Here is a 112675-nt window from a genome sequence, read left to right as displayed (position 1 = left end):
CTGCGGCGGTCCTGGACTTTTTGGGAAAACCACATAAATTGTTATAGATCTCTAACTTTGGGGATAAAAGTTGGGTATTGTTTTAAAACACTGAAATTGAGTACTGACGTTGTGCTGTGTAAATGAAATGGGTATTAACTACTTTGCTCTTTATTTGGTAACTCTTACCTAGTATTCTCAAAATACCGGAGAGTAGTTTTTTTTCTACGCTGTGTGTATTATGTCTCTACTTAATCCGTACCTTTCCCATTCTGAGGAATTATTTAAGCGGCAGGTGGGTAGAGTGTCAGTGGTTCAACCTGTAACAAAACATTTCACTCATACGTTAGGTTATCACAGTTGTCATGATTGGAGGGAGAAATAATCTGAATACCGTGAAGGAGCCTTCCATTTAGGTCTCTAACCCCCTTCACCTGCGGGAGGTGCCGGCTCCTCCCTCCTGCAGCTTTGGGGAAGTGTATTAAGAGTTGATCAGGATGGGCTAAATGGGTGCGAGGCACTAAGGAGGACACTTGTTGGGATGCGCACTGGGTGTTCTGTGTAAGTGATGAAGCACTAAATTCTTTTCCTGAAATCATTATTACACTATATGTTAACTAACTTGGATTCATATTTAAAACAATGTATATTGGCTCCAAAAAAGAAAAAAAAAAAAAAAAAAGAGTTGACCTGGCAATTACCCTTAGGACAGAGAGGAAAAAATATTTAAGGCCTCAAAGAAGCATAGTTTCTGACAAAAGAAACCGTGTTTTATACAACAGGAAGTGGATTTCCAGAAATTTGTAATAGAAACCTTCATTTAAAGCAACACTCTTTAGGAAAACTGGAATCTGAATGAGAGTGGTATTAAAGCGAAAATAAACTTATGTGTTAGGGCTTTAAAAAATAACCAAGTGTGGGGACAAGGGTGTGTGTAGTAAATAAATCTCTGTACCTTCCTCTGAACTTTACTGTGAACTTAAAACTCATCTAATAAAAATGAAGTCCAAAAAACAACAAAATTCTAATTCATCAGGAGAGATATAATAGGATATGGCAAAATTTAAGACAGTTAAGAACATAAACCATTTAAAAGTCAGCTGTCACTGCTGCCGACCTTGAGAAAGAGGAATTATATGGGAATCATATTTTTAAAATGCTGATTTTATACAGACTTGGTTAGAATTATCTTTGATCACAAAGAACCACAAATCCAGTTACCAGCTGTACTAGTTTTCTACTGCTGCTGTGACGAATTATCACCAACTTAGTGGCTTAAAACAACACAAATGTATTGCCTTACAGTTCTGTGCTTCTGAGGACCCGCGGGGGTTTAACTGAGCTAAAATCAAGATGTGGCTCGGCTGCATTCCTTTCTGGAGGGTCTTGGGAAGAATCCATTTTCCTACCTTTCTAGCTACCAGAAGTTGATCACATCCCTTAGCTCGTGTCCCACTTCTTCCATCCTCACAGGCAGCATGGCAGCATCTCTCTGACCCTGTTTCCCTTGCCACATCTCTTTCTCTGACTCCTTTCTGCCTCCTTTGTTCACCTTTAAGGACGCTGTGATTATACTGGCCCACCTGAGTAGTCCAGGATAAGCACCCCCCCATCTAATTTAAAGTCAGATGGTTAGCAACCTTAATTTGATCTGCAACCCCGATTCCTCTTTGCCATGTAAGCTAACCTAGTCACAGGTTCTGAGGACTACAACATGGATATTTTTGGGGCTATTATTCTGCCTACCACATTACTCATATTTGGGTTATCTGGACCTTTTCTTTTCTTTTGGTAGGATTTAAAGCTGAGATGAAGGGGATTAGGAAGTTGGAAGACATCAGGAATGCCCTAAAAACACCTACACTGCCCCCTAGTACTCCTCTGCTACACTTTACTATACTACTAGACTAGCCTTACTACAGTAGAGCATGGTTTCTGAAATCTTTGTTATTGCACACCTGAAGCCAGAAATCATACAGTCTTGACTACCTACCCTACCTGGGGGGACACGAACCTTGCAGGAAGTATGTCAGCAAATGTATGCTGGAGAATTGTCTCTTGAGGGTCTAGAATTTCAAATGAATGGCATTTGAAAGCAAATAATTTCCAGGTTAAAAAGAAAATAGAATGCTATATAAATGTACTCCTCTAGAAATATAGTACTTATTGTTGGTAATTATATTTATTGAAATATATGAATAGCAAAATTAATGTAAGAATCACTTCCTAAAATGCACTGGAAGTATGCTGAACTATAAGAAACTGTATGGGCACGTCAAAAGAAAAAAAAAAACCGAGAGAATTTCTGAAAGGTAATATCTGATCAGAATAAATGTATCAGTGCGCCTGGGTAACTCAGTCGGGTAAGTGTCCAACTTCAGCTCAGGTCATCATCTCAAGCAAGGTTCATGAGTTCGAGCCCCCCATTGGGCTCTCTGCTGTCAGCACGGACAGATCTTCTGTCCCCCTCTCTCTCTGCCCCTCCCCTGCTCTCTCTCTCCCTCTCAAAAATAATATTTTTTTTAAAAAAAGAGTAAGTGTATTATTTTACTTTCACAGTCATCATTTCATTCCAGAAGCATCTAAATATAGTCAGTAAATTAGAAGGCTGGGCCCTACCTAGATATGGGGTGCTATTTATTCTGTATAATTCAAAGTATATCCCAAAGGCCAGTCAATCTGAAAAATATGATCCCTGCCAGCCTACAAACGTGCAGAAATTCCAACTAATTAATTCTTTGGGTTAAGGTATTGGATCTTCAGAAAACATTTTGAAACGTGTTTGTGTTACCTACAAAAGGTAACCCACTAGCCCATAGGTATCAATTAGCAGAGACTAAGCCCCGTAGAAATTAGCTTTGTGATGTTTAGGCATTAGGCAATCAGGTGATGGATGAAGCAATCTTCTCCAAAACCCTGAAGTCAGACCCTTATTCACAATGCAGCCACCATGGAAAGATAGCATAGAGGTTCTTGTCCTCCACCCTCAGCCAAAACTCAGCTTCTGGTGCCTAGAATTCCCCCCTCCGTGATTAATTCCTTGTATTAAGCATTGTGCCTATTCTGTGACCTTCTTTATTTTTATTTTAAAAAATATTTAAGTAAACTCTACCCCTAACATGGGGCTCAAACTCACGACCCCAAGATCAAGAGCCAGCCAGGCACCACTTAAACATTGTTTTGTTTTTGCCTGTTCCTTTTATTTATTTTTATTTACTTATTTTTTTAAAAGTAACCTCTATGCCCAACATGGGGCTTGAGCTCAAGCCCCTGAAATCAAGAGTCACGTGCTCTATCTACTGAGCGAGCCAGGTACCCCTTCTGTGACTCTCCTATTTTAAGGTAAATATTCCTGGAAGAATGCCACATTCATCTACAATCTGAGGGCAGTGGTTCTCGACAGGAGTGGAGTGGAAGAATCCCAAAATCACCTGGGAAATTTCTGCAAACTGCATGTGTCTCTGAGCCCAACCTTCTACTGGCCTTACATTAACAGAAGATTATTTCTCTTTCTATGGAAAGAGACAAATAAGAGAGACAGAGCTGAGAAAGGCACTAGGATTTCCAAACAGGGGGAAGAGCTAGAAGGGGAAGTATGGCACAAAGGAAAATTAGGGAAAGGTGACTTCCGCCTACTTCATAGTACATCTTAATACCAGAGCTAGCAAACATAAGCCAAAGCAGTTTTCTAACTTTCTTCTTCAAGAACAGAAAATGCTTTCTTTTGAACATTGTCTTAAAGGTCTCATCTTATTAAGTACACTTTGTTCCTTAAGGAATTCTAGAACATCTTCTTACCTACCTAATAACCAATGGTACTCCTGATCTATGCAAACATTATACTAAAATTCTTTTTTTCTTCCTAAAAAATGTTCTTGGATCTTTAGAGAAATGTGTGTGTGTGTGTTATCAAATATTGTTTGAATACATATACACACTTGCTAGAGTCTTCTTGGTTGCCTTGCAGTTGAATAGCATAGGCCACCATTGTGAGTGAGGTCTGAGCTGCTGACTGAGTATTCCTGAATATATGAGTCAGAACAGCCAAAGCAAAGACCATTCACTCTTATCCGTAGTCAGCACTCAGCAGTGTGTGTAATCCATGGGCTTGCACTTGATTAATGGGAGGAAATTGCATTTATTTACACTGTAAATCCATGCTATCCAACTGAAATATGAGGTGAACCATGTATGCAATTTAACATCTTCCAATTTTAAAAAGTAAAAAGAAACTAGTGAAATTAATTTTAATAATATTTTACATAACATAATATATCCAGAATATTGTCATTTCCACATGCCATCAATATAAAAAATATATTAATGAGATATTTTACATTCTTTCATTCATATTGTGAATTTTACATTTAAAGCACATCTCAATTCCCACTAGAGATATTTTAAGTGCTCTGTAAGCACATGTGGCAGATGGCTTCCTGCTGTGAACAGCACAGCCAATAGACCCTGGAATCAAAAATGCTACTTTTGAACAACTTGTAATAAATAGCAAACACTGTTTTATTATGTATTCTTTGCAACTGTTGAAGTTGTTAAGAATTATGCTCATACCAGTTTAAGTGCATGCATTTAAATATATATACATGGCATACACACATATATACTTACATGGTATTATACATATACAGTATGTACATGGTTATTTTATGTTCATGTTTTTAACATAGAATAATGACTTACTCTAAATTTCATATTTTATGTCAAGTATATTGTTGGTTCAGCTATGTAAGAAAGCAAATGAGAATTAATTTAAGGAATATTGTGATTACACTAGAACTAGCCCTAATCTCAGCAAGCAACTAAACTTAGTACCAGAAGCATACCTATAGTAATACATGAGCTTCTTTAAGCATATGTTTTTAGAATAAATTTTGTTACATGTTGTTAGATATAGTGAGCACTAGAGCAATCTGGCCAGATGACGGAATGGAAGAAAAATGAGGACTCTCCCCCAAGCCTCGTATTTATATTTTGCTTTTAATTGTCTTGCATCCAGGGCAGCTCCCACTAGTGTGGATGAGGTAAGTCTGAGGTTGTATAGGGGCCTACTCCTACCTCAACCAGACTCCACTACTTAGCCACTTTTATTTCTCTTCACTTCTTCCCCACTTCCCACACCCATGCTGCTTTGCCCCATGACTTTTTTGTCCTGTAAGTTTACCCTTCATCTCCATAGTGGTACTGCCTATGCTATTTAAAACTGTAGAAAATTTTCACCTCACTTTGTTTATTTAATAAGGGTAAAAATAAAACAATCCCTATTCTTTTCTAGGGTCTGAATCATCTCTCCAAATAAGGTGTGGATATTATATTAATCCTACATATGTATCTACATTTAACAAGGGTGTTTTTTATAAGCTCGTGTTACTTCTACCTATTGTAAAGGAGAGACTTCTTTTTTATAGACTCAAACTAAGTGTAATTTGTTATATAAAATGCACCTAATAGACCTTTAATGACTTGATGGTGCCTTTTTAAAATTTATTACCAGTTTGTTTAGAGATATATGGCTTTAGAGTTGATTAGGGAAGGACATCAAAAAGATGCCATGAAAACATTTTGAGAATTTTAGGGTTCATAAGGCATAGAAATGATCACTTCTTTCAACTCACTTTCCATAAAGAAGCTGAGACCCAAAAAGCTAAGTGACTTGTACAGGGATACATAAATAGGGGGACATTTTTAGTGACTTGCATCATCTTCCAATTAATTTAGAGAGTAATTTCAATGTGATTCATTCCATCTCAAAAACACGTTTGAATATCTTTTTAAAATGTAAGTCACAAACAAATGCTATGAATGTATGGAAATACTGATTTACTTGCAAGAAGATAAGAAAAATGGAATCTGAAGTGTAGTGCAGGGTTGCTTCAATGTGTTCTTTTGAATTTGTTATATATGTATATGTTACAAATTCTATAATATATAACATCAATATTATATATATAATAAACCTTTTTATTGTGGTAAGAAACATAAAATTCACCTCTTACCCATTTTTAAGTGCACAGTTCAGTAGTGTTAAGTATTATTTCCATTGTTGTGAAACAGATCTCCAGAACTTTTTCATTTTTCTTTTTTTTTTTTTAATTTTTTTTTCAACGTTTTTATTTATTTTTGGGACAGAGAGAGACAGAGCATGAACGGGGGAGGGGCAGAGAGAGAGGGAGACACAGAATCGGAAACAGGCTCCAGGCTCTGATCCATCAGCCCAGAGCCTGACGCGGGGCTCGAACTCACGGACCGCGAGATCGTGACCTGGCTGAAGTCGGACGCTTAACCGACTGCGCCACCCAGGCGCCCCTCATTTTTCAAAACTAAGACTCTGTACCCATAATATAACAAGTCCCCTCTTCTTTGCCCTTGTCCCTCATAACCATCATTCTATTTTCCGTTTCTATGAATTTGAAATATTGTAGGTACTTCATACAAGGGGAATCATGTAATATTCATGCTTTCATGACTAGCTTATTTTACTGAGCATAATGATAAACCTTACTTTTTAACAGTTCCAGAGTTTGATAACTAAGAGGTTTTTTTAAAATTTTTTTTTAACATTTGTTTATTTTTGAGAGACAGAGAGAGACAGAGAACGAGCAGGGGAGGAGTGAGAGAGAGAGGGAGACACCGAATCCAAAGCAGGCTCCAGGCTCTGAGCTGTCAGTACAGAGCCCAATGCGGGGCTCGAACCCACAAACGGTGAGATCATGACCTGAGCTGAAGTAAGTTGCTCAACCGACTGAGACACCCAGGCGCCCCTAACTAAGAGATTTTTATACAATCATACCTCCCATTACAATCTAAAGAGAGATTTGTATTTAGGAAAATATTTATCATCAATTCAATTTCGGTAAATAATAAAGAGATACAGAACCAAGAGCAATTTCACTTGAAGAGTAATGAGAATGACGTTGGAGAGTTTAGACTGCCCCTCTGAATATTTGGGCAATATCATATATTTCATACATATACATTTTCAATCTCTAATCGATGTTTTTAGTTTGTACAACCATCAAAATCAGCATTCCAGTGGAAGATAGCCAAAAACACCAAACCAGTTTTTCAGTGTCCTGTCTCTGTTCTAGGCAAACAGGTCTGTGTTGTGTTTGGGGTAATAGCCTGCTCTCTAGCTACCCAAGTTCGTATCACGCTTCATTGCAGGTAAATTAACTTGATTCCTAATACTCACTCTTCAAAGATATGTAGGAAGCATCCTTTGTTTTAACACAGGAATTCTATTTCTTCTCCTGGCTGTAGTAAAAATAAATGCAGTTAATATTTGAAAATTAACTTTATTTAGTGGCCAGCAGATGGAGCTGTTGAAAAATGTTGATGTTACTTCTAAAAAAAAATTTTTTTTAGTTTGCTGAGATAAAACCAGCTAAAGCATATTCTATTTTTTGACATGTTAATAAATAATGAGTTTATTGTAGAGAAATCTGTAAATGCAGTTAAGACTAAAAAGGAAAAAATCAATTACAATCATGTCACTATAAAAAATTACTTTTTTTTAAAATAGTGTTTGTTTATTTTTGATAGAGACAGAGCATGATCGGGGAGGACAGAGAGAGAAGGAGACACAGCATCCGAAGCAGGCACCAGGCTCTGAGCTGTCTGCACAGAGTTTGACGTGGGGCTTGAACTCATAAACTATGAGATCATGACCTGAGCTTAAGTCAGACACTTAACTGACTAAGCCACCCAGGAGCCCCCATAGAAAATTACTTTTAATGCTTTGTTGTATGTCAGCCCAGAATATATTTTATTCATATATTTACATTTACATTTTATAAAAATGTCATGTTTATATGTTTTGTAATATAAGTGTAATAATATACATTAAATATACATTTATAATGTTTTATAATCTGCTTTATCTTCCTAAAAATGTAAGATGTATTTGCTTGCATAGAAATATCCAGGGATAATATTTAAAACATTTGCAACTTTACAGGCTAAGCAAGGACAAATGAGAATGGATATTGGCTGTAGCTTGAGCAGGATGCTGAATGCTCCCTAGTGTGCCAGGAATTCACTCACCCTTTGGACAATGGATATGGGGAAGGTCTGGGGCGTGCTGGAAAGGGGCTGGAATACCCAAGGAGGAAGGAGAGTAAGCAGGAAGTCAGAGAAGCAACTATGTAACAAACTTATAGAAGACTTTCATTATTTTAACAAGGAATTCTGTCATATCAATGCATAACAGATGAACTATCAGCTCTAAACCTTCTGAAAATATATATAAGGATACACAAACTCAGTGTTCTCCTAGGAAGAGAACTGGGTAGCTTAAGAACAATGGTAGAAGAGAAATTTTTTACCTTTGGCACCATGAGTATGTATTTAACTTTAAAAACAATCAAGCCACTACATGGGGCGCCTGGGTGGCTCAGTTGGTTAAACATCAACTTTGGCTCAGTTCATGATCTTGTGGTTTGTGAGTTCAAGCCCCACGTCAGGCTCTGTGCTGACAGCTCAGAGCCTAGAGCCTGCTTTGGATTCTGTGTCTCATTTGCTCTCTGCCCCTCCCTCACTTGTGTTCTGTTTCTCTGTCTCTCAAAAGTAAATAAATGTAAAAAAAAAAAAAAAGATTGAAAAAATAGTTTTAAAATAAAATATCATGAATTAGTTAATTATTAGTGAATAAATATATACTTATGTCATTATTTTTAGTGACTACTAATCTATTATGTCGATACATCATAATTTATTTAACTGTTATTGTTTAACAGTTCAGTAATTAATTGTAACACAAGATGTGTTTAAATCCATGAACTCATGATATATTTTTAAAGTAAAAACACTTAGTCACCCTTTGAGGTTGCTAACGAACCAACTCATTATTTTGAAACCTGGCAAATAAAGGGAAAGAATCCATCATTTATCCTGCCTGTCTATACACACTGTGCCAGTGGATAATCACATAGTTTCTTTGAACAGAAGTAGTCTAGCTAATAAATAAAGAAGAAATGATAGAATTAGAATATCATCATTTTGTAAATGTGAATGAAAATAACAGATGCAGACACTGACCACAAATACCTGCTAACATCACACAGGAACAATAGAACGTTAGAGGAACAATAGAGCGTTAGAGGAAAAACAGAATGTTAGAGAACCATAGAACGTTAGAGGAACAACAGAATGTTAGAAGAACAATAGAACGTTAGAGGAACAATAGAACTTTAGAGGAGCAATAGATGTTAGGTGCTCTGGTGGAAGAACATAGCAGCACCTATGCAGTAACTTTGCCATAAAAATCTTACCTGAATCTGATCAAGCCTTTAGATGCAAGTACCAATTTACAAGAAATACAGAGAAACATGTCCTGGGTTCCTAAATAAATTCCAAAGGTTGACACCAAAAGCAAAGGCAACAAAAGCAAAAATAAGTGTGACTTGATAAAACGAGAAAACTTCTTCACAGCAAGGGAAACCATCAACAAAATGGAAAGGCAACCTGCTAAATGGGAAAAAATACTTGCAAATCATGTCTCTGGTAAGGAGTATCTAAAAGAACTCATACAACCCAGTAGCAAACAAACAAATAAACAATCTGATTTTAAAAATGGGCAGACTAGGGGCTCTTGGGTGGCTCAGTTGGTTAAGCTTCAGACTCCTGGTTTCGACTCAGGTCATGATCTCAGGATTTGTGGGTTCAAGCCCTGCAGTTTGTGAGTTCAAGCCCCGCATTAGACTCCGTGCTGACAGTAGGGAGCCTGCTTGGGATTCTCTCTCTCCCCCTCTCTCTCTGCCCCTCCCGTGCACTCTCTCTGTATCTGTCTCTGTCTCAGAATAAATAAATAAACTTAAAATAATTGTTAAAAAATGGGTAAAGGAACTGAATAGATATTTTTCCAAAGAAGACATGCAGATGACCAACAAGTACATGAAAAATGTTCAACATCCCTAATCATCAGGGAAATTCTAATCAAAACCACAAATGCAATCCAGGCCTATCTCAAGAAACAAGAAAAACCCCAAATACAAAATCTAACAGCACACCTAAAGGAAATAGAAGCAGAACAGCAAAGGCAGCCTAAACCCAGCATAAGAAGAGAAATAATAAAGATCAGAGCAGAAATAAACAATATAGAATCTAAAAAAACTGTAGAGCAGATCAACGAAACTAAGAGTTGGTTTTTTGAAAAAATAAAATTGACAAACCTCTAGCCAGGCTTCTCAAAAAGAAAAGGGAGATGACCCAAATAGATAAAATCATGAATGAAAATGGAATTATTACAACCAATCCCTCAGAGATACAAACAATTATCAGGGAATACTATGAAAAATTATATGCCAACAAATTGGACAACCTGGAAGAAATGGACAAATTCCTAAACACCCACACACTTCCAAAACTCAATCAGGAGGAAATAGAAAGCTTGAACAGACCCATAACCAGCGAAGAAATTGAATCAGTTATCAAAAATCTCCCAACAAATAAGAGTCCAGGACCAGATGGCTTCCCAGGGGAGTTCTACCAGACGTTTAAAGCAGAGATAATACCTATCCTTCTCAAGCTATTCCAAGAAATAGAAAGGGAAGGAAAACTTCCAGACTCATTCTATGAAGCCAGTATTACTTTGATTCCTAAACCAGACAGAGACCCAGTAAAGAAAGAACTACAGGCCAATATCCCTGATGAATATGGATGCAAAAATTCTCAATAAGATACTAGCAAATCGAATTCAACAGCATATAAAAAGAATTATTCACCATGATCAAGTGGGATTCATTCCTGGGATGCAGGGCTGGTTCAATATTCACAAATCAATCAACGTGATACATCACATTAATAAAAGAAAAGATAAGAACCATATGATCCTGTCAATCGATGCAGAAAAGGCCTTTGACAAAATTCAGCACCCTTTCTTAAGAAAAACCCTTGAGAAAGTTGGGATAGAAGGAACATACTTAAACATCATAAAAGCCATTTATGAAAAGCCCACAGCTAACATCATCCTCAATGGGGAAAAACTGAGAGCTTTTTCCCTGAGATCAGGAACACGACAGGGATGCCCACTCTCACCGCTGTTGTTTAACATAGTGTTGGAAGTTCTAGCATCAGCAATCAGACAACAAAAGGAAATCAAAGGCATCAAAATTGGCAAAGATGAAGTCAAGCTTTCACTTTTTGCAGATGACATGATACTATGCATGGAAAATCCGATAGACTCCACCAAAAGTCTATTAGAACTGATACATGAATTCAGCAAAGTTACAGGATACAAAATCAATGTACAGAAATCAGATGCATTCTTATACACTAACAATGAAGCAACAGAAAGACAAAGAAACTGATCCCATTCACAATTGCACCAAGAAGCATAACATACCTAGGAATAAATCTAACCAAAGATGTACAAGATCTGTATGCTGAAAACTATAGAAAGCTTATGAAGGAAATTGAAGAAGATATAAGGAAATGGAAAAACATTCCGTGCTCATGGATTGGAAGAATAAATATTGTCAAAATGTCAATACTACCCAAAGCTATCTACACATTCAATGCAATCCCAATCAAAATTGCACCAGCATTCTTCTTGAAGCTAGAACAAGCAATCCTGAAATTCATATGGAACCACAAAAGGCCCCGAATAGACAAAGTAATTTTGAAGAAGAAGACCAAAGCAGGAGGCATCACAATCCCAGACTTTAGCCTCTACTATAAAGCTGTAATCATCAAGACAGCATGGTATTGGCACAAAAACAGACACATAGACCAATGGAATAGAATAGAAACCCCAGAACTAGACCCACAAACGTATGGCCCACTAATCTTTGACAAAGCAGGAAAGAACATCCAATGGAAAAAAGACAGTCTCTTTAACAAATGGTGCTGGGAGAATTGGACAGCAACATGCAGAAGGTTGAAACTAGACCACTTTCTCACACCATTCACAAAAATAAACTCAAAATGGATAAAGGACCTGAATGTGAGACAGGAAACCATCAAAACCCTAGAGGAGAAAGCAGGAAAAGACTTCTCCGACCTCAGCCGTAGCAATCTCTTACTCGACACATCCCCAAAGGCAAGGGAATTAAAAGCAAAAGTGAATTACTGGGACCTTATGAAGATAAAAAGCTTCTGCACAGCAAAGGAAACAACCAACAAAACTAAAAGGCAACCAACGGAATGGGAAAAGTTATTTGCAAATGACATATCGGACAAAGGGCTAGTATCCAAAATCCATAAAGAGCTCACCAAACTCCACACCGAAAAACAAATAACCTAGTGAAGAAATGGGCAGAAAACATGAAGAGACACTTCTCTAAAGAAGACATCCGGATGGCCAACAGGCACATGAAAAGATGCTCAACATCGCTCCTCATCAGGGAAACACAAATCGAAACCACACTCAGATATCACCTCATGCCAGTCAGAGTGGCCAAAATGAACAAATCAGGAGACTATAGATGCTGGAGAGGATGTGGAGAAATGGGAACCCTCTTGTACTGTTGGTGGGAATGCAAATTGGTGCAGCCACTCTGGAAAACAGTGTGGAGGTTCCTCAGAAAATTAAAAATAGACCTACCCTATGACCCAGCAATAGCACTGCTAGGAATTTACCCAAGGGATACAGGAGTACTGATGCATAGGGGCACTTGTACCCCAATGTTTATAGCAGCACTCTCAACAATAGCCAAATTATGGAAAGAGCCTAAATGTCCATCAACTGATGAATGGATAAAGAAATTGTGGTTTATATACACAATGGAGTACTATATGGCAATGAGAAAGAACGAAATGTGGCCCTTTGTAGCAACGTGGATGGAACTGGAAAGTGTGATGCTAAGTGAAATAAGCCATACAGAGAAAGACAGATACCATATGGTTTCACTCTTATGTGGATCCTGAGAAACTTAACAGAAACCCATGGGGGAGGGGAAGGAAACAAACAAAAAAAAGAGGTTAGAGTGGGAGAGAGCCAAAGCATAAGAGACTCTTAAAAACTGAGAACAAACTGAGGGTTGATGGGTGGTGGGAGGGAGGGGAGGGTGGGTGATGGGTATTGAGGAGGGCACCTTTTGGGATGAGCACTGGGTGTTGTATGGAAACCAATTTGACAATAAATTTCATATATTGATTAAAAAAATTTAAAAATTAAAAAATTTAAAAATGGGTGAGGGCCACCTGAGTGGCTCAGTCAGTTAAGTGATCAGCTTCAACTCAGTCATGATCTCGCAGTTCATGGGTTTGAGCCCCCCATCAGGATCTGTGCTGACAGCTCATAGCCTGGAGCCTGCTTTGAATTCTGTGTCTCCCTCTTTCTCTGCCCCTCCCCTGCTCATGCTCTGTCTCTCTCTGTCTCTCAAAAATAAATAAACGTTAAAAAAAATTATGTTTTTGAAAATGGGCCAAAGACTTTTACAGACACCCCACCACAGAAGATATACAGATGGCAAATAAGCATATGAATAAACATTCCACGTCATATGTCATCAGGGTATTTGAGAAGATCATTAAGAGGATGTGACTGCCTATTGACCCTTCGGCTGGACCTGTACAATCAGAGGCTCCTCACCCCCTTCCTTGTCCTTGGAATGTGCATTTTCCTTAACTTTCCCATGCTAGAAGCTGCCCCAAGGACACAGCTTTGAGATAGTAATGTGGTGTGTGGGGTTGAAACTATCTAAACAGTATGTATGACTGAAACCCGTTGAGGCCTCTATATAAACATTTAAGATTGGCAGTGGGTGTGGAGATCTCCTGTTCCTTCAGACACCCAAGACAAGCCTTGTAAATAAGTTTCCCTTGTTTATTAAAACTGCCATCTACCAATGTGAAGTGATCTGCCTCTTTCTTCTGTCTCTCTTTGCCCTGCATGTATGAGGGCTGTTTGTGAACCAACACAAAGAAATGCAAATTAAAGCAACAATGAGATTATCACTACACACCTATTAGAGTGGCCAAAATCCAGAACCCTGACAAGAGCAAATGCTGACAAGGATGAGAGGAAACATTCATTGTTGGGGAGAATGCAAAATGGAACAGGTATAGCCACTTTGGAAGATATTTTGGCAATTTCTTACAAAACTGACCATATTCTTATGATATGATCTAGTGAACACACTCCTTGGTATTTTCCCCAAAAAGTTGAAAACTTATGTCCACCTGAAAACCTGATGTTTACAGCAGCTTTATTCATAATTGCCCAAACCAGAAAGCAACCAAAATGTTCTTCAGTAGGTGAAAGGATATAGAAACTGTGGCACATCCAGCAAAGGAATATTATTCAGCACTAAAAAAAGTCATCTATCAAGTCATGAAAAGACATGAAGGAGACTTGAATGAATATTAGCAGGTGAAAGAAGCTAATCTGAAAAGACCACATACTGTATGATTCCAACTATATGATGTGTTGGAAAGGGTAGAACTGTGGAGACAGTGAAAAGATCAGTGGTTGTCAGTGTTTGAGACTGGGTAGTGAGGAAGAATAGGCAGGGTGCAGAGGATTTTTAGGGCAGCAAAAATACTCTGTATGATACTATAAGGATGGATGTATGTGTGGGTAAATAGGTTCTGCTTACATAAATGAGTTAGAAAAAAGCTTAGGGCAGAAAGCCACCACCATGGGGTGAAAGCACCCGAGGTTGCCTAATGAGATACAGTAATGGGATTATGAGTAATTTATTATGTCACCTGCAGGAAATTACTTTCCACCTGATGTCAATATGCTATCACAAACTCCACTTGCCTCTGCCCCAGACCCTTTGCTTCTTGCACACACAAGTTAATGATTACTGTCTCATTGTATTCTCCACGCTTACCACTTGGATAAGATCTTATTTTCTTCATGTTCACCATGTGGGTAATATCTTGTGGGCTGAATAAATACAGAGATGAAACCCCTATTCGGGACTCTTGTTTCCTCTTGGATATTAGCCTCTCTTGTATTCTATTCTGTGTCTCCTCTCTTGCTGGACAAGAGAGAACTCCAGACTCATAGTCTGCAACATATGTTGTTATGCATTTTTCCAAATCTATAGTATGTACAACATCAACTGAGAACCCTGATGTAAACCCTAGACTTTGGGTAATTATAATATGTCAATTGTAACAAATGTATCACTCTGGTGGGCAACGGTAATAATGAGAGAAGCTCTGCATGTGTAGGAACAGGGAGTATGTGGGAAATCTCCATAACATCTCAATTTTGGTGTGAACCTAAAACTTCCCTAAAAAATACATTATTTTTGAAAAATTTGGTGAAAGAATTCTTTCTTTTTTCTTTTCTTTCTTTTTTTTTTTTTACTTCGAGTATAGTTAGCACACATTTTATACTGGTTTTAGGTATATGATACAGCGATTCATTAATTGTATACATTAGCCAGTGCTCATCAAGATAAGTGCACTCTTAATCTCCTTCACCTATTTTATCCATCCTCCCACTCACCTCCTTTCTGTTAACCACCTGTTTGTTCTCTTTAGTTAAGAGTCTGTTTCTTGGTTTGTCTCTTAATTTTTCCTTTGTTCCTTTGTTTTGTTTCTTAAATTCCACATATGAAATTATATGGTATTTGTCTTTTCTGACTATTTCGCTTAGCATTATACTCTCTAGATCCATCCATGTGTTGCAAATGGCAGAATTTCATTCTTTTTTATGGCTGAATAATATTCCATTGTATGTGTGCACAGATATATATTTGTGTGTGTGATGTGTGTGTGAGTGTGCGTGTATCTCACATCTTTATTCATTCTCTATTGATATACACTTGGGCTGCTTCCATAATTTGGCTATTATAAATAATGGAGCAACACATTTCTGTATATATATTATGCTCCCATGTAAAGTTAAAATGTAAATGTAAATGAAAAACAGTGACACACATTTTTTTTTTTAGAAAAAAGAATTGATATAATATCTAGAATTCAACATAATACAGATAGGAGGAAAATGGAATTTATATGAAACAAGGCTGACTCTGAGTTGACAGTTACTGAAGTTGAGTGATGGACATATGACAGTTTATTATATTCTTCTGTCTACTTTGGACAGAATATTCTAGAATGATGAGGGTTGTTTTTTAAGTGAACATTTTATTTTAATTTTTTTAATGTTTTTTTATTTATTTTTGAGAGAGACAGAGACAGAATGTGAGTGGGTTAGGGGCAGAGAGAGAGGGAGACACAAAATCTGAAGCAGGCTCTAGGCTCTGAGCTGTCAGCACAGAGCCCAACACGGGGCTCGAACTCATGAGCTGTGAGATCATGACCTGAGCCGAAGTTGGATGCTCAACCGACTGAGCCACCCAGGTGCCCCTTAAGTGAAGATATTTTAAAGTTTTGGTACATATTGCCAAACTGTTTCCCAGAAAAATTGTTCTAATTTTTACTCTACCAGCAGTGTAAGTCAATACCCTCACATGCTAGTATTTTATAGAAACAAAATTGGAGATTACCACATCACTGGGTATTTTATGTACCAATTAGTTTCAGATTTTGCTTGGTACAATATTATAAAGTACAATAAATATCTTAAATGAACATATTATTTTTTTCATTAAAGAATGGTTAGTGAAATGAGTCTAGCGTCTAGAGACAACCTGAAATAATTATAAAGAAGGCTAATTAAAAATATGAGTTAGCTCCTCAAAGTGAATAAACCTACCTAAAGTATGTAAGTACGTACACATCTACACAGAAAGGCATTGTAAGGTTGTGTACAGAGAGTGGATTTTGATATCCAATGAAACTAAGTTAGATCCCAACCCCCCACTGTGAATCTTGGGCAAGTTACCTAACCTTTCAAATACTCAATATAATGATTTGTAAAATCTAATAATAATATCAGCCACCTTTCAGAGATGTTGCAATAATTCAAAACATTGTATATGAAGCCCCAAATACAATTCTTGAGACATTGTAGTCACTTAATAAGTGGAAATTATTATGAAATTATTATGAAATTCTATAGGTAGGGGTGCCTGGATGGCTCAGTTGGTTAAGCATCCAACTTTGACTCAGGTCATGATCTCACAGTTAATGGTTTGAGCCCCATGTTGGACTCTGTGCTGACAGCTTATAGCCTGGAACTTGCTTGGGATTCTATGTCTCCCTCTCTCTCTGCACCTCCCCTCCTTGCACTCTCTCTCTCTCAAAAATAAATAAACATTAAAAAATGTTTTAAAAATTCTATAGGTAACCAATTTTATGTTCTATAAGGAAGCTCTTATTGCTATCATTTTTTTTTTTTTTACATATTTTATAAACATGGCAAAGAACAAGAGTTTGTAACCTTTCAAAGTTGGTGTGGCATGTCTTCACCATTCAGTTCCTTGGCAGGGACATTACAGTTCTTTTTTATGACTTGGGAGCACCACCAGGCTGCTGAAGGCATTGCTAGCATTTAAGAGGCATTTCCTTTAAAAACACAATGGTTGCAGTAGAGGGGATGCGTGGGATGAGGAGGCCAAGTTTTGGTCAACAAACAGCTTAACCACCCGCTGCTGAAAAAAGAGGGATGAATTGACTGCCAGTTCAAAGGAGAGATGAGTGAGTCAGCGGCTAGGCACCAGGGGGAAAGTCAAGTACACAATCTACTTTACCCAAGACCCCTACTTGGGTTTGGTTTTACCTCCTACTGTCATCAATGCAGCAGCCTCTTCTTTCCAGTCCTAACCCCATTACAACCAAACCATCACAAAGCTCTACAAAGCAATTCTAATTTTGCCATTTCCCCACTTCCCTTCCCTACAAGTCATAGCCTGAAATCCTTTTACGTTTTACAGAGCTCTTTGTGACCCTTGCCCCAGCTTATCTTTCTAATACAATATACAGTGTATGCTCTGGCCATATGGAATTATTTGGAAAGTTCTCTGTCTTGCCTCCTTGACTTTGAGTGTCTTGTGCCTTTCTCCTCCAGAAAAATCTCTAGACACTCTTCAAGACTCAACTCAACTGCCCCTTCCTAAGAAGCCCATCAAGACACCCAGGTAGATTTGGATAGTCCTCTAGCCATATTCTAGAACTTTATTCTGACTCTAATTACCCTGTATTTTTGTTTTTTTTAAATTATTTGTTTATATGTCTATATCTTCTAGTAGACCATGAGTTCCTTGAAAATAACTATCATTTATGTTTGTATTTTCAACTGTTAGGCCAGAAGGGGTTTCCTATATATTGCATGAGTGAATGTAAATGGCTATAGAATATTAAGGATGACCGTGGTGATATTTGTGTGCTGGAGATCAATCATAGGCAGAACAACATAGGCTAGACAAGGCTTGGTTAGCAATTGGACTCAGACTTAGCAGCTACATGATCTTGGGAAATGGAAATCTGATCAAGTGACTTCCTGGATGTAGTGGCATCTCACTGCCCTCAGGATAAAGTCCCATTTAGAATCACTACAAGATCCTTAACCATCTAGCTTCTGCTAAGTAGCACAGCCTCATATTTTTGCCTAAGGCTTTGAGTCCTCTAAAAGGTCAGGGAAGTCAACAGCCACTATCATCTAATTCCAGCGGTCTCCTTGAGATAAAATCTTCTCAGCGACCTGGATGGAGATGCTGCTCCTCTGACCCATCAAGTCTGAGTTAGGTGTCCCTTGTACAGGCTTCCATACATTTTCGGTCAGATTTGCTTTTTAGAAAATAACTTTTTACCTTGTGGAGAATGGGCTATAGAGGAAAAAAATAGCAGCAGATGGTCTAGTTAGGAAGCTATTCCAATAATTCAGGAAAGAAATGATGAAGGTGTGTGGCCATAGTAGCAAAGAAGAGGGAACAAAATTAAGAGCTATTTAGAAGGTGACAGATTAGGTGTAGAGAGTGAGCAAAAGGAAAAAAGTCAAGACATTTATGTTTGGGGCTTGGGGAATTTGTTGGACAGTGGTATCATTACATTGAAATAGAAAAACTTGCAAGAAGAATGGACCTTGTAGCGGGGAATAAGTAATGATGAATTCAAACATGGAGCTTTTGATTTGCCTGGAAAACCTCCAAATGGTGGTATTGAATAGATATTTTTGGCTGCATTCAGCAGCAAGGTTAGCAATGAAGATACAGGGAGTTTTCAGTAAGGAAGAACTAGTTGAAGCATGTCCTTTAAAAGAACCCACTTTTCAAACTAAGCATATCCAAAAATAGGGAATAATCTCCCCCTTCCACCATCCTGCTGTGTTTATTTTATCTGGGAGGCACGGCATTTGTTCACAATTGCACTCACTTATCCACACACGCCCATGTTGTGGTTGCCATGTTTGTAGTGTTCTATTATTCAGTCCACAACCAACTACCATCACAGAGACAGAAAAACTAGAATTGTATGGTTGCACAGCTGGATAGAGATATCCAAGAGACCGACAGATTGAATGTGTGAGTAGCCAATCTTGAAATGACATTTGAGCTATATCCCCTATCTCATCACTGAGAACCTTTAGACAGTGTTCTTGTAAGTTCCATTTTAATCAATTTATCGTTCATCTCCTTCAGTTTTAGAGACCTAGCCAATCTGAGGAGGAATCAAAACCAATTGGTAACCAGGGCGAGGTTTCTGAAACTGAAAGAGCTTGCTAACGTAGGATAGGCCACCTCACGAGGACAACAGGAGGAGACCTCCTTGTCTTTAGGTCTAAGGCATGACACCTTGCCTGATGACACATAAGGCAGGACACATCACCTTGCGTGATGTGTAGTGGCCTAGCCCTCTATCCCTTCCCTCTAACCACAGGAAATGAAGAAAATGCTTGTTCAGGAGGATATGGTGGTCGCTGCATTGGCATGTTTCGAGAAAGTAAATGAGGGCAAGAACCCTAGAGTGAAACAAAGCAGAGGCACTGGTAACATCTTATTGAGGGGACACATCAAGGCAGCACAGAAACACTTCCCGAAGGGACCAGGGAAGGTAAATATAGATGCAGGAGGCACAAGAGAGCAGCAAAATTTGAGATAGGAGAGAGGGCTGGGAGCCCAACACTTTTAAAGTTTAAATTATATACAAGCTTATGTTTATAAATGGGTTTCTAATTGTTTAACCTTTATCTTTTTATCATATGGTAAAGATTTTAGTTTCTGTAGAGTATCCTGCGTTGGAATATCTATGGCTTAGTTGAATATAAAAACCAGAGTGTAGCTGGTCTAAAGTGTTTCTAGTTTAATTTTTTTAATGTTTATTAATTTATTTTGGGAGAGAGTGAGAGAGAGAGAGTTAGGGAGAGGCAGAGAGATTGGGAGAGAGAGAATCTCAAGCGGGCTCTGCATGGTCAGCACTGAGCCTGATGTGGAGTTCAAACTCACAAACTGTGAGATCATGACCTGAGCCAAAATCAAGAATCGGATGCTTAGCCAACTGAGTCATCTAGGCACCCCTAAAATGTTTCTAGTTTAAAATGGAAGCCAAGAGGATGCCACAACTAACCAGACATTTTGAGAAATTTTTTGGAACACATAATGTGAACAAGATTGATTACAGTTAAAAAACTATACAATAAAATGCTCATATATGAAGTGTGCAATTTGTGTTTTGACATCCTCATCCATGAAACTAACAACACAAGCAGGATAAAGAATGTATCCACTACTCCCAAAGGTATTTGGGCCCCTTTTCAGTCCTTCCCTACTACCCTCCAATTCCTAACCCATCTCACCCTCCCATCATTCCTAGGCAAGTGTTGATTTGCTTTTTGCCACTATATATCAGTTTATATTTTCTAGAACTCTAGATGAAGGGAATCATACTGTACTGTATGTACTCTTTTTTGCCTGGCTTCTTTCACTTAATATTATTTTGAGAGTCATCTATGTTTTATATGTATCAATAGTCTTTTTTGTGTGTGTGTGCTGAATATTCTTCCATCGTATGGCATGTTAATTTACTTATCTATCAACTTGTTGATGGGTATTTTCCAATATACATTGTTTCCATTTCGGGGCTATTACAGATAGAGTTGTTACAAACATTTTTTTCATTTCTCCTGGATAAATACCTAAGATTGGGACGGTTGGATCATGTGATGGTGGATATTTAACTTTGAAGGAACTACCAAACTGTTTTCCAAGTGGTTGTGCCATTTTGTATCCACCAGCAATGTATGAGAATTCCATATGCTGTATGCCTTGCCAATATTGTTATGGTCGATCTTAAATTTTGGACATTTTTAACAAATGTGTGTGTGTGTGTGTGTGTGTGTGTGTGTGTATAATTGCTTTATTTTTCACTTTTCTTATGACTGATGATGTTGAGCATTTTTTTGTGTGCTTAATTGCCATCCCTTTATACTTTTTGGTGAAATGTTTACTCAAATTTTTCCCATTTAAAAAAATTAGGTTTTATTATTTTGGGTTTTAGAGAGTTCTTTTTTAAATATTTATTTATTTATTTTGAGAGAGAGAGAGAGAGAGAGAGAGCGAGCATGCAAGCATGCAAGGGGCAGAGAGAGGGAGAGAGAGAATCCCAAGCAGGTGCCTGCCACACTGTCAGTGAGGAGCCTGATGCGGGGATCAATCCCATGAACTGTGAGATTAAGACCTGAGCTGAAATCAAAAGTTGGTCACCCAACTGAGTGAGCCACCCAGGCGCACCTAGAGAGTCCTTTATATTCTGGATACACATCCCCTAGCAGATATGTGGTTTGTGAACATTTTGTGCCAGTCTATGACTTACCTTTTTATTCTGTTAATAGTACCTTTCAAAGACTACAAGTTCTTAATTTCGATGACAATTACTGTTCGTCAATAATTTCTGTTGTTTTCTCTTATGGACCATGGTTTTGATGTTGAATCTAAGAAATCTGGCTAAACTAAAGTAAAAAATAACCTTTTTTTTTTTGAGAAGTTTTATATTTTGGAGATTTTTTTAAAGGCTTATAATACATTTTGTGCTATTTTTGTATATGGTGGAAATCATAGATCTTAGTTCTTTTACCCTTTTTAAAATCTTAATTATTTTACCCTTTTTAAAGAAATATGGATATTTTTTTAAAAATATGGATATCCAATTGTTTCAGCACCACCAGTGATAAATTTGTTCAGTATCTATATAACTGGAAAAGTATTTTACCTTTGTTTTTTAAATATAGTTTCACTAGGTATAGAATTCTAATTGACCACTTTTTCTTTCATTAATTTAAAGATGTTGTTCCATGGGGTGCCTGGCTCAGTCAGTAGGGCATGCAACTCAAGGTCATGAGTTCAACCTCCACATTGAGTATAGAGTTTACTTTTTAAAAAATGTTGCTCTACTACACTGTATTTCTATTTCCTATTTTTATGTTAATTTTCCTTCTTCCTGACTAGATTATAAGACTCCAGAGTGAAATACCACGTGACCTCATGATTTGAACAGAGCAGACCTTTTATAAATATTTCCTGATTTGACATGCTCACTGTTTCACATAATCAAGTCTATCTTCTTTCAATTCTCTGGTCATTTGGCCTTTTTTAAAAGGTGTAGTATTTCTTGTGACATCTGAAATCATTTTTTAGTCTTCCCGTCAACTTCCTTGGTAACTGATGAGATAATGTCCCATGTTTCACTCACTCAACAAATATTTATTGGGCATCTGTTATGTTCCAGGCAATGTGCCAGTTGCTAGAGATGAAGCAGTGAACAAGACAGACCAAGCCATTTTCCTCATGGGGATTACATTTCATTAGGGGAGACAGACAATGAACAAGTAAACAAATAAATAATTACATATTGTAATTTGTGCAATAAAAACACTAAAGGACATGCTGTGATAGAGAATAACAAAGAAACATAGTATAACAGTCTTTATGAGGAGGTAACAATTTTAGCATAGACAGGAGGAAGAATGCTGATGAATAAATTGCATGTTTGGGGATGTGGAAGGAGTGAGAGAAATCTGGAAGGTTTGGCTCCAATTTGGGTCAAAGTATTTGGAATTCAATCAGGACTGGCTAATAATTTGTAGGTCCCAGTGTAAAATGAAAATGCAGATCTCTTGTTCAAAATACAGCAAAAAGGTACCATTAAAGGTCCAAAGATACAAAACTTTTTTCCTATCTTGGTGGCTTTTATTTGCCATTTAACATCATGCTCCTTGGATATGGGAATACTCGTGGGGCAAGTTTAGACCCTTACAGGAGCCAAGTGTGCTGTCCCTGTCTTGTATTATAGAATATTTTACCCTTAGAAACAATCTCAATTTCCAACAGTAGGAAAATACTTAAGTACACTATTGTATGTGTTATGGATAATTACTTGACCATTATCAATGACTGTAAACATTTCAGTAATAGGAAAATGTGCTCATGCTATGTTGGTAATTAAAAGAAGTAGGATTTTTAAAAATTGTATTCTGATTCTGTGATCCAAGTTATGTAAACGGAAGAAAAATGCATTTAAAAAGCCTAAAGGGAAAGATACCAAAATGTGTTCTCTAGGTGGTTTTTGTCATTTTTTGGCTGTGTAGTATCCAATCCCAGACTTCCTAGTAGGATAGCCAGCAACCTAGCAGGTAATACCACATTGTACCTGGTCTTGGAGGCAGGAAGAGCTGCAAGGAGAGTTGAAGGGGCCAAACTTCCATTTTCCCTTTTCTGGTACAGTCAGTGTATGGGCACATGACCTAGGATTTGGATAATCATATGTTGCTCCTGAGATTCTGAATTTTGAACTAATGTCAAGAGAGTGTGACGGTCAAAAATTCATGGCAAGCAATGTTCACCGCAGCGCTGGCAAGACTTTTCTGCAGATATACTTCCTGCTGCCATGGTTCTCCTAGTGAGCTATTCCTAAAAACCCTTGCATCCATTCATCCGTTTCCATGCTGGGTCCCCAGCTGATCCTGGGTTCTCTGACATCTTTGATATCTTTCCCCTAAATTTCCTTCTGCTTAATCTGGTCAGAATTGGTACTTATGGCTAACACCAAATAATATAACTTCTTTATCCTTTTTGTATTTCTGCATTTTCTGTGATAACAATGCATCACTTTAATAAAATAGAGGGGAAAATCTTTAATAGGAAAAACTTTAATAAACCATCCCCCAATCACTCTCCTCTCAGCAGTCTTAAACAATGATTGAGTTAAAAATAAATTCAGCTTCTGCATCTCTAGGTTCTAAAAATAATAAATATCATCTGTACGTAGTGAAATGTCATTATTTTTTAAAAATAAATTTTACTGCACGGTAACTACAAATATTTATAATGGAAAAATCAATATATCACATCACTGATGGAAAACTAGTGAAACCATGAAAGTCATGGTTTTACTGAAGCTGTATATTAAAAAAAAAAAAAGCAAATATATTGACTAGTTGTCTGGAAAACTGCCTACAAGGTATACTTTCCAATGACCTTGGTACTACACAGCCAAGAAAGAAGTTATTTCTGCAACTCCTGATTAGAAACATAAAGGCTCCATGTCCAGATCCATAAACATTTGTGGGAATTAATTACATTCCATGACATAAAAGTATGATATATTTTATTACCTAAGTTTTTTTTACCCAATCCCATGAAATTTCCTGTTCTAGATACAGAAATTATCTTTTTTTTCCAGTTTATTTCTGTATTTGAGAGAGAGAGGAATTGAGAGCATGGAGGGGGGCAGGCAGAGAGGGAGAGAGGGAGAATCCCAAGCAGGCTCCACACTGTCAGTGTGGAGACCCATGTGGGGCTTGAACTCACGAACTGTTAGATCATGATCTGAGCCGTAGTGGGACGCTTAACCAATTAAGCCATCCGGGCGCCCCTAGATACAAAAATTATCAAATGCAGATTTTCTTTATGAATAGGATAAAAATTTATGTGGCTTTGTAGAACGATGGTTTTAAGAAGAGCTTTCTCAGGGTTCATTGAAAAGAACTGCTTATTCTTCCATTTCTTTGCATCATTTTATTTGTGTGAAGTCTCGTATGCTATATCAATTGTAAAGTTTGGCTTTCTGTGAATACAGACTGAAAGATGAGTGGGGGTAATAATGCCCATCACCAGAGAACATACTTGTTAGAAGATCTAGTGGTGGGTATTCCAAGGCCTGGACCAACTTGGGAAGCCAGCTGGCCCCCTGCGGCGGCCTCATTATACCTGTATTGTTACCACCTTCCTTGCTGTAACCACTGCTAAGGAAAAATGCTCTCCCTTGCTTCTCTGTTTAGGATTACTCACACTGTCACTTTCAGGGACAAGTGCATTGAACACAATAAGTTAAATAAAAGCATTGTTTTGTTTCTTTTTTTCAATGTTTATTTTTGAGAGAGAGACAGAGAGACGGAGTACAAGTAGGGGAGGGTCAGAGAGAAAGGGGGACACAGAATCTGAAACAGGCTCCAGGCTCTGAGCTGTCAGCACAGAGCCTGACCCAGGCTCAAACTCATGAACCATGAGATCATGACCTGAGCTGAAGTCAGACGCTCAACCAACTGAGTCACCCAGGCGCCCCCTTTTTCTTATTTACAAAATGTCTTCTAGTGTCATTTTGGGAGCAGGGCAATACAAGTCAGACAGGCAGGCCAAACGAACTGAGGCTTGGCTTATATTTTGTTATAAGTTGCCTGTAGTTTATTTTTAAGTACTTTAGTATAAACAATATGATATCAAAGTGTGTGTGTTAGCTGAAATCTATACCCTAAGGGTGGTCTGTACCCTAATCAGAAATATATATTTCAGGGATGGTTAGCTCCCATTTAAGACCATGCTCCAGAGATGACTACTGCATCCACTTTAGCTCTAGTCACCTCTGACCAATGCCTATCTGATGTTAGAAACAGATTTTTGTTGATAAAATTAGTGATGTTCAAGATATATGTGTAGATACATAGAAAGATAGGCATGTTGGAATATAGAAACAATCACCACCCTTGCACTAACAGGGTATGTTTTGGAGTGGAATGAAGTTTTATTTTGAAAAAGTTTGTGTTCAGCCACCAATTTGGAGGATTCCTATTGCCTGCCATGTATAAAGTAACTGAATTTTTCTCTGTTGCTGTTGGTTTCAATGAAACCTCCATGCAATTTGTGGTTAACACATTTAGGACAAAGTTAGGACTTCACCGAGCTTGCAAACCAGATTTATAATTGCTGTTACTTTGTTTTGTAGCTGTTTGCTAATAAATGCGTGTATATGTAGCAGAATTTAGTCTGGGATTTGCTTTCTTTACAACCTGAAAAGTTGTGGCAAGGAGTCATACAACCTCCTCTATCTCTAGATATTGGTGGCTACTTATGGCAGAAAAAGAGCTTAGTAATGGTGAATGGCCAAACTGGCACGGTCCATTCTTAAGATCTATCAGGATAGAACAGCGACTGGAAGAAATGATATGGGCTTAAGTCATGGGCCTAAAATTATAAAGGTACAACCAAGGGAACCACTGCAGATATCACCAGGACGTGATGAGAAACCAGGAAAAAATGATGTTATCAATTCTGAGTTTGTAACAGCCAGGGATGGAAAGGCTAAACACAATAAGCACTATATATGTGACAAAAAAAAAAAAAAAAAAAAAGGCTCCAAAGTAAACTCTCATTTTGCAAACAAGAATTACTTAAAGGAGGAAGAAAACAAGAGTGCCCTAAACCAATGTATACCATAGGAAGCATTCTAGTGGGTAAGATGTTTTTTATTGCTATGTACAAAAGTTCAAAGATGGTGCATACCACGGGTAGTCCTTATTCACAAGAATATTAAAAAGTTGAAGGCCCACAAGAACAAAGAATGTGAAGACAAGAAAAAATAAAGCTTATTAAAGGATGTTCAGAGAAAGAAGATCAAAGGGGACTTTCCCAGTGGAACTCTTAACTATTTTTTTTTTAATAGATTCCACACCCAATGTGGAACTCAAACTCATGACCCTGAGATCAAGAGTTGAATGCTCTAGGGGTGCCTGGGTGCCTCAGTCGGTTGAGCGTCCGGCTTTGGCTCAGGTCATGATCTCACAGTCTGTGAGTTCAAGCCCCGCGTCGGGCTCTAGGCTGACAGCTCAGAGCCTGGAGCCTGCTTCTGATTCTGTGTCTCTCTCTCTCTCTGCCCCTCCCCTGCTCATGCTCTGCCTCTCTCTGTCTCAAAAATAAATAAAAACATTAACAAAAAAAAATTAAAAAAAAAAAAAGAGTTGAATGCTCTACTGACTGAGCCAGCCAGGCATCCCAACTATTTTGTTTTTAATTTTTCCATCAGTGACTAGTCTCTGATACCTAAACCTGATTATGAAAAGACCCCAAAAATTGCAAACCCACATCCCTTAGAAATACCAGTGCAAAAATCCTAGAGAAAATATAGTGAATAATTTCTAGTACTACATTAAGAAAACAGTGTATTGTGACCAAGTAGGACTTATATCAAGTATGAAAGTATAGTTTAGTATTAGGAAATATTAATTTAATTCACCATATGAGTATGTCTAGTTGTTGAAAAACACTATCTAAATTCAACACTCATTCCTAAAACTCCTGAAAAAATAGAAATGGATGGATACTTTCTAAATACTTTCTATAATTTAATGAAGAAACACTAAAGATGTTTACACTTAAGTCAGGAACAAAGCAAAGATGATCACTATCTCCATTACTATATTGTGCTAGAAGTATGAGCCAATATAATTAGACAAGAGAAATCAATTAGAGATATCATAATTAAATTTTTTTAATACTTATTTCTGAGAGAAAGAGAGAGAGACAGCAGGAGCAGGTGAGATGCAGAGAGAGAGGGAGACACAGAATCCAAAGTAGACTCCAGGCTCTGAGCTGTCAGCACAGAGCTCGACGCGGGGCTCGAACTCACTAACCGTGAGATCATGACCTGAGCGGAAGTCAGACGCTTAACTGACTGAGCCACTCAGATGCCCCAGAGATATAATTGAACAACAAGAAGAAAAGAACTATCTCTGTTTACAGATGACATCTTATCATACCTGTTAAGCCCTAGGAATCAATACTAAACTACCTCAAACAAACAAACAAACAAAATAATTCAGTAAGGTAGGAAGATATGAAGTTAATATGAAAAATAACAGCCTTAACTTACACAACCAGTTAGGCAATCTCATGAAAGAAAAAAAGAATGTATCATTTACAACAGTAACTGAAAAGATAAAATACTTGGGAATAAACCTAATAAAATGTTCAAAACCTATGTGAAGGAAACTATAAATATTCTGACACAAAAACTGACTTGAACAAATATCTTTCTATTTGTTCAAATATCAAATATCTTTCTGTTCTCAGGATGTGTCAATATTACTCATACATCAGTTCTTCTTTAAGATGATTTATGAATAAAGTACAATCCCAACTTAAAAAGTGCCAAAGACCTTTTTCTCAGAACTATTTCAGAATAGCTAGGAAATTTCTAAAAAGTAAGAGCTATTGGGGAGTGGGGTGGATAAGCCCTACACGATACAATTAAAAGTGTAGTACTAGTACATGAGTAGACAGAAAGACTAATTGAATAAAATAGAAAATTCAGGCTTATGTGGACATTTAATATATGATAAAAGTGGTATCTCAAACTGCTGAGGCAAAGATGGACTGTTTAACAAATCATGTTTGGGAAAATTAGAAACTCATTTCCTATACCATATGTAAGTATAAACTCCAAGTGGATTGGAGATCTAGCAGAAGGCATAAAACAATTCCTATTACCCTGCATGTTTGTAAAGGCTCTCTCGTGATGACTCAAAGTCCAGATGCAATAAAGGAATGAGTTTTGCCAAAAAAATAAAAATTTTTACATGAGGGGGAAAGAAAACCCAAAGCACATACGAATAGACACATAAATTCGAAGAAGCTGTTGCAAGAAATATGCCATATAAAGGGCCAATATCCCTAACTATTTTAAATTGAGTTTAAAAAGACTAAAAAAATCAAATAAAACATGTGCCAAAGGTAAAAAATCCACAGAAAAGACATAAAAATCTCCCTAACTTACAATAAGTAATGTAAATGTAAATTAAAAGTATACTGACATACAATTTCTCACTCATTATGTCGGCAAAAGTTCAGGTAAATTGGCATTTTCATAAATTGCTGGTGGGCATGCAAAATGATATAATCTCTATGGAAGAAAATTTGCCAATATGCAGTACATATGGAATTACCTTCTGATCCAGCAATCCCACTTTTGGGAACTTACTCTAAAGATAGTCCTCTTAGGGGCTCCTGGGTAGCTCAGTTAGTTAAGCGTCTGACTTCAACTCAGGTCACGATCTCACGGTTTATGAGTTTGAGCCCCACATCGGGCTCTGTGATGACAGCTCAGAGCCTGGAGCCTGCTTTGGATTCTGTGTCTCCCTCTCTCTCTGCCCCTCCCCCACTCATGTCTGTCTGTCTCTCTCTCAAAAACAAATAAACGTTAAAAAAAAAAAAACAAATAAAGATAGTCCTCTTAAAATATAAAAACACAGGGTTAGTATTGCAGCATTATTTGTAGTTACAAAATGTTGGATACTACCTAAATATCCAAGCATCAGATTTTAAGTGAATAACTGTAGTATAATTACACAATGGAGTATTGCAGCTGTAAAAAAAAAAAAAAAAAAAAAAAAGGAATGAAGATGATCTCTATAAATTGATGCAAAGTGATCTCCAGAAGATATTATTAACTGAAAAAAAGCAAAATGCAGAACAGCATATATGGTACGTTCACTTTGGAGTAAGAAAGAAAATACACATTTATCCACTTATTTTTACAAAAAGAAACACAGGAAGGATGTATCAAAAAACAATAAAATTGTATACATATAAAGGGTAGTAGGAAGAAGAGTTCAAGATAAGAGAGTGAGATTTCTCTGATTACACTGTTTTGTATGTTAGATTTTTGGAAGCATATTATGCTACGTATTCTAAAAGTAAAATGAAATGATCAATAATGGAAGAAAAAACAAACTAAAACTAGAAATAGAAGCAAGTGAATTCAAGTGTATTTCAAATGACTATCCACTGAAGTAGGATTGTATAAGGTCAGAGAACTAATCCAAATTATTTTTGCATGTAGTATTTTTACTTTCAACTCTCAATCTAGGGTAGAACTACAAACAAGTCTTGAACCCCATTTAGTAGGTTTGCTTTTGTAATCATATGAATGTAACAATTCTTTAAAAAATTTTTTTTAATGTTTATTTATTTTTGAGAGAGAGCACGAGCAGGGGAAGGGCAGAGAGAGAGGGAGACACAGAATTGGAAACAGACTCCAGTCTCTGAGCTGTCTGCACAGAGCCTGATGTGGGGCTCGCACCCATGAGCTGTGAGATCATGACCTGAGCCGAAGTCGGACACTCCACTGACTGAGCCACCCAGGTGCCCCTGAATGTAACCATTCTTAAACTATTTTATGTGCAATATAGGATGAGGGTAATAAGTAAATGTGTTGTTGTTGTTAGAAAACAAGTATCTCACTGTTAACAAAGGCAGACACAAATATGAAATGGGGAAGGCAACAAGGAATACTGAGGAATTGGATTGGATTGTAAGTATCAATATTCATGATTTCTTAAGTGAAAAAAAAATATATATATCTATTCCCTTCTTCCTCACTTCTGCCTACTGAGAGGGCCTAAAAGCAGTAATACCCCAGTATCAATAAGCACACTTAGTTCTAAGGTCTTAGCTTCTAAATGCCATTTTCCAGTAAAAAAAACACAAAAGAAAAGAAAACAGGGCTTTGGAGAATTTGTTGACTCCAGGGTAGGAGTAACAAATGTACAAAACAAGCCTGGAAAATTATTGTGCCACAAAAGTAAGGAAGTGCTCAACATGCAGGTCAAAGGGAGCCAGGTGAAGCTAGCCAAATCTGATGCTTTGAGCATCAAAATAAATAAGGATGGGGAAGAAGAGAACAATATCCCATGCAGAAGTTCAAATAAAATATGTAAATACACTAATGGAAAGGGAGGTTAACAACCAGAAATGTGCATTGTGCACAGTGACTTCCAAGGAGTACAGTATGGAAAGGGGGAAAAAGAGTAATTTTACTGTAGAGAGATGTGTAAATGCTGCTTTAGGCAGTGATCAAGTTTAACATACATGATCATAAATTATGTTTGTAGTATTACCCCTGTTATGATGTGATGAAAGTAACACTTTACCTCAAAACCCCATGCCCTAGTCTAATCATGAGAAAACATCAGATAAATTCCAGCAGAAGGGCATCCTACAAGATACCTGACCAGTTTTCCTCAAAATTGTCAAGGTCACCAAAAACAAATAGAGTCTGAGAAACTGACACACAGCCAAGAGGAGCCTAAGGAGAAATGCCAACTGCGCGTAATGTGGTGTCTTGGAAGGGATTGTGGAAAGGAAAGGGAATTAGGTAAAAAATAAAGAAATCTAAATAAGTATGGACTGTAATTAATGTTAATGCATCAATATTGATTCACTAATTATAACAATGTATAATAGTAATATAAGAGGTTAATAATAGTGGAAACTGTGTGTGTGTGTGTGTGTGTGTGTGTGTGTGGTTGGGAGGGTACAGTACATGGGAACTTTGTACTATATATACTCAGTTTTTCTAAGAATCCAGAACTGTCCTAAAAATTATCTAATATAACTAACCGGCTAATTAAATAAGTAAAAGACAGCAATGCATTATTACTTCTTGAACAAAAAGGAATGCATAAATTCATGCTGATAGTAAACAAGGAGAGCTCTTCTTTATAAAAAGCAGAATCACCTGTAGTAAAGGTGGAGCGCTTGAAAGAGTTAGGGTTAAAAAAATCTACAGTTTGTAACCGTCATTGTAAAGATCAGTTGCAGCAAGGATCTTCAGTGGAGGCTGAACCATAGGTAGAGTTTGATTCGGAGAAAGATATTTGCTTGATGTCAAAGTATCTCTTCATAGACTGCCTATTAGTTGCAAGTGGTAAGATACACAGTGGAGAACCTGGAAAACACCTTGATAGGGTGATAAAGACTAATGTCAACTTATGGTGGACAGACATCCTGAATCTCCATACACAATATCCTGAGACAGACACAACTTCACTTAAGTGGTTGTTTTCGCAGAGAATGCATAACTTGAATCTAATTACGAGGAAACATCGAAGGTCGACGTAGGAATTTGTATTTGAGGAAGATTGTTTATAAGGGGATGGATTGCTTTGGTCATAAGCATAAGCCCTCTTGATCATAAAGCTGTTAAATAATTAAATGCAAATATTTCAGACTATGATCTTAACTATTATATTTATAAATTAAAACATTATCACAACAGAAAGATTTATTTAAACACGAAGACATTAGCAGTTTCACTTGTAGTGGCAGGAAAGAATACAGGGAAGGGAGCGGGCCCAGAGAGTGTGGGGTGGTAGCGGAAAGAGAGAAAGGGCTCTTGGCTGAGGATTCCCAAATTGTTCATTTAAAAAATAATTATTTCTAATTTAACAGACACACAGCACTTACTTTTCAACAGGTGCTGTTCTAAGCGCTTGTTACAAATTGATTTTTAACGGGCAATTCAGTAATTGGCCTTTGTTTCTCAAAACACAACATAGTTACGATACTAAATAATATTCTCTTACGCACTTAAGGCTCTGCTGCAGTGATTGTCTCCATGGATAGAAGAACGTGAACTTAAAATTACTGAGTGGTTTTTCGTAGAAATGCCGGCAACCCTACTTGGCGGTAACAAAGGTTGAGGCCCCTTTGAAAAGCCTGATTGATGGTCTCCTAGAAAGTCTCAAAAGCATCACGCTGAGAGCGGCTTATGTATCTGGGATGCCAGGCACTCACGTTCTCTTTTCCTTTACGGATGAATCCCAGAGTAGGGTCACTGCCGTTTTCAGCCCAAGTTGACAGTTCTAAACCACTTCCCCGCTCCAGATCTGGGAACTAGTTAGGGTTTACGTTTGTCACAGCTAGTGAGTCTCTCACGCAATGAATTCTGGGAGACCAAGTCTCCGAACGCTGAGTTTACCAGGCCCGGTGCGAACGCTGGACTTCAGTTCCCACAATGCCGAGCGCAAATCCGTAATTCCTGCCGGGGTAACAGCGCGGTGGCCGCCATCTTGCGTACGGCGGTGCAGCTTGCCCAGATGCTGAGGGCTTGGGGTTTAGTTCCTCTCTGCTTTGGGGCAGTGTTTGCGCGTTGCTTTTACCTTTTCAGATGTTCGTGTCTTTCTAGACGAGGATTTTATTGGGAGGTAAAAGTCAATGCAGAGCTGTAGTGTAAGGTGAGTAAACACCCCATTTTAAGTAAGGGTGGGGTAGTGACGGTGACGTTTGTCTTTTTTTTTTTTTTGGGGGGGCTCTCGTCTGCTCTTGGCTGGACCCTTTTGATTAGCCCGGAGTGGACCTTTGAGTCTCGGAGATCTCTTGAATTTCTGACAACCCGAACAGCCTCCATTGGGACAAAGACCCCGGCTGACGCACTTTTGCCCGGGCTGCCCTCTTTAGAGGTCAGGAGGCCATGGGACTCAGGTTGTGTATAGGCCACGCCGTGTTAATGCAACCGCTTATTGTTCTTTGAGACTTTTATGATATTTCGAAGGAGGAAATGAGAAGCGGAGAGATGGCCGGAGGCGCTTGGAAGGGGGGCCGTTTCCAAAAGGACGGCGTTCTTTGCAGTTGTATCATCTTCAGTCTCTGTAGGCCTACCTGTATCGTTTAGTTCGTCTTTTTTGCCCCTTTTCCTCTGTTAGAGGAACACCAGAGAGAGGGCAGAATGAAGAAGTATGTAAAACGGGCTTTGGGATCGCACTTTTGAGGGTCCCTAAGTAATTTCAGGGGAAGCAGAATTTATCTTTGAGATTGACCAAGCATGTGGAAAAGATCAGCGCTTTGATTTGGGGAGTTGCCAGATTTCTAAACGTAATGTGACATGTTTGAGTCACTCTTAGGGTCTGTAAAGTCTGGCATTTCAGGTAACCTAACATTTGATTGCTAAGGAGACGCTGAGGTTTGAGAGCTGGATCCATTTACTCCCAAAGATGTAGTGATTTTAAACAGTAAGGGTTTAAAATGCCATTTATCACACCATTTTGGAAATGTGTCAGTTTGGCTGGCAGATTTACTCTCCATCTTAGTACACAATTGTGTATATCATCAAATGTATATTACTGATTTAATTTTCCAAACTTAAGTTCTTTAAGTTCAGAAATGCATCATTTCCATTAAAGGTGAGATATACCTTTTTTAAAAAAAAAGATAACTTACCTTCAGTGAGACTCACCCCCGCCCCCAAATCATTATAACAATACTTAAATAGTAAGTGGTTTTAAAATTACAACTTTGTAAGTTTTGTATTTTGGGAAAATGTTACCATTAATTGTGTATATCACACATTCAAATGTCTTTTCTGTTTTCATGTTTCTGAAAAACTTTTGTTTAGATTTTTAAAACATTAGCTAATAATTATGTGATTTATTTGTTCCCCAGATGCCTTATGGTGAAATTGAAGCAAAATCCTTGGATCATGGTGAAGAACTAACAAGTGAACCATGCTTTAAAAAATTGAAGTCAACTGAAGAGGCTTATGTTTTTTCCCACCATGGTAGTGCTGATTTTCACAGAATCCAAGAGAAAACTGGGAATGATTGGGTTCCTGTGACCGTTGTTGATGTCAGAGGACATAGTTACCCCCAGGAGGACAAAATCAAAGCTACAGACTCGCCGAAACCTGTGCGTGATGAGGTGCCTGGTAATAATAGACCAGATGTTATCGAATCCATTGATGCACAGATTTTACAGGATACAGGTCCTCCATTGGTATCCACAGATGATGAGATATATAGCACAAGTAAAGCATTTATAGGACCCATTTACAAACCGCCTGAGAAGAGGAAATGTAATGAAGGGAGGAATCAGTCAGGCACTATCAATGGTATAGCTGACAAAGGACGAGACACGAAACAGAAATTTAACTCCAAAGAATCAGAGCTTGACAATGAATTATTCCAGTTTTACAAAGAAATTGAAGAGCTTGAAAATGAAAAAGATGATTTGGAAGGAAGTTGTAAAGAACCTGAACCCTCTGAGGAACAAGTTACTGCCTGTCATCAGGGCCATAATAATGATCTGTTAAAATCTGAAGAAGGAAAGAAAAGAGATATTAGTAATGTTCTTCAGTCACATTGTGGTTATCCACAGCACGTGGGAAATGAGCCAGGCAAATATCCTTGTAATGGACAAGTAATACCTGCATTTTGTGATGATTCGTTTACTTCCTTCAGGCCTGAATGGCAGTCAGTACATTCTTTTATAGTACCCCCCAGTCCTCCTCTTCCCAGTTTTAACTATCATTTAAATATTCAAAGATTCGATACTCCACCAAATCCACCATCAAATATTTTCCATGCCCAAGATGGTTCTCAGTTTCAAAATGGGTATTATGTAAATGGTTGTCACGTTAACTGGAACTGTTTGACTTTTGATCAGAACAATGACTATATTGATTGTAGTGAGAACACCAGTAGAGATCATTCCTCTACAAATGGCTACAGTGTGCAAGATGGATATGTGAGTAATGGTTTCTATGAAACCAGTGAAGGATGTTGGAAAGATACTTCTGTGGACAACCATAATGGAACACACAGGCTTATGAACCAGCAGTTTCAAGAGGAAAAGTTAAATAAATTGCAGAAACTACTTATTCTTTTAAGAGGGTTGCCTGGTTCTGGGAAAACAACGTTGTCTCGGTGAGTAAAGGATACCAAGTAAATACTTGGTAATTCATTACTTAAAAATCATAGATGATAGTTGTAATCAACGACAAATGCTTTCATGTTTCTAGCAGAAAAATTTTAATTTGTTACACTTGAGAATGGTATCTGATGGTGTAAATATTTAAAAGGATGTTTCCTGATGGAGTAAAGGAGAATTGGCATGTAAAGATTCTGCTGAGGGTTTTAAAAATAGATACACCATTGTATAATTATGACAGTGATGTAAGTAAATGCTATTTGAGAACTGTATTAGCCTTCCCTTTTTAAGTCAGATTCAAGAAGAGCTGGACTCAGGCTTTTGATTTCGTTTTTTCAAACTTTATGGCCTTGGACAAGTTTTGCTATTTGTTAATAGAATGAGTAATATTTATTTTCCTGAAATAATTGTGAGAAGTAAATGAGATAACCCAAGGAAAGAAGGTGTGGGTGTGTTTTAAGCCCTGTGCTGCGTTCATATCGTTGATTGACAGAGGGAACCTTTTGATTTCTTTACGTTTAAGGAGTCTGAGGTGAGCAGTACCTGAGTAAAATGGAGTTACAGCTGGTGATATATTATTGAATGACAAAATGTTTCAAATTCTTGTTTTTGTTTACATTTTTAAAAAAAGAATATTGATGCATTTGATTTCATTTGTGAAATGAAAGCAGTTGTGAAAAATAACACAAAGAAAAACAATACAAATTCTTTGCAGTTTTTGTAGGATGATTCAAGATGTATGCTAGGTAAGGAGAAAAAGAAAACTTGATGTCTTGGTGGTGAGGATAAAGAAGTCCAAAGAACCATTATATAAATGTTTTGTATTTTCTTGCAAAACAGTCTGAATAGAAGTTTCTTCAGAAGCAAGAAATTAAAGATTAAACTTATGGTACAGACATTTATTTTAAGCTAGATCGTAAGCTGTGATCTTTGTAAATGAATTTAAATTTAGGTCTTTGCATTTTGATTCCTTTTATTTTATTTATTTTTTTTTTTTTAATTTTCTTTTCAACGTTTATTTATTTTTGGGACAGAGAGAGACAGAGCATGAACGGGGGGAGGGGCAGAGAGAGAGGGAGACACAGAATCGGAAACAGGCTCCAGGCTCTGAGCCATCAGCCCAGAGCCTGACGCGGGGCTCGAACTCACGGGCCGCGAGATCGTGACCTGGCTGAAGTCGGATGCTTAACCGACTGCGCCACCCAGGCGCCCCGATTCCTTTTATTTTAATGAAGATTTTGTAGAGAAGATGAGATTTCAACTCTTTAGAAAGTACAGAAATTAAGGGTGAAGTCTCACTAACATGGGCAGTCTCCTAGATTTAGAATATAAGACCAGAAGAAAGAAACAGTTGCAATTTGGAAATCGTATGAAGGGATCTCCTAGCTAGGGTCACCTGACTATGCATGGGTATAGAATAAATTTAAGAAGGAAAGATGAGATTTGAGATAACATTGGAGTATGTTGAAACCGAAGGTGAATAAGGTATGTGATAGAATTTCAAGGAGGAATAATTATAGTTGGAAATGATAGAGGTGATTATACATAATATGCATATTTGAGGAATTAGGTGTATAGGAGTGGATGTTATAGTAGTAACTACCATTTGTGTCATGATTTACAATTTACAGAGTACTTTCACATATAAAAATCTTGTAAGATTGGTTGTGTTATTTTCATTTCATAGAAGGAGCAGAGGCTTAAGAGAATAGGTTCAGGTTAAAGGGCTTGGGAGAAGTTACAAAACCTGGGACAAGATCAAACTATGGATATAAATGATAGCGTGTTTCTTCTCTGCTCCTTCACTTTAATATCTATTGCATGCAGGGCCCGATACCTGACTCCTGACTTTAAAAAGAAGCAAACGTATCTGTTTAGGTCACCACCTTTTTTTTTTTTTTTTTTTTTAATAAATGTGTGTTTATTTACTTATTTTCTTTTAATTTTTTAAATTTAATGTTTTTATTTATTTTGAGAGAGAGAGAGCACAAGCAGGGGAGGGGCAAAGAGAGAGAGGGAGACACAGAATCTGAAGCAGGCTCGGGGCTCTGAGCTGTCAGCACCGAGCCCGATGCGGGGGTTTGAACTCACAAACTGCGAGATCATGACCTGAGCTGAATGGGACACTTAACCGACTGAGACACCCAGGAGCCCCTAGGTCACCACTTTTTTTTTTTTTAATGTTTTTATTTATTTTTGAGAGAGAGACAGAGTGAGTGGGAGAGGGGCAGAGAGAAAAGGGGACAGAGTATCCAAAGCGGGCTCTGTGCTGACAGCAGAGAGCCCAGTGCGGGACTTGAACTCATGCACTGAACCACAAGATAATGACCAGAGCTGAAGTCAGATGCTTAATCGACTGAGCCACCTAGGTGCCCCCAAAATGGGCTTTGAAGAAGGAAAGGTATTCAAGTCCCCTTCTTCCTTCATTTAGTCCTTGCCCACCTCTCCCATCTTCATGTCCTTCTGTAGTTGGATTAGCACCTGCCCTCTATAGCAGGAGACAGAATACCTGTCCGTTCATTGTTGTATTTATTCAAAGGTTCTTTTGAATGCCTCTGCCTTTTGAGGTTTTGGTTTGTCATCTCAGCCCTCAGTTATCCTTCTGAACTCATGTAGTATTTCTTTACCAAATTTTTTACCTAATTGTTTACCCCACAACTTTGCTAACAGATTTTAATGAAATAAGTTTTAGATTAAGTTCTAACACAATTACAGAGTTTAAATATTTATGAATAAGCTAGTGCAAAACAGTTCATACCCCTTTGTAGGTATGTGGAAGTGCTAGCTCTTTGTTCTTTTAGGAAAACTTCGGTGCTTTGATTAAAGGTTTATTTCAGGCAGAATTCAACAATTTCTAGATGTGGAATTTGTTACCATTGTAATTGCCATCAGCCAAACAGAATCCTCTGGAGTCAGGGATTGGACACAGGACCATTTAGGGATCAAGCTTTGGGTGTCATTCCTAGGGGTGTGGACTACAGACCCTGTTCATACAAGGGAGGAAAGTTGAACCTAAGATATTTTAGGTAATATGCATTTCTTCTACTCTACTCGTTTCACTAATGACAGCGAATGTATTTTAAGAAATGGGCAACTAATTTCATTATTATATTAGCAAAATGTTGGGAGTTGATAAGAGATAAATACTGAAGCACTTTCAGAGAGGAGGAAAGATGTTACACTGCTGGTTTTGAAGATGGAAGAAGGGACCATATGGAGGTGGCCTTTAGAAGCTGGAAAATTTGGCGAGGATACAGATTCTCCTAAGGAGTCTCCAGGAGGAATGCCAGCCTACCCACATTTTGATTTTAGCACAGTGGAGCTGAATTCAGGCTTTTGACCTTCAGAACTATAATATAATACATGCTGTTTTAAGCCACCACGTTTGTGGTAATTTGTTATAGCAGCCATAAGGAATTGTAGGGTTTTTTTTTTAAGTTTTTTTATTTATTTTGAGAGAGAGAGAGTGTGGGTGAGTGGGGGAATGGCAGAGAGAGAGAGAGAGAGAGAGAGAGAGAGAGAGAGAGAGAGAGAAAATGAATCCCTAGTAGGCTCCCTGCTGTCAGCATGGAGCCCAATGCAGGACTCAATCCTATGGGAACTGTGAGATGATTACCTGAGATGAAATCAAGAGTCTGACGCTTAAGCTTAACCAGGTGAGCCACCCAGGTGCCCCAAGAAATTGCAGTTTAAAGAGAAATGGGAAGAGATTTTTTTTTTTTCTTCCTCCCTGCTTTTGGAGGAGATCTCAGTTTAAATTCCAGAGGAAAAGATTGACCTTTCCTTATGTAGGTATCTGTTTTTTTAAAAGAAAAAAAATTTTTTTGATGTTTATTTTTGGGAGAGAGAGAGAGAGAGAGAGAGAGAGAGAGCGTGAGCAGGGCAGAGAGAGGAGACACAGAATCCGAAGCAGGCTCCAGGCTCTGAGCTGTCAGCACAGAGCCCCATGCGGGGCTTGAACTCACAAACCGTGAGATCATGACCTGAGCGGAAGTCGGACGCCTAACCAACTGAGCTACCCAGGTGCCCCTAGTAGATACCTATTCTTAATTGAAAGAGTATTTAGAGAGTGAAGTGCCCCAGTGAAGTGGTTTGGGGATAAGGGTATGCGGGGCCACTCAGTAAATAAGGAGATAAAGCATTCATGAAATGTCAGTTCTACTCAGATTTTTTTTGGAAAAATCACTTCTGGTCGTAAATGCACATGGATTATTAGAGAAAATAATGTATAGTTACTAGAAAATTTAAAAATAAATTATGAAAATTAACTCATAATAGGCCCTTAGGATTCCCAAAACAGTTAAGGAACGGGATTCACTTGTTCCTTACTTAAGTGAAGAATTATAAGCACAGACTGCTAGTTATCTGTGGCTGTATAACAAATTACCTTATTAAAAACAGTTAAAGCAACAAACATTTATCATCTCACAGTTTCTGAAGGACAGGAGTCTGGGTGCAGTTATCTGGGTCCAAGGTCTTTAACAATGCTATTGATTAAAGTGTTGGCTAGGGTTCTGTTCTGATCTGAAGGTTGGGGTGGATCTGCTTGGAAGATCTCTACTGAGGTTGTTGACAAGGCTTAGTTCCTTGTGAGCTGTTGGGTTGAAGGCTTCATTTAGTTGCTGGCTATAGGCTGGAGACCTCCCTTGGTTCTTTTCTCCTTGGGATGCTCTCCATTCACAGCTCTGATAAGAGAAGGGGAGCCAGCTTTGAGCCTAAAACATAAGTCACTTTTTTCTATAACCTAATCTCAGAAGGGACATTACATCAACCTTGCCATATTGTGTTAGAAGCTGTAGTCACTGACTCCCACCCACACTAGAGGGGAAGGGATTATAGGAGGGGGTGAATACCAGGAAGCAGGCCTCATTGTAAGCCATTGGTTTTGTCTCTGACACTGCTATGTAACTCCAGGAGCCTGATTTCTGAAGTCATTTTTTTTTCTGGATTTATTTAATATCAAATTGGCAAAGTTGTCAGGAGAGTTAAATGGGATCATAGATATACATAAAATGCTTGTCATATAGTAAGTTTTCAAAAAGATAGATATTCTGGAAAATACAAATCAAGTAGCCAGTGAGTTCATACCTGATTTTTTTTATTAGATACTTGATTTTTCAGAGTTCTAAGTTTTGACATTTGGAGGATTCATTTTAACACCTTACTTAATGTGTGAAAGTTCTTTTTTTTATTTTTTAAAAAAAAAATTTTTTTTTTCAACGTTTATTTATTTTTGGGACAGAGAGAGACAGAGCATGAACGGGGGAGGGGCAGAGAGAGAGGGAGACACAGAATCAGAAACAGGCTCCAGGCTCTGAGCCATCAGCCCAGAGCCTGACGCGGGGCTTGAACTCCCGGACCGCGAGATCGTGACCTGGCTGAAGTCGGACGCTCAACCGACTGCGCCACCCAGGCGCCCCAATGTGTGAAAGTTCTAATAGAATCTGACCATAAGAATTTTGAAAATGTTAATATTTTTAAGTAACTTATTTTTGGTTCAGCTGGTTGATATGGCATCACATATATCCAAATAGATTATAGGTAATTTTTTATATAAATCCCCAAAATAAAGCTTCACAGTTTGAGGTAATTCAGGGAATTTTTAAAAGCTGCATGAACAGTCTGGGAGGAAAAAGTCTCTCTCCAAGCTAAAATAATTTGCTGTAATTATGATTTATATATTTAAGATGTTCTTCATAGATGTTTATTCATGTTTGATGTTTACTTGGTTTAATGGTATAAGTTGATTTGCTATCTCCTCCCCTCTCTACACCCCGCCACCTACCTTTTTTTGTGGTTACAACATTTCTTGGGTACAAAAGCTATTATACGTTTGTAGTATGGTATTATTAGTATCTGAAAAATCCGTGCTCATGAAAGAATGGAAAAAAATGAAACAGGATGTCTAAGAAAGGTGGTATCATTTTTCTGATACTGTTGAAAATAATTTGATATGATGAGGCTGATTATGGTCAAAATTATTTTTAGATCATTGAGCTTTGGTTTGGAATGCTAATATTGTAGCATTTTTATATTCTGGGTTGTCTGTATAAACAAATAAGATGCCAATTATGTTAGATAGTATATTTTGGAAAAATCATGGTGACTTAAAAAAGAAATCCAACTCCAGCCTCGCAAATAACTAACCATTTAATTTCATTTGCTTTGTTTGAAGTAATTCGAACTATAATTTCTATAATTGGAAATGCGTGTTTAAATTTTTTTTATATCTGCACTTTTATTTTTATTATAAAATGTACAAGCATACCTTGTTTTATTGTGCTTCATAGATACTGCACTTTTTACAAATTAAAGGTTTGCAGTAACCCTGTGTCAAGAAAGTCTTTTGCTCCATTCTTCCAAAAGCATTTGTTCACTGAATGTCCTTATGTCACTTAGCAATTCTAAGACTATTTCAAACTTTTTTATTTTTAGTATATTTGTTATGGTAATCTGTGATTAGTCATCTTTGATATTACTATTAAAAAATTTTGTTTATGTTTAATTTTGGAGGAGAGAGACACAGAGTGTGAGTGGGGGAGGTGCAGAGTGAGAGAGGGAGAGACAGACTCGGAAGCAGGCTCCAGGCTCTGAGCTGTCAGCACAAAACCAGATGCAGGGCTCTGGCTCATGAACTGTGACATCATGACCTGAGCCGAAGTCAGATGCTTAATTGACTGAGCCACCCAGGCAACTCATATGTTACTATTATAATTGTTTTGGGGTGCCACGAACTGTGCCCATATAAGATAGGAAACTTAATTGATAAACATTGTATTCTGACTGCTCCACCAGCCTGCTGTTCCCCCATCTCTCTCCCTATTTTCAGGCCTACTTATTCCCTGAGACACAACAATATTGAAATTAGGCCAGTGAGTTACCCTACAGTGGTCTCTAAGTGTTCTAAAAGGGAGAGTTGCACGTCTTACTTAAAATCATAAGCTGGAAGTGATTGTGCTTAGTGAGGAAGGCATGCCAAAAGTCAAGATGGGCCAAAAGCCAGGCCTCTTGAGCCAAACAGGCAGCCAAATTGTGACTGCAAAGGAAAGGTTCTTGAAGGAAATTAAAAGTGCTACTCCACTGAGCACACAAATGATGATAAAGCAAAATAGCCTTGCTAGTATGGAGAAAGTTGGAGTAGTATGGATAATAGATCCAACCAGCCACAACATTCTCTTAAGCCAAAACCTAATCCAGAGTCCTCACTCTGCAGTTCTGTGAAGGCTAAGAGAGGTGAGGAAGCTACACAAAAGTGTGAAGCTAGCAGAGGTTGTTTCATGCAGTTTAAGGAAAGAAGCTGTCTCCATAACATAAAAGTACAAGGTGAAGCGGAAGTGCTGGTGTAGAAGCTGCAGCAAGATGTAGCTAATTAATGAAAATCTAGCTAAGATAATTAATGAAGGTGGGTGGCTTCACTAAATGACAGATTTTCAGTGTAGACAAACATTCTTTTACTGGAATAAGTTGCCATCTAGGATTTTCATAGCTAGAGAGGAGAAGTCAGTGACTTAGCTTCAAAAGACAGGCCGACTCTTTCTTGTTAAGGGCTAACACAGCTGGTGACTGGGTTGAAGGCAGTAGTCATTCACTATTCTCGAAATCCTAGAGCCCTTAAAAATTATGCTAAATGCACTCTGCCTGGGCAGACAGCATGGATGACAGCATGTTTGTTTACAACATGGTTTACTGAATATTAGAAGCCCACTGTTGAGATCTATGGCTCAGAAAAAAAGATTCTTTTGAAATTATTACTGCTCACTGGCTGTATACCTGGTTACCCAAGAGCTTTGGTGGAGATGTAGAACAGGATTAATGTTGTTTTCATGCCTGCTACCACAACATTCATCCTTCAGCCCGTGAATCAAGGAGTAATTTTGACTTTCAAGTCTTATTATTAAGAAATACATCTTGTAGGGCTGTAGTTGCCAAAAATAGTGATTCTTTGATCAAAGTAAGTTGAAAGTAAATTGAAAACCTTCTGGAAAGGATTCACCATTCTAGATGCCCTTAAGAATATTCATGATTCATGGGGTCAAAATATCTATATGAAGAGGAATTTGGAAGTCGATTCCAACCCTCACGGATAACTTTGATGGATTTAAGACTTCAGTGGAGAAGTCAACTGCGGATGTGGTAGAAAGAGCAAGAGAATTAGAATTAGAGGTGGAGCCTGAAGATGTAATTGAATTGCTGCAATCTCATGATAAAGCTTTAACAGATGAGGTGTTTCTTATTATGGACAGCAAAGAAAGTGGTTTGTTAAGATGAAGTCCATTAGCGAAGATGCTGTGAACATTGTTGAAATAACAACAAAAGATTTAGAATATTCCATAAACTTAATTGTTAAAGCAGTGGCAGGTTTTGAGTGGATTAAATCTGATTTTCACAGAAGTTCTGTTGTGAGTAAAATGCTATCAAACAGAGAAATTGTTTACAAAAGGAAGAGTCGATACAATACAAAATTGTCCAGTTTTAGAGAATTGCCACAGCCACTCAGCCTTCAGCCACTACCATCCTGATCAGTAGCAGCTATCAAGATTGAGGCAAGACCCTCCACCAGCAAAAAAGATTACAACTCACTGAAAGCTCAGATGATGGTTAGCATTTTTTAGCAATAAAATATTTTTGAATTAAGGTATATATATATATGTATATATATATATGTATTGTTTTTTTAGTAATAATTTTTATATGCCCTGGGAAACCAAAAAATTAATTTGACTCCCTTTATTGTGGTGTAGAACTGAACCTGCAATATCTCTGAGGTATGCCTATTTACAGGTTTACAATAAGCTGAGGAAAGGAGGGATAGGTTTGTCTTAATAGTTGGAGTCCTTCCTATTCCTTTGATTTGGAGGTATGTGTTCTTGAATCATCCCATGACAATACTCTTATTTTCAATCCCTTCCACCACTTTCCACTCTCTTCCCATCTAAGAAAATTATAAAATGATATCCACTTGCCTAATGGCTGAGAGGGAGGAGAGAAACAACCAACAAAAAAAACTTCTATTATTGTTGGATCCAAATTATATTCACTGTTTTTTTACCTTTTCTCAGCACCCCCTGCCCCAGTTTAATTCATGAGTCACTGGTTTGGGGAATTCTCTGACAATCTGAACACTAGTTAATCTCACTGTGCCTAAAAATTTAAGGTAGTATCATATTGTGAGAACAAAGTTTGATTATCATTGACTTATTTGAAGAGTGTGTTTTTTATTTAGTGCTTAGTAATTGACTTCATTTAGTAATTTAATCTCTTAGCAGATTTAAAGTTTGATTATACTTTGGAGGATTACATGTTATTTCACAACCTTAAGCCTCAAGCTATTTCTGACTTCCACTTTTAGGTCATATGTATTTGTGCCTTGTGGAAATGAGTTTATCAAAGCTATCTTAGGTCAAATAAAGTTTTCCCCAGATGAATTGCTTAGGCTTATTTGCCTTTTAGGTTACTTATTGCACTAAATTTAGGCAATTTTAGAAACTATAAATACAAGTTCACACTAAAGTTAAAACATGGATAATAGTTAACATAATTTGGGGATTGGTTGAAGAATGTTTTTAAAAGTGGTGATACAAATGCCACCTACAAACGTTACTGGTTGTAATTGTATAGATTTAAGTGTGAAGTGATGTTTGAAATCTGAAATCTGCTCCCGTGCTATTATGTTTGCTATATATTTACAGGTAAGTACCAGAGATTCATTCCTGTGTGGCTTATTTTTGATGGTTATAAATTTTATAAATGGCACCTTATGATTTCTTTTATTAACAGAATTCTGCTTGGTCAGAGTCGTGATGGCATTGTGTTCAGCACTGATGACTATTTTCACCATCAAGATGGGTACAGGTATAATGTTAATCAACTTGGTGATGCCCATGACTGGAACCAGAACAGAGGTTTGTTTTGGGCCACGTCTTTGGGATGGAATATTTGACTAGGAGAAGACTGAGTTTTTATTCTCAACTTGACTTTTACCAGCAGAATGACTTTGGCAAGCCATTAAATAGCTTTGAGACCCAATTTTTTCATCTGTTAGAGGCAATGATAGTTATATTTGCCTTACTTGATCAAGGTTGTTATGAAATTAGAGAATTTAGAAAGGTATATTTTGTAAACTGTAAATAGTGTACCAGTATAGGCTGGCAAAATAGAGATGCGGGTTATTTTGATAACCTTTATTTTATACCTAAGGAATAAATTTCAAAGAACTCTTGAAACTGTTGTATATTCCCAAAAAGTATTTTTCTATGAATAATGGCAATGTTAAGTCTTCATATAATACCTTTGAATATTAAAAGTTTTTCACATTGACATTATTCTGCAAAAAAAAATTACTTAATACATTTTTTAGAAGCACATCAGTCAGTTTTTTCTCTTTCTAGATTGGTGGTTCATAACATAGGCACACATATTTTTATTTGTAAAGTTTATCTTGAGAGAGAGAGGGAATGTGCGTGCACATGTGAGCTGGGGGAGAGGGTGGGCAGACGGAGAGGGAGAGAGAGAATCCCAAGCAGGCTTTGCACTGTCTGTACAGAGCTCGAAGAGGGGCTTGATCCCATGAACCTGAGCCAAAATCAAGAGTCAGAAGCTTAACTGACTGAGCCACCCAGGCACCCCTCCTGGGGACTTAAAAAAAAAAAAAACTTATGAGTTAATGTTAGCTCCACAGATTTGTGGTTTAGTTGGCCTGGAGTGGATCTGAGCACTGGTATCCAGATGCTAGATACCAGATAACTAGAAAGTTATCCAGATACTCTGATGTTGCAGTCAAGATTGAAAACTTTTGATCTAGAACTAGTAAGTGCTTACATTAATAAGGTAATTTCTTTTTAAAAAGATGAAGAATGCATTGATGATTCATTGTTTCTATTTTTATTTTTTTTAAGTTTATTTAGAGAGAGTGAGCAGGAGAGGGAGGGGGAGAGAAAGAGAGAGAAAATCCCAAGCAGGCTCCACACTGTCAACATGGAGCCTGATGCAAAGTTCTATCGCATGAACCATGAGTTCATGACCTGAGCCAAAATCAAGGGTCCGGCACTCAACTGGTTGAGCACCCAGGTGCCCCACAAATTGTTTTTTATTATGAAAAATTTAAACCTAGAGTAGAGAGATTACAATGAACACCATACATCCATCACTCAGAATTATTATTAGTTATTGAGATTTTGCCTTTATTGGCTTTATCCTTTTTGTTTTAACCCCCCCCCCACCAACTTTTATTTGCTAAGGTTTTTAAAGTACATTGCAGACATCATATTTTATGCACTTCAAATGAACTTTTTCTTAATGGCATCTTACTTAATTGCAATGCCATCATCACACTTAAAAAAAACAATTTCTTGACATCATGTAATACTCACCCTGTAATGAAATTTTCCTTGTTGTCGTAAGTATTTCTTTACGGTTGTTCTCTTTGAATCAGGGTACAAGCTAGTTCCTCGCAGTACATTTGGTTTTATGTTTCATTTAATTATGTTAATCTGTATCCTCTTTTATCCCTTCTTTTTGTCTTCATAACATTAATTTGTTGTAGAGCTTCGTTATTTGTCCTACAGAATGTCCCATATTTTGTAGTTGTCTGCTTCTTGTGGTAACTATTTAACCTGTTCTTTCTCCTGTATTTAAATAGAGGTTAGTTCTAGACAGGAGGATTTGTTAGGTTTATGTATGTATGTATGTATGTATGTATGTATGTGTGTATGTAACCATATGTCTAGTTGTCCCAATTTTAGTGATGCTAAGATTGATTAGTAGCTTCAAAGGGGCAGCCTACTCCATTATCAAGTTCTCCATCTATCTTATATCTAATGGTTTTATCCAATAGTGAATTGTTTCCTTACTGAAACATTTTCCTTAATGAAGCCAGTATACCTTTGGTGGACTGTGAAATTTGTGTGGAACATTTTTTTCTCTTTGCAGTACTGGTCTAGAATATTACATTAAAATGTTTATGTCATGTGAGTTATACTTGCTGAACAAAGAATAGTGCTTAGATAAAGTGCTGGTTTTATTATCAGTATAACATAAATGTTTTCAAGGTAATGATAACTAACAGTCATGACTTAACTTAGGACTAAATTTCTCTTTTTAACAGATGTTTATTGAATATTTTTTATTTTTTTAAGTTTATTTTGTGTGTGTGTGTGTGTGTGTGTGTGTGTGTGTGTGAGAGAGAGAGAGAGAGAGAGAGAGAAAGAAAGAGAAAGAGAGAGAATCACAAGCAGGCTCCAGGCACTTAGCAAGGAGTGAGAACACTGACTGAGAGCCTGGCCTGTGCATGCATGGGGAAGGGGCAGAGAGAGAGCGACAGAGACAGAGAATCTGAAGCAGGCTGTGCACAGAGAGCCTGATGCAGGGCTCATGCGGGGCTCATGAGATCATGGCCTGAGCTGAAGGCTTAACTGACTGAGCCACCCAGGCACCCCTATTGAATACTTTTTTTTTTTTTAATGTTTATTTATTTTGAGAGAGAAAGAGAGGTGGGAGGGGCAGAGAGAGAGGGAGAGAGAATCCCAAGCAGGCTCTATGCAGTAGCACTGTAGCACAGAGCCCAGTGTGGGGCCCAAGTCCACGAACCATGAAATCATGACCTGAGCTGAAGTCAAGAGTCAGACCCTTAACCGACTGAGCCACCCAGGCACCCCCTATTGAATACTTTTAAATGCCAGGTACCATTCTGGGAATATCTGTCTGCTTCATGTGTGTGTTATTAGAAGACTCTAAATTCATGTTAGATTTTCTGTAAATTAAAAACCTCTCCAAGGTGTCATTACTGTTTCTTAAAATATGGTGACTCTCGTTATTTGGGTATTCAAACATTGTTTACTTAGGAACTGTTTTTTCCTGGAGTGTACTGAAATGTGGTATTACATGATGCCTTTTCATTGAAAGAGGATAATCTTCCCCTTCTTGAAATCAGAGATTTAATTTGGTTATTAAGCTCCTCTTCTGGAATGTAACTCCTTGGAGGTGATAGCCTAACTATTAGACATTTAAGATAATTAGTTTAGTAAGTTTTTTTTTTTTTTTTAATGAAAGATTTGATCACTGTTTATGATTCGGGATAGAGCAATGGGAGATGATAGCATTTTGGTAGGCTATTTATGACCCAAATTCAAAATTTCTTTTGTTAGAGACATCTTCTTCCAAATATGTATTCCATGACAGTCATTACTACTTAACCTTTGGAATTGTTTGTCCTTAGACATCTGTATAAATGTTTTCATCATGTAGAACTTAATGTTTTGAATTCTAAGCACCAACAAAACTTCCATAGCATTGCCTTTTGCCTCAGCCTTTTAAATTTTATTGTAGGTTCTTAATTACATTTCTTGTCTGTTTACACTTGGGGTATGCACACTCTTGTCATTAACTGTGGCTGTGATTCTTACCTCATGGGGAAGAGATGGCAAAGGGATAGGGAGATGTAGTTTAGAAAAGTTCCATGTGATCTCAGCTCCTAATTCGAGAATTCTAGTCCTAAGAAATATTTACAAAGTCAGTTAACTGGTATTTAGCTACTTGGTATGTAAAGTTTTGCTGGCAAGTAATAATATATCCATAGCATTCTTTAAAAAAACAAAACAAAACCCTAAGTTTCTTATTTCAAAGGCATTATTTATAATTATAGACATTGGGAAATATAGATAAAGATAAGCATAGATTGCTTATATTCCTGTTACCCTCAGATGCCCACTTCTGATATTTAGTAACTCTCCCTGGATCTCTGTATTTTGACCAAAATAAAGTCATACTTACATACTGTGTTATAATTTGCCATTTTTAGTTACCAGTTTTCATCTTGCCATGTCAGTAAATGTTCACCTCTTTTCATAGTCAGACTGTATTCAGTGTTTCCTCTAAATGAAAGTTAGCTCTAGACTGAAGGCTTCCTTAGCTGTAAGTTCAACAAAATGTTTTCCCCCAAATGTTCTTCACCGTTAGTTTGTCAAAACCAGTATCCGATCTAGAGAATACACATTGTCTGTGGTTATGTCTCTTAATTCCCTTTTAATAAATGTGGAGTCCTTTTTTTTCATGGCACTGACTCAAGAGGTTGCATAATTTTAGTTTTAAGTACAGAGATATAGAAAATTTCTTAATATGAATGTTTACATTTTATTTTGTGTATTTTAACCTAATAGTCCTCTGGTTTTTGTTTTTGTTTTTTAAATTTATTTTTTATTTCAGCAAAACAAGCTATCAATCAAGGGAGATCTCCAGTTATAATAGACAACACTAATACACAAGCTTGGGAAATGAAACCATATGTGGAAATGGTAAATATAAGATATGAGAGAATTTTAATATTTTATCCTGTCAGTTTTTTCATATTCTGAAATTTTGGTTGCTTTGATATGTATTATATACACATTTGTCCCTATTTTATAAAGAGGTGTATTCATTTACTTAGTTTTTAAAACCTGGGAATAGTACTTATAAAGAAATATGTTCATCTTGTTAGTTTTGCCTGGACTTGAGGATAGTAATTTGAAATTGTCCAGTTAAGTTGTCTTAGTATATTTATAGACCATGTTATTTAAAAGTAGAATTTTTCTTGGTAGAGCAAATTTAGAAGTGTTGTCTAAATGAAACTCCTAATTATCTGCCTTCTTTTTTACTTTAAGAAGTATTCTCTGGGTTTTTGTTTTCTTCCTTTCCTTTGTGTAGGCCATAGGAAAAGGATACAGAGTAGAGTTTCATGAACCTGAAACTTGGTGGAAATTTGATCCTGAAGAATTAGAAAAGTAAGGCACTCAAATTGTTTTTGAATCCTTATCTTTGAAAACATTTTTTGAATCTTTCTCTTTTTTTCTTTCTTCTTTACCCAATTGCTTCACTAGCTTTTGCTTGTCTTATGTTTGCTGCTTGTGAATAGGGACTACTCACTTTCTGTTAAGAGAAGCATTGACTTCAAGGCTTCTTGGGGCACCTTCCCTTGGTAGATTTTATTAAAGTTTCCTTGTTAAGTGTGTTACTTTTTCTTATGTGAATTCCTACCACTGTTTCATAGTTTATTGAATGCTAGTGGAGATCCAGAATACTTTCAAGAAAAAGTTAGAACTTTTCCTCTGGTGTTTAGTGAGGCCACTTAGCTGCAATACCCTTCAGACTTCTCTTCCCATTTTAGCTCCCATCACCTTTTTACCTGGGGTTTTCGGCTTGCTCTCTCTTTTTCATCTTTACTACTACAGATTCATAATCCCATAACCAAGATCCTTGTAATCAGTATGTTTTAGAATTCAGGTTTTGGTTATTTTTGTTTTTTCAAGAAAGGTGATATAGTGCGTATATGCAATCATCATACGCTTAGCAGAGTTTGGGGCAGCATGTCATAATCACAGATCTTAATTTTTCTGTGGCAAATCATGACTAGTCCTGTAATTAGATAAGAAAGGTTCTGCATAATCTAATGTTTGTTGTACAGGTTTGATTAGATTTTGCTGCCATCTGAGTCGACATAAGACTGAGTTTTCAGAGCATTGTCAGTTTCAAAATTTGTGGTGAGGGATTGTGGATTTCAACCCTGGCCTTCCATTTGTGTTTACCTTGATCTCTCTCCCCTCATGTTACTGGTTTTCCTATGACTCTTTTTCTTTCTTTGTTTTTTATTTCCTCTCTCTGCTTTTGGTAACAACTTCGAAATATAATTCACATACCTTACAATTTACATATTAAAAGTGTACAATTCATGGTTCTCAGTGCAGTGGACTCTTGAACAATGAAAGGGATAGAGGTGCTGACCCCTGGTATAGTTGAAAATCCACAGATAATGGAATTTTGATTCCATTTTTGATAATGACTTTTGATTCCCCCCCCCCCCCCCAAACTACTTATAGCCTCCTGCCTTACCGGTAACATAAACACCTAATTAACACCTGTTTTGTATGTTATATATATTAGAGAAAAGTGTTATTAAGAAAGTCATAAGGAAGAGAAAGTACACTTACAGTACTGCACTGTATTTACTGAAAAGCCATATGTACGTGGATCTGCACAATTCAAACCTGTGTTGTTCAAGGGTCAACTGTATATTCACAGAGTTGTGCAGCCATAGCTTCCTTTTTTTTAAAAACCATTTTTTTTCCCCCACCTCAGCTTGCCCTCTTCCAGCTTAACGCTATTATTCCGTGTATGATGTTCAACTAATTTCTTTTCCCCTTACCTTTTATTCATTTGGTTACCCCTTTTCCCTTTCTGATTTGCATACTGTGATCATATGTAGATAAAACTGATAGATTTATTAATATTCAGTATTGTTTGCTTGCTTCTCTGTGTGTATTTCACCTCAAGTAGAAGAGACAAGTTTAAGAGCTAAAGCTGTTTGGGTTATGCAGAATAAAAGAATTGATGAAATACAAATACAGTTAGGCTTCATTAACATTTGAGAGACTGTTGAAATTTATGAGAATTCTTAATATAATTGACTTTATAAAATAAAGTGAGCTTAATTGATGTCTAGTATAGTTTGACAGATTTTTTTTGGTAAGTTGATTGAATTACCAATTCTGACATCTTGTGGATTTAGTTATATCTTGCCATTTCAACCTCATCCTTCCCCTCTGGCCCTTTTTTTTTTGTCTTCTAGTCTTTTTGCTTTCTCTTCTCATCTTGACCATAATAGCAATAGTTTTAAAGCATAAACATTTCCTTTGTGTCCCTTTTCTGGGAAAAATTAATTAACATCAGTAAATCTAGAACTATAACCTTAAATGTAAAATATGTTCTTGTGTGTTTTGCCATATCCAAGTCAAGTTACAGAAAACTACAAGGGTAAAATGTTAAAAGTTTTTTGAGGGTCAAGAGTAATTTAAAAAAAATTTTTTTTCAATGTTTTTATTTATTTTTGGGACAGAGAGAGACAGAGCATGAACGGGGGAGGGGCAGAGAGAGAGGGAGACACAGAATCGGAAACAGGCTCCAGGCTCTGAGCCATCAGCCCAGAGCCTGACGCGGGGCTCGAACTCCCGGACCGCGAGATCGTGACCTGGCTGAAGTCGGACGCTTAACCGACTGCGCCACCCAGGCGCCCCAAGAGTAATTTTTAAACCACTTTTTGTTGTCGTAATTAAACTCACAAAATTATGTAAAATGTAAATATACAACTTAACAAATTTCCTGTAAGGTAAATATTCATTTAACCTTACCCACATTATAAGAATGTTATTAACACCTCAAAAGTTCTTCCAATTCCTTTTCCTAGTAACAATTTCCTGGTAATTACTTTCCTTTCTTTAATGCATCTTATTGTTTTTTTTTTTTTTTTAATGCATCTTTTTTCTAAAACATCTTTTGCCTAACACCATGGTTTAATGCTTTTTTCAAATTTTATATAAATAAAATACAATGTATATTCATTGTGTCTAATTTCTGTCACTCAACATTTTGTTTTGTAAAGTACGTCCGAGTTGTTTTATCTCTAATAATAATTTGGTGTTGATAATAAATTATAAAAATACAGTAGGAAGTGTCCTAAAATAACTTAAAAAGTGATAAATATTCATATGGCTTTTGTAAGTCCTAGAAGTCCACTCAATTCCTCTATAATTCCCAAAACACTGTTTTATAATCTTTGATTTGTTATTAGAAGCCAGGGGGAGATTAACTCCATGGTTCAGCAAATTGGTAGTTAGTTCTGTGTGAAGAAGATACTATCTTTTAACATTTTGTTGTGATTTATGGTGTCTTTCAGTATTTTTAAAATATTGTTAAAATTTTTGAGAGCCAGTATAAATTTTTTTGTCCAAAATGTGTGTGAATGAGGTATATCTTTTAGTGTTTATTTGTAAAATATAATTTAGAATCTTTACTTTGTTACCCTAAAGAATTAAATCCTTTTCTTTTTTGGTAGGAGGAATAAACATGGTGTATCTCGAAAGAAGATTGCTCAGATGTTGGATCGTTACGAATACGAAATGTCCATCTCTATTGTAATGAATTCAGTGGAACCGCCACACAAAAGCACACAAAGACCTCCTCCTTCACAGGGGAGACAGAGGTGGGGAGGATCTCTAGGCTCACCTAATCAAGTCTGTGTTACAAATAATCATTAAGTTGGCTATTTTCAGCTAACACATTTGTTGCTTGCCCTTGAAAAAAATTAGTGAGCCTATCTTGAAGTTTAAATAGTTTCAAATAAAAAAAGACTACGTTGTCCCACAAGGGATGTTCCCAGCAAGTTGTTTAAATCCTAAAGTGTAAATAAAAATTATATAAAATGGTTTTTTAAATGTTTTTATAGTTTTTTTGTTGTAATTCCCTTGGTTATTATGAAAATATCTGAGTAGTGTGGGTAGGACCTAGAATGGTTTTTCTACAACTGAATTTTAAACTAATTTTACCTATTTTGTAGATAATGTTGAACAGTTTTATAGCTCATATCTAAATCTAACTTTGCATAAAATGCTAGTAATTTTCCTTAACTACCTTTCCTACGTTTAAATATGTAAGAAATACTAACTTTTTATAGACACCTCAGTTGATTCCCCTATTCAGTACACAGGTAAAATTATGTTTCTGCAGATTCGTCTGTGTGACAAAAATATTTATAAGCTAATTAGAGCATATTGCTTAAATTCTCCATTAAATACTTTATAGCAGTAGGTATGTCAACCACCTGGGTGGTTTTCTCCACAATATACATATTCATAATATATCATATACATATTCATCACTCTTCTCAAACCATTGCCCTGCCCCTTCACACTCCCCAATTCTGGAGTGGATAAATAGGGAAATCACTGTATATTTAGAAAAAGCTCTTCAGGTTATTCTGATAATAAATCACTTTTCTGTATTTAATTTAACACAGTATAATTCTAATATTAAAATTTTTTTGGACAGGTCCTTAGCATTAATTGTAAGAAGATTTGTCCTGTAGGATATTTTATTTCTTCTGGTTTTAATTTTTCTGTAGGCCAACTGTATGTCTCACTGGAGAGTTTTCTTTGTTAGATTGTGTTCTGTCACTTAAAATTTAGAACCTGAGATGGAATTCATTTTAGAGATTTTGTAATTCATCCTAATCTTTGATTTGCTCTTTTTTTAGGAAAAAACCCCAGCTAATTACATGCTTTTTAAAAAATAATGTTTTGATCCTTCAAATGTTTTACATAATATTTCATGGTCCATTAACTGACTCCTAAACGAGCCCATCCTGAACCTAATAATCTGCCTTTATATGTTATTTAAAACCATTTGCTGTTCTTTTCAACTTTACTTTAAATGTTATCCCACATCTATATATTACTTTTGAAGTAAAACTAAGTGCAAGGCACAAAACTAAATATAGCACTCTCAACAAGGTCTGTTTTACATTGCCTTTTGTGAGATAAGAATATGATTTCCATTTATTTGTACTATTCAGTACTGTTTACATTTGAATATTATCTTGCTCTATTTTGTTTAACGTGTGTTTGTATGTATTTGTTCATCTTAACTAAATGTGATATAGTAGGAATATGCTAACCCATGTTTTGTGTGTAAATGTATATATATTTATATATATACACATTTTCTTCATCCAGTATTTTCATGTATTTTTTTTTATTTAAGGGTAACACTTCTTAGTATTTGGGCTTGTGTTTCCCATTATTTTATTTATCATGTAAGTTAGCACATTTTCAGAACAGTACAGAAGAATTTAATTTGGGGACAGATGAAAAATCTGTTAGATATATATACTATGTGTTCCTTTCCTTCTGTCTTTATAAAACTGTTGAGAGGAATAGTGCTGTGAATCTATAGATTTTGATTAATAGATGCTTAATATCTGTTAAGCACATTTTCAAGGAATTAGAGAATCGCCTTTGAAAGATTAACGTTATAAGGAAGTATGTTCATGTTAGTAGCCTGAAATAAATTTCCAGATTTTATAATGGATCGATTTCATCTTTTAGTACTTCTGAGTACTTAAATAATCATGTAGAGATCATTAATCATTGCTGATTTTTTAAATTCTAGATCCATATTGAGGCAGGAGAATTAAATTCTGAAAGACTTTGAAGTTTTGTTTTTTTTTTTTTAAGACAAAATTAATTTAATAGTTCCACCAAGCATATTAAATCAGTAGTTCCCCCCTTAGCATTCTGGCTAATTTTTTTATTTTTTAAGCAATAACAGAACGAGCTATGAATATGCAATAAAAGATACCATAGTCATTATTAGAAGTCATTGCTTTGATGTTAAAAATCTATAAAAATATGAAATTTACTGATTAAATATTTTCATCAAAATTTCTCTTCTATTCAGATATTCTTTTTTCTTTTTTAATTCAGTTATATTCTTAGTGGTATAGCCCCCAGTTGCTATGCTATGAGTAGTAGGTCTCTATCCCAAAGAATAAAGGAGGCATTGGTCCTCATATTTAAATAAGGTAAAATACATTTAGTTACACAGAATGCAGCTTTGTTTTTTCATAGGCTTGGTGTAAAAATACTTTTCCTTTTAATAAGCAGATTTATAATTTTCTATATATCATAATCCTGCTAACAAAAATACTTATGTGGTAATTCAGTCGAAATTCTGGTACTGCTTTTTAGGTAGGTAATCTTTATTTTCAGTGTTCACTTTTTCAAAAGAAATGTTAACTTTTTAATATTTTATGTCTGTTTTAAAGTAAGATTGTTTACAAAAGATTGGGTTGTGTTCTGTTGGAGCAATAGGGTGGATTTAAGTATTTGAAGTTTGCTGATTTCTTGTCTAATTAATATAGATTGTGGAATTTTCTAGTTTTATGTATAGGTAAGTTTTGAAAGAATTCATGATTTCAAAGGACATGAGATACTTATTTTGACCAAATTCTAGTTTTTGTTATTGCAGAAATATCTGATTTTCTGAGTCTAGTTTTTTTAAGTATTTATAAAGAAAATTGCTGGTGTTCTCTTCAGAAAATGTTGAAGAAATGTTGTTAATACATTAGTGCCTTGACTGGATGGTTTTGTTGTCTTCATTGAAGTTTTATGTAGTATTCTAACATGAATGCAGTAACTGAGAATTCATTATTAGGGCTGAAGATTTGTGTGTGTATGTTTTTAACATTTGCAACCCATATAAATAGAGTAACACCTTAATCTAGAATCATGACAAAGTATAGTTTACTTTTGTTACAATGATCAGTCAGAATAAGTATTTGGTGGTAGCAGAAAAAGCAGGTTGAGTTACTGGTTTTTGAAGATCAATTTTATAGGTTATAATATATAAATAAAATTTTTTTTTCACTAAAATTGTTAGCTGTAATTCTTGTGAATTTACAGAGGAAGGTGGGATTATATTAAGGGATTAATGAATATCTTCTTTGGTAATGGTTTTCTTTCTCTTTAATTAAAATTGGCATACCAATTTTTATTTTATTTTTAAAATTAAGGTTACTGTTAAACTAATTGGCCTCCTTATTTGTATATCAGATTTTTCCTTAAAATAGCCTTAGAATGGTAAAAAGTACTATTAAGTTTGTTGAAATAGGTCTTCAAGGAGGAGTAACTCTTGATTTTCTCCTGTGTCTTTTGATTCCTTTTTTTTTTACATTGCAAAGAAACATTTAAATCAGTTCAGCTGATTCAAACTGCTAAGTGTCCTGAGTCTAAAAAATTTTCATTTTTTGCATGTTTTATAAATTGCAGAGCAAGCCTTGAGAAGTTTATAATTATGATTTTTGCAAAAACTTGTAATAGAATGGCTATCATTTACCTCAGTATCTTTATTTAGGCTATAGTAAAGGGCATAATTTTTGTAATAGAATATACATTTGTAAGCTGAATTTTTAATATATATCCTGTGGAAATTCTTGGTGCATTATCACTGTACACACAGAAACAAAGGGAAAGAGTAGCCCAAATAACTTTTTGAAAAAAGAACCTCAAGCTAGGGCTGTGTCTATTGGAAAGTTTTGACTTCTTGATACGTTTAATAGTAGTTTATTTTAGTGATTTAGATTAGAGATAATCTTCTACTTTTTCCTAACAAATTTTGTTTTCTGGATAACCGTGTCATGTTCCAGGTGTGATGACTGCAGTAATCACATACTATAATATACTTCCCAGTGTAGAGCCCCTTAATGTCAGTAAGCTGTCTTAAGTACGAATAAAATAGATTATTTAGTATGGACACAGTTATAGTTTGACTCCTAGTCTTAGAACTAGACCCAGTCACATTAAGAAGCATTGTACCTGCTTTGGTGAGTAACTGAAGACTTTATCTGGGAGTGTTGTCCAGTTGTAAATATTTCAGTGTTTTTGTTTTTTTTTTTTAAATTGAACTTTTTGTAAATTAATGGGAAGATTGAGAGATTTTTAAGATAACACAGGGGCTTTTTGCCTCTGAGCTTTATTAGTGACTAAAGGAAAAAAGTAAGAATAATCTGTTCATTCATGGTTAAAATTGCATGCAAGTTCAGTAGAGTCCATTGAAATAACTTTATGTAGATTATTTTCTTGTTTTGCAGTTTTAACTGCATTCTCAGGACATATAAATCCAAAGCTTTGCCCTCTGGGGTAGTTCCTCTACAACTATTCATTGCAGTTGTACAACTTCGTACTATCTCTTCAATTGTAATTCTGAACTCTTCAGTTTCTTAATATAACAAAATGAAATTTGATTTTGGGACGGGATTGTGGGTTTTTCCTCTGCCTTCATTTTTTTTTCTTTTTGTTTTTTTTTCTGTCTTGTTAGTATTAGAAATTGTGTTTCTTGTTTCTTTCATAGTCTTTTCCCATACACATTTTCTGTCCATTTTCTGCTCAGCTATGCTTGTGTAACTTCGTAACATTTTTAATGAAGATGATGGGATGGTAAGTGGCTGACAAAAATGGAGGTAACTTTTTCCCCTCCTATGTTTTACTGAACTCATTGTTGCTTATGAAACTTACTTCACCGTGTTATATTTATAGACCAACAGCTTTGCAGTTAGTTTCCTGACCCTGCTGTTTAGTTAGAGCTTAGATATGAAAATCCTTGGAAAGATTTGTAAAAGTCTACCAATGGTTACTCGTGGTTAAGAATCCCATAAACATGGCATAGGACTTGGATGTTTGAATTCGAGAAAAAGTATTTTGTAACACTTAAACATCATGATGATAGACTTCTTGGTAAGTAGTAGTTGGGAATTCAGTATTGTAGAATTCACTATTACATCTTGATTCTGCAGTCCACCTTTATAAAGAACTGAGTGATTTTGAAGGAAAGTTGATAGGTATTTTGAGTTTGACCTCTACAAGTGGATCTTCATATAGGGCAGTGCTGCTACAATGAACAACAGGAATTTAATAGCAATAAGTCTTAATATAATGTTCATTTAAGCAGCTGCCATTTATTTAATGCCTGTCAGTGCCAGGCTGTGTTGTAAATGTGATTGTTAATAGTCTCTCAAGTTTTCATAACAGTCCTACAAGGGTTTTATAAAGAGGAAACAAAAACTTATCAGAGGTTATGCAACTTAGCCAACATAATTTCCCTAGGGAGAGATATAACTGGGATCAAAATCTAGGTCAGTCATATTCCTTACTATATCCCATTTTATCTTTTAAACACAGCCTTCTTTTAAAAAAGTATTATAAATTTAGGGTTTTTTTTTTTTTAAGGTAGGAAAGAAATTCCGGTGAAGCATTGAATACATCTTTAATGGTACCTTTGAATTTGTAGGATTGAAGGTATGTTGATTTATCAACAAAAGTGAGTAAAGAAACCTGTAAGTGGCCATTTATCTACAGTGCTATTTTTAAGAGTCAAGATTGCAAGTAAGATACCATTTAGTATTTAATGTTTTCTATAAGATATACATTGATATAATTGATAATCACGTTTCAGCAACATCTTTGCAATTGAATTTTTACATATGCTGTTGTGCTTTAATGCTTAAAATTTAATTTCTAATATCAATGAGCTTTTGAAGTGTGTAGTATTCAATAAATGGATTGTTAAATTACATAAGCTGTTTGTTACGCTGATTAAGTTTGAGGCAATGTTTCCCAGAAAAGGTCAACACTATGTGTAAGTGGTCTTAATTGATTTTTCTTTAACTGTTCACTTATTACTGAGTGTGCTGTAGTAGTAGATATTATGGCAATTACATCAGTTTTTTGAATTTGTGAAAAATTAAGCATTTCTCTCTTTTGAAATAGCATTTTCTTCTGTGTTGTTTAATTCTCCAAAATTAAAGAACAGTAAAAGAGGCAATTACTTAAGTTTACTATATAACTAATATCTTGAGTTAATTAGATTCTCCAAGGAAAACCTTTAAGTATGGAATGAAGAATTCTAACTTGATTATTGCCTTATTTTGTTTTAGTTAACTTAAATAGAAGGACTGGATCTTGTTTGGTTTTTCTTAATCTTTAGAGTAGATTGTGAGGTGTTTATTTTTTTTTTTATCGGAGGTAGAAGTTGTATTTTATCAGAGGTAGAAATTTTGTTAGAACAAGAAAGACTTCATGGAAACAGAAAGAGCATTGATTTCATTAATAGATTAAATTAGTTTTCAGTTCAGGACCTAGAAAGCAGTATATTGTGGAATTGAGGTTATTGAAATATAGTACAATGTAATACTAGCAAAGATGTAGTTAAAACATTTCAATTCAAATGTAAGTAAATTGAAGTATGTACAGGAAATGTGATAGGGGCCTGGGCTAGTCATTTTGACTTCATTAAAAATTAATGAGAAAAAAACCAGCTTTTAAAAAAAATTCTGGGGAATGCTAGGAAAGAAATTGTTAAGGCTAGAAGGATAGGCTAGTGGTCCAAAGTGGTATTCTCCCTCCTTATCTTCCCTTTGCTTTTTAAGAACCAATAGAGCCCAAGCTATGAAGAAAGATGATCTTGTACCCTAAATGCCATGAAACGGGGTCTTCCTTGTCATCTTTGGTCACTACCGGGTCTTTGGATCTTTGTCCTTTAAAAAGACTCAATAAAATATTTGTTGAGTATCCTTCCTAAAACTACCTTTTGATATCAAGGACACATTGGTCTAAGTAGAGTAATTTACAGGGTAGTTTGTAATTTAGGAAACCTGGAGCTGGAGTGTGAATTAGTTGGATTTGATGCTTGCTAGGACCAGAGTGTGCAGACCAGCAGGGAGGAGTCCTCTTCCACTTCACTTGGTGCATCTGGTGCCATCAGAGCCTTTTGTTTTGGATTTTGTACCAGTGGTCTTTAGATTTGTGATTTATTATCAAGAAACTAAATCCTAGAATACAGATAAATAAGGCAACCTTGAGGCTTTTGATTATCCATTTCTTTTAGGGTCATTTAGAGATTATTCTCTTGCTTTTTGCCTTATAATCCTTTGCAGAATTCCTAGACAATCTGTGAAAAATACTTCAGGTATTTGTCCTAAAGTCATTTTTTCAGAGCCCTTCTTCTGAAGCACTGTGATCCTAAGTCTAATTAGAAAAAAAAAAAAAATCAGGGGCCACCTGAGTGGCTCAGTCAGTTAAGCCTGTGACTCTTGATTTTGGCTCAGGTCATGATCTCATAGTTTGTGAGTTTGGGCCCCATGTTTGGGCCCCACGTCTGTCTCCTCTCAGCACAGAGCCTGCTTCACATCCTCTGTTGTCTCCCCCTTCCCCCACCTTCAAAAATAAATAAACATTAAAAAAAACTTTTCTTTTTTTGGTTTGTTGTCCTACTTAGAACACTTTTCAGAATATTTATGGCATGATTTTAGTGGAAAGAACACATCATTGCAAGAGTCGGGCAGTCTGATTTCTACTTCCATTCTCTCTTCTATTTCAGTGGAGAGGGTAGCCCTCCTCCAATCTAAGGTAAATAAGTATACCTGTAGTCTGGATTGCATCTCTTAACTACTTTCAGGAATTTTTATATGTTGACAATTATTCCTTCTCTCTGTAATTTCAATCTTGCTTTCTTTCCTTAAATCCACATTCAGACGTGATCATGTCTCATCTCTTAAAGCCCCTCTTTATTGTCACCACTCCTTTATAGCCAGACTCCTCTAAAGAACTGTGCACACCTATTGTCATGTTCCCTTCAACCATTTTTTTTTTTTTAATGTTTGTTTATTCTGAGAGAGACAGCATGTGAGCAGGGGGGGGCAGGGGCAGAGAGAGAATCCCAAGCTGACTCTGTGCTATCAGCCTCAGAGCAGGACCACAGGAGGTGCTCAGTCTCACAAACTGAACCACTGAGCCATGAGACCCTGACCTGAGCTGAAATCAAGAGTCGATGCTTAACTGATTGAGCCACCCAGGCACCCTCCCCTCAGCTCTGTTTGATACTATTCAACCCATTCCCGTTTTAGCTTCTTCCTCTACCATTTTAGATTTTAAGGTTTCCAGAATGTTCCTCTGTGTTGATGAGCCTTTTTCAGTTCCCATACGATGACTCAGCAAGCATTTGACTCTTGATCACTTTTTTCCTTAAAATATTTTTCCCTGATGAGGTTTTTGTTCCTATCTCTGCGTACTTCTCAGTCTCATTTGCTGCCTTTCTTGGTTTTTATTTTTCCAAATTCTTTTCAGTTTTAGTTCTGGACCACCTTCTGTTCTTACTCTTCGCTTTCCCCAGGAGATTTCATCATTTCTTATTTGGACATAGTAGTCTCACTTTTTTCTTTGTTGCCCTGTAGTTTTATCAACAGAGCAACTAATCTATAATTCAAAAAAAAAATTAATATAAACTTTCCCCGACTATTCCAATCTAATGTGAAATAGCTCCATCCCTGTCACTCTTATTACATTGTCCTGTTTTGTCTTCATCATGGTACTTACTAGTAGTTGAAGTTACCTTATTTGGTACTGGTTTGTTGAGGGTCTTCCTGAACAAGAATGTAAGTCCCAAGAGAACTTGTTTATTTTGTCCACAGCTATATCCACAGAATCTAAACCAGTGCCTGTAATACTATAGGAGCTCGTTAAATATTGGCTGAAGGATGGTGTACCCACTGCTTCTGTTATTAACAGTATTGATCCCCAAGTGTATTTTCTACAGACCTGTCCTTTGAGCTTCAGACTGTTTACTTAACTGCCTACCTGATATTTCTGCTAATAAGATGAGCAGTGATCATCTTGAAAGAAGGAGCAGTGATCATCTTGAAAGATTGAGCAGTGATCTTTTCTCCCATCTCTGGATTTCTAGGATTTCCTTGCACAGTGAATGAATCTACCATCCATTTCTGCAAGCCAGAAACTTGGGAGTCTTTTTTAATGCTTCCTTTCCCTCTTCATATTCAGTTCATCAACCAGGGTCTGTGGATTTTGTCACTTAAAAAATACCTTTTGAATCTCTCTCTCCGTTTTTGACTGCCATCTTTCTAGTTTGAATTATCTAGTTTATCTCTTACTGAGACTAGGGTCCCCACATCAATACTTGCTCTGTTCTACCATTTCTTTGCACAGTCTAACCAGACTAAAGTATAATGGACATATGGAAGAGTACTTAAATTATAAGCATACAGCTCAAAATTTCACAAAGTGAACATATCTATGTAACCAGAGCTCTGCTCAAGAAATAGAACATTACCAGCACCTACCTTGCCTGAGTGATCTTTGTAAAAAGAAAATATAATCACATGTAAAACTTTTCAGATGCTTTCCATTGCTGTTAGGCTAAAGACCCTGGGTGATGTGACCCCTACCTTCCTATCCAACCTCATGTTTTATTACTCTTCTTACTTTCTGTATTTCAGCCCTACTGACCACCTCTCAGTTCCTTGACTGTGCTGTTCAGTTTCCCTTCCTGGAAAGTTCTGTGTGCACACCCCCCCTTCCATATTCATCCTTCAGATTTGAGCTCTTCAAGGAAGCCATTTTGGACACAGCAGGCTTGGTGGGGTCCAAAATACATGTTATATGTTCTCATGTACTTTTTCTTTATCAATTTGTATGAGTAGATGATTGTTTCCACTCATTATTTTTAAATCAGAGATTTTGAGCCAGTCTTTGTATCTGTTTTGCTTACCATTACATGGTCATCAGCTAGCACAGTGGCTAGGAAAAAGTGATATTCAGTATTCATAAAATAAGTGAATATGAGTGGTTGTCAGCCCATTATGGGCTGAATTGTGTCCCCTCAAAGTTCATGTGTTTAAGTCCTCATCCCCAGTACCTAGAATGTGACTTTTTGGATACAGGGCCTTTAAAGGTAATTAAAATAAAATGAGATCATATGGGTTGGGCCCAAATCAAATATGACCGGTGTACTTATAAGAAGAAATTAGGATAAAATGCACACAAAGGGAAGACCTTGTGAAGACACAGCCAGCCAACCTTAAAAGGCAACAAGAGAGACCTTTGAAGAAAACAATCCTGCTGACACCTTGGTCTTGGAATTCTAACCTCCAGAATTGTGGGAAAATTAATTTTTGCTATTTAAGCCACCCAATCTGTGGTACCTTGTAGATTTGGCAAACTAACAATAGATTTTCATATTGAGAATTGGTATGCTGCTTTAACAAATACATAGAAATATTGGAGTAGCTTTGGAACTGGGTATGGTAGAGGTTTGAAGAATTTTGAGGTGCATTTTAGAAAAAGCCAAGGTTGCCCCAGGAGATTGTGGGTAGAAATGTGGACGTTAAAGGTGATTCTGGTAAAGGCCATGAAAAGAAAGAGCTATTGAAATGGCTTCTGTTGTCTTAGATACACATACGTGCTCATGAACAGAATGTTGGTAGAAATGTGAAAGATGTTTTGGTGAAGCCTCAGATGGAAGTGTTATTGGAGAATGGACAAAAGGTGATCTTGTTAGAATGTGGCAAAGAACTGGCTGAACTGTATTCCAGTGTTTTGTGGAAAATAGAACTTGTATAATGAACTTGAATATTTTAGCTGAGAGTTCTTTTTTTTTTTTTATGTTTATTTTTTGAGAGAGAGAGAGAGCAGAGGAGGGTCAGAGAGTGAGAGGGGGACACAGAATCTGAAGCGGGCTCCAGGCTCCAAGTTGTCAGCACAGAGCCCGACATGGGGCTCAAACCCACCAACCGTGAGATCATGACCTGAGCCGAAGTTGGATGCTCAACTGAACCACCCAGGCGCCCCATTTTAGCTGAGAGTTCTAAGCAAAGTGTAAGATCCACAGCCTGGTTTCTCCTTGCTTATAGTAAAATGCAAGAGAGAGAAATTGAGGAAGGAATTGTTAAGCAAAAAGGAACCAAACTTGTGTGAAAAGTTCTCAGCCTGTGCTTATTATGAAGACTTAGAAAGTATGTGTTCTTGAGACAACATCAAGGTTGTTGCTAAACAACTATTTGCTAAAGAGAATACAGGCATGTGACTTAATGGATGCATTAAGTTGTCTCAGCAAAACTAGAGCTGAAGTAATCCTAGCAGAAACCCTAACAGCTTGGACCGAAAGGATGAAACAGAATGAAATGAAGGGAAGTGCTCAAACTTCTGGGTTTCCATAAGTCAGTAGAACCGGCTGGCTGTGATCCTGTGTTGTCCTCATGGTTGTGATCATGTGTTATCCTTCAAGAACACAGAAGAATGTCCCTAAAAGTTGTTCAGAGGCTGCCGCCAGGGCTGCCACTGCCATCATGGGATCGGAGCCCCAAGCCTGAGGACGTAGGGCTACCGCACTCATGGGCCAGAAAGGCAGGGCCTCCATCCCAAGGGGTCCAGGGGGCCCAGGGGACAGAGTATGGAGCCAAAGAATAATTATTCTTTAGCCTTAAAATCTAATGGAATTTGCCTTGCTAGTTTTTGAACTTGTTTGGGAACCATTACCCCTTTCTTTCTGATTTTTCCCTTTTGGAATGAGAATGTCTATCCTATGCCTGTCCCACCATTGTATTTTGAAAGCAGGTAACTTAACTAGATTCACAGTTCACAGTTGGAGAGGAATTTTACCTCAGGGTGAATCACAACTCAGGTCCACCCATACCTGATGTAAATGATATTCAGATGACTTATTAGAGTTGATGCTGGAATGAATTTAGACTTGGGGGGCTGTTGCGATGATGTGAATATATTTTGTGATGAGAAGAACATGAATTATGGAGACGGTAGAGTGTTATTGGCTGAATTAAGTTCCCTCAAAATTATATGCTGAACTCCTAATACCCAGTACCTCAGAAGGTAACTATATTTGGAGATAGGGCCTTTAAAGAGGTAATTAAGATAAAATATGGTCATATGGATGAGCTCTAATTTAATATGACTGGTGTCCTTATAAAAAGAGGATATTAGGACACAGACACACAGAAAGGAAGACCATATGAAGACACTGGAGGAAGACAGCCATCTGCCAGCCAAGGAGAGAGGCCTTAGAAGAAAACAACCCTGCTGACACTTCATTCTCAGACTCAAAACCTCCAGAATTCTGAGAAAATAAATTTCTGTTGATTAAGCCACCCAGTCTGTGGTACTTTGTCATAGCCTTACCAAACGAATACACTGCTATTACACTAGCTAGCTGAGAGGTATTTCCTTCTCTCTTTTGCAGTCCTTCATGTGTAAAATAAGGATACTTGACTGGATCATTGGTTCTTAAGTTTTAATTCAAAGACTTCTTTTGGAAATAGCGTGTGTTTCATTAAGAAGTATACAGTGGATTGCCTGACACTGGAGGTGTTCACAGTATAATTGAGTTCTGTGTTTCAGACTGTTCCTTCAAGGCGCCTTAGGGACTGTTGTGAAGGACGGAAACCTCCACTTGTAGTAGAGCACAGAATTCAAAATTGCATAATTAGAAGATAAGTTGCAGTTCTGACTGCAGCTTGGGTAAGCCACTTAACTTTCTGAAACTTTTCCTTGTAAGTTTAAGGACAGTACCTTTCCAATCTATAACATAAGGTTATTGGATGAATTAAATGAGAAGACTATGTTAGAATTTTAACTGAAATAGCTCTTTTAGCCTTGAGATTCCATGATTTTGTTTTGCCTTTTGATAATTTCATCTCTTGATATATACTAGGAATAGGCAGAGAAGGAAACAAATTGATTTTTTAAAAATTTATATTTATTTGTTTTGAGTGAGAGAGAGAGAGCGCGTGCATGTGTGAGAGCCAGGGAGGAGCAAAGAGGGAGAGAAAATCCCAAACAGGCACCACACTGAGTGTGCAAAGTGCGGCTTGATTTCCTGACCACAAGATCATGACCTGAATGGATATCAAGAGTTGGAGGCTGAACCAACGGAGCCACCCAGGCACCTCCAAACCAATGGATTTTTATACCAGTTAGAAGTGCTGAGAGATACCTAGAAGGAAAAGTTTGGTGTTCTAGTTATTAAATTTGTCAAAGATACTCATATTCCTCTTTAACAAAGGCATTTGAGTTAAGCTGTAGAATAGCTCAAAACAATTTATGTTGCTGCATGTGCCTTTTTCTCCTACAGTTCACTATTGGTTCACCTGTGTTGTGTGGACTGTTGGTATGATCCAATCAATTTGATATTCCTGTGTTTACTGATAAATTTAGTATGATTAGTTTCACAGAGCAGTGTATTGGCAAGACCACACAAACATATTTCTTTAAAAGAAGAAAGAAGGATTTTTTTGGTTTGTTTTAATGTCAAGCATAATAAAAGTAGTGAGGCTCTGTCCCCATCCCACCTTGGTCTTCATGGTGACAATTTTCCCCTTGTTTTTCATACATGACATTCTATATAATGTTCATGTAATGGTGTGTGATACTAGCTTACCTGTAATTCTTTGAAACAGTTCATTGCAGCCTGGGCTTCTATGAAGTGAATTATTCAAGATGGGAACATCAGTTTGAGTGTATGTCAGCTTTCTATTTTTGTAATACAGTTAGAGTTGTTACAGGATTCATTAGACAAACGGGAAGAAGGTTTATGTTGGAAGGTAAGAAGCAGTTTGTAATATTTTAAGATGTAATTTACTAGTACCTTGGGATGCTTGGGTGGCTCAGTCCATTAAGCATCTGACTCTTGATCTCTGCTTAGGTCATGATCTCACAGTTTGAGATCAAGCCCCATGTTAGCGCGAAGTCTGCTTGGGATTTTCTCTCCCTTTCACTCTGCCCCTCCCCTGTTCATGCTCACTCTTTAAATAAATAAATAAACTTTAAAAAACACAATTACTAGTACCTCAAATATAGCATTCTAACTTTTTAATAACATACCATTCTTCTTGACTCAGATTATTTTGTACTCTTACAGTGAAGAAGAAATTACTATATTTAGAAACAATTTGCTTATAGAAAAATAAGGTTCTCTGTAAGTAGAATAAATACCATTCGACAAAGAAGGGAAATCAGAAGAAATAGCAGTTTTTAGTTAGTCTTGAGACTTTCCAAGCAAGATGTCAATAAATTGCTGTGGTATGGAAATAATGTGGAATGTTCAAGACCTGTGTGTTTGGTTTTTTGAACTCTCCCTTTATAGGTCAGACTTGCTGAGGGCACAGAGCCTCTAGTAGTTCTTCAGAACAGAAGCTCAGGGGAGCATCTTGCCCATGGCAGTAAAGAGAGCCATAGTGGGTCTTAACTATAAGTCTGAGAAAACACTAAGATTATGCTGAGGAGACGGAAGTCCAGTCAATAAATATGAAGCAAGGTATGGTAAACTGGAAGACACAAAGAGTCTGGAACCAGAACCTGAAATGGAATGGAGTACAGTGGGCTCCACACAAGGAAGTCATGAGTGGTGTTGAAATACTGGAGGCTTGCTTTACTGGTTGTTGGCCGTATCATTCCTTGGTGGGCAATGGACTACTTTTAAGTTAAAGAATTGGACTAGGAAAACAAGGCTTCTTCCTTGAATTGTCTTGCCTACTGCGTATCAGAATGCTTTATGTTTTTCCTAAGTACATCAGCCGTATCATGACCGTTGGGACAATCTATGCAGATGGACTTAGTGCAGTAGGGAAATAGGTGGAAACAGAAGCTACTGGGGATGGAGTGGTGGTTTCTTATTGGAGGAATGTGGTTGGGAAATATGAGCTAGTAGTGAGAAGAGGCGGTAAGGTGTTTGTGCATCAACGTGTAGCAGTGGAGTTACTTCTCTACTGTTCAGTTAATGAGTTGGTTGTCATTGAGTGAAATGTGGAAGAATAGGTTCAGGGAAGTCTTTTCTGGAGGAGTTGATGGCTAAGCCTCGTCTAAAAGTGGGATTTAATAAGGAAAAGAGTATAGGAAAAGGCTTGTAAGGCAATAGCCACTGAGTGATTAAGGACTCAGAAGCAGGAAACAGTAATGCATTTATTCATGTGCATATTTACTCAGTATTTCGTGAGTGCCTACTATGTGCCAGGCATTGTTTTAGGTGATACAGCAGTGAACAAAATAGACAAACTCTGCCCTTTTGGAGTCAGTGTAGGGAAGCAGATTCTATACCAATAAATAAGTACCAAATAGGTCAGATGATAAGTGCTATGGGAAAAGTTGAAGCAGCATAAATGGGACGGGGAGGTGCGGTGTAGGGGAATGGGTGCTACTTTACCTGGAGTCATCAGTGAAGGCCTAATTGAAGAGGTAACATTTGAGGAAAGACTTGAAGAGAGTGAATTAGGAAAGACAGCAGAGAGGGAAGAGCAATTCAGACAGTGGATCCTACAAGTGAGGGCCCAGATGAGGTGGGACTGTGCTTGGTGTAGTTAAGGACTCCAGGAGATCCATTTGCTTGGAGCCAAGTGATCATAGAGCAAAATAGAAGAGAGTCCAAGAGGAAGAAGCAACCAGGTAACATGAGCCTTGGAAATTATTTAAGGAACATAGGCCTTTACTCTGCTTGAAACTGAGAGTTCTGAGTATGCTCAGAACTTATGTTTTGAGTTACACAAGTCATTTCTGGCTGCTGTCTTGAGAATCAGTTTTAGGCAAGAGTGGAAGCAGGGCTCTTGCCATAATGCAAGTGAGAGATGATTGTGACTTCAACCAGGGGGTAAAGATGGTGGTGAGGATTGTTGAAGATGGGTTGTCAGGATTTGCTGAGTAGATCAAATCATGGATATGAGAGAGAAAAAGTTGCAGTTTACTGGGAAATGATGTATTGGAGGAGGAGCACATTTGGAAAGGAAAACAGATACTCCGTTCTCGACATGTTAAGTTTGAGGTGCTGCCTCTGGAATGCATCTGAATGGAGATGAAGAATATGTCGTGTGCTTAGGGGAGAGGCCTGGGCTAGAAATACAAATTTGGGTATGGGTGGGAAAGCAGGTTTTTTGTTGTTGTTGGAACAACATTTGGCAGTGGTTTGATGGAGGTATAGAGATAGTGGAAGATAACTCCAGGCATCAGTTCTCAGTCTTTTCCTCATGACACAGAAAACAAAATTTGCAGGATTTGCTGGAGTAAATGGACCAGCCTACTCTTCCCAAGGCTCCTGGTCCTAGGGCTTGGGAGCTCCACCTGCCACAGGCTCCATTCAGTGGTCTCATCTTTTACCCATTTGAGGCATTGCCAAGCACACAGATTGGGAAGTTCTGCTCTAGAGAAATAGTCAGATCAAGGGGTCAAATCTAGGAGAGCCTGACACAGTGTTAATGAGCTAAGACCTTGTCTTGCAGATAATGGTTATCACCAAAGAGATTTCAGCAGAAATGTGTCATAGTTGCATTTGTTTTAGATAGGTACCTTTCAAACTATGGTGAAAAATTAGTTTTTAAAAATGTCTAATCTATCACAGTCTGATACCTTAGTAAAGTGAATTACTAGAAAAAAATTTTAAGTAAAATATTTTATTAACTTCAACAGATATAAAAATCCAGATAGCTATACAAGTTTTTTTTTTTTTTTTTTTTGCTATACAAGTTTTTAAAACTTACTGCCAATTTCTGTATTTATCCTTTTGTGGGCTAGTAGCAGACTGCTCATGGACTGGCATCAGTGTGGATGATACTTTTGAGTAGCAGTGTTTGAAATGGAGTATACTTGACAGAGAAGTAATAGAAAGAAACATCTGTAGACATCTTGTCAGTTAGTTGGAAAGCCACCAAACCTTTTGTTGTGTTTGTTGAATAGGTGGGGTGGCCTGAGGCAGCCTCCCAAGGCAGTGGTTTGACAGAGGTCTAAAACTCGGGGTGGAGCTTACTCTACTGATAAGTATAGTAGCCATTCTGATAGCGTGGTCTCTTCCATTTCTTCACCAGCATTCTGCTGTTGGGGAGCCCTCCAGGGTTGTCCTGAACTTGGTCAAGCATAGCTTATGTTTAACCATCTCTTGGTAGGTAAAATTTGATTATATGCTTTAGTTTCCATGGTGACCAGATGGTTACAAAGGATTTGGGTGGAACATGGTAGAGTGACATTGTTGTCGCCTGTTTTCCATTGTTGTCGCAAAAAAAAAAAAAAACAAAAACAAAAACAAAAAACCCACCTGGGTTGTTTTAGATGTCTGATATATAAGTTATAAAAAACTAAAAACTTTTAGGAGGAGCAAGGAGGCCTTTCTGAATTGACTACAATTAAAGATGAGTGGAATGATTCACTGTTCTGCATAGTTAGTACATGAAGGCTACCCTTGTCCTAGGAGAGCCACTGTTCCTTGTTTTTCTGTTTTTGTTCCCCTAATAAAAATATCAGCATTTATCGGAAGAAGATGGAGTCCTCCTGAACCCATGTTATGTTTCTCTGTCTCTATTCAAGAGGACCCGAGCTGCCCCCTGGAAGTAAATATACCGATCTGACAGGGTCACCAAGTATGTTATTTAGTCAAACTTTTTTTTGGTTTGTTTAAAAATGGCCTGGTCCTTGATAAGCACAAGTATACTTCCATTGGTATGGACTCCTCACCACACCCCTCCCTAACCCTACCCATCCTAACTTGGGCTGTCCGATCAAGTCTTGGGCAAGAATAGTGAGAAGGCGTTATCGGGTCAGAACCCATATTCTTAAGGAAGCTGATAGATTCAAGAGTTCTTATTGATAGAAATACACTCTGAGTGAGGGAGTCATTGCAAGATGGCTCTTGAATATGCAGTCAGAATTTGGGATTTGGTGGCATGTCAGCTAACTGACCTGCCCCTTGGCACAGTCGATGAGTATCTTTATCTTCCTTGCTAGGGGTGTGTATCTGGTATGTCCGAAGGGTGGTCAAAACCCAGAGGTGGTGTGATTGCATATATGTTTTTGCAGAGGTAATATTCAAATTATTTAATCGTTGGTGTAGTCAGCCAGTTGGCCACCTTGCACATCTCTCTATCTCAGAAAAAATCCTGAGGGAATCAGTGGTGAGTAGTAACAGCCTTTTGGTCAGAGGACCAAAAGAGCACCAGACCTTTGCCTACTGGGGTGCCAGTGCTACTGCTGCTGGTATCTCATCTCATCTCCCACTGTCTTCCAGGCCAGCTCTAGCAGAGGGGACACGGAGGAACAGGGTCTGGGTGGCTGATTGCTCTGGCGGCTAATGCCAGGTCTGTTCTGGGTCAAGACTCACTTGAGTTTCCCCAGGAATGAGTAGGAAAGGCAGGTAAAGCACAGGCTTGCCCTTGGGAGTCCACTCTTGAAGGGAGCCAATAGCTGTGTCCAGGAGACAAGATTTCTGGGGGTTGATTTCATGGGCACCAACTGGTCATAATTGAGGCTGGTTACTGTGCTAGAACGGAAACCTGTGGGCCGTTTGTGGTGCCAGTCACTAACCTGCTGGTTGGGGGGTGAGTGGGGGTCCTAGAGAAGGGGCTGGGCTGCACATTGGAAGGGTCCCAGGGTAACTATATACTAAATGGTACAGAAGAGTTTGAGTATTTTAGCAAACCGTGTTGGCCACATTATTTTAGCTCTTTGAGGTCTGAGAGTCATGGACCCGCAGTTTTTATTCATGTAAGGAAGTTGTGTGGTTCTCCAGTTTTCTCCTAATTCTTTCCTGGGATGGGTGGTGTCCCAGAGAGAATATGAGATCAGAATGCCCAGTATTAGGTGAATAGCACCTCCCTCACCTCTGCTATTCGCTGGAATTGATTAGAATTTGTCTCCTGCGCTCTCTTTCCTGTATCCAGGGAGCCCAGTGTGCCTCTCACGTGCACATGTTGAATTAACAGTGTCTCTGTGTCTGCTAGTTTTAGGGACAAGTCTGAAAACTTGTGTAGGGAGGTAAGAGGAAATGGACTTGGCTGAGATTGTGGTCAGACAGGTGAGTGAGAGAGCTTAGGTTTTGGAGACCACAGCCAGAGCAAGATAGTTTGCTCAGGTAAGCCAGGACTGATGCAGAAGGGCGTTCAAGCCAAATCTTTGGAAAGCGTGGAAAACCAATTTCATGAATTGATTTCAAGGACCAAGAGTGTGGAGTTCTAGAAGGGAATGTGAGAAAGGCCACAGAGAGAGGAAGCTCCCAAATCTTCGAAGCAAATAGTACAAAGAATCTCTGGTGTCCTTGTCAACCATTTGATACTTAGATTTATTGGGTCTGTGTAAAGGTAAAAATTCTAAGCAGATACTGGTGAATGTAGAGAAGGTAGTGACATATTTCTGTATGTGGGTGAAATTTATTAGAAAATTTATAGATATTATGTAGAAAACGAGACAGATACTGTACCCGAACTCTAAAAGTATGTCCATAGGAAACAGCTGAGAAAGTATAATTGGTGAAATTATTCAAATGAAAGAGTTGAAGGCGAAAGAGAATGCTGTGAACACCTCAGTAAGAAATTGAGCAGGGTAGTTTTGAGTACATTAGAGAGCAGATTGGCTAATTGGGGGTGAGAAGGGTTAAAATATACTGCTTTCTAAGTATAACAAAACAACAAAGATGGTACAGTGAATAGAATACTACAATCAAGAAATTAGAACCTTTGTTCTCATTATACTACAGTTTGGTGACATTACTGTCCCAGTTCATGACTCAAATAATTGCATATAAAGATAATACCTTTTTATTTTCTTACAAATACTGTGAATATTAATGAGGTGCTATTTATGGTATACTCTGGATTCTGCAAAAAAAAAAAAAAAATACTAGACATATTGCTGGCTTCTATTTGGCAGAGTATTTAACATGTTAAGAAATGGAATGTTAGGGCCAAAAGGGATTTATAGGACATCTAGCTAAAAACACATCTTGGAGATGAAGAAATTGAGGTGAAATACCACCTAAAATTCAGTAGAAGTATTAGAACTAGCATCCAGGGGGGCGCCTGGGTGGCGCAGTCGGTTAAGCGTCCGACTTCAGCCAGGTCACGATCTCGCGGTCCGTGAGTTCGAGCCCCGCGTCGGGCTCTGGACTGATGGCTCAGAGCCTGAAGCCTGTTTCCGATTCTGTGTCTCTCCCTCTCTCTCTGCCCCTCCCCCTTTCATGCTCTGTCTCTCTCTTTCCCAAAAATAAATAAAAAACGTTGAAAAAAAAAAAGAAAAAAAAAAAAAGAACTAGCATCCAGGACTCCTGGCTTCCAGTCATTTCTTTCCTAGTAAGTATTTATGGTGAGTAACATTAGCTTGTAGTGTTTTATTTTTTTGTAAGTTTATTTACTTTTTATGAGAGACACAGAGTGTGGGTGGGGGAGGGGCGGAGAGAGAGGAAGAGAGAGAGAATTCCAAGCAGGCTCTGTGCTATCAGTGCAGGGCTTGATCCCAGGAACCATGCGTGAGATGACCTGTGCTGAAATCAAGAGTCAGGCACTTAACCGACTGAACTACCCAGGTGCCTCAGCTTGTAGTGTTTTAATAGTTCGTCCTTGGCAGTTGCCAAGTTGGCTACCCAGAGAAATTCATGAAGATTTTTAAAGGCACTTACATGAAAATTGAATTCATTCATAATTTATATATTAAAAGCAGCATAAAGCATGATTGAACGAAAATAGGCTCAGTTTTGGTTACATTTAACATTTTAAATAGGAAATGTTGACAAGAGACTTTGTTATAATTTAGGGGTAGGGTGGGGACACTTGGCCAATTCAGCAATGCTCAGCATCCTAAGTTCTTCAGATAGTCATAAGGACACCAGAAGTTATATATGTTACTTTCACACCAGTTAATTCTACTTGTCACAAAGCCACAATTCTACATGTGCAACATAGTGATGCGTGGAATAGAGAAGTGAAAACTGATTCCAAGAAGTCAAACTTTCTGCTGCTTGGAAGACAGCCAGAACATGTGTTATGAACTATCTCTTAAAAAGGAAGTAGCCAGAGGTCTATAGAAGAATGCCATTGACCTATATGGCCCTAGTCTTAGATGATCCCAGATTGAAGTTTTCAGACAGTTTCTCCTTTGGAACACAATCTTAAAGGGAAAAATAAAGTCACTGGTGAGGTCCAGGAATGTAGCCAGCCCATCACAAAGATTCTAAAGTCTGGATCATTAAATCCACTGGTACTATATGTGTTAGGATCCACTTAAGTCATATGTCATGAAGGAAAAGGTGAACAACTGCAAGCAGGAAAGTAAAAAATCTACCATTGTACTCAAGCTGCTACCTAACTGAGACACGAGGGAGGGAAAAGCATTGGTTACTATGCTGTGCAGCTTTCACACGTAGGGGCTGCTCCATGTGAGCATTTCTTGTGGCAAGAAGAGAGAACTTTGTCAAGTGTGACTGGCACATACACGGTGAGGACAGTCTTCCCAAGGACGTAGTGTGGAAATGATCTGTAGTGCTTGAATTGTCTTCTTGGATATGCAAACTGGGATATAAATTATACGTATAGATAATTAAAGCATGACCTAAAAAATGCACATAAAGCAAAGAAAAAGCAACAGTCCTTTTTATTCCTAATCCCCTTCACACTCTGCTTCATAAACAGAGTTAACAGTTTGATGTGCATTTTTCAGGCCCTTTTTGTGTTTATGTTAAACACATACACATACACACGTGCAGGCAATCTATATGTATGTTAATTGAGGATCTATTGTGTTCCAGATCATGTTCTAGATGTTCTTTCACTCCAAAAACAAGTCAGAAATACAAAAACAGTTCACTCATTCAGGAGTCATTTCCTTATGCACTTTGTTTGGAGCATGACGAAAGTCTCTAAGAAGAGTTATGATTTGCTAAAGGAGATGATACATGTTCTGTACACCCAAGTCCCTATTTTAAAGGCTCTCTTAATGAGGCGATTTGCATTTTTTGTACAAAATTCCAATAAGGCTATTTTATTTATTTTTTTTTAATTTTTTTTTCAGCGTTTATTTATTTTTGGGACAGAGAGAGACAGAGCATGAACGGGGGAGGGGCAGAGAGAGAGGGAGACACAGAATCGGAAACAGGCTCCAGGCTCCCAGCCATCAGCCCAGAGCCCGACGCGGGGCTCGAACTCACGGACCGCGAGATCGTGACCTGGCTGAAGTCGGACGCTTAACCGACTGCGCCACCCAGGCGCCCCCAATAAGGCTATTTTAATGGTTTACCTACCACAAATATTTCAGCAGTAGCAGGTGGTGGTAAAGTTGGGGCCATCTCAGAATAAGAAACTAGATCTGATACCCTGAAAACATTTGATGATACAAAAATACTATAAAATGCAGATAGAACTCAAAAATCTCAACCGTGTGGGGCCGTTTGAAAGAGAGCCATTAAAATGTAGTTCCAATATATTTGAAGTCATTTAAGGTATAACAAGAGCTCAGTACAGTAATGGTAACTTATTTGCAGTGACATCACATAGAATGCAGTAATCGACATAAACATTTGTTTAAAAACATCTAGGGTTATTAACCATTTTCCAGTGAGTAGAATTATTGATGTCTGTCAGTTGACCAAGTTGTATATGATTTTTTGTGTGTGTTAGAAAATAAAGGCTTCAATAATGCACACATTTTGTTGCTTTCCATCAGTGTTATCAGTTTGTATAAATGATGGGGTTAAAAACAAACCCCCAATTTTAAGTGTATGAAATTTTAAATCTCTGCTTATGGGCCATCCAGTTTTGGAAATTGTTTATTCTTAGAGGGGATGATACTTCTTCATGTTTGGAAAGATTTAGCTGTGTAGTTACTATATTTATCTTAAAACAACAGCTGTGACTTTTGAATGCGTCAAACATGTTAAGAACTTGAAAAGTTGTAGCAAATCAGAGATATCTTAATCCTGCTTGCTATTAATGGGATTTACCAAGCAGATTTAAGTTTGTAATTTGAAATGTTATTAATATCCTTTTCAAGCGTACTAAACTAATGAATTCTCACTTTAATCATATTAATTTCTGATAAGAAAACAGATGTTGAGTCTAAAAGTACTTGTAAGATATATGTAGTAAGACTAATTTTTTAAATTTTATGTTGGGGGCACCTGGGTGGCTTAGTTGGTTAAGAGTCTGACTCTTGGTTTGGGTTCAGGTCATGATCTCACGGTTCATGAGTTTGAGCCCCACATCAGGCTCTGCCCTGACAATGCGGAACCTGCTTAGGATTCTGCTTAGGATTCTGTCTCCCTTTCTCTCTGCACCTCCTGCTTGCTCTCTCTCTCTCTCAAAATAAATAAACTTAAAAAAATTCACTTTAAAATCTTATCTTGGTGTTTGGGGTGTTTAAAATAAGCATCATTTGAAAGTGCTAAATCCTAAGGCAGTAGGGGTGATGTGCATATGAGATCATGTATGGGCATCACATATCTCACTTCAGGCTCAGGCAAGAAGTATAATTAAAAAGCTTCATAATATATTTTTCTTTTCCTATAATTTTCAGAAAGTTGTTTAGCTTTACTATTTAATTTGTTGCTTTTCAAATTGTCAGAGTTAGGCCTTTTGAGAGGGATAAGTAAAAAGTTTTTTTTTACAAAGTAATATTTTTTTTTACCACATTTGCAAAATTCCATAATAAATGACCATTTCAATTAGGAAGAACTTCTGGTAAAGTAACAACTTTTTGCAGGTTTTTAAGTGATAAACTATGACTCTTTGGATTTTTTGTTTTATTATGTTCCCATTTGATTATTGGCTTAGCTACATTGTAGCCTAAGCTTTTTTTCTGTGTGACTTGTCCATCAAAATATATTGTTAATTTCAAATTGCTATAACTTTTTGCTATAACTTTTTACTAGAAAAACCTACAGAAATTCTCTCTCTCTTTTATATTTGGTGTCTGCTTAATATAAAATGAACAGGGTTAGTTAGGTAATAATAGTGATGTTGAGATCTATGAATTTGTAGAATTCATCATGAGCATGTAATATGTCATGATGAATGGGGGAGCACCATTGCATAGTGTTTAAGAGTGCAAACTTTAAATGCCAGAGACCTCTACCATCTACCAGATGTTTGGGAAAATTACTCAAATTTAAAAGTGGGGTTGTTAATAGCATCTACCTATTAGAGTTTTGTTGTGAAGATTTGAAAAGATAATACATGGGGCACCTGGGTGACTCAGTGAGTTAAGCGTAGGACTTCGGCTCAGGTCGTGATCTTAAGGTTCCTGAGTTTGAGCCCTGCATCGGGCTCTGTGCTGACAGCTGGGAGCCTGGAGCCTGCTTCGGATTCTGTGTCTCCCCCCCCCCCCCCCAACCTCTGCTCCTCCCCTGCTCACATTCTCTCTCTCTCTCTCTCAAGAATAAATAAACATTAAAAAAATATTTTTAAGATAGTACATGGAAAGTATGTATAGTAAGCACATTAAAAATAGTGATATGATTAATAACTAAGAAGAGTTATTTGAGACCCAAAGAATATAAAAAAGGAAAAACAAGCCCTGCCCTCTTTCCTTGCAAAATTCCATACCTATGAATTTTCTGAGTTCTGTATTTTCAGGTTCTGAGCCACTGTCCTAGGGATATAAGCCTCTCTTCAACTGTGAAGGCATTGGTTGAGGCTCCTGGAGAAAATGTTTTCCTGCTCTAAACAGGGTGAAAAATGAAGATTTACTCTAATTAGAAAATTAAACATTGCATTCTGGACATGTATAAGTCACCAGATAAGCTCAGACAAGAGCAACAGCTCCCACCATAAACCTAGTGGTAAAATTGTTCACTTAACAGCGCCTTCTATGTCGCAGGCACTATTCTAGGTACTGGGGGGTCAGTTGGCAGCAAAACAGAACTAACACTTCACAAGAACTCAAAGAAGACAAATTAATCCTATGTTATGTTAGAAGGTGATAAGTGCTAAGGAGAAAAGTAAAGCAGGAGAAAGAAAATATAGAGTATCTGGACCAGGGTAAGAGGAGCACATGTATTGGGGGTGGGGGAGGGAGGGAGTGGTTGCAATTTTAAACTCTGGAGACAGGATAGGCTTTACCTGAGAAAGTGACATGTAAGTGACTTAGATTTCCCAATCTTGGTTTAAACAGTTATCAAGGGGATTTTTGAACAACATAAAGTTCAAGCCAAGTTTTTTAGTGTTTATTATATGACCATATAACAAAATAAATTATAATTAGCTGTATGTTTTTCTTACTGAATAGTGGGTACTAATGTCGGTGTAAATCATTTCTTAGCAATGAAAATTAACCTCAGGGATCATTTAAGAAGAATTAGAATGGCCCAAATCTTGGCAATTAAAGTAGATTTGTAATAGAAGATGAGAAATGTAATTGATAAAATTGGAGTTAATATGTTAGAATATTGAGCTCATTTACCTTGTTAATCATGAATTTTATGCATGCAGCAGCATGATCTTGTCAAGGGAAAGTAAAAAGGCTTTTCTGTATTTGAAGCAATCCCTATGCAGTAATGAGAATTTATTTGAAAAGGTGTTAGAAGATTTGAAATTAACTAGTTCCCTTGGGGAATTTAACTTTCAGGGAAACAGTGAATTTTATCCAATATATTTAAAATATATGCTGCTTTGTCTCTATACATTTTTTTAACAATTTGAGGATAGACATAATGAAATCAATATATTTAAGAACAAGCTTGATGTTAACTTGGAGGATCTGCAGTTTGTTATCGTTACTGGCAATAATAAAATTTAAAGCAAAGTGGAAGCTTCAGACCTCCCATTATAGAAACAGGAAAATGGATTCAGTACACTGTACTGTAGTTCTAATTGGAATTATTCTTGTTCATGACCGATGAGGACATAAAGAAGTCGTTAAGTAATAAAGAGCTTTTTTTACAAGATGGAAGTTAACCATAATTTGGGGGTGTTATTAACTAGAACTGAATTTGCACACAGACTTTTTTGTGTGGGATACGTTCATGTTCAGTCAACGCATAATGGTATTATTCTACGGTAAAGCTTAAATGTTGAAAAAACTTTAAACATTTATATTTTTTCTTTGTCTACTTATTGGAGAAGGTCTTAAGGATGCATTTGTGTATTTTTTCTATTAAAAAAGTAGTACATGCTCAATGTAAGGAGTTCTGGACACACAGAAAATCACAAAGAAATCAATGCCATAATTCATCACCACTGCCATTTTGATATATATATCTTTATTTTAATTGTGGGATTTATAACTTTGATAGCTATGTAGCATGATTGAGAACATAGACCTTGGAATTAGAGAGACTTGAGTTTAAGTCTAACTCCACATATTTATTTATTATGTGAACTGAGCAAATTTCTGAGCCTCAGTTTCTTTATGTGTTAAATGAGGAAGATGATGATGGTAGTACTTTCCTCACAGGTTGTTCATGGGTAGGATTAAATGAAATTCTATGTACATAAAAAATATCTGCCCCATAGCAGTTATGCAGGAAATATGAGCCATTATTGCTGTTTTGTAGTATAGGTGTTTTTTTTTTTTTTTTTGTAGTATAGGGTTTTTTTTTTTACTTCAATATGTTGTAAGCATTTTTACAAGCTCAATCTTTATTTTTCTGAATGATATTTCCTACTTTATTAACTGAAATTTATTATCTGATTATTTTATCTTTTATTTTTAAATGTTTAATTAAAATAATGACTTACATAAACTTTAATTGTAACTATAATAATTATTGATTGCATGTAAAAAAGGTTTATGTTCAAACACATTTTGTCACTGCAAATAAGGTACATCATTCAGCACAGAATACATAATTCAGGCATTTTATGAATTTCAGTTTCTCTACTTCCTCACCCATTCTTGCTATTGTGGATCTTTTTTTTACTATAGCCATTCTAGTGGGTGTGAAATCATTGTGGCTTTGATTTGCATTTCTTTGATGGCTAATAGGTTGAGCATCTTTACATGTGTTTATTGGTCATTGTATATCTTCTTGGGAGAGAAAGGTCTGTTCTGATTCTTTGTCCATTTTTAAATTGGATTTGTCTTTTTGTTACTGAGTTGTAAGAGTTCTTTATATAGTCTGGGTACAGATTTCATGTCAGATATATAATTTGAGAATATCTCCCATTCTGTGGATTGTCTTTTCACCATCTTTTTTTTTTTTTTTTTTTAACGTTTATTTATTTTTGAGAGACAGAGATAGAGCACATGCAGGGGAGGGGCAGAGAGAGAGGGAGACCCAGAATCTGAAGCAGGCTCCAGGCTCTGAGTTGTCAGCACAGAGCCTGATGTGGGGCTAGAACTCAGGAACCGTTATATCATGACCTGAGCTGAAGTCGGCGTTTAACCTACTGAGCCACCCAGGCAGCCCGTCTTTTCACCATCTTGATGAAATCCTTTGAAAAACAAAATCTTTAAATCTTGATGAAATCCAATTTATTTCTTTTTTATTTGGTTGCTTGTGCTTTTGTTGTCATCTCAAAAACCACTTCTAACTCAAGATGATAAAGATTTATACCTGTTTTCTTTTTTCTTTTCTTTTTTTTATACCTATGTTTTCTAATAGGAATTTTGTGGATTTTAGCTTTTATGTCGAGGCCTTTATTTTGAGTTAAATTTTGTATATGGTATGATGTAGGGTCCAACCTGATTCTTTTGCATATAGATATCCAGTTGCCCAACATTTGTTTACAATACTTGTCTTTCTTCATGGAATTACTTGACAAAAATCAATTGGCCATAAGTATAATATAAGAGTTTATATTTGAAGGCTCAATTCAGTTCCGTTGATCTCTATGTTTATCCTCATTCCAGTACCACACAGCCTTGATGACTACAGATTTATGGCAGATTTTGAAATCAGGAAATTGAGTCCTCCTTTTTTTTTTTTTTTTTTTTGAGATTGATATGGCCATCCTGGGAGTCTTGAATTTTTATATGAATTTTAGAATCGGTTTGCCTATTTCTGCAAAAAAGGCAGGCAAGATTTTTGATAGGGTTTGCACTGAATCTGCAGAGCAATTTGGGAAGCATTGCCATTTTAACAATATTGTATCTTCTGGTTCATGAACATGTGATGCCTTTCCATATACTTAGGTCTTCTTTAGTTTTTTCAACAATGTTTCATAGTTGCTTTTGTTAAATATATTCCAAAGTGGTTTATTCTTTTTGATGATATTGTAAAAGGAATTTTGTTAATTTTCAGATTGTACATTGCTAATATGTAGAAATGCTATTGATTTTTGTATATTGTTCTCATACCCTGAAAGTTTGCTAAACTAGTTTAATAGTTTTTTAATATATTCCTTAAGATTTTCTATATATAAGATCGTATCTGTGACTAGAGATAATTTTACTTCTTTCTTTCCAGTATGGGTGATTTAAATTTTTTTCTTGCCTATTTGCCCTGACTAGAACCTCTAGTACAATATTGAATAGGAATGGTGAGAACAAACATCCTTGTCTTCTTCATTTAGAAAAAAATTGTTTTAATTAAGTAGGCTCCACACCCAATGTGGGGCTTGAACTCACAACCCTGAGATCAAGAGTCACATGCTGTACCAACTGAGGCAGCCAGGAGCCTATCCTTGTCTTTTGATTTTAGGGGGAAAACATTCAGCCTTTCATCATTAACTCTAATATTAGCTGTAGTTTTTCATACAAGTCTAATATCAAGTTCAGGAGGTTTCCATCTGTTCTTGGTTTTTAAAGTATTTCTGTCTCAAGGAATGTTGGATTCTATAAAGCTTTTATCTGCATCTATTGAAATGATTATGTGGTTTCTGTACTTTATCCTATTAATATGGGGTATTACTCTAATTGATTTTTGGATGTTAAGCCAACCTTGCATTGCTGGGATACATTCCACTTGATCATGGTATATAATTCTTTTTGTGTGTTGCTGGATCCAGTTTGTTATTTTGTTTATTTGTTGCCTTTTTTTTTACGTTTTTGAAAATATATCCCTAAGAAGTCTTGGTCTGTAGTTTTCTTGTGGTGTCTTTGTTTGGTTTTGGTATAAGACTGGTACTGCCATAGAATAAATAGGAGTGTTTTTCTCATTTTATATTTTTGGAAGAGTTTATGAATAATTGGTATATCATTCTTCTTTAAATACTTGATAGAATTCATCTGTGAAGTCATCTGGGCCTGAGCTTTTCTTTGTAGGAAGTTCTGAACATCTTCTGAAATGTAGTTTGCATTTCCTTCCAACTGTTTTTAATTTACTTCAGGAACTCTTTTGCATTCCTTGTGTGAGTAGAAAAGAATGACCTTAATCTTATTTGACAAGAAAAATAATTATATTAAACCCCTTTTGAAACCAAACAAACAAAACAAAAAATAAAGAGGAATAAAGGAAGTAGAGAAAACAAACCACACATTTTCAATGAAATGTTTTTGTGGTTGGCCTATGAAAATAATAATGTCATTTTATAGCATTGTTCAATTTTGTTTGAAAGTAAAAAAAAAAAACAAACAAACCCTCACAGCCATTTAGAAAACAGCTATTTTGTGAGTTGAAAATTCCTTGCATTTTAAGTATCCTCATTAATTATTATATTCTGTTTCTTATGTTTTAATTTTATACCTAAAGGCTGTCCTAATTATGGCAGTAACTTATTATGAAGTTATCTAAGTAGAAATGATCCAATGTAGTTAATATAGTATTTCATATACTTTGAAATATTAGATTTTTTAGATAGTAGTAATTACTATCTTAGATCATAATCATCAAAAGTAACTTTTTATAAAAAAAAGTTTATTTATTTTGAGAGAGAGATAGAGAGCTAGCCGGAGAGGGGCAGAGAGAGAGGGAGAGAAAGAATCCCAAGCAGGCTCCGTACTGAAAGTATGGAGACTGATACAGGGCTCAAAATTAAAAACCGTGAGATGACCTGAGCTGAAACCAAGAGTCAGATGCTTAACTAACTGAGCCACCCAGGGAACCCTACTTTATTTTATTTTTAAAATTTATTTATTTATTGTGCGCTTGCTTTTTCCTGTCTTGACATCACATGCTGTACAGATGCGACCATTAAAGCATTTTCGTAGTGGAAAAAAAAATACACACATTTGTTTGTTTGCTTGTTTGTTTATTTTAGAGAGCATGAGCAGGGGTGAGCGGCAGAGGGAGGGAGGGAGAGAGAGAGAGAGAGAGAGAGAGAGAGAGAGAAATGCCAGTCTAGATGCCAAGATGTGTCTGAAATTTAATGATGGGCAGAGTATAAAAATCAATTGTATTATTATGCACTAATTAGTCTTGCTAAGTAGTTACTAGCAAGAAGCATAGTTTTAATAAAATTTTAGTAAGAATATAGATTATCTGGGTTATAATTAATTAGCTGAAGAAAAACAGTCTAGTTATCAAATGCCATCTTTGTTCTTTCTTTGTTCTTTCAAAAACAAGATGGCACTTCTCCCCATCAGCAGCATATGAACTTGACTTATTTTTCTAGTACCTAGACGGATTTGCTTTGCTTATTCCATGCTCCCACAGGACTCACCTTCAGCTACACACATTTGTGAAAATGCTGGTCATGAAAGTCTCTGTATATGTGTGTAGACTCATGTGTAAGAACTTGAAACTTGATTTTGCTCATAAACATTAGTGCCAAGCTGTAAGTGATCTAGTAAGCCTAAAATAATGGCTAGCGCTTCTGACATCAGTGTTTAGATTTATCACCATAGTGAAATACTTAGAAGGAAATTCTTAAAAGTTGAAAAAGTATTCGAATGTAGAATACACTGATTTAAACATAAAAGTCTGAATACATGTTTGACAAACTAGCAGTATATAGAACCAATTACCAAATTCAACACAAAGGATAATATTGTTGCATGCAATTAGTGTAAGAGAAATTTAAATTTTGTATCCCAAACAAAATGAAACATGTAACTGTTCTTATAAGGATAGACAACATAACGTGAAAATGTATATAAACTGTTTATTTTTATATTCTCTACTTGTGTTCTCTAAGATTCAGGGTAGAAGCAACTTTTTTTTTCATCTACCCCCTGACAGGAAAACTATGAAATAAAATGACAGTAAAGAGTTTAATTATAGGCAGTCTATTTGTAATCACAATGGATGTGTAAAGCCCCACTATAATACAACTCATTGTATGTATTCAGCTACATGAAAGATCAATGCATTTTATCGTCTAACTATAATGACAATCTGATATAACAACTAAACCCACTATGAATAAGAGTTATTCACTAAATTACTTATTCACTAAATTACTGCTGATCACCCATTAAAAATCAGTCATTGGTTATATTCTAGGATATTGGAGAGTATTATTTGGTTAAGTTTTGTATGACTGTTTTTTTAAGTTATTTTTTAAATTCGTGTTAAAAAAAATTTTTTTTTTAACGTTTATTCATTTTTGAGACACAGAGACAGAGCACAAATGGGGAAAGGGCAGAGGGAGGGAGACACAGAATCTGAAGCAGGCTCCAGGCTCTGAGCTGTCAGCACAGAGCCCCATGCGGGGCTTGAACTCACGAACTGCGAGATCATGACCTGAGCCGAAGTCGGACGCTCAACCGACTGAGCCACCCAGGTGCCCCAAGTTATTTATTTTTGAGAGAGTATGAGCAGGGGAGGGACACAGAAAGAGAGAGAGAGAATCCCAAGCAAGCTTTATGCTGCCAGTGCAGAGCCTGATGCGGGGCTCAATCTCATGAACTGTGAGATCATGACCTGAGCCAAAATCAAGAGTCAGAAGCTTACTGACTGAGCCACCCAGGTGCCCTTATCAACATTTTGATGCAATATTAAAGAAATGAATAAAAGATAAGAGTAAGCCAACAGTGTCTATCCATCTATTCACAGGCCATCCATAAATATTGTTGAAGGTCTCCATATACATACCCTTACCCTAGAAGATAGAAGCAACAGAGCCATGAGGGTTTAAATTATATATATTTTTACTGACATGTACACATACGTGAACACATTTAAGTTATGAACTGTGTTATACTATGAAGCTCATTACACAAAACAAAGACAGTATGGGTCACATTTGGGTTTAGCTCCAGAGGCTGTAGTAAGAGGGTCACCATCTGCATTGAGATATAAAGTTCCAGAGACTGAGCTAGACTGAATGAGGTCTTTACAGAAGAAACAATAATGGTCAAGGAGGAAAGCAAAGGAAAAAACAGGGAAATTGGTCCTGAGTATTAATTGAGGTATGAATTAAAGCTAATAGTCCTTGTTCCTATAAAAAATACACACAGGTACATATTTATACTTTGATCCAATTTCAGGGTATTTACAGATCCTCTGAAGTCTTGGATGCCTATAAATGAATATTGGCATAAGTTTGTAGTAGAATGAAAAATGGATTAGAGAAAGTACTTTGGGTCAGAATGTGAATGAATCTGAGGCTTCTTCATAAAGGATGAAGGATGTGAGAGAAGGATGATGCCTTCAAAACAGTACGCTTCAAATATTCCATAGAAGACTTTCAGTTTTGTCTTCAATCAATACCTTAATAAAGTTGGTTGGTGGGGGAGAGTTTAATTACTTCTTTAGGTGGGTAGCAGGAATCTGAGTAACTGGGGCTTTGGCCACAGTCTTCAATCAGATCAGTTTTCTGTCTACTTTTACCTGTTTATTTGGATTCTGTTTAAAGTATTAATAGGTGGGTTCTACTTGTAAATATATTCATGTATCTCTTTAAGATACATTTTGGGTATATATGCAGAAATGGAATTGTTGGGCCATATGGTAATTAGATTTTTAAGTTTTTGAGCAATGGCTATAATGCTTTCCATAGAGAGTACACCTTTCTACATTCCCACCAACAATGCACAAGAGTTCCCATTTCTCCATATCCTCACCAACACTTGTCTTTTCTGTTCATTTTTTTCTAATAATCATCCTAATGGCTAGTATTTCATTGTAGTTTTGATTTGGATTCCCCTAATCATCAGTGATATTGAGCATATTTTCATATCTATTGGCCATTTGTATATCTTTTGTGAAGAAATGTCTTTTCAAGTCCTTTGTTCATTTTTGAATCAAGTTGTTTGTTTTTTGTTGTTGGTGGTGAGTTTTCGAAGTTCTCTATATATTCCGTATATTAATCTCTTATCAGATATATTATTTGCAAATATTTTCTGCTGTTTTATGGGCCTTTTAATTCAGTTCATATAGTCTTTTGATGTACAGAATGTTTTAATTTTCATGAAGTCCAATTTTTATATTATTTTGTTGCCTGGGGCTTTGGTGTCATCTCCAAGAAATCACTGCCAAACGCAATGTTGTAAAACTTTGTCTCAGTTATAGTCTAATATTTTTGTAGGTTGTTTTTTTTTTAATTTTTTTTCAACGTTTATTTATTTTTGGGACAGAGAGAGACAGAGCATGAACGGGGGAGGGGCAGAGAGAGAGGGAGACACAGAATCAGAAACAGGCTCCAGGCTCCGAGCCATCAGCCCAGAGCCTGACGCGGGGCTCGAACTCACAGACCGCGAGATCGTGACCTGGCTGAAGTCGGACGCTTAACCGACTACGCCACCCAGGCGCCCCTATTTTTGTAGGTTTTGATTTTACATTTGAGTCTTTGATCAATTTTGAGTTAATTTTTGTATATGGTGTTTAATTAGGGTCCACCTTCATTCTTTTGCATGTGAATATCCAGTTTTCTCAGTACTATTCTTGAAAAGATTGCCTTTTCTCCATAAATCATCTTAGCAATCTTATCAAAAATCATTTGACTATATATGTGAGGGTTTATTTCTGGGCTCCCTATTCTTTTGGTCTATATGTCTGTCTATGCAGTACCACACTGTTTTGATTGTGGGAGCTTTATTCTTTTTTCTTCTTTTTTTTTTTTCAAAATTGTTTTGGCTATTTGGGATCCATTAGAAATTCCATATGAATTTTAGAATAGGTTTTTCTATTTCTACAAAAAAAAAAGTCATTGGGATTTAGGAGTTGCAATGAATCTATAGGACACTGAACAATATTAAGTCTTTCAATTCATAAACATGGGATGTTTCCATTTATTCATGTCTTCTTAAATTTTTTTCAACAATGCCTTATAGTTTTCATTGTACAAGTCTTTCATGTCTTTGGTTAATTCCTAAATATATTATTATTTTTGATGCTATTGTAAATGAAATTGTTTTGTAATTTCCTTTTCAGATTTTTCATTGTTAGTGTATAGAAATGTAACTAATTTTTGGGTTTTGACTTTGTATCCTGCTACTTCACTGAATTAATTTATGAGCTCTAACAGTTTTTTGTGTAATCTTTATAATTTCTAAATATAATCAGCAAACAGAGATAATTTTACTTCTTCCTTTCCAGTTTGGATGCCTTGTATTCCTAATTTCTTTAGTGTGTTTTTTTTTAATCATGAAAGAATGTTAAATTTTGTCAAATACTTTTTCTGTATCATTGAGATGATCATGTTAATCTTTTTTTTCCCTTCATGGTATATGACATTGGTCAATTTTCATATGCTGAACTATCCCTGCATTCCATGTATCAATCCCACTTGGTCATGGCTTATAATCCATTTATCTATCTATCTATCTATCTACCTATCTAAAGATCTTATTTTGGGGTCACCTGGGTGGCTCAGTTGGTTAAGCATATGACTCTTGGTTTCAGCTCAGATCATCATCTCATGGTTTGTGAGATCAAATCCCGTGTCAGGCTCTGTGCGGACAGCGTGGAGCCTGCTTGGGACTCTCTCTCTCTCCCTTTCTTTCTGCCCTTCCCCCATTCATGTTCTCTCTCATTCTCCACCCCCCCTTCTCTCCAAATAAATAAATAAACTTTGAAAAATAAAAAATATTTTAATTTTAAGTAATCTCTACACCCAGTTTTATAAGCCTGAGATTAAGAGTTGCATGCTCTATCGACTGGGCCAGCCAGGCACCCCTATAATCCTTTTAATATGCTGTTGGGTTTAGTTGAGGATTTTTGCTTCCATGTTCATATGACATATTGGTCTGCAGTTTTCTTTCCTTGTGTCTTTGTCTGGCTTTGGTGTCAGGATAATACTGGCATCACAGATTAATTGCAAAGTGTTTCCCCCTCTTTGATTTTTTGGAACACTTTGAGAAGGATTGGCGCTTAAAATTTTTTGATAAAATTCATCAGTGAAGCCATCAGGTCCAGGACTTTTCTTTGTCTAGAGATTTTTTTGTTGTTCACAGATTTTTGATTACTGATTTAATCTCCTTATTAGTTGTAGTTCTATTTAGATTTTCTATTTCTTAGTGATTCAATTTTGGTAGGTTTTGTGTTTCTAGGAATGTTTCCATTTCATCCAGGTTATCCAATCTGTTGGCATACAATTTTTCATAATCTCTTATTCTTTTTATTTCTGTAGAATTGGTTGTAATGTCCCCATTTTCATTTCTGATTTTGTAACTTGAATCATCTTTGTTTCTTAGTCCCCCTAGCTAACAGTTTGCCAATTTTGTTAATATTTTCAAAGAATTTGTTATTTCATTAATTTTTTTCTATTGTTTCTCTGTTCTCTACTTCATTTGTCTGTGTTCTAATCTTTATTATTTTCTTCCTCCTGTTAGCGTTTGGTTTAGTTTGTTTTTCTAGTTCCTTAAGTTTAAAAAAAAATTTAATGTTTATTTATTTTTGAAGGAGAGAGAGAGACAGAGCATGAGTGGGGGAAGAGCAGAAAGAGAGAGGGAGACACAGAATCTGAAACAGGCTCCAGGTTCTGAGCTGTCAGCACAGAGCCTGACACGGGGCTCAAACCCACAAACTGTGAGATCATGCCCTGAGCCAAAGTCAGACACTTAATTGACTGAGCCACTCAGGTGTGCCATTGTTCCTTAAATTTTGAAGTTCAGTTGTTGATTTGAAGTCTTTTTTTTTTAATGTGTTTATAACTTAAAATTTTCCCCTTCTCACTGCTCTCACCACGTGCTATACATTTTACTGTGTTGTCATTTTGTTTTCATTCATCTAAAGTATTTTCTAATTTCCCTTGTGATTTTTCTTTGATTTACTACTTATTTAAGAGTATGTTGTTTAACTCCCACAAATTTGTGAATTTTCCATTTTTATTTCTTTTATTGATTTCTAACTTTATCCCACTGTGGCAGGAGAAGATACTTTGTATGATATCTATCTATTGAAATCTCTTGACACTTAATTTGTGGCCTAACTTATAATCTGTTCTGGAAAATGTCTCATGTGTGCTTGAGAAGAATGTTTGTGCTGTGTTGTTGGATACAGTGTTCTGCATATGTATGTTAGATCCAGTTGGTTTACTATGTTAAATTCTCTATTTCCTTACTTCTGTCTGGTTGTTCTATCCAATCCTGAAAGTGGGATGCTGAAGTCTCCAAAATTATTGTAGAGCTGCTTATTTCTCCCTTCAATTCTGTTAACTTTTGCTTCATATACTTTAATGGCCTGATATGTGCATGTTTACCATTGTTATATGTTCTTGTTAACTTGAACCTTTTATTAATATATAGGGTCATTTTTCTCTTGTAACTTTTTTGATTTAAAGTCTATTTTGTCTGATATTAGTATAGGCACCCCTTCTCTCTTTTGGTTACTATTTATTTTTTTTAATTTTGTTTTTTAATGTTTTATTTTTGTTTGAAAGGGAGAGAGAGACAAAGCGTGAGTGGGGGAGGGACAGAGAGAGAGGGAGACACAAAATCCGAAGGAGGCTTCAGGCTCTGAGCTGTCAGCACAGAGCCCGATGGGGGGCTCAGACCCACGAACTGTGAGATCATGACCTGAGCCAAAGTTGGAGGCTCAACCAACTGAGCCACCCAGGCACCCCTCTTTTGGTTGCTATTTAAATGGAATATCTTTTTTTCATCTTTTCATTTTCAACCTATTTGTATCTTTAGAGCTAAAGTGAGTCTTTTGTAGATAGTATGTAGCTGGATCATATTTTTTTTCCATTCCATCAATCTCTATCTTTTGTTTATAAAGTTTAAGCCATTTACATTTAAAATAATTACTTATAAGGAGAGACCTCTGTCATTTTGCTGTTGGTTTTTTGTATACCTTATAGCTTTTTGTCCATCTTTTTCTGCATTACTGCCTTCTTTTGTGTTCACTTGATTATTTGCAATGAAATGTTTAAGTTTCTTTCTCATTTTCTTGTGTGTATATTCTATAGATATTTTCTTTGTGGTTATTATGTGCATCTTAACCTCAAAAGTTATAACATTCTAATTTGAATTTGTACCATCTTAATTTCAATAACATACAAGAACTCTTCTCCTTTATGTTTTGATCCCCACTCCTTTTGGTTGTTGATGTATCAAACTTACATCTTTATACATTGTGTGACCCAAACATAAACAAAAAATCTTTTAAATGCATTAGTCTCATATAGAAAACAAAATATGCAGTTACAAACCGTAGTTACAATAATGCTAGCTTTTAAACCCATAATTGTTTTTTTTAATGTATTAGTCTTGTAAATCATGTAGAAAACAAAAAGTCGAGTTACATACCATTGTTACAATAATACTAGCTTTTATAATTGCCCATGTATTTACCTTTATTCAGATCTTTATTTATTCATCCAACTTCACATTTTTGTTTAGTATCCTTTCATTTCACTTTGCAGAACTCCCTTGAGCATTTCTTACAAGGTGAGTATAGTGATAACAGACTCCTTACCTTTTGCTCATCTGGGAATGCCTTAATCTCTCCTTCACTTTTGAAAGATAGTTCACTCAATATAGGATTCTGGATCAACAATTTTTTTTCTATTCACACTTTGACCATATCAGCCTACTACTTTCTGGTCTATTTAGTTTCTGATGAGAACTCTGCTTATATTCTTATTAAGGATCCCTTGTGTATGACAAGTTGCTTCTCTCTTGTTGTCTTCAAGATTTTCTCTTTGTCTTTTTAAAGTTTGAGTATAATGTGTCTTTTTGTGTTTCTCTTTGAGTTCATCTTACTTGGAGTTTATTAAGCTTCTTGGATGTTTATATTCATGTCTTTCATCAAAGTTGGGAGGTTCTGCCATTATTTCTTCAAATATTCTCTCTGCCTTTTCCCCCCTCTTTTTGTGAGACTTCCACAATTTGCGTGTTTGTTCAGTTGATGGTATTCAACAAGTCTCTTAGGCTCTGTCACTTTTCTTCAATCTTTTTTCTTTCTGTTCTTCACACTTGATAATTTCCATGGCCTTATTTTCAAGGTCTTCTGCCTACTCAAATCTACCTTTGAATCTCTCTAGTGAAATTTTCATTCCACTTATTATACTTTTCAGTTTCAGAATTTCTTTCTTTCTCCTTCCTTCCTCTCTCTTCTCTCTCTCTCTCTTTCTCTTTCCTTTGGGTTTTTGATCTCTTTATTGGTATTTCTATTTTGTTCATACAAAGTTTTTGTGACATTCTCCACATTTTTAGTTCTTCAATCATTTTTAAGGCAGTTGGTTTGAAGACTCTACTTGATTTGCCATAAAACTTTTTTTCAGGGACAATTTCTGTTGATTTTTTTCCCCTTTGAATTGGCCATACCTTTCTGTTTCTTTATGTCTTGTGATTTATTTATTTTTTTTGGTTGAAAACTGGACATTTGAATATAATAATGTAACTCTGGAAATCAGATTTTCCCCATTTCATCAGTGTTGGCTGAGTTTTTTGTTTTTGTTTTTTAATGTTGTTTTAGGCAGTCTGTGTGCCAACCATCAGCCTATGGTGTAAAGTTAAGGTTTTGTCAAGTCTTTTCTGAGTCTGTGCCTTTCCCTGAGTACGTGCAGTCACTTTCTAATTTTGCCCATATATAAAGTTGTTTTTGAGCGTCCTAGTCTTTAATATCTGGCTCCCAAAAAGAGAAAAAAAGAAAGATCAAAGGAGGGAAAAAGGGTGTCAGCCCTTTAAATCTCTTGAAAGTTACTTGAGCTAGAGAAGTGGCTTGCAACAATGAAGTGGGCGGGGCATGCAACAATAATGGCCACTCTCTTTGTCTGTGCCTGTATGCTTAGAAGCAGCAATTAGTGATCAGAACACAAATCCCTATCTTTTGGGGAAAAGATATTTTTTGCTCACCATAGATTCTGCAAACTATGTGCAAGCTACATCTGGAACACTTGCACAGCTTCCTGTCATGGCACCTTTTGTCCACCTTCACCCATTTTCCACCCCTCACCTTATCCCTCTGCTAACCATGAATATGTTCTCTGGATCTATGAGCTTTTTTTTTTTTTTTTTGAATGCACATATAAGTGAGATTATATAGTATTTGCCTTTCTCCGGCTTACTACACTTAGTATAATGCCTTCAAGGTCCAACCATGTTGTCACAAATGGCAAGATTTCCTTCTTTTTAAGGCTAAGTAATATTCCATTGTGTGTATGTGTGTGTATATAATATACATATATATGTGTATATACATGCGTATATATAGTATATACATATATACATATTATATACATATATACATATATAATATAATATATAATATGTATATACATATATACATACTATATACATATATACATATATAAGTGTATATATAATATATATGTGTGTATATATAATATACATATGTATAAAGAATATATATATATATGTATATATATATATATTCTTTATCCATTCGTTCATTGATGAACACTTAGACTTGTCTTGGTTATTGTAAATAATGCCACAATCCTTTTATCATTTGAAATCTCTTCTGGAACTGTATTTGTACCTCCTTTTTCATCCCTGAGACTAATTGCTTCCTTCTTCCTTTGATTAATCTTACTAAGGTTTGTGAATTTTATTAATCTTTTCAAATAACCAACTTATGAATTTGTTGGTCCTGATTAGTGTTTTTGTTATCTTTTTGATTCTTTATGATTCCTTCTCTTCTACTTTTTGGGGGTTTCTTCTGCTTTTCTTTTTCTAGCATCTTCAATTGTGTGGTTAACTCTTTAATTTTGTACCTTGCCTTTTTTTTTTTTTTGAAGGTACATTTATGGGAAATATATATATATATATGTATATATATATATACACACACATATACATATATATATATGGGAAGCTTTTATATGTAATTATTGTTTACTATGATTAATTTTTATATATTTCTGTTACAAAGTTTTCTACCCATGAATTCTTCAACATTTTAAAATTTTTCCAAAAAAATTTTATTACTAATTTCAAAATTAATTGCATTATGGTCAAAGAGTGTGGTCTGTACATTAATAATTCTTTGAAATTTGTGGAGGCTAGTTTGATGGCCTGTTAATTTATTTAAATATTCCATATGGTTTGAAAAGAATGTTTTCTTTAATTTTTGAATGTAGTGTTCCATAGTCATTATATTGAGCATTATTAATTGTGCTATTTATGACTTTAATACCCTGATTTTTTTTGTCTGCTTGTTTTATCAACTATTGAAAAAGGTATTTTTTAAATTTTTATTTATTTTTGAGAGAGATAGACAGACAGAGTGTGAGTAGGGGAGGGGTAGAGAGAGGGGGAGACACAGAATCCCAAGTAGGCTCCAGCCTCTGAGCTGTCAGCACAGAGCCCGACACGGGGCTCCAACTCACAAACTGTGAGATCATGACCTGAGGCAAAGTCAGTTGCCCAACCAACTGAGCCAACCAGGTGCCCCAAGAAAGGTATTTTTTTTTTAATTTTTAAAAAAATGTTTATTTATTTCTGAGAGAGAGAGAGAGAGAGAGAGCGAGCGAGCAGGGGAGGGGCAGAGAGAGAGGGAGACACAGAATTCAAAGCAGGCTCCAGGCTCTGAGCCATCAGTACAGAGCTGGATGCAGGGCTCAAACAGTGAGGTCATGACCTAAGCTGAAGTCAGATGATTATCTGACTGAGCCACCCAGGCACCCCCTGAGAAAGGTGTATTAATCTCTGATAAAGATGGTGGATTGGTCAGTTTGTCTGTATTTGGCCACTTGAAAATTTTTTCTCTACTTCGAATAATGTGCAAACATATTAAATAAATCACATTTTGAGAACTTTCCAGCTCTTCTATCTCAACTGTTCTTTTTTGCATAAGTCATTCTAGCCATTTTCACATTCTAATCTTGAATAGAATCCTCGAGTCTCAGTGAAATATATAAGATTATTTTGTTGTTGTTGATATGTGGTAAAAATAAAAGCTGCTATTTACAAAATATTCACCAGGTGCCAAGTATTGTGCTAGATGCTTTATTTACAATAAAAGTCTTTTTATCTAACATAATTGGGACAAGTAGGTTGTTAGTTCACTGAAAAAGTTGATTAAAGTGGGGAATCTTTAAGAAATGATACATACTATGAACATTTTATTTGAACTTAAAATGCATGCTTACATACACATCCATTCACCAATATTTATGTATGAGTCTGTTTATTGGAAGTTTATTTCATGGAGTTTATTTCTTTAATGTATAAACCACACCTGTAATGCATCGTCGACAATTTCTAGTTTCTATTGATGTAAATTGGAGGGAGAACCCAAAGAAATATTCAAAGCAGTATGAGTGCAGAATTAAAGGTTTTTATGATTTTGAACCAAACTTCATAGTTATTCTGCCCACACCTCATTTGATAACAATTGCTTAATGCCTCATCTTTATTGAGTCACTTACTTTAATTTTTTATAGAAATTTTAGAGAAAATTTAGAGAAATTTTTATAGAAATCAGGGGCACCTGGGTGGCTCAGTCAGGTGAGTGTCCAACTCTTGATTTTGGCCCAGGTCATGATCCCTGGGTCATGGGATTGAGCCCAGTGTTGGGCTCCATGCTGAGTATGGAGCCTGCCTAAGATTCCTTCCCTCCCTCCCTCTCTCTGTCTCTCTGTCCCTCTGCCTCTCCCTCCCTCCCTCCCTCTCCCTCTGCCCCTCTCTCCTGCTCATGTAGTCTCTCTCTCTACAAAAAAGAAAAGAAAAGAAACTTTCTTGTATTCCTATTCCACTGGTTGATGTAATGTTTACATAATGTTTAATTAAACTACATAGTATGGTAACAATTATGATTGTGTAAACAGAGGAGAATAAACTCATCTGTCTTCTTGTAAATATACAGCCCTAAACAATAGGAGCAGAAGGGTGTGGTTGTACTAGAAAGCAGCCCGTAGCTGGGAACATTTTTTGTACATTAGATCAGTCATTATATTGTACAGAGGCAGTGGGAAGAATTATTTAATCTGCCCTATCAGTTCAGTAAAGGTCATTTAGGAGCCTCTGTATTAACAAACTTTATAACTGTATAAGGAGGTAATGTTATCCTCATTTTAGAAGGGCGATCTGATTTACTCAAGCTCCCACCACTAGCTTATTACTAAACTAGATCTAGGCCTGGATTACCTCAACCATTGTCATTCTATAAAGCTGTGAGAGCTTTCCTTTACAATCTGCATGTGTTTTAATTGAATTTTACTTCATTTATCGATCATGCTTTATGAATTAGTGTACAGGCCTCTGCAGTGGAAAATACTGTTTCTACCCCTTTAATAATTTTTTTTTTTCATGAAGTTTAGGCACTTACAATACTTTTTTTTTTCTCCCTAGCAGGTAGTTTTATCTTTATCTGGATGTTCTCTCATCTCTGTCTTCAAGTCACAGCTTACATGGTCAGGTTAGCTTGTTTCTGAGCAAACACTCTTTTTCTCATAATTAAGAGGTACACTTATTACTACCCAGGAGCTTGGATTCTCAGCTACCACCTAGAAAACAGAATATTTGATTAATTAGAAATATATTACTATTTGTTCATTTCTTACTCCTTTCTTTTCTAAAGCTACAGCCTGTGCCTCCAACTCTCCTGATTTCTTCTCCATGGCTTTTATGTAGGGATGTTTCTTTTCTTTTAATGGTGCCATTCATTCCTAAATGAATCAGCACAAATGAGATCAAGTTTAATGAGCCTTGACACATTAATGAGCTTCCCACACTTTGTAAATATGTCTACTGATAAGCCACATCCCATGCATACACATTCCAACAGAAGTTATCACCACTACCCTCCATTCTCTCCTCTCCCAAGTGCTTCACAAGTCACTGTTACTGGTTTGTGTTTCCTTCCCAGAGACCTGGAACAAGTACAAGTCTCAGGCACATTTCCCTGTGGGGGAATGTCTTCTGATTTTCACACTTCTTGGCATTGTGTTGTATTTTCAATTGGAATTCCAATCCGTAGGGTCTCCTCTGACTATCTCTTTTGGCAAACCACCTTCATACATTGCCTGATCTCCCTGATAGTTTATTTTTTTAAGCTACCTGACTCTTTCATGATCCGTGTTAACTTCTCTGTAGGTATCGTGAATTTTCATCATTAGCCGGTTTCTACGATCCTTTCTCTAAGTAGGTTGAGATCTACTTGATACAATCTCTATTAGATTGTAGTGCATTCAGAAAACGAAAGAACCCTTGAGGAATATTAGCAAAGCCCTCATCTTTTCTACTTTCTAACCTCTGCTGTAAGTACAGATTAGCGTATTGGTTCAAACTCTGAACCGAATTTTGTGGCAACTGATTTGGCAACCCTGTCTCCAAACCCAGACCTTTCATAGGCTTCTATGTCTCAGTAAATCAGTAAATGGCCACTCATCCCTTCAATTGTTCAGGCTCAACTCCTTTTACCCATACTTCATCTTTTTCTTATACTCTATATCCAATTTATTTTTAAATCTTGTTTTCCTTTAAAATATATCCAGAATGGGATCATTTCTCACTGCTTCCACTCTGTGACAAATGAATTAACTCCAGAAGGCCCTTATGTCCATTGGCCTATCTAAGGTTTAGGCCATCTATGCATTCCTTTTATCCTTTCCCTGCAACAGGATGGTTCATGTTTTGGTGAAGACAGTGAAGCTTGTTTTCAGAGTAACATCCTAGTTTCAGTATGAATTTTGTAACAACTATCGCACCTTAGGCTTCAGCTGAGGCTCTCACTAGAGTCAGATAGAACTGACTATGAGGAGAAATTTCTGCCAAAGTTGGATTCTTTATTTGCTATCCTTTTTATAGAAGTCCCATTACAACTGCCTGTCTGTAATTTAGCATTCCTTAATGTTCTTTTAAACTAAAATCCAGGAATTGTAAACAAGGGCAGCAACAATTAGATGCCAAAGAACAAGGTGTTCACGGCTCCTGCTTGTTGAAAATTGCCCAATGTCACGGGATGGAATAAACCAGGCCAAAGCAAGTTCCTTTGTCCAGCCCCCAGCTGATCAGCGGTTTCTTCATTATCTCTTTTGGCTTCCATGTTTGTTTGCTTGTTTAATTGTTTTTTTTTTTATCCTCTATCCTGTTACTTTTTTTTTCCCTCAGCTGTGTTTATTGTCCCTCCCCCACCCTCCACTGCATTTTAATATTCTCTATCTGTACCTTATAGAAAATGACTAGATCTTTATATTCCAAATTAGAAAGTGTTCAGGGCACCTGGGTGGTTCAGTCGGTTAAGTGTCTGACTTCAGCTCAGGTCATGATCTCATGGTTCATGAGTTAAAGTCCCACATCAAACTTTGTGTTGACAGCTCAGAGCCTGGATCCTGCTTCAGATTCTGTCTCCCTATCTCTCATGCCCTCCCTTGCTCACACGCTGTCTCTTTCTCTCTCAAAAATAAATAAACATTAAACAAATTAAATTAGAAAATGTTCTAAATCCTCTTTTTTCTGTTAGGATCGAAGTTAATCTTCAATTTAGGGGAGCTGCGAACTTTTGGGGAACACTATTGTTCCTTTGGATTTGTTACTTTTTTACTGTGGAATTGTCCCTGGCATCATAGGATGCTAAACGTCCTGGCCTCAATACCAAGTGCCAGTAACACGTCTCCAGTCATTGTGACCACAAAAATACCTAACACATTTACAAACACCCCACAAAATAGTGGTGGAACGTCTCGTTTAGAGCCATGGCTAGGTAGGCAATTAGAAGAATATCACTACCCCCCCTCAAAAAAAAAGAAAAAAAAATATAAATGTACCAATAAACATCTTGGTTTATGTATGCATATGTATATATGTATTTATATGTGTGTGTAGGTATATGTATGTGTGTATGTATAAAATGTTTCACATATATAATAATATTTTTTTCAAGGAACATATTAAGTTTTCATAAAGTTATTGGTTTATGAAACAGATACGAGGAAATGAGTTGTAACTTTCTCAAAGTGTACTCATTTATTTTTATTTTCATTTAAAAAGTTTTTTAAGTTTATTTATTTACTTTGAGAGAGAGAGAGAAAGGTAGAGAGAGGATCCCAAGCAGGCCCTGTGCCATCTAGCCCAGAGCCTGACATGGGACTTGAACCCATGCACCATGAGATCATGACCTGAGTCAAAATTAAGAGTTGGATACCCAACTGACCGAGCCACCTGGGCACCCCAAAGTGTACTCGTTTTTAACTTAGAGAAAGTATATCTCTTTTTAAAAGTAATTTAAAAATATACTACAAAGTACATGCACACTTTAGAATCTCTTGTCCTAATGATTTGTAACTTTTCACATTAAGAGTACAATGTTTTAGTTTGCTAGTGTTATGCAAAAAATTAAGTTATAAATGTCCTTAATTTTGTTATATTTCAGAGAAAGCGATTTGAAGAAAACTGGGCCCAGGTTCAGCAAAAACAAACAGAAGAGAAGCAGAAAAAGAAGTAAAAAGCAGAACAGTCATGGTAAAATCATGGGAGAAAACTCATTTGAAACCTTAAGTTATACACCAGGAGACCAGGACCCCTCTCAGAGTGCAGAGGAAGACTTGGAAGACACCAACAGAGAATCGGAGTGCACCTTCACTGGTGGACTGGGACATGAACTAAGAGGCTTAGTAAATAGCCACCAAGATGAAATATGGAGAAGCATACATCCTGAAGATGGTTTTCCAAATGTTAGGTCTGCAGTTGAGCTGGACAATACACCAGAAAATTACCTCCCTAAAGAACACGATGATTTGTTTCCAGATATGTCACTGATGCCGCATGAAAACGCTGTTACTTGCCCGACAATGACTCAGAGTCTTTCCTGCATGGCAAGTGATGACTGGTCTGGCACAAATGTAGGAAAGCACACTGGAAGTAGGCATCCCACAGCGTCAGACGTCCAGGGTGGATCTGTGTCCATCCCATGCTCATTGATGCAGAAGAGAGAGAGGGTAGATAAAAGACTCCTGAATGAAACATTTCTGTGCAATCGATATGGATCCAGAACTTCAGATAAAAGTTTAAGAAAGGAACAAGGAGTAAATTCAGCTAAAAATGATTATTGGGCTTTTTCTTCAAACAATTTTTCTGATGAAGAATTACAGCTGAGCTCTGAGAGGCAACCCTATTTTGGGAGCTGGCCTGAAGGACCTCATAAGTTTATATGTGAACAAAGACCAAAGAGAGAGAGATGGCAAAGGCTGGCCTCTCCGGACAGCAGGGGACAATTGATTAAGTTGATCTCCACTCCTGAAGGAACTTCAGGACCAGGAAGCAGTCCAGAAACACTGGTAGAGGAGAAGCTGTTCATAGAAAATGAAGATTTGTCACCTCCCACTGAGAATATAGATTCAATCATAGAAACAGAAACAAATGTCTTTAGAAGCTGCTTGCCTAACCTGCATATCCCAAAGAGTGACTTATGCTCAACAAAGAATAAGAAAAGGAGGGAGAAAAGGATTTTCAATTTGGCACCAAACTTTAACTTACTGGGACAGAGATATATCAGTGTGAAAGAAAGAGGGGAATGTGGCGTGGTAACAGAAAGCCATGGACTAAAAATTATTTTGGAAGAAGAAAAAGATAGAATCTCAGAAATAAACAATATAGAGGAGAATAAGCAAAAACTTATGACCTTTGATCATCATCCATCATGGTTTTGCTTTGCTGTTTTCGAAGATCCTCCTTTAAATTTTGGTAGACAGTCTTATTCTCATTACCTGCCATTTAGTAGACTAAGGCGCTCTGTGTACTTTTATAAAAACCCTATTCCTTCTCTTGTGCTACAGTATACCTTCAGCTTTTGGATGGTATCTTTTACGAGCAAGAAACCATCTTTGACTTTCAAATCTCAGACAAGGGTAGATGACCAACTACATGACCTAGGGTTTAGTTCTTCAGAAATTTTAAGTAGCCAATCTGATACTTTGTACTCTTTTAGGGTCACTTCTGATCTTCACTTTTTAAATGAAAGTTTTGATGAAAAGCTGAAGACATGGGAAGAACCTAAGCCATTACAGTTCTTACAAACTGAAGATAACCAAGATTTGACGAGCACTGGCTTTGATTCCCTTGAACTACAATTATCACAAGGGTTTGCCTTTCAACTGGTAAAACTTTTTGGATCCCCTGGAGTTCCAATGGGTAAATTGTGTTTACTTGCTACAAACAAAAAGTCCAGTTTAATATATATGAGTAATTTTTTGAAATGTTTCTACCTTGCATTAGTGATTTCATGCAGTTAATTGATCTTGTGGTGCTTTTCAGCAATGGAAGTAAAGGACCCATATCAAATGGTGCTTGACCTTCAGAGTCAGGTGCCTGCCTCCACTTCCAGGAACCATAGTCTTAAATATCTTTGAGCACTTAGAATACTTGGATTCTCAGTATAAATAGATATTGAGAAGAACAAAGGATGGGACAGGCAAACAGTAATCATATAACAAATAGAGATGGGTTCCCCCCTCCTTTTTTTTAACAATCTATTTTATACATTTCCATTGTTTGGAGCATGATCCTTCCCTTTCTCCTCCATGGTATGGCTCATAGATATGAGAATAGTAAGGTGGGGGGACAGTGAAGATTAAATGATGAAAACATATCCTCTGAAATAAGTTGAGTTTAATTTTTAAAGACTGAGAAGGATACTGAAAAGAAGATTACAGAGTCTGACTGGTTGACTTGAAAAGTTCCTTCCAGCTGCTGTTGTTTTTGGAAATGAAAAATCCACTTGTGAATAAAACACATGAAAAATCCACTTGTGAATAAAACACATGAAATTTTAATATTCTAAGTAAAATTCTAAGTAAATCTCTTCTAAATAATAAATATATTTAAGATGCTAAATGTCTTAAACAGGGAATCTAACTCATATCCCAATTTTTCCTTATCTGTAAGTCAATTGCATGTGTTAAGCGATTTCATGGAGTTGAATGTGTCCCCTTCCTTGAGGACAGAAATTGTAAGAGCCAAGAAGTCAAAGCTCCAATCCCTGAAGTTCTCCTCTATCTTCCTGATACTTTTTCTTTTCTGCACCTACCAGCTGCCTGGGCCCTGCTCCTGGCTCACAGCTCATTCCAGAGTTGTTTACTTTGCTCTTAAACTTCTGCTGTTGTGAACAAAATTGGTGCCCAGAACCCAGACCCAAGATTGGCTAAGTCTCAGCGCGAGTGAGTCACAATTATTCACCTGCTCTTGAGGTTCTAGTGTTATGTTTATCATTTTTGTAAACTTTGTGAATAATCACATCTTAGCCGTTTGGTGCAGTATGCTATCTTTCTAGATGCACCAAAGAAACATACCAATTTTAAGATCAATTTAATTAATTTAGTTAATTTAATTAAAATTTAGGGAATTTTAAAAGATAAATGAAGTCATTTTAGTCATTTAAAAGGTCTTAGTCCTAGGTCCATATTCTAAAATTATATGCAACTATTTTTGTGTCACTTTGAACTGTTTTTTTCTGAGAAAGTCTATAGATTTTGTCAGCTTCTGGAGCAAGGGAGGGGGACGTGGCAGCACTTGACTCAAAAAGATTAACAATCACTGCCTTAGATCAGCATCAGAAAGCATGAAGGCACTCGTGTGAAAAGATCCTAAACCTGCGCCTTTGAATGCACAATACCGTCATAATCAGCAATAATGATCAAGCATCCATTAATTAAGCTTTGGAAAGCTTTCTAGAGGAAATAGACCTCATTCATCAAATAGCTTACCTTCTAAATGGGGAGACAAGACTAACACAAAACAAAATTATTGCCCATAGAAAATATAAATGACAAGCTTATGAATATTTTATGAGTGAGGTTAGCAGTGCTTAAGGGGATGTTGAAGAGCATATGGGGTTATGGTTTTGGGGGGATGACTTCAATGTGGAAGTGAATTATAAGCAGTGCTTATACAAATGTGGCTTAAAAGAAAAATAGAGGGAAAGAATTTCACATTTGGATGTGGCGGGCGCTTAAAAAAGGCGAGGAGGAAACTGAGGGTGGAAATTGTCAGCTGATTTGTTTGGCCAGGCTGGACAAGGGAAGCTCTGCTGTATCTGTGGCCAGTGGCCTTCTAAATAGGGCAGGGAACCCAAATGAATCCTAGCCTTAGGAGTTCTGTAGACACAGCGGGATTAGATAGTAAAGCCACACAGGCCTGAAGAAACCAAACTATCTATGTTGCCAGGCTTATAGGAGTATAGAAAAAATATTTTGTGTGGTTTGGTATGGCTGATATGTATGTGTCAGCGTTTGGACTAATTTATGAGCATCGTAATTGTCTGTGAGGATTTTTTTTTAATTTATGAACATCATTAATTGTCTGTGAGGATTTTTTCCCCTGACACTCTCATGTGGAAGGAAAAATTTGCAAGAAGACTAAACTTGCTATAGTTGTACTGTTCATACACATCACAGGAAAGGATGACCTAAATTCTATGCCCTCTGCCAGTACCACTTGAAGCTATCATATATAATGTGTGTTACATATGTTATAATATTATATATGTATTATTGATATATGTATTTATACTTAATGAGAATATGAACTATGATTCATATTGTTTTACATGAGTCAGGATAGTGTTTACTAATAAAGACCTGAGACGCACTAACTCCTGCTCTAGCCATCAGTGAAGTATTTTCCAAACTGGGCTTTTACTATTATGTCAGTCCAAATAATCATGTTTGCAGATCTTCACATGTAGGGTAAAAATCTGTATGACACTACAGATGAAACTTGTTCCCTTTTATTTTCACAGAATCTTTGTTGCCTGATGACTGTGTGGTTTCCCTTGACTGGAAGACACTGAAGATGATCTATTTGCAGTGGAAAATATCAGTAGAGGTATATTTTTATGGCTTTCAAAGAAGACCTTCTCCAATTGGTTTCTTTAAAACAAAACACACACATGCACACACACACACACACACACACACACACACACACACACACACAGAAAACCTGTTCATCAGATGTAATATGAAGGGCTATATCCCTTATATTAAATTAGAGAAAGAATACATGTGGATAGGTAGCTAATATATGCATGTTTTTTCAATAAGTCCCAAGATAAAGTTGCATTTAATTCCCTAATTTTGCTGTAGAGTAGACTGGTATAAGGGCCTATTGTGGATAACTGAGGTGCCCGTTTTAGGAGAGTTTTTTATTCTTCATTACATCTTTTCTCCTGTCTAGCCCTCAGTCTTATCCTGTTATGATAGAGTAACAGCTACAAATTAGATTCATATTTACTTGGCTTGGAAACACCTCATTATTGGTGTTTTCTGTTGGTCTACAGTGAGAGACATAACTATTCTGATGGGCTGTAAATTTTCCAGGTAGCTGGAGGAGGACTGGTGGGGAAAGTTAACAAGGTAATAGAAATTCTAGAAAAGGTAGCACACTATATAACATAATGGGGAGAGGGTTTACATTAGTTGGTAGTGATTTAAATGTGCCTGGAGGCAATGCTAAGGGTATTATTTTGAGATAAATGGTAAAAACAGGGTTTAGTGAAACAAAATTATATATCACAGGATAGTAGGTATTTCTTAACTGTTCATAAAAGCACAGCTGTGGGAAAAGTAGATTTGTTTGGTGTGCCCAGTTATAAAACCAAATACATTTTTCTAAACTTCTTATTTCTCTTCATTCCCCATGGAGAACTTACTGCTACCTAAACACACACACTCACACCCCCCCCCCATACTTTAAACGTTAACATGGACATTTGCGTTTATTAGGTTTATTTTGCTATTTTTAGACTGTTCCTACATGAGTTAAATGATGCAGTCTTAACCCCAATGCCAAATATTAATCATTATTATATGTATTTTAATTATAATTTCTAGAAAAGACAGAAGAAGATTGGTTAAAAATGAGAATTTCTGGAACCGTAAGTACAACTTATTCCAGAGACCTCAGTACAATCAGAAGGCAGTGGATGTTGACATTATTTGGTTATAATAGCTCCATGTACTTCAATTTGAAGAGTAAATATAAAAAAATGTAGTCTGTTACCATAGCAACCCTGTGTGCTAGTGCACATGTGATTTTCTATTTCCTTTAAATGTAGATCTTTTTGTGAAATACAACAAAGCTTAGATGGTTGTTACCAAATTTATTTGCCAACTTTATTGGTTAGAACATATTTTACAGCGTTCTGTTAACACACAGTTTATGAGGGATTACCACCCCCGTCCCTTTGCCCCAGATTGTTATGTGACGAGAGCTGGGAATTAGGGATATAGGTTATATTTAAATATTAGGAGATTCTCTAGGAAAGGAGGTAAAACATGGAGACAAACTCATGTTATATTTTAAACTTGACATCAAGCTGACATTAAAATAAATACATTGCACTTTTTTCAAAATGCCTAAATTATGAAATAAACACAGCTGCTATGATTTTAGTGTATATGTGTCTGCATTTGATAAGAATTGAATGCACTCTGCATTTACCCATATGTTTTCTTTCTTCATTTTAACTCGTATTTCTAAGAGGTTTCTGTTTCCATTCCTCTGCTAGAAATATACATATACTCCGTAAAAAATGTTTTTGTTTGTTTTAAAACTGGTTCTGCTGCAAGAAGAAGGAGAAGGACAAGAGGTTTGGGAGAAGAGTTTAGGGATTTGAAGGGGCCACCTGAAAACATGGGATAAAAGTAGTCTGAGAAAGGATACGAGGCTATGAGGAATTCCAGAGAAAGGAGGTAAAGAAATTCACTTATTCATTTGACAAATATTGTGTTGCCTCAATTCCAACATTGTACTATATAGACAGAGGCTATAGCAGTGAAAACTGCCATGGCGTTTACGTTAGGACCAAGTTAGGAAGGGAGTGTTTTCCCTCCCCCCCCCCCACCCCCAGCACCTCCCTCCACATATGGCAGCCCCAGCGTGACACCACTGTAAGCAGCGTGTGACAAGAATGGACATATTTGGCTGTGGCCAACTTGGGGTCTTTTCTGTCAGCTAAATTTGGATGTTTTGTGTCAAGGACACTTCCTGGACCATCCTCTTCCATCTTTGTGCTAAACTGCCCTCTGGTCTCCTGCAGAGCAGTCACCCCTAATTATTAATTATTCATCTTTTCTTGTTGGGGAACTTGATGAGTGTTATGTCTATGTACAGGTTTTTTTTTTTTTTTTTTTTTTTTTTACAATTCTAATGAGAACATGCCTCCCTGTTTTGTGTTTGGCATAATGTACTGATTAGTGGGCCTCAAGGGGTAGATAGAAATGTATAAGGAGGGAAGTTGCAGGTGAACGTGGTTGGCTTTGGCAACTTCAAGTCCCTGCCTATTTCAAAGTTCTCTTCCTGCTGGTGGCTAGGGTGTTTAGTGTCACTCCTGTAAGGAGGTGGGGCAGGGTGCTGGAAGGAGAATGGGTTCCCATCCTGAAGCTATTGCTGACTGGCTGTGTAACCTTAAACAAATTATCCTCTCAGAGCCTCAATCTGTTCATGTGTAGAAGATAGATTTATAATAGCAACCTGCCATGGGAATATTAAATGAGGATTAAGCGAAATAATTGTGCAAAGTCCTTAACATAGTGCCTGAAAAATAATAGGCTCTTAGAAGGGTTAATTCCATTTCTTTAAATACCTCCTTGGGTTAGAGCATCATCTTTAAAATGTCCCAGGCAAAATAGAAATTGTGTTACCTAGGAGAGCAACACATTGACTTAATAAACGTGGTAACACATTTGCATGAATTAGTGTATTTATTATTAACTTTATAATGTAAATAGCTGGATCCTCAGGGAATGAGGCAGAGAACAGGTTTGGATTTAGAGACAGAAGGTTGGGCAGTGTGGGGGACACTGACTCTCCAATGAGACAGGACCAAGCAGGGTGTGGGGATTGTAGGGCCAGAGTAAAGGCCTAGATACCAGGGTAGTGGCTTATTTAAATATGGAAAGAGCCTGGGAAACTGACACCAGACTCTGTATATGTCACCATTTTCTCTAGACTTGTTTGGCTTGTGTTTTGTTTGTTTGTTTTTTTTTGTAGTTGAATTCTCCAGTCCTCCACGTGCTGTTGAAGACCCTAATCGTCAAGAAAGAGTGCCCAGTGCCCGCCCAAAGGATCATTTTCAATGATACACTCATTGGATACCAAAATTGGTTTGGATAATCTGTCCAACCATTCTTGATTAGTTATCTGAATAATAAAAAACTCAACAAAAGAGGTAACAACTTGAACTTTTTATTATCTAATTTTGAAGATATTTGCCCTATTTTAATTTGTTATATGGAAGAAAATAAGGCACAGAAAACTTTAGTAGTTTGTTTTGAAATTGCATCAGGATGGAAGGGTAGGCCTTATATCCAAGTATAGGTCCATGATTCCATTTCTCAAATTCTGAAATTGAAAAGGCTTTGAAAATCACAAGTTGTTTTTAGTTTGTTTTGTTTCTTATATGTTTGGCATTAAAACTAATTTGGCAGCAAAACTTGGCCCACACAGGTTAATTTTACTCCTTATTTATCCTACCTAGGGTGACCGTTCATACATTTCATTGCTGAAATAGGAATGTGTTTAATTACCACGGGGTAATTGCCATGGGGTGCTCAGTCCCCACTCAGAATGTGAGGTTATATATATACACATACACACATACTGTGTACCTTCAATAGGCAAACACGTGCTTTCTGAATTCTGAAACATATCTGACCTCAGGGGTGTTGGTTAGGGATCGTGGGTCTTGCACCATCTACAAAATTGCACCATCTTTCAAAATTCTGTTTTAGTTTACTTGTATTGACCAGTCTTCAAATAGGAAAATTCATATTTGAAAAACAGAAATGAGGGGGTGATTATGCAACAAGTAGGCATTTACCTAATCCCTCTATTTTCAGAAAGGGAGGATCTGTCTTATCTTACTTCCTACTCCACCCTATCTATACTGTCTGATCTTCTCCAGGGAATAAACCTCTGGGCTTCTCGAGGGGATGAGCAATTGCCTGACTCTGGATGTTTGTTTCCCAAGCAGACTTTCCACTGGCCTGCCTGTTAAAGCCCACTTCCAGCCCCAAATGTTCTAGTGCCTGAAATTTTAGGGGTTATGCAGGGTAAATTGTGTTGACGCGTGGCTTTCTATAACTCAGGGGATTTCTGGGGGGCTTTGGGTTTGTTTGTTTATTTGTTTTTGCCAAATTAACACTTGGTCTTTGCTTTCTAGTTTTCAAATTTTTGTTACTGTGATATTCTGTCTTTTTTCTTATAATTTATGCTTAAAAATAATAACAAACTAACTGCCCCCCCCCAAAAAAAAACCTCTTACATTTTAGTGGGGTTTCAAGGAGGGAGTGGAAGTTAAATATTTGTGCTCCATCTTCCATAGTTATTAGGAATTAAGTGCTTTATTTAAAATAGCTGTGCTTTTTCTTACGCTTCTTTCATGCAGCTTTAGTTTATCTTTCTACTAGATGGTGGGTCTGTTCCAGACAGAAACCAGGGTTTTCAGTGTTTGCTTGAGCTCCGTAAGAGTCTTGCTCTCAGAGCCACTGTGAAACTGGACTTGCCTTTGGCCCAGGATGGGATGATTTCAGGGAGGAGCTGACCAGCAACAGGGTCCAAGCCCAGGTAGCTACGGAGGGGATTCTGACATCTGGCAAACCTTGCTCTCCTAGAGGCCTTCACCAGTGGCATTTATGGATTTCTAATGAATACATTAGAATCCACACTGCCATGCCTTATCCAAGGGTATTGTTATGATTATTTTAACAATGAGAGGGGCATCTGGGTGGCTCAGTCGGTTAAGTGTCCGACTTGAGCTCAAGTCCTGATCTCGCGGTCCGTGAGTTCAAGCCTCGTGTCAGGCTCTATGCTGACAGCTCGGAGCCTGAAGCCTGCTTCAGATTCTGTATCTCCCTCTCTCTCTCCGCCCCTCCCCTGCTCACATTCTGTCTCTCTCTTTCTCAAAAATAAATAAACATTAACAAAATTAACAAAAATATTTTAACAATGAGTGTAGCATAAGTAGTGACCCGTTCTGAAACACCTTTATGCTGTATTGGTACAAACCGGCTGACCATCTACCCAGGCTTGTATTTGGGTTCCAGAATGTCCCTAGTTTTTCCCAGGCACTGTCTTTATTATCTTGCCCTAATTTCCAGAATGGAGCTTTAGAAAAATGGGCTGGGGCTACCCTTCTGCTCCCAGGCTTCCTCCTTAAAGCTTATAATCCTCAAGTGCCCTTGTGTACAGAGGCACATAGATGCTGTGGAAAAGATATGGTCCTCCCCTTGGGGGAGGGGTGTGGCACTGAAGAGTAACGGATGGAATGTGGGAGGCAGGGAGGCAGAAGCAGGTGGGGCACAGCCTTGTCCAGAGAACATTCTGCGTGGCAGGCCTCTCCTAGGCCACCAGAGTCCTGTGCATTTCCTCTGTCAGTTCAGCCAGGTGGAACACAGAGGCCACATGACTTCTCTTCCCTTGTTCCCCTGCCCCTAACTTCTAGCTTCCTTCCGCCTCCACGTGGCTTATAGGGGAAGGAGAAGAGGAGAGCAGGGAGGGAGCAGTGTGAGAAGAGAGGAGGACAAGGTCCTACCTCTCACTGGTCAGATTATGCAGAAAGGTGACAGCAGGTGCAAGCTGGAGGCACCAGAACAATCAGGAGTCCGCCGCAGAAACAGTTAAGCAGGCAAAGGTAGACGTCTTTCCTGTCCTGTCCATGCACACCACTTATATAACAAGAGGAATACATGTGGAGATAAGACTAATGTATGTTTTCGAGTAAAAAAATTAGATAATTCTTGGTAGGGAAAGAAGAGACACAGGACTAGAGAGAGTTGCGAAAGCTACTGCCTACATGTTTGAAATGGCTCTACGGTGTTAAAGGGTCTTGGGAAGGTCCATCCTGGCTTCAGACTTTCTGCCATCTTGGCATCTCTGGGGTGGAAACCTGGGGCCGATTCATAGTCAAGCATTCCAAATCTTGGGTTATTTGGAACCGTAGGTTTGAGGGTTAAGTTCCTGGTTTTCAGTAGCCCCTCTTGTGTACCTCCTCATTTTTCCATGTCTTTTAAACAGTGGCAGTTAGAGAAACATTTGAATGTATCTTCATTTGCCGAAAATGACCTACAGTTTTCTTCACATCTGTCTTCGTAGTGGTTTCTGGTGCAGCAAAGTGGGACTGTGCTGGTCATCACGTAAGCGAGAAATGGAACGAAACCCCAGAGCTCAAGAGTTGGTTGGTTGAGATGAGGGCACTAAGGAGTGTTATCACAGGGGTCCTCTGACTTGGAGGGTAGCCCAGCTCTCTGGAGGCTGGCACCTAGATAGAACCAGGAAAGATTTGAATGCAGGCTAACAGCAAGCTGGCCCTCAGATCTGTCAGTATGTTTACTGACTGCTGCTTAGCTGACATTATCACCGTCACACCTGCCTGTGGAGAAAGTAGTTTAGGTCCACATTACAATTGTGGACCCATACATCTTCCGAATGTCAGGCTATGTTGTTAGATCTTGGGGTGGCAAGGGTGACATCGTTTCTATTTACGGTCTAGTGGGAGGAAACAGATACACAGACAGATAGCTTTAAACAGGGTGGTTTTGAGGAGTAAATCAGAGAGAACAGCCAGAACTTGTTGACTAGTTAAACGTGGGGTTTGAGGGAAAGGAAAAGCGTCTAGGGTCCCTTCCAGGTACTGCTGACCATTTTCTGCTCCTGAAGCTCTTTCTCCCTGGGCCTCCATACACCTCTCTCTACCTTCGAGTTCTGTCTGCTTGGCTGACCATTCTCTCACACTCTCCCTTGGCAGATGCCCTTCAGAGACACAGTCCTCAAATGCTGGTGTCTCCTGGCCCCCTCGTCAGCCGTCTGCTCTATTGTCTGTCTTGTTTTCATAGGGCAAGGATTTCCAAAACTCTGTCCCTAGCTCAGACCTGTCTTCTGAACAGCACACTCGTATTTCCCAGCCTCTACTTGGCAGTTCCACCTGCCACAGACCCTGCAGATTCCTTGTGCCAAGACCTCTAGACCCCAAAGCTGTGTGTCCTCCTGTGCCCCCTCCCACGTGGCCTGGGCCCCCCTCTGTAGAGGAACATAGAAGTGGATGGAGGTCTCATGCAGCACTAATAGAAGCACCCCAGCCACACGTGTAATTTAAACTTTTCTGGTAGCCACATTAAAAAAGCAAAAAGAAACAAATGAAATTAACTTTAATAACATACTAACCCAATGCACCCAACATATTATCATTTCAACACCTAATCCATATAAAAATTACTGAGATATTTTACCTTTTTTTCATACTGCCCCTTCAAAATTCAGTGTGTATTTTAATCTCTATTTGTACTAGCTACATTTCAAGTGCTCAACAGCCCCATGTGGCTGGTGGTACTCGTTTTGGATAGTGCAAGTCTAGAACGAAAAGGGTAGTATTTGAGGCTGGGCAAAAACACTCTGGTAAGAAGTATGATAGAACACACAGAAGTAAGGGATATGTACATGAAAGCATCGCTATTTTTATGAGTCATGTGTGTTCTCTGTTCCTTATGGTTTTCCCCTAATATGTAGAGCAGCTTCTGAAATTCTCATCTTTCCCAGCAGTGTCAAGATCCTACCTCTGATTCTAGGAAGGGATTTTCAAGGAAGAGCAGCTCATCTCCTTGCCCCCACCCCTCCAGGGGAATCCCAAGGTTGGATTCTCAGCACAGAGCCCCTCCCTACTTGGGCCTTCCTTCCAAAGTTTCTTGTGAAATCTCTGGATTTTGTTTAAGAAGTTGCTTTTCTTCGCAATTCCTTTTCAAAATTTTCATACCTTGGCTGCCAAAAGCAAGATGTATGTACTTTACAATAATTATTACAGCCAAAGCCACCATACCTCCTGGATCTTTCCAGCATGGTATTTTTAATATTGTCTCTTTCAGTCCATGCGTCTTGAATTTTGGTTCAAAAAATAGGATCACTCTGTCACACTCTTGAGTGTGAAATACTGGAGAGTGCTATGGTGATCAACCAACTCGCGCTCACCAGTTCCTGGAACTTAGAACTCAATTCTGGATACTTCTCTAGAAACGATTTCCATAGACTGCTCCTTTTCCCGGGGAGGCCATGTCTTTTCAGATGGAAGCAGAGCAATATGGTCTTTCCTTCCCGTGAGCCCCAGTTTATGCTACTATTGATAGATCAATCTGAGTTTTAAGGGGTGCTTTTTCCAATGAAGAGACTTAAAGTTATGTTGAGGCAGCAAAGCTTTCTAAGAATGTTTTTTTGGCAGGCTGATAAAGAAGGATTAAAAAAAAACCCCAAAACGATAGAGGCCCGGGACAGTGGTATTAGCAGCTGGGACACTAGCCAGATATTGGTGCTCACAAATTGGGGAGGACAATGGACTTTACTGTTAACTATTCAAAATGCTGTTCACGTTCTGTAATCGTCAACTAAAATTATTTCACTTTCAAGGTCTAGGCCAGTCGGGGGTGGGGTGGAGGAGGGCTGTTGCAGAGAGCCTGACTTCCACGGCGGGCGGCCCAGGGGAAGTGTCCCAGTGTCCCAACAGGCAGGCCCTCCCGCCACTGGGCGAAGGGCATCGAGGGGCAAGGGAGGGAGTCCGAGAGCGGGACGGGCGGGGGGGCTCGGGGAGAGCGCGTCACTCAGGTTTTCCTGGCTGCCAGTCTCCCAGCGTCCCCAGCTTTCCAGGTAGGGACGCCCCCTCCCACGCAGCGCGGTTCGGTCGGGTGGGAAGGAGGGGCTGGCCTCCGAGCGCCCGCCCCTCCATCTATCACATGGCCGGAGAGCCACAAAAACAACAGCTTTGGCCAAGACCGTGACTTCAGGAAAGGAAACCCGGGGCTCTCGCAGCCGGCCCCCACCCCATGGAGGAGAGTTTTCTTGAATCCTTTGGGAGGCTGAGCCTCCAGCAGCAGCAGCAGCAGCAGCAACCTCGGCCGCCGGCCCCGCCGCCCCCGCGTGGGACACCTCCGCGCCGCCACAGCTTTAGGAAACATCTCTACCTCCTGCGAGGCCTCCCGGGCTCGGGGAAAACTACACTGGCCAGGTAATGACATCGGCCTGGGCGCCGACGCGCGGACCCCGGCCGAGCGAGCCCCTGCCCCGAGCCGCTCCGCCCCGTGCCCTCCC

General features: G+C 37.3%; 2 protein-coding genes and 1 long non-coding RNA gene across 10 annotated transcripts in view; 2 read left to right on the top strand and 1 right to left on the bottom strand.

Moving 5' to 3' along the window:
* Positions 1-32583: 32583 nt before the first annotated feature.
* LOC121012832 (uncharacterized) lies at positions 32584-44290 on the bottom strand. Its single transcript, XR_005782343.1, has 3 exons — positions 43964-44290; positions 34055-34058; positions 32584-32597 (listed from the first exon to the last, which is right to left on the bottom strand). It is a non-coding gene; the product is annotated as an uncharacterized LOC121012832 (long non-coding RNA).
* On the top strand, positions 32902-106782 carry LOC121012829 (NEDD4-binding protein 2-like 2). 5 transcript variants are annotated; one of them, XM_040448156.1, is made up of 10 exons: positions 32902-33076; positions 34281-35539; positions 45321-45445; positions 49743-49831; positions 50223-50299; positions 53404-53550; positions 98982-100738; positions 103344-103429; positions 104437-104480; positions 106598-106782. In XM_040448156.1, the coding sequence occupies exons 2-9, from the start codon at positions 34281-34283 to the stop codon at positions 104458-104460; spliced, it is 3564 nt and encodes a 1187-aa protein (XP_040304090.1). In that variant the 5' UTR covers positions 32902-33076; the 3' UTR covers positions 104461-104480; positions 106598-106782. The 5 variants fall into 5 exon arrangements, with proteins under 5 accessions (XP_040304090.1, XP_040304091.1, XP_040304093.1 ...); XM_040448157.1 differs by lacking the exons at positions 103344-103429; positions 104437-104480; positions 106598-106782 and having other exon boundaries at positions 32903-33076; positions 98982-100291; positions 100536-100682; XM_040448159.1 differs by lacking the exons at positions 98982-100738; positions 103344-103429; positions 104437-104480; positions 106598-106782 and adding an exon at positions 59129-59477 and having other exon boundaries at positions 32907-33076.
* A 5391-nt stretch (positions 106783-112173) lies between these two features.
* The window catches only part of N4BP2L1 (NEDD4 binding protein 2 like 1), a 34457-nt gene continuing 33955 nt past the window's right edge, over positions 112174-112675 (top strand). The window contains exon 1 of one of the 4 annotated variants that reach the window (XM_040448164.1): positions 112174-112592. In XM_040448164.1, the coding sequence (XP_040304098.1) occupies positions 112411-112592 (182 nt within the window). In that variant the 5' untranslated portion in view covers positions 112174-112410. The remainder of the gene's footprint in view (positions 112593-112675) is intronic. The other 3 variants (XM_040448163.1, XM_040448162.1, XM_040448161.1) reach the window with 3 other exon arrangements.

This window comes from Herpailurus yagouaroundi, unplaced genomic scaffold, assembly GCF_014898765.1.
Source record: "Herpailurus yagouaroundi ecotype Mexico unplaced genomic scaffold, PumYag 197, whole genome shotgun sequence".
NCBI lineage: Eukaryota > Metazoa > Chordata > Mammalia > Carnivora > Felidae > Herpailurus > Herpailurus yagouaroundi.
Note: the sequence above shows the minus strand (reverse complement) of the source record. Positions and strands in the feature narration are given on the sequence as shown.

Bases quoted from the DNA above. Each gene is read 5' to 3' on its own strand.
- LOC121012829 (XM_040448156.1), top strand. From the start codon at position 34,281: ATGCCTTATGGTGAAATTGAAGCAAAATCCTTGGATCATGGTGAAGAA. The intron at 45,446-49,742 runs GTTTGTTTTGGG...TTTTTATTTCAG, and splicing joins TGACTGGAACCAGAACAGAG to CAAAACAAGCTATCAATCAA. The intron at 53,551-98,981 runs GTGGGGAGGATC...GTTATATTTCAG, and splicing joins CCTTCACAGGGGAGACAGAG to AGAAAGCGATTTGAAGAAAA.